A 113,615-nucleotide genomic window follows, 5' to 3' on the forward strand; every position below is an offset into this window, starting at 1 on the left:
CCTGCATGGACGACAATCAATAGCACCATCTTAACAAACTGAGGAAGCAAACACAGCAAGCCAGAGAAGCAACATCTGAGTGTTAAATATAGCCTAGAGTCATCTTTTTGGACAATTCATGGCAATGTGCATGAATAATAATGCCTGAAAATAATTTTTTTTTAAATATTAGGCCCCTCATCTGTAACATTTCTTGCAGCTGGGAAACAGCTTCCCTACATGTGCAAACATAAAAATCACAGAAAACATTGCGAGGGACTAGAAAGCTGCCACGCCCCAGTCTGCACTCCCAGGATCCCAGGATACATCACTCTCTGCTGCCTCACACACAAACATGGACACACACACTTTCATGCAAAGTGAAGCTCCTTTTAATAACGGCCTTTGCCATCATTCTTTTTGTCAGGATTTTAATTCGAAGGTAGGAGTAATATCAACCTGATATCAGTCCAGCCTCCCAGAAAGGTTCATCTGGATGAGCACTTCACAGTGTTGCGGAACAGACTTGGGGTGGTGCCACCGATGCCAATTAGAACATTTGCTATAAACCTCCCCAGCAGTCTCATCAGAGGACATTTTTACTGGCACATAAGCATAACAGCTTGAGGGAAAAACCATAGCAGCATGTCGTTTCCTATGCATCAACCATGTAAACATACTGCAATAGCCTTTTAATTTAGACCAGTGATGCATGTTAGTGGCATCAGTGCTTTACTGGCTAGTACCATATGACTGTAAGCTCTTATTACAAGTACAGAAAACAGTGGCTAAGAATAGATAAGCATGAATATTGTATAATGCTAAAAAAATGCATAACAGTGTTTTTCTACTATTGTTATTGTATTCTACAGCTTTCAGACAGTGTGTTACGACCCTACAGCCATAAGCATTTCAGGCAACCAAGTGTAAAACGTTTTCTTTTTCTTTGAGGTGTCTGTGTGTGTGTTCTCCTACATAGCTGTCTGTGTTGGGTGAAGCCACACCCTGTTGTCTCCTGACACCAAGCGAGACAAACAGAGAAAGACACACAGCGAGGAACTGAGCAAAGTCATCACTGAAGTGTGAAAGGAGGGTACGAAGGGAACACGCACCGCTCCCCAGCTCACTCACCCATTTCTTTGTGACTGTGAAGACCACGCAGACACCAGGCTGAGGGTAGTGCAGAACAAAAGGTTACAGAGCTGTGATTTTATAATGGTGTAGGTGGTCGGTTTGAACCCCCAGAGCAGCTGGGAAAAGTTAACAGGAGCAATGAGTAACACAACCTGGCTGTAAGGTATTGTAGCAGCAGAGGGCATTTTCTAGCCTAATGTGAATGAGGGTGGGGCAGAAAAAGGGGAAAGCTTTACCTTATCTGAACAAATGAAGGTGAAAATTTAAATAGATTTCTAAACAAAAATAACAGATATTTAGTTTGAACTGGCTGTCTGCTGTGAAGAATGCACCTGTTCAGAGTGTTAAGTTATGGTGCTTTATTGTGTGAGCAGTATTATAATGTTAGGTGATCCAGGTGGCACTGAATGCATCATATTTCATGAGCCTACCTATGTAACCAGCAGCTACAGCCATTAGATAAATGTAGTGGAGAAAGTACGACTAAGTATTTAATGAATTCTTCTCTCTCTTCTCATCTCTCCATGTGTAATCACTTATTTCTGCCATTAAAACAGCTCTAGTGGAGAGTTCCTTTTATCTTTCATTATTCTGTCATTTCAAAATAAAGGCTCAGCACCATAAAAAAGTGAAGGGATTATATACAATTATAAAGGCAGATGCTGCCACGGTGGAGCAGGTGCTGGACATTGCAGTCATCTGGCACTGCACAGCAGGTGCCTTTAAACCGCTATATGAAGGGGACACTTATAGATCTTAAATCAATAACCTTTAGCCTGACACATGTGCTTCAGCCCTGATCACCTGCATATTTATTAGGTCAGATGGAAGGTGAACACAACAAGAGCTATACTGACCATGTGTGTAATATTGCTGATCTTATTATTCTCCATGCCGCTTACACTGGCACTGTCATTCAGTGGAAAACAGAGAAAAGGCACCGCTCCCTAATTAACAGCTGTGCAATGAACCTGCACAGATGACCACACCCTGAGCTGCTGATGTTAACTTGTCTGTCTCCAACATCCACCCACCAGCCAACCCCGCCCCCACCTCTCCTCCGCACGGAGTGTCGCAGCCGCAATGTTATACAACGCCCTGCTGCTTCTGCTGTGAACCCTTCTTTCGTCCCACCCCTTACTGTGGACCTTAGTCTGTATATTAAACCTGCTACTGAGTTGTCTCTCCCAAGATGTCCAGAAGGGATGAATCAGGTCAGGAGAGAGGATAAACTGCTACGAGTGCATTTATACCTAATGAGGAATACGTTAATAATAGGTTGAAAATATGTAACTTCATTGCATATGAGGTTCTTTCAGCCTGGAGTGGTTTTGTAAGAAAATACAGATGTGTGGTTGTGAATAGTCTGCGATTACATCTAAATTCATCAGCTTATATTACTGCACTTACATTACAATCTGTAAGGTGGAACAGTAACATGAGAGACAAAGCTACTGTGCAGGGGAAATTCATTAGAAATACCGCTACTGTAAACGTGGCCTCTTGCAATGTTTGAAAATGAAATAAAATGAAATACTATTAAGATCTTATTTTCTACTGACAGTAACCTATAAATGAAAACAGATGCTGTGCTGACCCTGAGGATGCACGCTCAGCAGTATTTGAGTGTCTCTGACGGGGAGTTCAGGGTGTTCAGAGAGGGAAGAAGGGCTGTTCTTGTGTATAGGCAGAAATCCAGCCTCAGCAGAATGTAAAGTGGATACTGCTGATTCTGTCACCCCTGTGTGTATCCTCTCTCTCCTACAAGTTGCATTAAAACTTTGTATATACCACATTTAATCAATCCATCATACAGTTATTACAACCATAATGTTAAGTAACACCTGTATGTTCCTCACCTTATTGAACCACACATTGCCTAACATAAATTATTTGTATGAGAATTAAGATGAAGTGCATTGTTTTCATATAATAATCATAATTATATTAGACTGTGACTACCTCAGTAACATAAAGGAGGAGGAGGGGCGTGTGCCATGAATAACATTACTGAGATAACCAGTTATTTGTCTCTATAAAATGTCTCTGGGGTGTCCTGAATAATGAGAGGTTAAAGTGCATATCATAAACGACGTCCCTGGTTCAATACAGGCTTCAGATGCCTCAAAATATCTCTGTCAAAGGCATACGTGGCAGTATACTGTTTATTTTCATTTAAAGCTCCTTCAATTAGCAGGTCAGTGGAAAACGTTCTGATAATCAATTCGTTTATTATGTTTCTTTTTTTTAAAGTAAACATGTTTCTCACATATATTTTCATTCTTATGATAATAAACTGAATATCTTTAGGTTTTTGACTATTGGTCAGACAAAACAAGACATCTGAGGGTGTCATCGTGGCCTCTGGCAACTTGAGTATGGGTATTTCCCCATACTGAACATTCACTGGCAAAACAAGTAATCGATTAATTAACAAAATCCAGCAGCAGTCACTGGTACTGTAATCAGTAGATTCATCAATTGTGACAATAATTGTCACAACTCCAATTTTCTTTAGATTTTATTTGTAACACTGGCAATAGATTGTTTAAGGTCATCTGGTTTGGACACTCAGGACTGTGTAGGGGTTGTGTGGGAGCAAAGTGCCACCACCTGGTACAAAGTGGTACACATCTTATTAGAAATGAAGATGTGCAATCAACTTTAAAGTACATGAGAACATTTGAATAAGTAGGAGTCTCTCACTTCATATAAATGAAAGTTAGAGCTGAGACGATTCATTGATTAACTGATTGGTTGATCCACAGGAAACTTCATAATAATCAGTTGATTGTTTAATTTTATTTATTTATTTTAATTTATTTTCCAAGCAAAAATGCCGAACTTGTGCTGTTATCAGCTTTTTAAATGTGATGATTTGACTCTCTTCTTGGTCATAAATGATAAAATATTTAATTTTGGGTGTTGGTCAGGCAAAACAAAACAGATGAAGATGTCTCCGTAGGTTCCGGCAAAATATAACTGCCATTGTTTCATTATTTTCATTGTCATTTATAGAAAAAAACTCTTAGTGGATTAATAGAGACGATAAGTGTCAAATCAAATGGTTTTATATGAGGACTTTTAGAGCAAAACTTAACCTATCGATCATAAAATTATGGGTTACAAATGTAGATAACACACCACTTCCCGTTGGCGGTGAGGGAGGCGGGACTTCTGTTCTGCGCAGGATTACGCTACATGAGTAAGCACCAATCAGGTGACCGGATCTTGCATAGTTCACGTTTTCCTTTTTTTCAACCTCGCACATGCGCATTTCATTCTTAAAATGGCGGCCGTACAGGGTGGTATGGTCGACGCGGATGAAGATAAAGACATAAAAACAGAACCATCAAGCGATGGCTGGGGAAACAATAATGCAAACGACGGGAGACTGCTCTCTCCATCGCCCGGCTCCAGCGCTTCGGCTGGAAGCAACAAAACTGTGGCGGGAGCTCCGGAGGACCAGCAGACGCTGCTGGCAGTCCTGCAGTTCCTCAGAAAGAACAAACTGACCGAGTCCGTCGAAATTTTGCGTCGTGAAGCGGGATTACCGGAGGATTCACTGGAGCTGAAGGGGACTGATTCCTCCGGGGCAGGCTCGGGCGGTGCTGCGGGCAGTGTGGACTCAGAAGGCGGGGATGCGAGCTCTCTTCTCAGCCGGGTGACCGTCTCATCCTCCGCCGTAGCCCCGGCGCCAACCAAAGGTCCGATACAGTCACTGGCTACTGAAACACTGTTGCGCGGTTAACACAAACGTTTCCTGTAATACATCACCTACGACTTGAACACATGTGTATTCCTCCATTGATAACAAACAGATATGAAAATGTTATAGCTAAGTTATACATTCATTGTACATTAAAAGAAAACAATCGGAGTCCAAACTACCATAGTAAAGTGTGTCCCACCTCTCAAGGAGGGAAGACAAGTTAAAAAGTTAGCATTTACGGCAGAGCCGCTTGGACTCAGGTTACATTAGGTACACATACATAGGTGTGTTTATCTGCTCACTGAGTACACAGTTCCTGATGTGTTCACCTATTTTCTTCGTTTATGTTTTAAAGTTAATACCATTAACGAATATTTTCTTATTCATATTAGTTGACACAGATAAAGAAGGTCAGATGAAATAGTCCTAATCTAATCTTGACAAAAGTTTTAACCATATTTCATGGTCTTCATCAGTGGAAGGAGCCTGTCATGGAGTAAGAGCACGTAATCTCTCTCAAATGAGAAAAATATGTGAAAAAGGCCACGTTGGTTTTATTTTGTGGCTCAATTAACAGATGAGATAACTCTAATGAAAGGATCAGTTACACATGGCCAGCACCAGGAGAATGAAGGTAGAACTGTATGTCTCACCTGGATTTCTTTTTCAGCAGCAGCTGCAGAGGATCAGCCAGATGTCAATGTGGTGCTGTCAGCGTACAGCCAGCAGGGAGACCCGGCTCTGTACGATGTTTACTACAGCGGCCTGAAGAGGTTCATAGAAACGGTTTTGGACTGTCACAGAGCAGAGCTGTCCCAGGTCTTCTACCCGCTGTTTGTCCACATGTATCTGGAGTTGGTGTACAACAATCATGAAAGTGAGGCCAAGGCTTTCTTTGAAAAGTGAGTTTCCTTTTTTTCAAGATTAAAGCATGATTTACTTGACTTCCATATAGGTAATGTTGAATCCAGCACACTTCTAAAATCCTTCCCTATTTCTTCTGTTCTCCATCTCAGGTTCAGCGGGGACCAGGAGTGCTATTATGAAGACGACTTGCGTGTTTTGTCCAGCCTGACAAAGAAGGAACACATGAGGGGCAATGAGACCCTCCTTGACTTCCGCACCAGCAAGTTTGTCCTGCGCATCTCCCGTGATTCTTACCAGCTGCTGAAGAGACACCTGCAGGAGCGTCAGAACAACCAGATCTGGAATATCATCCAAGAGCACCTCTACATTGACATCTTTGATGGCATGCCACGCAGCAAGAGCCAGATCGATGCCATGTCTGGCAGCTTGGCTGGAGAGGCCAAGAGAGAGGCCAACAAGGCTAAGGTTGGTTTTATAATAAGATTTGTGTTTTCTGAGTCTCCTGACCCTTTTTTTTAAACAGTGTTGTTGAATTAATGGCATTTCCTTGTTTCATTGTCTGTCAAACTGCTGTAGGTTTACTATGGATTGCTGAAGGAACCAGAAATTGAGCTGCCTCTTGATGATGAGGATGAGGAAGCAGAAAATGAGGAGGGTAAACCCAAGAAGAAGAAACCCAAAAAGGACAGCATGGGCTCCAAGAGCAAAAAGCAGGATCCCAATGCGCCTTCTCAGACTAGGTAGAGATTGTTTTCTTTTTTTACACTGCAGTATAATGTACAACTCTGCATCTGCACCACTAGTATTGATGTCTCATTAACTGAGTTTGCAAGGCCAAAACACTACAATCCTGTGAAGTTTGGCTGCAGCGCCAGGATACAGTTCAGTAGAGAATCCCAGTACATTTCATCATAGCAACCTGTGTTTGTTGAATTCTCCTTCATCTTGTAACAGCATACAGTGTGTCTTGATATCGGGGCTGACTTTGATTGCAGACAACCACGCATCACTATTCCAATCAGTAACTTCACTGATGACAATGTACTTGTTTGCTCTTGCTTAGGATACCTTTGCCAGAGCTCAAGGATTCAGACAAGCTGGACAAGATCATGTACATGAAGGAGGCCACCAAGAGGATCCGCCTGGGACCAGATAACCTCCCCTCTATCTGCTTCTACTCTTTTCTAAATGCATACCAGGTAAAATCCCATGACCACAGTCATTCGCTGGGTGTTTGCACATTGAAGAAACTCAGATAGTCTGAACAGTTAGATACAAATTCAAACCACAGTAGAAGTCATTTCTAATTATTATGCCCTTTCACTCTGCAGGGTTTGACTGCGGTGGACTTCACAGATGACTCCAGCCTCATTGCAGGAGGCTTCGCTGACTCCACTGTACGGGTTTGGAGTGTCACACCGAAAAAGCTCCGCAAGGTCAAGTCTGCAGCAGGTACAGTGTATATGACACTGCATTAAGGTTTTTTTATTACTTTCATTGGTAGAGAATAATTGATCTAAAACTCTGATTTTCATCTCGTCTTTCCCATTTTCTCTGAAGACTTGAATCTGATCGACAAAGAGTCAGATGATGTGCTGGAGAGGATCATGGACGAGAAGACAGCCAGTGAGTCAAAGATCCTCTACGGACACAGCGGCCCGGTGTATGGCATCAGCTTCAGCCCAGACAGGTAAACCAGCTCTGATGCACCTGGTGCTAAATGAATCACACCTTCAATAATGAAACTGGATATATCTTTTCATTATTGGATTAAACAGAAGGTAATTACTGCCTGTTTTGCCTTATAGAAACTACCTGTTGTCAAGTTCTGAAGATGGTACAGTCAGACTGTGGAGTCTCCAAACATTTACTTGTCTAGTGGGCTACAAAGGCCATAACTACCCTGTGTGGGACGCCCAGTTTTCTCCCCATGGCTACTATTTTGTCTCCGGGGGACATGACAGAGTTGCCCGGTAAGAAACTGCAGAACTTAATATGTGAAATAACACTTCTATACACAGTCCTTCCATATACTCTAGACGCACAGCTGCACTCTTTACAGATATCTTTCATTGTGTCTATGTCACACTGTCTCTAACAGTCTGTGGGCGACGGATCACTACCAGCCTCTACGGATGTTTTCTGGTCATCTAGCTGACATCACGTGCACCCGTTTCCACCCCAACTCCAACTATGTGGCCACAGGGTCGTCTGACCGCACCATCCGCCTCTGGGACGTGTTGAATGGAAACTGCGTCCGCATATTCACTGGTCATAAGGTCAGACAAGTCACCAGAGCTGATAAACAAGGGTTATTAAGATGAACCTGTGGTGTAAGATCGCGATAGCCAGATCTGTTGTGGTATATTGAAATCACAATGGCATTGCCATGTTTTACTGAATGTCACTAGAGTTACATTGTTTGGGTTTGGTAGTTTAACAAGATTTGAAATACATGCGTCGATACCGTTATGAATACTGATGAGGACAAATGGTTCTGTGATTAGTATGCTGCCATCTTCCATGGCGTTCAGCAGCCTCTTCTCACTACACACTAGCAGTGTGGAGTAAGTAACTAAACCTAACCAGTCACACTGTTCTTAGAGTACCAGCACTGTGCACTAAAATAGGGTATAGCAATGAAAAATAAAGGCACCCCTACATCTGTTGTTGTTGGATTTGAGCAACTCCTTGTTAGTAATCGATGAATGCTGTGTGAGTTTCATTATACAGAACATTTTCTTTACTTCCCCTGATTTAAAGATGCTAAAGATTCACAGATGTATACTGCAGCACAGCTGGCAGAACTGAGTGCTGTAGAGACAACTACTCAGCCAGACTTTCAACTTTATCTCCCAGGGTCCTATCCATGCGCTGACTTTCTCTCCCAACGGGAAGTTCTTGGCTTCTGGAGCCACCGACGGCAGAGTTCTTCTGTGGGACATTGGTCATGGGCTGATGATTGGAGAGCTCAAAGGTCACACAGATACCATCTATTCCCTCAGGTTTAGCAGGGATGGTGAGATCCTTGCTTCTGGTGGGTGTTCCACAACCTCTCTTTATATTTTTAATCAACTGTATTTAATCAAATTAAGCTCAATGAAGCTCTTTAGTTTTCATTTACTTTTAATGTGAGTTTCTGCAATTGTAGCTGCAGTGACCGTGTTTCTATTGAGAGAACCAACATTTGACGTATCCTCTTTTCTCTAGGCTCCATGGACAACACAGTTCGTCTGTGGGATGCAATGAAAGCATTTGATGATTTAGAGACTGATGACTTCACAGCAGCCACAGGACACATTCATCTACAAGATAACTCCCAGGAGCTTCTGCTAGGCACCTACATGACTAAATCTACACCTGTGATACACCTTCACTTCACCCGGAGAAACCTGCTGCTGGCTGCAGGGGCCTACAATCCATAAGACATTACCGAGTTATGAGAAAATAATCAATGGAAGTTTGATATGATGCAAAGGTTTGGTCCCAGAGCTCCACAAACAACTTAAGTTTGTGGGGCAGTGGGAAAAAAAACAAGACTGTATTATCACCTCTGGTGAAAATCTAGCTGTGAATGAGGATAAAAATTAGGTTAGCCCACTCCTGTCCTGGCCCTCAGTCTGAAAGATCCAGGGTCCAAATCAAGCTCATGTATTGCAGATACTCCTTTGCCTGAGAAAAGTGCCATTGTTGATTGAGGGCCGTTTCTAAAATCACTGCCATGAGTACAGCTAAATACATGGCTGACATTTCTGTATCATAGTCTTTTATACTGGTGTACACTGTAAATAAAACAAAAAGTGTTTTTATGTTTGGGCATAAATGTTCTTTATTGTTAACACAGGGAAATCAAACAGTAATATTTTATTACAAGCACATACAGCTTCCTTCTCCACTCCCAGCTGTTAGAACGGACACCTGTGAGGAGACAACAAGGACCTTGAATGAACGGAATATATCAATACTCCGCTTGAATAGAATAGATTTGGAAACTGATAGGAAAGGCATAAATGTACTTACATCATCACTTTTCTGTGACTGCGGCCTGTTTCTTGGGCTTCAATTTGAAGAAGAGGCCAATGGCTAATAGGCTGGCATATGTGGCCAAAACACACTAAAGAAAAAAAACAAGTATGATGACAAATTCATAGTGGTTTGATATTAGGCTGTTTGACAGTGTAACTGAAGTGTGACATGCAGTTTATTACAGGGGAATTGCACACAACTCACATTCCTCCTTCCTACGATTGTGTATGAATTGAAGTACTTGGCAATCCCAGTGAACTGGTGCTGGCCTCCGGCGTCATGTCCTCCCATGATGGATAGTTGATGGTCCTACCACAAAGAATGTACAGGTGAATGAGTGATTAACGTCACAGTAAATGAGCAAATTTATTCTTGACCTTGGCAACAGAATGTGTGATAAATAATCTGGAAGTGACGCTAAACAAATGAATATATTGTCAGAAAATTAATCTGTAACAACGTTGATATTTTATTGTGTAAATTAAGTTTGAGTTACTTTTAAAAAGCCACTTATATAGATTTTTTAAACAATGTGAATCTCTTGTACTGCTTTAAAAAAAATCAAGAGGTAACCTTGAGCTTTGAGCAACTGATGGATAGTCACCCTCGCTTATATTTTATAGATTAAATCAGTGATGCACACTGTCGTTAGTTGTAGATCTATAATAATGTCCAGTACAATCTGAGTTGATATTTTGTCGTGCAATGCTTAACATAATTTTTGCACGGTGATCTCGACTGGCTCAACGATAACGGATGTTGGAAAACTCACGTCAATAAAACAATTCAAGAAACTCTTGATAAACTTCGCATTTAATTTTGGCAAAAACTTTCTTGCTATGGTAAGTTCGCTACTGTAGCTACAAGCATAATTACATAAGAGAGTTTGCAACTTAAATGGTGGTTGTCTTGAGATGCTACTTCGATAAAACCCGACGTCAGGGCAGTAAGCTATCGCGCAGTACAGAACAGCATTTCTTTCAGACAGGTTAACGCACTTAAATTCATTAACTATGTGCTTGAATGAACTTGGTGCATTTATTTATTTCATTCAGACTGACTTTCATCAGGCAGTATACTTGTACAGCTCGTTAGCTAGCACACTGTGCCCTAAGTTAGCGTAGCTTGCTACGTTAGCCTGCTAGCTACCTTAATTTTTAGAACGGTAGTTAAATACTGCATCTTCGCAAAGGCATTTTCAAGACAACAGGGTACTGCTAAGCATTATTAAAGCCAACGTGAGTGGGATAATTTCTTCCTAAATGTGTCATGTCTTACCTTTAACACACGACCCCTGTGAAAACAGAATGAGACAGGTGCCCTTCAGCAGAGGCCGCAATGCTAAATCCGCAAGGAAGTCCCGCCCACTCACGGTAGTCTAAAACTATGTTGCTATTGGTCCGAAATGATGTCACTCAAAGTTGGAGCCCAAAAGGACCGGTAAGTGGCTGAAGATAATGTCAATCATTATTTCTGCTCTGTGATTGGACAATGAATGAAACGCCCATAGAAGTTTTTCTTCCGGGTTGGGATCATGGCGTGTTGCTGAACAACATGTGAGTTTGGATATCCAGAAGCTGTAGATTTAATGTAAGGAAATATTTCATTGTACATTATGAAAGAAGATTCTAAAATGTCTTTAGTTCGAGTGTTTTGTACAAAGGCTTGCTACACATTCATCACGAATACCAAAAGATTTTACCTTCAGCTAACGATTATCCCATGCATGTTTTCAGTATCAATGCGGGCGACAGGAATACTACTAATTTACTTGAATTCATTCTGCTTTTCCAAGAGCCTAAATATTGACGTTTGTATTTGAGTAATCAAAGACTATGTGGTTAAAAACCTAAGCCCCCGTTTGTGCCATTCATGTAATCAGCGTTGTTACGTTTGAGACTACTTGCGTCGATAACGTTCGTCATGAGTGTAAAAGTTTCATGAAGAAAGTCCAGCTGGGTCTAGAGTCTGCCCATGTCCACTCTTCGAGTTGTGGCGTGTCTTTACTGTTTGTGTCATCGGCAGTTTAAAGGCTTCGAAATGAGCTGTTCACAGTACCTTTTAATTTTCTCAGACGTCTGAATCAACATCAAACATGGCATCAGTGGAGGAAGACTTCCCCCGAGGAGGGACGGCCAGAAAGCCCACTGAGAGTAAAATAGTGGTGCAGCGGAGCGAGGTGGACAACCTGTTCCAGGTGGAGTCAGCTCTTCTTTTCTCTTCCTGTATCCGCAGATCTGTGCATCTGTGCAAAGACGTGCTTTGTCGTCACTTGATTCTTTTACAGTATCACACAGTGTATCCTAATTCACACCAATATATTACTAAGGTGGACATGTTGCTCCCTTCTTATACCTTTTCACAAAATGTGTAGAAAAAAGGTTGATTGTGTGCTCTATACTTAATCTCACACTAGAACGTATCAGTAAAATGTCCCCCCAAGTTCACGGTAGGTTCCGATTCTCTTGCAGTCAAATGAACAAGCAGAAACTAAGAAAAGAAAAGGAGCGGTCAAAGATGACAGCAAGAAACTCAAGAAGCAAAAGACGACGAAAGAAGAAGACAATGGTTTGACACTCAATACAGCAGCCAAGTGTGTGGAAATCCTACATGTCAAGGTAATATATTTGGAAAGACCCAACACATATTTGGAATGTGTCATGTGTGTCAAGTAAACTGTTTTGTTTTTTTTCTCAGTAAAATTATATTTCATGGTACACGACTGGGAATCAAAAGGGTAGACAAGGTATTCAGCACAGTATCTGACTGGATATTGGGTGCATTTCTTTTCCCAGAATGTGAAGGAAGGTATGCTGATGCTGGGCTGTGTGAAGGAGGTTGCAGACTTTGAGGTGACGGTCAGTCTGCCTTGTGGTCTAAAAGGCTTCCTCAGCATCAAGAACATCAGCGACTCGTACACCAAGCTGCTCAATGAGCAACTGGAATCATCTGACACAGAGGTAGGCCTGTGGAGTGACGAATGCACGGATTGTACTGTTGAAGGTGCGAATAAAGAATTTAGCACACAGTCCAGGGTATGTCGTAATATATTGCTAATATCTGGTTCCCGTACCTCACAGGAGATCTGCTCTCTGCCCCACCTCTTCCACCCCGGCATGGTGGTAAGATGTGTGGTTGCCAAGTTGGACATAGCTAGAGGAGGCTCTCTGAGCATCCAGCTGTCAATCAATCCAAAGCTGGTCAACAAGGCCCTCACCACAAGTTCTCTAAAAGCTGGCATGGTGAGTCATTAATGTCCATAATCAGTAAAGCAGATATTCAGTTAGAATTTTTTAAAAATCAAAAATGTACTTATGTGTTGTTACTGTGTAATGATTCAGGTCTTGAGTGGATGTGTGGAAAGTGTGGAGGATCACGGCTGCATTGTTGACATTGGCATCAGTGGGTCCAAAGCCTTCCTGTCTAAGAAAGCAGCAAAAGACAAACACAACAACCCAGAAGGTATTACAAAGCATTTTAGACTTGCTTTTCATTCCTTGGGAAAATTCATTCCAGGAAAATAATTGCAGGCATTTATGTCTTAATCTACGTTCTCATGTCTGCAGAGCTGAAAGTGGGTCAGTATGTGACCGCTCAAGTGGAAGAAGTAAAGAACGAAGGGCGTGTGGTCCAGCTTTCTGCCAACCCCCTGACCATCGGCCAGGCCTGTGCTGAATCAAAGCAGGGCTGGAACCTCACTAACCTTCTGCCTGGTCTTCTGGTCAAATCTACAATCAAAAAGGTCAAGACAACTTTCACAATGACATTTATTCTGTTTTTTAATTATTGTCCAAATATATAGGGTGAAAATTCATTGGTGTATTTCTGTTGTTTTTTTTGTCCAGTGAATGATCTGCTGTTTATTCACTGTAATAATTTTATTTTGATAATGTTAAAATTTCTTTATTGCAGGTGACCAAACATGGTCTGATCCTGGACTTCCTGTCCTCCTTTAGTGGCCAGGTGGACTTCCTCCACATGGAGCCAGAACATGCATCCAACTACACAGAGGGAACTGAGGTAAAACAGACTCGGCACATGGATCGGTTTGGCATCTACATTGTGTCTGTTTCCAGAGACATTCATTCTCATTGTTTTCAGTTGAAATACACCTTGAAAAATGGTCTTATAAAAGTTGCCATCCTCACCTTCTTTTGCGCTTTTGCATCCGTCCACCCAGGTGCAAGCTCGAGTGCTGTACGTGGAGCCGTCCACGCGTCTGGTGGGTCTGAGTCTGCGCAGCTTCCTCGTTCAGCCTGTGAAAACGGTCGAGCCCACCCCTGCCGGTGGTGACCGCATTGGTGAGGTGGTGAAGTGCTGCAAGATGACCACTGTACACCACATGTCTGGAGCCATGTTGGAACTGCCCGGCGAAACGTTGGCATTTGTACACGTGAGTCAGTGTGATGCTGTAAAAGTTTTAACCAGTTTTAATTGTAACAAAGAATAAATGCAGATTTGCTGCCATCACAGCCTTGGGTTAAAATCATTTTACTGTCTTTGTTGACAGAGGAACCACCTGAAAGAGTCGAATGAGCCAGCTAATGAGAACAGAGCGCTCGCGATGCCTGAGCACACCTGCAGGATCCTGGACTTCAGCCCCATGGACCAAATTCATTTTGCCAGTCTGCGCAGGTAAGTGGCTCCGAACGTACCTGACAGTTAACATTGAACTCAGAAATTCATTGTGAAATTCTGACCAAATTTTCTTGTCTTATTCCCAGGAGTGTGATTGACAGGCCTTTTTATAGATACCATGATCTTCAGGCTGGTCAAGTCGTAGAGGTAATTTTATTCTTTGCTTGAATTTACCTTCTAAAAATCTGTCAAAGCAACACATGGCAGCATCTGACTCTAAAAGCCCAGGCTACAGTCGAAAAGTCAAAATAATCTCCTTTCCTAACCACTTCTCCTTGATCTCGATGGACAATGTCATGAGGTCAGGGAAAGGTGTGAGGGAGCGTTCATAAGGACTTAGGAAAAGACAACCACGCTGCAGAGAGAATCTGACCACGCTCTCACTCTGATTTATCTATAGATTGTTATGCTTATTCTGATTCACTAGAACAAGGATTTCCATAAGTTTTGGATCGTGTCACAAACTTAAAACAGGGGCTTTGTTGTGTCTGCATTCATGTGGGTCCGCCATGGTAAAACGACAATTGTATGTCATTTTAAATGTCCGTGCAGCAAGGAATTGTGGGGCAGCATATTCTCCTTTCCTTTCATAAAAGAAGGTCCAGTGTTTCCTGTGCTGAAGGAGATAAGATAGGAAGCACTGAAGCTCCTGTCCTTATCAACCTCATCAATTAGAGAATTCGATCAGCTCTTATCACGGCTGCCACTTAGATACCTCCGGCTCATTTCACTCAGGCAGGAACCTTCCTAAGCAAAAAAACACTTTTTGTCCTCAGCACCAGGTGGTTACACTAAAGCCATGTAGTGTGATATCAGCAAGCAGCACCGAGAACATACTACAAATGCAATTTGTTTTTCTTTTAAAACCCGAGTTGTTTATTTTTAGCTTCTTTTTTTTTGTGTGATATTGCAGCTTGTTTGGAAGCCAGTCATGGTACAAAACGTGACTTAAACAAGTGTGATGTGGAAACTTGAAGCCTCCACGTCACATACACTCAAAATGGACTTTTCAGTGAAGTAGGAAACTTCTTCTGCAAGAAAACATATCAGCATATTAATGATTTCTGAATTTCTCAATGAGTGAGAAATCGTAGATGTAATTTTTTAATTTTAATTTTAGTTTTTAAATTTCAAAAAATATGTCTGCAGGTATCAGATGTCTTTGACTTAAGATAGCAATGGAAGAAAAAGTAGAAAAATAGTTGAGACACTGAATTAAGGTGATTGATTAATAATGGACAACAAAATATGTAGGTTGAAGCCACTGATGCACCTTTACAAAGCCTATTGGCAGTCTGGCTAACGTCTGTGTAGAATGACATAAATAGAGTTAATGAACAAAAGATTCAATCTAAATGCCGTTTTATTTTTTTTATTATGGTTAAACATTCATTCAGTTACCCTCTCCTGTTATATTGCTCTTTCCTTTTTATAGGTTTCTGTCTCTCTGTGTATCTGTTATCTGTCTCACATCCTCTTCTGTGTCTTTTCCTCTAAGGGGAAAGTGTCAGTGCTGCTGAATCACGGGATGGTGGTGCATCTGTCTGACCACATTAAAGGGCTGGTGCCTCGGACCCACCTCTCTGACATTGTCCTCAAAAACCCAGAGAAGAAGTACACAGAGGGCATGAAAGTCAAATGTCGGGTCAGTGCAGTTCTCGACTTTGTTTTAAGCCACTGAGAAGACCACAGGATTAAAATCTGTGACATGCAGTTTCAAATCTTCGGCCCATCTGCGTATTTGTCTTACTCCTCTGTGTTTATGTGGGATATTTTCCTTCAGGTGCTGTCAGTAGACCCAGAGAATAAGAAGCTGTACCTGACCAGAAAGAAGGCCCTGGTCGAAAGCTCCCTGCCGCTGTTCATCAGCTTTACTGATGCTCGTCCTGGCTGCGTTTCCCACGGCTACATTGTCTGCATCAAAAACTTTGGCTGCATCATTCGTTTCTACAACAACGTCAAGGGCCTAGTGCCTCTCAGTGAGCTCAGCTCTGAGCCCATCGTCAGTCCTGAGGAGGTCTTCTATGTCGGGCAGGTGAGGAAATCAAATTACCTGGATACTGAGATTTTTTCTCTTTGTTTGAGAACCATTATAAGGTGATTGATTTGAGGTTTGATGAGTTGTTTGTTTTGGTCGATGGTCCAGGTGTTAAAGGCTAAAGTTCTTCAGTGTGACCCCGAGAAGGCAAAGATGGTGCTGTCATTTAAGGCTGCAGTGGAAGGAGAAACTGAGGAAGCTGCCAAGCCCCAGTTTGACTGGGAGGTGGGGAAGGTAAGTTAAAGACCTCATGCTTTCATGCTCTCTCTTTTTTCATTTCTCATAATGACCTCTACATTTCGACTAATCTAACATCTGCACTGTGTACGTGATGCAGAGGCTGGAGGCCAAGGTGCTGAAAAAGTTGGTCACCGGTCTGGAGGTGGCCATCCTCCCTGATGAGATACGAGCCATACTTCCCACCATGCACCTCTCTGATCACATGTCCAACTGCCCTCTGCTGTGGGAGAGCCTGCAGGAGGGAGACAACATCTCAAACCTCATGTGTTTCAACAAGAACAAACTGAATATTGTATCCTGTCTCTGGTAGTTGAAAAGTTAACATGCTTCTTAGGAAGTTCACTCTCACGTTTCCTAAATATGAAAAGCAGGAGTGTTGTGTTTTCCTTAGCTGTTCCTCTTTTAAAGACTCTCACCAAGAAGCCGACCGTGAGGTGGTCACTGGAGGAGGGAGTGGTTGCAAAGGATTTCTCAGAGATCACAGTTGGAATGCAGCTGATTGGCTGGGTCAAGAACATCATGTCCTATGGCGTCTTTGTCGAGTTCCCATGTGGCCTTGTCGGTCTTGCACCAAAGTCGGTGAGTAAAGTTTTTTTTTTTGTTTGTTTGTTTTTTTTGTTTTACGCCTTCGAATCTGAAACTATGTGTTCAAGTTGTTTATTTTTCCATCTAAAATTCTTTCTCTGCTCTGCTGCCCAGGCCATGACCGACAAGTTCATCAGTGATACGACAGCCGCCTTTCAGCTGGGCCAGACAGTCATCGCCAAGGTTACCAACCTGGATGAGGAAAAGCGGCGTTTCCTAATTACACTGAAGATTTCAGAGGTCATATCTCCCGAGGGAGACGCCCAGACCAGGCTCATTAATGGCCTGCAGGAGAGGAGAGCTGTGACTGATATGTTGGCTATGAGAGGTAGGCAGCCGTTGTCTCTGTCTCTGTGAAGTCAGTTATAGAGTTAGATATGAACAGTTTCAATAAAAATCTGATATTTTGATTCCTTCACTCATCAGGTGAAGTCAGGCCTTGTTAGTGTCTAACCTGTCGTTGTGTCTGCCCTACCTCTCAGGTAACAGTGATCTTCGCCAGCAGCTGGCTGCACTGTCTGTGGGTCAGAAGCTGAAGCTGACCACAGACACAGTGAAAGACACTGGTGCAACATTTACATCTGATGATTTGGCCGGTGCTACCATACTGGGCAGCAAGCACCATGTCATGGGTATGCATTGTAGGAATTCATGTTTTCATTTTTTGGTTTGAAATTCTTAAATATTTTACTCCCTTTATAGATATCACTCACACTTCCTGCCATCTCTTGGCATACATACACATATAACACAGCCTGGTTCCAGGTGTTTATGGTGTGACTGCATCAACCAAAATGATGTTTGATGATGTGATGTTTCAGGTGTCAACTTAACCCCAGGACAGAAAGTTACTGCCGTCGTCCTTCATGTTGACATCCTGTCTACTTGTATCCATGTGTCCATCCTGTCCAAGCTGGTGGGAAGCAAGAAATCTGTGAGTCTCACTCTTCTTACTGGCTTTTGCTGACCTGTTTTCATAGCAGGGAAAGTTAAACTTAACACATTTTCACGGTAACGTGCTGTGGATGGTATTTTTCTAAAGAGTCAGACAGTAGGTTTGTTTTCTATTAATCTGCTTAATGCACAATTTAAAATAGACAAAGTAAAAATGAGAAATGGAAACACGTGAAAAAAATTATAGGCTTGCATGAGGTGGTTTTTCAGACTATACGACAAAGCAATATTTAGCAAAATAGAAATGTAAACACTTTTTTCGCATCCAAATCATTGCACCTGCCCCAGGGAGCCAGTTCCAACCCAGAGGCAGACTCCTGGAAATCTGTTGTCATGTCGATATCGCAAGAGAATAAAATAAAGCTTTATTCACATAACATCACTCAGTGGAAACACAGAGCACATGCAGTTGTGTTTTGTCAACTTTTCTAAAAAATGGCTTCAATGCGATGGAAACCCGGCTATTGTGAGACCGTATGGAAAGTCCTGGGGTGGGACACAGGCTGACACATAAAAGTAATTCACTGTTGTGACTGCAGCGTTTCTGTTTGTACTTTTACAGTTAAATGAAGGATCAAAATACACAGCGATGGTGCAGTACATGGACCAAGACTTTGCCGTCATCTCATTGGGTGATACGGCACAGCTGACTGTGATCCAAACCACCAGCCACCTGAATGAGGTCTTGCTGTCCGAGTCCGAGAAGCTGAAGGTGGGGATGAGTTTGGCCGTTGAGGTTACGGAACGCAGCTGTCAGGAACTACAGGGGCTCCCTCTAGTGTCGTGGCAACGCACCGCACCGAAACGACAGCGCACAACCTCAGAAAACCAGGTGGGCTCCAAGGGTCACTGCTTCGGCGAAACCCTGCAGGGGAAGGTACGGACAGTGAAGCCCACCTGCATTCAGGTCACACTCGAGGATGGAAGCATAGGCAGCGTGCACGTGTCTGAGGTGGTGGAGACCGCAGACGTGTGTGTGGGGTCTTTCCCGACATCCTCGGTGAAAGTGGGCAGTGTGGTCAACGCCAGGGTCATCGGAGGACGGGAAGCCTCCAGTCACAGGTAAACATTGTTGAAGTGCCTCATTTTACACGTAGGAATGTTTCCTCTTGTAGCTTTATTGTTTATTTATTCTTAACTTTAAAATCCCTGTAAAATTATAAAGGTGAATGTGATGATTTTCTATTCATTTGTTTAAGTGTATTAAACTTAAAATTAATCCCAACTCTCTCTTTTTTTTTTTTAGATTCTTGCCGTTTTCACATCCCAAATTTACATACACCATTCCTGAGCTCACACTTATACCAAGGTAATCATATGGTACAGTTCATTGTGCAGTTATCATGACCAACATTGCAAAATATACTGCATGTTAGCCTGAATGTCATCGTGTAATCCTAAAATAGTAAATTTACAGTGTTCTGATTTTGAAACCAAATGGCTGCAGCCTTTTGTTTTAAGAAATATTGTGCAGAGATCAAAGGGTAATTACGATAATATAAAACTTGTTGTGTTGTTATAGCTGTTCACATTTTATGTTGAGATGTGTATGTGTTTGAAACACGACGTGTTTGGTAACTTTCCAGTTTGTTTCTTTCTTTTTCTCTCTGCAGCAAACTGGATAAGAGCGTAGATCTCAAACCAGTTATAGCAAAAGAAAAACGTAATAGCTACAAGGTCGGGGAAGAAATTACATGCTTTGTATCAAAGGTAGGTTTTGTAAATTGTAATGGTTTGCTGTAACTGGCTTTATTTCTTCATAGTTTCCACAAAATGTTTCGATCTAAGGTTGACAAATGGAAAACAGCTTCACAGGAACACATCTGCAGCAGTGTTTGTTAATGAGCTTGTGCTCTGCCCTCAGTTTAACCCAGACAGGAAGTCTTTGGAGGTCACCACTGATCCCTGTGTCAGTGGGATAGTTGAGCTTTTGGCCATGATCACTGAACCTAAAGTAAGTTCAAAGCTGTATCTGCATTGTGTCATTTCATATGTACTGCAAGAGCGCACATCTGAACATTTTTAACATTCAAGTGCTGAAAATGAGGCTTTTAAAGTGAGATTTGATGAAGCTTTAATTCAAAACTCAGTAAACTGTTCTTATTTTCAGGATGCCAGCCACCCAGAGAAACTGTACAAGCTGGGCCAAGCAATCCGTGCTCAAGTAGTTGAAGTGAGCTCCAAACCTCATCGCTTCATGCTGTCACTGACAGGTAGGAGCACCTCAGACTGTGCTTCTCTGTGCTAATTTAATTATCGTCGGCTGCTCTACGTTTACATTCGGTATCATTTCTCCATATCAGTTTCAGATAGTTTATCAAATGCAAAAACAGACATTTGATAAATTCCTGTGTTTTCCAGGTGTCCATAAATTGGAGAAAGGCAGCGTTACTTTGGGGATCGTGACCAGTATTCAGCCACAAGTCGGCCTCCTGGTCAAGCTTCCCTTTGGTGGCACGGGGACTGTTGCTGTCACTGACCTGGCTGATGCCTACAGACCAAACCCCCTGGATGCATATAGCAAAGATCAGCTAATAAGGTCGGTAGTTGCAGCAGTGCCCTTTATATGAAGATCCTTTAATTATGTCCAGTTTGTGGTCTCTCAGAACCAGTTTGTTAAGTTGAACTGTCCAAACATGTTGGGAATCAATTCCTGAATGGCCACTCTGGAAGGCGGAGTAAAAAGCAGGCCGTCATAAAGAAGAGTGGGGACATGATATCGTTTGAAAACAGGGTCTGTCCATGGTTAGGGGTTAGGGTTAAAAGCCTGTTTGATACATGAGGACAATTTTTGCCTTGTAATGTTATATTTAATTTACAAACTGAAACTTGTGTTATTTTCTGCATGAAACTAAATGAAACAAAAGTTAAATTTGTGGAGGTGATTTAGGCTAAATAAAAGTATCTGTTGGAATTATTGCAGCCTTATTATCATGGTTGTAAATATCGATTTTTTTTTTCCACTGCCCAGAATACATTTATGGGATATTGCTGGGATAGAATATCAAAAACCAGCAGATACAAAACAAAAAATGAAAGCACCAATATCAGTCTTGCTCATCTTGAATTACAGTCTAAGAGTGTCTTGTTTTTTGTCTTCTTTTGCCTCAGGTGTTTCCTCCTCGGGTGTGAAAATGGCAAGTGGCAGTTGTCTCTACGTCCATCAAGGTATGACAGACGTCACTGTTGAAGTCTGATGACGACAATAAATCTTGTTAGATTGTGTTGCTGACTGCAACTCTTCTTCCTCAGGCTGAACCCAGAGCAGGCCAAGCCAGTGAAGGACCCCGAGGTTTTGTCTGTAGACAAACTGCAGGCAGGCCAGGTCATCAGAGGCTACGTCAAGTCTGTGCGGGAGCAGGGCGTCTTCATCAGGTAACTGAGAAATTCACTGAAATTTAACTTTAACTTGAATTACTTTAACTTTGGCAACAGACGGAACAGAAAGTGCATTCATATCTAAACTCCACAGAAACATATGAACTTCTGACAGGAACAATACGCCCCTTGTTTTCTGGAAAAAGTAGTTAGTTTAGCTGTATCATGACACATCCTCTGTTCTGCTCATTATTTCCTCTCACCGCTTTGTGATCTCATTAAACGTGACATCTGCAACCTTGAAGATTTCCTTTTTCCACATACTTATCTTCCAGGTTGTCTCGAGGTATAACTGGAAGAGCCGAACTTCAGCAGTCCACCAAGTACTTTGTTAACAAGCACAAGGTCCTCTCTGAGCACCTGCCTCCCAACACTCTGCTCACCACCAAGATCATCAGGTAAAAAAAAACAAGATAACCATCCAAGATAACTTTATTATCACCAAGGTTACACTCTGATCCATAAGAACCAGCAGTTTAATGGGTAAATATCTTGTGACACATGAAAGTAGCGTGAAAGGGAAGAAGAAGTCATCACACCAGACATCAGAAACTCATTTGGACAAATGGGAAGAATCTAGCAACATAATGCTGATAGTGTGTCTTTACACCAGCTCTTGCCCAGTGCAGCTTTGGTTACTGAATCAATACTGTCACTGCGTCATTTTCAGTCTGCAGCTCTTTCTATTCTCGTCCTCAGTATTGACAAAGAGGAGGAGTTCGTCAACCTCTCTCTGCTCCCCGCGGACACTGGGAAGCCGGACATCCTTCCAGAATCTCTCAGTTTGCCGCTGCGTCTGATCGGAGAGGAGAAGAAGAAACATGATATTAAGAAGAAGAAGAAACGCACACTGTCTGAGAGCGAACAGGTAACAAATGGCCCTCGGTTTCCTTTTGCTCTTATCAGATCTTATCAGACTTTCTCTCCTTCCTCCCTTCCTGCTCTCCATGAAATCATAAACACACTGTACCTGACTCACTACTCGGCCTTTTGAGTCGCTGAGGTGTTTGAAAGTGAGCAGAGCCCAATATGAGGAACCACTTCCACATCTTCATTTATCATACACTCATTATCCTTTGGTCTGACAGTAATAATTGCTGCATTGATCTTGGCCTCAGTCCCTCTGCATCTGCAGCTTTAATTACAACCAGATGGCCACCGAAGCAATTGCGTGCATGTGTTGTGGTTTATTTAATCCTTTATGTTGTTTTATTTGCCAGAAACAAGCAGAGTCCCCGGTCCCGAAGAAGAAGAAAAAAACAAAAAAGAAAGCCAAGACGGAGGAAAACGACAGTGGAGTTGAGGTGTACTTCAGGGAGGAGGAGGATAAGGAAGATGATGAAGAACCCAAACCTGATCCTGCAAAAGTAAGTGAATCGAATGCCGCTCAGTAGGTGCAGTGACATTATTATCTAAAAACCTGAAAGATGAACTCCCCCGCCCCTCTCTCAGCAGGTGACGCCCAGCTCAGCGGGTCCAGCCAGACTGCAGGTGGCAGCAGGTTTCTCCTGGGACGTGGGACTGAACTCTCTGAAGCCTGCCTCTGCAGCTCAGGATGCAGACTCCAGCGATGGAGAGGACCAAGACAGAGGCAGCAAGGTGAGACAAACATAAACATACAACTTTCTGTCATCGTTTACCTGTATCCAGGTCAAAGATAATCTCTTAGAATCTTTATTTAGGATTTCTTTCCCTTTCTCCTCCTCTTCATCACTCATCTTCTTTTCCATCTTATCTTTTGTCTGTAATCTATTGGGACGATTCTCCTCAGCCCCAGAAGAAGTCTCGTCATGAGGTGGAACAGGAGAAGAAGGCAGCAGAGAAGGCGCTGGTACAGCGGGAAGCCGAGCTCATGGATCCGAACCTGCGCCCTGACGATGCAGCCGCCTTCGAGCGCCTGCTCCTCGCCTCACCCAACAGCTCCCTGCTTTGGCTGCAGTACATGGCACACCACCTGCAGGCCACACAGATCGAGCAGGCCCGCGCCGTGGCTGAGAGGGCTCTTAAAACCATTTCCTTCAGGTGACTGATAGAAAAATGGGTCACTCATATTGAGTTAATACATCTTCTCCTTCTTTAGACTTGCTAGCCAAAGGCAGGAAGGCAAACAAAAACATTTGCAGACTAATAGAACAAATTTCAGTCACATATGCAAACTTAAAGGCTGAAAAAAAAAGTTTAGATACATTTAACAAAGAACTAAATGGAGGAGTGGTTCCCAACCTTTTCCAACATGACTTGGAAATCACAAAAATGATGAAGGCCTACATCCAACACCCTAACAACACAGAGGCCAAATAATGCGCTTTTTATTTCAATGATAACGTTCAAAATTTTAAAATGTTTTTAAAGATCATTATTATTATATCATTATTAATGATATTTAAAGAAATTATTTATATATGTTTTGGGTTTTGTTTTTTTTAATTACATCTTTTCCCCAAATTTGTATTGTTATGCAATGATTTGTCAGCCCACTTACAATACCTTTGCAGCCCCCCAGTGGCCCCGGCCTACACGCTGGGAACCACTAAGATAGAGAACTAAATAAAGATACAATAAAAGATAAAAAATTCTTTACTGATCCCTATAGGGAAATTCAAATAGTCCAGTAGCTTATTCACGTATATAGTTAAGATTTGAGTCTACCATACTCATACTAAAAGGTATGAGTCCACTGAGACCGATTTAGATTAAGGAAATAAAAATTTCTGGTATTTCTGAAAGAAAAAAGATAAACACACATTATAGTATATAAATTCAAATGTGGTACATTTTATTTCAAACATTTAATTCTGCGTCCTGAATCCAGTCCTTCATTCCAGTTTAACATGGAGTCACTCTCCTCGTACACCTGGATATAACAGTTTTTTGTGGACCAAGGTAAAACTGTTATGGAAAAAAGAAAGAACTCTTCTAAATGTTATTTTTCAGAGAGGCACAGTGGTGTATCTGTATAAATGAGCTGTGTTAAGAGAAGTTTTTTTTATTTTTTTATTTTGTAACGTGTACCATTTTAAACAGCAGATACTGGTGTTAGAAAATACTGTCTTGTGTTGGTCCAGGGAGGAGCAGGAGAAGCTGAATGTGTGGGTGGCCCTGCTGAACCTGGAGAATATGTATGGCACAGAGGAGACCCTAAAGAAAGTCTTTGAGCGGGCACTGCAGTTCTGTGAGCCTATGCCCGTCTACCAGCAGCTGGCTGACATCTACGCCAAGTCCAACAAGACCAAGGTGCAGTCTATTGAGTTTTTAACTCGCCTCAACTTTCCTTAGTTTGACAAATTACCTATTTGATGCTCAAATATTGTGATTTATAGAGTTCAAAAACTGCATGTTTCTCTTTCTCTGTCTTTTTTGTGGCTGTATCCAGGAGGCGGAGGGCTTGTACAAGACGATGGTGAAGCGTTTCCGTCAGAATAAGGCAGTGTGGCTAAGCTACGGGACCTTCCTGCTCCAGCAGGGTCAGAGCGATGATGCCAGTGTTCTCCTGCAGAGGGCACTGAAGAGTCTGCCCTCCAAAGAAAGTAAGATAGCCTGTCTGACAACACAGCACATACCACAAAAGAGTGTGATGTCAGCATGATAATATGATTTTTACACCCACTATTGTCTGAAACCAGTGAGTTCTCACCCCTTCAACTGTGTGCAGTCTGTGTCTGAGTCCAGTGTGTGTAACCATTGAGATTGTGTTTCCCTGTCCCAGCTGCGTCTCTCCACAGGTTTTAACCTTTACGTGTTGTCATCCTCCCCCTTAGGTGTGGATGTGATTGCCAAGTTCGCTCAGCTGGAGTTCCGTTATGGTGATGTAGAGAAAGGTCGCACCATGTTTGACAAAGTCCTGACAAGCTATCCGAAACGCACCGACCTCTGGTCCGTTTTTATCGACCTCATGGTCAAACATGGATCACAGAAGGAAGTCAGGTGAGCAAATGGGCATTTGCCGAACTTTACCGGTGTATGTGATAACACTGGCATCTGTGAGCTGGTTACATGTAAGACCAGATAAAAAGTGATTCATGGTGTTCTCCAACTTCCTGTGTCCTGCAGGGCGCTCTTTGATCGTGTGATCCACCTGAGTGTTTCAGTGAAAAAGATCAAGTTCTTTTTCAAGCGCTACCTGGAGTACGAAAAGAAGCATGGCACCCCGCAGAGCATCCAGGCAGTCAAAGAGAAAGCCATGGAATTTGTGGAAGCTAAAGGCACAGAGGCTGCAAACTAAAGAGAAATACACACACGTGGACTGCAGTGTGACATACTCAGCCAGATCTACGTAGCTATGGGGAAAAAAGTTTGTGACTGCAGATTCTCTTACAGTTTCCCTCGACACCTGAAAGTCAGGTTTGATGCTCTAATGTTGCAGAACACAACAAATCTTTGTAAATCATCTATAAATGTTAAAACAACCTGGTATTGAATATATCATCAACTGCATTTTAATTCATTTTGTATGTAAATGAGTGTGAGCTAAGAAGAGAGTAGTGAATGTCATGACTAGTAGTTTACTATGTTTTTAAATGGACTTATAAAAAGTTCCTTATCAGACTCGTTGGAACATTTTCTATTAATTGAGTGGTTGACCTTTCAATAAATCCAACACCATTGCAATACATTACGTGACGTTTTATTTAAAAGCAACAAATACAAAATAACAATATATATAGGGACACGTTTACATACAATACATACAAGCAAGACTAGGTTTCTATCAGTCTCTTTTTAAAAGGAAAGGGCCTGGGACACAATCGGTAACAATATTGTCTACGTAAATCGTCATGGTTGTAATCCCGCTGGTCGTGGTTTCAGCCGGAGGTTGTGGCTACCTGGAGCATTTCACCTACACTGGCAGTATTGAAGATGCATGTGTGGCACAGGGTTATAGGGTGATTGACATGGTTTGTGCTGGCTGTATTGGTAACACCCCTGAGATATTAGAGGTATCCATTCTGATCCTGTACTCTGATGTCGCGCTGAATGCCTGTAGTGTTGTTTGTCTCTGGCAGTGCTGCACTAGTCGTCCAGTGACAGCTGCAATTATATCCTGTTCTCTAAAGTGGCTCCTTTTCCTCTCATGTTTTTTTGGTGAACAGTGCAATATGGAAGTAGATCTAGGAGCATTTTTATGAAAAGATCCTATTCATCCACCCTCTCCCTGACTGATCTGACCAAATGAATTTGGTGCTGTCAATATCCAATTCCCACCGAGGCATATTGCTCAAAGGTCAGCAGCAAGGTGGCCACTTGGGATCATTATCAACATTTCCTGTGAGATGTCTTAAAGATGACCGTTGTCCATCATCCCTGGTGTATTTAATATGTGTGTTTTCTGTAAGGGGAGTCTGGTTTCCTCTTCCCCAGTTCCCTCACACCTCCTCTGGATCCATGGGACCCTCAGCACCCTGGGGTGCATCTGTGTGGAGCCGGAGGATGGGTTTGTTACACATGGGGCACACACTGCGGATCTCCAGCCACTTAAGCAGGCACCTGACAGGACACAAACAGTAACAGTCAGCTTAAAAATAATGCTGCATGACAACAGTCTGGTCTTGGATAATTCTGGTAGAAAACATTAAACTCTACACAAAGTTTAACACCTGGAATAATTGTTAAGTACTTTTTTGCAAAAGTAATTAAAAAGAAGCTATTACTAATTTTATGCTGGTTTGATTCAGAATGTAATAAGTAGAATGTAATAATACAGTTTTATTTTTGGATAAGCATGACATTTGGAGATAAAATCTTCACAGGTGCAATGTTTAAGCCTTGAAAAAAGAGCTTGAAAAAGCAGTTCAGCACTACCCCACCTCACCTACCATCTGCATTTTGTGCAATTAAGTAGTAAATGCAAATTACATTTACTTAGTAATCAGTAATTATAAAAATAGAGGTATTATAAGTGTCAGAGAAACTAATTCATTAATTAATAACTAATAACAATTAGGCATTAATAAGTAAACTAAATTCATTTATTGATCTATAAGTAAACTACATTCATTTAAATATTTTAATTGACAATAAAAGGAATTAATAATCCATCAATAAATAGTTAATTAGTTAATAGTAAATTAAAAAGGGAGATACAAAACAACATAGTCAATAAGTGCATAATTTAAAAATTACATTAATGAACCTGTTAAAAATAATGGAATCTAAAAATCTATTTGAAAATGCTTGCTAAACAGAGAAATAAATAACTGGATTCAGAAATTGAATTAAGAACATGGATTCTAATCAGTCATTTAAAAGAGCAATTTCCTTTCCCATTAGCATCTCCATTTCTTCGCTGCCTTTCCTTTTCCTATTAGCTATTCAATTTGCTTAGTCATTTAGCCTCTCCTTGTGGCCTCCCCATTTAGCCTTTCCTTGACACTTTGCTCCTTGGACTGGTAAAATGAGATAAAACCATGCAAATTAGTGGTTGGATGTACAGTATACTGATTTGCACCAGTTAATATAAAAGGAGTTCAGTCAACACTAAGATAGATGACATTTGACACCAGCCAACTAGCTTGGAAAGAGTTACTTTTAGCCTGGTTCCGTCCTGGTTCTGTGAGAAAACCCACCTATGTTCACCTCCAAACTTCTCTAATGAACACTTAATATCTTGTTTGCTGTGTAAAAATGACATGTTGTAGGTTTATGGAGGGTTATGTGCCAGGCTATTGATATTATACCAAGACTATGACATCTAGTGTCTTGTGGTTACCAGGCAGCCAACAGAGACTGCAGGAAACCCAGCCCTGTTTCCCATCTTTAAACTAAGCTAAGCTAATTTAAGATAACGTCTCCTGGCTGTAGCTTGCTATAAATGTGCCATACAGGCACGCCAGTGGTATTGAGTAAATAAACACAACAATGTCAGTAAATGCCTAACTATTCCCTAAAAGCTCTATAATTTCACTCACTTCTTGTGAAATGCATGGGAACATGGGCACACTCCCAGTTCATCTCTGGTCCTGAATTCTTCCAGACACACCGCACAGGTTTGCTACAAGAACAAAAAATTACACCATTAGCTTATGTGTGATATGTGACTCCTCCATCTTTATTCAGTAACCGGGTTGTGTCTCACCACAGCCGATAACGTTACGATTTGTAGCTAAATGGAGTAAATTTCAGATGTGAAGTCCTTTCATGTGACCTAGATTCAGAGCATGACACAATTATAACCCCGTGTTTTGAAACTGTGTTTTTATGTTATCTATGTTTCCAAGTAATAGGACTATCTCAACCTTCCCTTAAACAAAAACAGAGATTGCACATTGAATTGAAAACCAAAATTACCCCTAACCACCACAGCTGCCTTGAGGAAAAAAGAAAGCAGTCGTTTTAGGAATCACAAGAGACAGGAAGAGATCTCTTTTTCTGATACATTTTGAATGAGCGCAGTTATTCCTGGAGTCCTAAATTCTGCTACAAGTAGACAGTCAAGCAGGCACTTTGACATTTTTTTAAATAGCTGCATTTGAGATACAAGATATTTTCAGGACATCTCCGCAGTGAGTGAGTTCAGCATGTTAATCACATTGGAGAGGAGAAATTGATTGAGTTAACCAACCAAACCCGCCCAGCTCATAATAGATCATCTGAGCTGGTTCGGAAAAACAGTGTGGGCAACTTGAAATGTGTACAGCTGTCAGGGTTTAACATACATGTTTTAAGACCCAAGTGACATGTACATGCATCTCCGAGAGTGTGACTTACTCCTAGAAGGCTCAGTTTCTTGCTTGCTCCCTTCAGCACCACCTACAGTGGGAAAAGGGGGAGGTAAGAGAGAAGCATTCAGTCATGTGAATGTTGTGTCAGCACTATTATGTTGGCAGAAAAGCGATGGTGTAAAACAAACACATCAGACGGGTTCAATGTCCTGATATGGCTTAAAATATCTGCAACAGTGGCGTGTACAGTTTGTTGTTGTTGTTGTTGTTGCATAGTTTAAAAAAATCACCCTGCATACAGGTAACACACACAGCTGCAGCTGCAGTTCAACCTTCCCCAAAGCTGAAAACAACACAACACAAACTGTCACCACACCTACCCCACCACACTGTCACTCCCTGCCACCCACCCACCTACCTACCACCATCAGGCCTTTTCACACTGCAGCCGGATTAATGCTTTAAAATCGGAGTGTAGGTAAAGACACACGGATGGAGTCAAGGTCATCTATAAAGAGCCGTGTTAGGTTTCACAATTGACGATGACAGAGTGAAATGCTATAGTAGTGTTTATAACCCGCCTGTGAAGCTGGTGTTACATGTTAACCGGCAGTGACAGAAATTTTAGCGACATACCTCATTGTAGCTGAACTGCTCCCTCGTTCCTTGTTGTTTCAGCCTGAGAGAGAGAGAGACACATCTGTACAGTAGAAGTGACTGTCAGGCATGCTACTAATCAATTCTCCCATTTCCTACCACTGCGATATGAGTTTGAGTTATGGCTAAAATCCTCCATCCAATATATTGTTATATAATAAATTTTCTATAAAACATGATAAGAAACTGTTAAAAAAGACGAGTGAGAATGTATAATATATATAATTTAGAAAATTGTATATATAATTGTCATTACTTATACTGGATTTTTGAGGCTGTTAACAGTATCAATATTCTATATTGATAGAGCAAAAGTTATCTTTGACAATGATGCTTTAAATATGGTCATTAAACCTGCATTAAATGATGACATAATATCACCATATCAGGCTGATACAGTGATCATGTTTGTAAACAGTTGCTGACTGAGATTACTGTACTCAGAAAAAAGTCAGTCAGTAGGGAAGTAGGGAAACAGTGAGCCTGGCTCTGTCCAAAGGTAACAGCCTATCAGCACCTCTAGAGCTCACTGACTAACACATTATGTCTTGCTTGTTTGATTCGTACGAAAAGTGTAAATTGAAATTCTTGGTTTTACAGGGAGTAATGAGTCAGACTATTTCTCATCCTCATGTTTCCAGTCTTTGTTAACCGGCTCCTTACTGTAGCTTCACATTTAACAGACAGATATTAGAGTGAAATCTTTCTTCTCATCTAATTCTCTGTGGCACTTGAGAGCAGTGGAAAGAGCTGTAAACAAAAGACTGACATATAAGACCATAAAATGCTTTTTTGGTGAATGTATTAGCAAACAGGCATCATTTAAACATACAGCAGACACAGAGAAACACTAGCATTCATTTGGAGTCATGCAAGCCCAATATTTACTCTCCTTCTAGCTCTGTTTCGGTCTCCACCAACTCCTGAGGGAAACATTTGGCTATTTAGCTGTTAGATGCTCCACAGTGTTAATCTAACTAGCTGGTCAGCTTGTTAGTTGCTAGCTCTGTCTGCATACAGTTTGGTGATGGGTAGGGTGCCAACTGTGGGTTTTACTGAAACCAGCTCCCTGCTGCACTTGAAAACAACGATAAGAGCTGTGACAGTGAACCAAAAGAGTAAGAAGAGGAGAAAACCAAAGCAGTGAGGGGAACAGCAGAGTTGGTGATAATTCTTTTGGTTCATTAAAACTAGCAAACATTTTCACATTACACACAGTTAATTAAAAATATTGATTAGGCCAAGACATGAATAACAAGTAGGACATTTTGCAGTTGAAAAATTGTCAGTATTTGGTGGAAGAGACAGTATATCGTGGTCTGGCTGATCAATCAATGATCAGTCTATCCCTGCATCACTAGTTAATTTTTGTTTAGTTTAGTTTATATACATATATATATATATATATATATATATATATATATATATATATATATACAGTAACACTAGCATAAATTAGATTTATGTGTTTCTTTCCTATTCTAACAATCATAGACTACATGTGCTATATGTGGCAACTTTGGCAGCTCTGCAAGGCAACCCTCCATAAATTTGCATCATGACTGCTTCTATTATCACATATTAAAATCTTGTTACCAAGGTAGATTTGAATTAATTTTAACCTGCTGTGGTACACTGTTGTGCAATGCTTGCTCAAAATGTCAATAAAAAATATCTGGATGAAATATCATGTCTCCTTTTTTACTTTTCCATATTTCATCTGGAACTTTCTCACTTGTTGCTCAGATTTTCACAGTCGCCCATGTGCCTACCTGAAAAGGTAACAGCAGAAGATGAGGCTGAGCATGAAGACGAAGAGGCCGATGCCCAGCACAATGACATACACATTGAGTGGGAGGTGATAGATGTCAGACGTCATGCTGCAGTAGTGTTCAGAGCGCTGAGAACCCAAACCACACAAGCATCCTGCCAGGAAGAGTTTGCAATATAAATTACATACTTGACACACATTTTACAGTTACATTTAACTGTTGGGATTAAGAGTCCCAAGCTACAAGTTACCTTAAATACATTTAAGAAATCTTAACCCTGTCTCATTTCTTATGTGTTTTTTTAAGGAGTAACTTCAATTCTTTGTGCCCAAGACAGAAAACTTTTTCTTCATATGTTTCTAAATGTTAAGTCCACAGCCTGAGGATCTTTAAATATCATTTTTCATAGAGAACTGCTACAGCCTGTCTTGCAACTTCATTGTTTACTCTACCATTATAATCACCTATTGTAACCTCCCACTTAGATCCACAGTTCTAGTCTAAATCAGTCGCATAAACATTACACAGCGTAATTTCTACAGGCGATTGCACTGGTATGAGTTCAGAAAGCATTTAAGCTCTTGAGATCTGCGTTTGTTGATCATTAACTAGAACACGGAGCTATAGTGCCATCACAGGCTTCTAGTGCCATCAGGCCTTGAGTGTCAGGGTGTGTACAGACATAGAACTTGAAAATATGCTTGACAGTAGTCTTAGAGTATGTGACACTCTGGCTCAGCTCCACAGAATCGAGAGTTTTATTGACATAAAATATTTAGCCAGGAGTTCAACGGAATAGTTTCTGTTTGCTTGGTTGCTGGTGTGTCCAGCGGGAACTGTGACTCGCACTGTGGTGGCAACTGAAGCGCTTGTAGGACTGTGCCTTAATTGTCTCCAAACAAGACAAACATGGAGGACAGACACCACTTCCGCCACACCACCATCTGTTCCACAGACTCTATAGAGGTGACTGGTAGAGTGTGTGTATGTGTGTGTGTGTGTGTGTGTATGTGTGTGTGTGACAGGACTGGGGGGTGGAAGGGAAGGGGTGTGTGGTGTCTGTCTGCATGTATTTGTATGACAGAAATGTGTGTGTGTGTGTGTGTGTGTGTTGCAGGTGGCAGGGGGTGGGGTAAACAGAATGAACTCTGGGGACTGAAGGACCATTTGGTAAAACAATAGCAGAGGAAGCCCCACTTCCACAGGCCACATGTGTTCCTATTAATTTGTGACGAGGATGCTCTTTGCCAGCCTCTAAGTGTCCATGTGTCTCTCTTTAGAGTGAATGAATGGGTACAGCTTGCACACTGTGGGGGGCATGGGTTGGATAATTTGACATGGCTGGGGGTTGGGGGATTTATGGGGTGGGGGCTTGTAGTCTAGGGAAGACCTAGGGTAGCATAATGAGAGATACAATTATGAGCCTGGCATGGATGCACTCAACGGAAACAAAACAATAAAATGGCATTGTTCAGAGGATAAAATATCTTCAGTTTCAGTTGCCATAGCTGTCAAACAAACTTGACCTTGAATGCAGCTTATTCTAAGTGCCCTCACCCTCCCCAAAACACAAACTGTGGCCTCCGCTCTCTCAGTGATTTGCCACCACATCCATTATGTGGAGCCCATTAGCCAGCAGTCAGCAACTGAGTAACTGAGTTTATGAGATACAAGTAAGTACATGTGCCACCACCTCTCATGTATTTGGCAGACGACAGAAAAATCCACTCACTTACCGTTACACCATTGGAATGGTTGCATGAAATTTGAAACCCAGGGCAGGCAGCAGTAAATTCAGGCCCTGTCAGGAGTAGGCTGGAAGAGAGCCAAGCTCGTGGGCTGGAGCTCCGGACACTGAATCTGTTTGGAGCCTGGATTCAGTCACTCTGAGCTGGATCGCTCTTTTGTTGGGTTGTGTTTGCTCCTCCGAAAAACAACCATGAAGATTTTCAGATTTGCTCAGAATCCACAAATCCTCGGGAGGTGTGGTTATGTTGGCTCAGCAGTCTGTGCTGCCCAGCATTCCCAAATCTGGATTAACCACTCCGTGTAAAGACTGGGAGATTTGGTACTGGAGTTTGGACCAGGACTGGAGACCTCATGTGCTCCTGGATCCCAGTGAGAATGATGTCATCACCGGAGAGAGAAGAAGAGACAAAGAAATCTTGTTGACAAGAAATGATTGTTTTTCAGACGCCTCATAACATTGTGTTATTCAGGAGTTGTTATTGTGAATAGCTGAATCTCACTCACTCACATTGTCATAATCAACACAGGCTGCGTGGTAACAGGAAATACTCACATTTCCAGCAGAAAAGGGCCTCTTTGACTTCACTCTGTGTCTGCAGTGTCGTCCCTTCACCAATTTCGGTGACATCCACCGTTCAAAATGACAGTCCTCGTCCAATGTAGGTAATTATCTGGCATTAATCTGTGCTTTGTCTTCCTCCCAAAGCTGCTTTTTTAACAGAGGATTTTCACAAGTCTCATCCCCCTCTCTTCTTGTCTGTTGTCTCCTCCTCCAGTCCTCTGATCTTGCAGCGAGTATTCCGCCTCTGTATAGAAGGCAGAGATGTACTTCTCTCAAAGCCCAAACAAAGTGAGGACAGCTCCATGCAGTCAACAACAGTCCTCTAGCTGGGTTTGGTATTTTGCTGGTGAGTGTGTTTGTGTGTCAGTCAGTGCGTGCGTGTCAGCATGCGTGCGTGTGTGTGTGTGTGTGTGTTTGTGTATGTGTGTGTGTGCATAGGGGGGGATCCTACTCTCCCTCTAACCATCTGCTCCTTCAATTGAGAAAAAAAAAATCAGAGACAAAGGCGATGTGTGTGTACAAGTGTGTCTGCGTGTGTCGTGTTCAGTTTCTCCCACCTCCAGCTGGCTTTGTCATGGCAGGCTTCCCCTCTTCCTCATTCAATCCATAATGGTGCTCAGTGAGAGCCTGCAATTCGCCTTTCCCTTCCTCCCCTTGCTCTTGCTCTGCTCTGCCTTGGGTTTGTAAACAGATCTCTGCTCATGTGACCAGCCGTTTTGCCTCGCAACTCTCCTCTCCCTCAGCCCTCCCTCGCTACCCCTGTCCTCCAATCTGTAGGCAGAAGGAAGGCAGAATGAGCCAGACACCGACGAATAGGACGCCTGCAAGCATGCTGATGTGTATGTGTCTGTATGCGCACACCCCTGTGCATGTATATGTGAGAGGGAGGCAAGAGAGACACTTGCAGCAAAGTCAAGGGAGGCCCCGGTCAGTAACATGCGCACGGCTGATGTCCTGACAACCAAAACAAAGCCGTTTGTGTGAAGTGGAGGTCAGCAAGAGAAGAGATGATCTAACCTCAATTCCTTCCATTTCCTTCCTTCACACACACGCAGACTGTATTCTGAGATACAGCCGTTATTTGTTCAGGTTTGCTTTGTTTGATCTATATATAAACAAATAGAAAGAGCAGGGACGAGAGGAGGAGGCATCTCTGTGCACATGAGGAGATGTGAGGGAGAATAATATCAAGAGGAAGAGAGGAAGACACATAGAAAAATCACAGCTTGGACAAAGACGTTTCATGCACGTCCACCCCCACACCAGCGACCCTGGCTGCCAATTCGCTGAGAGAGAGAACAGCTGCTGGGCTACTGGGCGAGCTGTGAGACGGTCAAGGGGAGTGCTGCTCCACTAATCCCCAGGGGGAGGGAGGGAGAGGCTTCAATGGGATCCATGCCATTTTCATTCACCCTGCCCTCCTCCCACCCTCCTGCTCTAGTAATGATGTTACTGTTGAGCACTGAGGAACAGCTGGACGGACTGCACAGATGCACGAGCATAAATGCAGTGCTTAATACACTGCATGCTCTGTAGAGTGTTTACAGGTTTCAAAGAGGATGTGTGTTGTTGTTGGCATGTGACGGGTGGTGGTTTTAGCAAAAGCACGCCCTCCTGTGCAATATGGTGAAAACACCACGGTATCAACAGTTGCCCAAGGATGTACAGTAAAAATGAAAATCGCATTCACAGATTATAGACATTCAGATGTGATGAAATTCCAGCAAATGATATTGAAAGGGATTTTTTTTTTTTAAAGACAGAAGATTTAAACATTTCCATGAAAAAAAGGTTTTACCAGGAAGTGACTGATAAAACTGAGCACAAAAGTGAGCGAGCGAGCGAGAGAGAGAGAGAGAGAGAGAGATGCAAATGATGACCTTGTTTTCTTAGTGGCATGTAAATCGTTTTGGCTGACACAACCTTTTGTTTTTTTTGTTTTGTTTTGCATAAATCATAGGTTTACCTGACTGGTAATACAGTAGCACTGTAGGGTTATCTGCTCACGACAAGGTTTAAGACCAGAGATAATGTTTTCATAGCATAATAAACCAAGATTATACAACTGTGTTAATGGAAACTTTTTCATTTTTGAATGGCTAAGTTGATATTTTTTTAAGGATTCTGCAAAGCCCTTGTCACATGGGCCAGTACAGATCAAGTATTTGTCTGAATTACATTAAGCTGTGAGTGTATTGAATTGAGAACGGGTGTATTTTATTGTTCATGCATTCAGCTTTTCATTTGCAAGAGAAAATTTGTGTTATTTCTTCTTTTAAATTACATAGTTTTTGCTTTAAAGCAAGAAGCAGCAGGGACTTGAAGTGCCTGCGGCTCATATGACCCATGTCAACACTTTCAGTTTTGTCCCCTGGGAATATTTTTGGTGGCCCCACACTTGTGAGCAACACAAGCATTCATTAGTGTTGTTATCAATAAGAATTCTCCAGTGTGCTGTAATAATGCTTTTACAGACTTCAAGGTTTTTTGCCAAGCTCAGTCCCTCAGAGAGCAGTAGCAGTTAGAGTGTGTTTTCATTACTAAATCATGCCCTATAGATAAAACAGTGGTGACAACAGTACAAACAAGTTTTGGTCCCAGTTCTAGACACCTTCTGAGAAAAATGAATTGTATCTGAACCAGAAATATATTGACAGTTTGTGTGTATTATGCTCCATCAGTCAAACTATACATTACACCATTACACTGAATTCCTCTTTATCCATTCATAAAATGTTATGTGCATTAAATTATATATATATATATATATATGTGTGTGTTAGTGTGTGTGTATATATATATATATATATATATATATATATATATATATATATATATATGTAGTGTTACATTTCTACTCCTAATTGTCCAAAAGCTAAAGAAGTTTCAGCTGGAGTTTCTCTTTTCTCTTTGAACTCTTCAGACCTTACTGTAATATACTGCCCATTCCTTTTTTCCCACGTCTTGGGTGTGTCCCTTTACAAACCCATTTAGTGCGCCATTGGCTTGTCCATTCAGTATGCCATTGTTTTCACCATCTGCTTGGTCCTTTCTCAGAGCCAGCGCTGGCTTACAGGTGTGCCAGTTCCACAAAACTTTATTCATATCATCCTGGGCCCTGATACCCAGAAGCTTGTCTTCATCACTTCTCTTCTTGTCTTCGTCATCATCGTCGCTGTCGTCCTTGCACGAGTGATGGCGGTGGAAGCTGCCCATCTCCCCACTGATGTTCTCAAAGTACTGGTGGATACAAACCTTGGCAAAGCTCTTGGCGTGCTCCTTACAGGTCTCGTCAAACATCTTGCGCTCAATGTCAATGTAATGAGACCAGTACTTGGTCTTGAGGAAAGCAGCCTGGGTAAAGCATGGTCGAATAGCCCGGATCAGGAAGGCCGTGAAGGTCATCATGAGCAAAAACATCCATCCACATGCCTGTGAAATATAGACATGTATTAGTATAATGATATAGCAAGCTCAGCATTATTTTGAGCCCTCATAATAATACCCTGTGGTCAGAATATAGACAATAGGGAAAGGGGTCTTGGACCCAGTATCTGATTAATCTTGAATCAGTCTGGCTGAGCAGGACATGCCACAGTGTTTGGTGTTGTTCATCTAGATACGTAGTTGAACCTGTAATGGGAAAGGCATATCTAGCAGCTTCCTGCCAGTTTCATAGCTCATTAACAGAATCTGTATATCAACAGACTTTTTAGAGACATGTCACTTTTAAGCCTGTATAATTGCCCTTCGTCTGATCAAAGACCCAAATAACAGTGTGGGTGTTTTTGGACGGATTGAAATAGGTCCCAGTTCCATGAATGATAAATTCAGAGGCTTATCTATCCCTCTAATAAGCGAACCGGGAAGCTTTAGCGAACTCAAAGTGCAAAGTCAGTTTGAGTCTGGTGGGGGGAGGATTTAAGTTAAATACAGTTTTTGAGGAATAAAGCAAGGACAATTAGATTTTACTGAGTCATACTCTTCAGTAATGAAAGTTGAAAAACTGCCTTCTGAATATGCTCCCAACTTTTTGTCAAACCCTCATTAAAAATATCTACTACACACATATAGGCCTATGATATATTTATATGAAGATAAGAAAACTGAGGTCATGAACCCCGTAATTGTAAATTCCAATTCCAAATATTTTGTCTATTTAGCTATAAAGCTGTGTTTTCTGACAATTTCTTCAGTAATGTATTTATTTTGTTGTATTAGGGTTAGTCTAAACATACTGGAACCAGCCAAACTACCCTCTGGTTGTCAAAACCCCCAATTTAAATTCAGCCATCATTAATTTTATTACTTACACCTGCGCTTTTCACACTGTGACATGCCACAATGTCCGTGTCAGTGTCATGAGAACAGATTTAATTACATAAGTGTTTTTGTAACTGTCTCAAAATGTATTATTACCCATGTTGTCAGTGTTAGCTAGCTAGCTTTGCTGATCCCAAATTTCCAAATAACTACACCAGCTTATGTTAGGCTATAAGCTAATAGCAATAGCCAGTAGTGCTCAGCTTTATTTATTCACAGTTTGTTTAAAATATGCCATTTGACTGGTCGATTTGGTCTGCAAAATTGTCTCAGTTGTCTCCAGTTCTGCCTTGGTTAGCAGGTTGTCAGCTAACGACCTGTTGTTTTAAAAAAGAAAGATTGATTTTAAAAAATCACCAGACTACCTGTGATATACACTTGATGTATCGTGATGCTGCCACTCTTATTTCCTGATGCTCAAACAGGTCTTTGCAAGGAATCCTTGCCAGCAGTTTTATCTTCTCCGTCTCTGACATCCCCCTAACAAGACTGTAATTCCCAAACTTGTCAATATCCAAGTTGATGCTGAAAGCACACAGGAAACTCTTCCCATCCATAAGAGTGACAGACACCCAAACTGCAGGCGCTATCAAGGATCTCTGTGTAATTGAACAAAACATGTAGCGAAGGATTGTGGGATCCTTCCTCCGCCTGCCTGTGGGTCTTTTCCACTCCTCGGCGAGCACTGACACATTATTGTTCAGTACAAAGCCCAACATAAAGAACCATATAGGTGGAATAATAAGCAGTCCGATCCCATAGGTGTAGTTGTACTCTGGCATGCAGGGACAGCTGAATTCAAAAGCAGAGTACATCTGTGCACTAGCTAGTGCCATGATACCACAGATCCCATTCATAAAAGATTCCTGGTTGGATTGAAGGAACTGGAACATCATACGGAACTTATCCATCTTGAGAGATGTGGTGGATCTTTGCTTCTGATGGAATTAAATCTGTGAAAAGAAGTGTGGTAGAAAGTTTCCAATCAGTCAGTAAAAAGTGGTAGAAAAGGTACCACAGCATGCTAATTCTTTGTGTGTGTCATTATTGTGTACATAAATCACCTTACAACCAATGTGTTATTAAACCTGTTGTGTTCAATGAAGATTTTGTAGGAATTGTTTTACCACTTTCCACAGAGGCTATTCATAAAGGGACTATAAATTGTAAATAATGGCTTTATTATTGGTTAATAAATGGCTTAATACTGTCTTATAGATCTTTTACAAGCCATTAATAAGAATAACTTTTTGACTGCTACACTGAAATATCTAACTGGTTGATGAGTGGCCAATTAAGTCGTTAGTAACTGTGATTAATAAGGAGTAATAAACCATCAGATAAACAGTAATATATGTTAATGAATCATAAATAAAGGCTAATAAACCTTTGGTTAGAAATGTTAGAGTGATTAAGGGTCAGGGGTTTCTCATTTTTTTTTAATAAGCCTACAACACAACTTAGTAAGTCATCTGTAATTATAACTGTTAGTTATAAATAAAGGTTGCATAGAGTCATCCAAGTCCTGCAGTTGTAAATGTTAATGAATTGTTAATAGACTAATTTTGGTTGAGATACACCCCTTTTTCAGAGGATGGACGGCTCAACAGCCAGAAAGATTTTCACAACCCAGCAATCCAAAAATCTCATTTAAAAAGAATTCAATAAAGCATTCAGAAACTTCACCATTAAAAAGCCATTGTTTATTGCTTTCAAAATCTTTAAAAGCATCTCTTATTAGGGAGTGATACCAAAATCTGACATGCTGATATTGAACTACGACTCTAAGCTTTCACTCTGCTTTCATGCAGACTGAGGTGTTATAGGTGTCAAATATCTACAGATATTGATCAGAAAATAACAACACAAACACACTTACCAGCTTTCTTAAGAGTGGATGAACAAGAGGAAAGGAAATTTTCATGTCCATAGTACAAAAAACTTGCACTTCTTATCTCTGACTGACTCTGGCCGACTGAAAAGTGTCTCTCGAACTCTCTGTGGTGATTTTCAAAGCTGACCACATCATCTGTTGTCTTGCCCCTCCCTTCACAGGCACCTGTGTGTGTGTGTGATGTAACAATAGATTCACATTCAACCCACACTTTCTCTAAAGTAAACCTGCTACAGCGCTCAGGAAACACTTACATGCGTTCCAGTCGGTTCTTTCACACTTTACATTAATATTGTTTATGACTTGAACGATGAACATAGTACGCAGTAGTGTCAACACAAGTTACCAGAAGCAGTGCTGGTCAGCTGTAACGATCCAGACATGCAAAAACGGCCTCGAAACATTCAAATATCTGTGGCTTTGCCTGGAAAATTTGGTTGTTGACTAAGAGGTGAAGGGTGAATCGGTTTCCACTTAATCAGAACCAAATAAATCAAGGGACAGTGGCTGTTGCATGCAAAGTATAATCATTATTACATCTCTAAGGGATTTGTTAGTTTATGTCACATAGCTATTTGAACTCAACTGCTCCCACTGACTGAGGCAAAGCTTGACAAACCAGTTGGAAGCCCACAAGAGAATAAAAGGCAGGGGCTTACTCTGCTATTCATAGTTTTTATTTGAACCATACTTTGTAGCCTATTATAGTATAGTGTCATTAAAATTTTGTTTATGACTCATTCAGTGACTAACAGTAAAAGGATCATTTCAGACTTTTCTGAACGTGCAGTGAAACATACAGGAAGTTGGTACTATCTGTTTTCTTCATTGTATTGCACAGCAGAGCACATGGGCAGGGTGTGCAGGAAATAAGTCACGACAGACAACCTACATCTGAAATAGGAAGAGATCAGTGAGCCTGTGAATGTGTAAGGTTACTCTCTTGCTTCCTCCTTTGTACCTATTCACACGTTACTGGAACATTGCAATACTGAGGTAAGCAATAATTTGTTCTGGTGTGTATTCGTGCTCTTCTCCTTTAATGTTATTTGCAGCAGCAAATGGTGTTTAATATAAAATGTAATGTTAGGGTAAAGTGGATGCCTCTAGGCCAACGAGGAAGTAACTCATCACTTTTTGGCTTTGCATCATTGTGAAATTTACTGGCAAGATTGTTCTCATAAAGTATTTTAAAATATAATTGCAAGGATTTTATTCAGTCTTTTATTTTTTACAAATTTTATAGATGCATTTTTCAATATCACTGAAATGATTTGTAACAATTCTTTATTCTGTTTGACTTATTCGCAGACAGTATTGACGATGCAAGATACTCTGCTGCGAGTGTTTTTCGTGGCTCTGGGTCTCCTAACGTGTCCGAGGGACGACCCCAGGGTGGAGGAGGAATTGGATGATATCGTCACAGTGGTAATGCAAAAGCATGAAGAGAAGCTGCAGAGGGAAGAAGAGAAACTAGACCAGGAAATGACACCTGTCAGTGAGAAAATGACACATACTGACGACAAGGGGCCTCAGAATGACTTGAAAAGCATTACAGAGGAACAAAATCAGTTTGATCAACACGTTACTGACAACTATGAAACGTCAGTCTTAGAAGATGTGACTGTCACCAGACAAGATTCAGGGGAAGACTATGCTGATCAGAAGTTACCAGAGGGGGGACATTTTACAGCTAACCCTGATCCAAGTCGGCCACAGAAGTCCAGAAGTGAGTCTGAGATTGCTCTGAAGACTTCACCAGCTGACCATGAGCAAAAGGGAAACTCACAGTTGGACATGAGGCGTCAGCAGGGCGAAGACATTCAGACTGAAACAATCAGACCACAGGAGCAACAAAGAAAGCCTGAGGAGATGGAAGACTTTAGCTCCAAAGAGGAAGCATCATCTCTGTCAGAGGCCCACATCAAGTCATCAGAAAATGAAACTTCAGAGAAGGTAATGACTGACTGGGAGGAGGATTTCCTGTGGTACATATGGAATACATTATCCATTATTTCCATGATCCGCTTCTTCAGAAAATACTTGAGAAAAAATTCCCAGATGAAACAAGGTGAAACCAGGACTTTCCCAGGGACCTGCGTCGCTGGTGAAGTGCCCCTACCCGACAGTGACACTCTGCAGAGTTTTCATTCTAAATATGTTGAAGTCTCTTCCAATAAGAAGTGGAGGGAGGATGAATTTCTGGAAGGTTTTGCAAATCACCTAGTGGAGACCATGAGGACCGTTTGTGATAGAAATGGAGGTATGGTGATTGAGGACTGTCAGATGTTGGATGCATGTGATATAATCGTTCCCTTTACCCCACCTGAGCCGTATAGCTTTCAGTGCCTACTCTGCAATAACCAGGCGAGTGACCTTCTGCCAGATATGCCAGTCTGTGGTAAGATAAAAGTGGTGGAAAATAAGAAAATCCAAAATGGCTGCCCCTGCCAGTCCTCCGATGCTGGTGACGATATGGTTTGCCTGCTGCACTGTGAGAACGAGAAAGTAAAGACAAAAGTTACTGATGTTTGCGATGGCACGCTTTGCTTGAAGAACACTCCTTTCCTGTCAAAATCACAGGTCACCAGGTGGTTTCAGAGCACAATCAAACAAGCGTGGGCACTGATTTCATACAAGTACGAGTTTGAGCTCAGCATTCGTAAAATCGATGCGCCTGCTGCCCTGGTTGTTCGATTCAGGTCAGGGAAGAGGGTAAGCTTCAGCATGAATCCTGTAGTTAAATTCAACACTGCTGCTCATTTCTACATTACCCCTTGCTCCCCAAACAATCTGGACACTTTTTGGACGCTCTCCCTGAGCATCTACGAGGATCAGCTCTTGGAACGCCTCTCTAAACGCCTGCCTGAAAACTCCTGCCACACTCGAACACTTGAAATTGCACAGTTCCTTCACAAGAGACAGACAGCACTATCTGGAATTAGTGCACTCAAGGATTTTCATTTCAAAACTGCACTAATGCATCTGCTTCTGACCAAAGACCCGTCACAGTGGAAACCAAACTATGTGTCTTGTAGGTTACGAGACTTACTGGAGTTCATGGAGAGAAGCCTGGAGAAAAAGCTCCTGCACCATGTTTTTATTGGGAACCCTTTATCCCAGAACATTATTCAACTCCCCACTGAGTTTAATCAAGCAAAGCCAGTGAATCTCTTCCATCCCCTTGTGGTGCAGGACTGTATCTACAGAAATGCTCTAATGCATTTTCAGGAAATGCTTAGAAACACACACATGCTGATACATGATTATGTTGTTCAGTGCCAGCCATTTGAGAAAAAATGTTGAAGACATGAGTAAAGTTTAACTTGAGGTTAAGAGATATAACAATGAATGACACTGTGCAATAGAAACTAAGTACAAGAGTCTTTTATTTAAAATTCTGATCATTTCCACATGCTTTCAGTAGTCATTCTCCCAATAGTTTAGGAAGTCTCTGTGCTCTGCCATGTCAGGGTCCTCCAAACTGAATGTGTCAGCATCGAACAATTTCATCTGAGGCTCAACATCCTCATATCTATCCCTGCTGCTCAAGTCAACCTTCCAAGAGTGACTGGAGATGAGATTTCTGGAAGCTGTTGAGTGTTTGGGGAAGAAGGGAGGGGAAAAAAAAAAAAAAAAAAAAAAAAAAAAAACACACACAAACTTAATCTGTGGGAGAGTAGCTTTGAGGCATTTTGCCTCAAGATATTACAAGATTGTCAAATAATGGCTAAGAACTTTGGACTTGTAATATTGCTTGTACATGAAAGCAAAAATGCTTCATGATTTGACTAAAGTGCAAGTTAAGGTCTGTGCCAAGATGAGGCTCATGTGTAAAGTGACTGCATTTCATACTAATGAGTTTGTAGTGATTTTTCATAATGTGTAAACACAAAAGATGTAAACTTACCCTTAGTCTGTGCTGAGGGGCAAGTTGAGTCACAGCAGGTGCACACGGAGTCGTCGCCATATAGCTCCTTCCACCTGAACCATTAAGTTTTATTAAGTCTTCAAATTGCCAGCTGACAAGCAAGGTGATAACAGATCAATACAGCACACCACAGGTGACAATACTCAAACTACCATGAAGTGTTGATAAAAGCTTCATTGTTTTGTCTGTCCTACCCACCAACAAGACCTTCCAAAGCAAGCTACCTCCACCTGTGGGTGTTCACCTTTAGCCAAAGACAACTTACTTTTTGGTCATTGGATCATAATTACAAGCCTTTGAAGTCAGGGTCGGACTGAGTTTCCCCTTTGATATCTCACAGTGCATGTAGAGTTGCTGAAAGACAATGGACTTCAGTGTAATTGACTGGACACTTTGACAGTACACAGCTCCAAGTTTACTCACAGTACCTGAGACGAGGAAGACGGGGAAACCATGTCCTTGAAAACGAGGGCACCCACACTGAACTTCTGGACCATCTTTGAGTCACCACTGAGGAACTTTGACTGTACAGTCACTTTACTGTCAATCATACAGCTGCAATTACACAGAACATGCATGTTAACCATGAACCAAGTGAAAAGTCCATTTTAAATTCTGAGACAATTTAAAATCTGACCCTTGGTTGTCAATGACTGTATATTTAGGAGTGGAGTAGGGGTCCTGGTAGGCAGTCATGAAGCACTTGTTGATGTACAGCCTCTGATCTCCAGAACGGGCAGTATTTTCAGGTTGCTTGGCCTCAAAGTACATTGGCTGACCCAAGGTGTACGTTTTGGCACCTGTGATTTCATTCCCTGATGCTGAAGCAAACAAAAGTTTTGTCACTGAACAGTTTTAGACAAATTTAAGGACTGCCACATATTTGCCATTTAAGGTGACGCAGTGAAAGTGAAAATTTGAACATGGTGATTAATTCCTGAAAATGCTTAGTATGTGATTTGGTGTTATGCTTGTATATAGCATACCTTCAGATGCTTAAGAAAACAAACAGATCTTTCAATAGTAACATGAAAAACTAAATAAAAATTTGTATGAACTACAGAGTTTGTCTCCAGTTTTGAATCAATTGTACATGTTTTTTGGCATTTGTTCCTGGTGTTTGCACAAATGAAGCTGAAGTAGTCTCAGAACATTTCCCTTTGACTTCACCTCATACACAGAATTCATAGTAATTTGAGAGAAATTGCACATGCAATATTTTAGCTTTAAAAAAAAAAAAAAAAAACACCCCATACCATCTTGAGCACTGAGAATTATATTACTCTTTGGTTGGAGTGCTTTGTAAACTGTTCCTCCTTGTAGTTTGGGATAGAAGCCAACTTTATAGGAGTGAAACAACCTGTAACAGTCATGTGTAAACTTATGTTAATACAAAGTTAAAACAGAACAGTAATCTTATATTACTCTTTAGTTTTAACAGTATGTTAAGTGTTGCTGAAATATAAATCCTTAATTTGAAAATTTAAACTTAATTCTTGTAGCTAAGGCAATTAAAAGCCAGTTATAAGCTGGACTCCAATTTCTTATATAATGTGGCCAAACTTTAAGAAACAAGTTAAAGTCTTACCTGGGAAATTTACACTGGAGAGAAACATCAAATGGTAGTTCCCTTAAAATTACAGAGAGTGGCTTGTAGTGGAGCACATTGCTGAAGGACATATAATCTGAATTACTCTGGAACATACAAACATTTTGCTGGTTGTAGTTTGCCAGAGTGAAGTAGAAAAATTCTACTGAAAATGAACAAATTAATAAAACTCCTCTACCAACCTCTTTCTTGAAGCCGCAGTCAGTTTTCAGAAGGTACAGGAGGTAATAATGGTCTTTGGTGCCTTGGTTAACAGGACAGGTACCTAGTTTCAAATATTTATAAGCACCCCTAGTCTTAAACACCTCTCTCTTAATTCTTACATACATTCTGTCAACATGACACAGAATCTCCACCAAATTCCCTCTGACTGCTGCTTTTACTGCTGCTTTTTCTACAGCAGTGGCATTAGCAGGACCAAGTAACATGTCCTTGACCCAGGCAGGGAGGGGTCTGGCACCTTTTTCTGGCTTGAAAGTCTCTTTTGGATACTTAGAGGCTGAGACACGCACATACTCAGGAAACTTCAATGCTTCAGGTGTTGATGATCCACTACTTGATGCACTCCTCCAGAATTTGGCTTGGGGCGCAGGGGTAAGTGTCATTTCTTCTCCTATCACTGTTTCCATTCTTGCCCACTCCGATTCAGGATCTGGCACAAACAGGCCTGATCCTGCTCCACCTCTAAACCGATAACTATAGGCAGAACTAAACAGCAGTAACAGGACCCCAGCGTGTAGCAACCCCATTTTCACTCTGGCAGGTGTCTCTCACTGGAGGTGACCCTTCACCTGCATGGGCTGAGTATAATAATGATGTTTCACCTGGCTTTTCTGCAATCAGGAGAGAAAACTGCTACAGCTGCTGCAAATACCAATCAACGATAACCAATGAGAGGAGACCAAGAATAATCACCTTTACAGGCCTTTATTTGTAGCAGTTTGTGGTGCCATTGATATGTTTTGCATTAAACAGAGAAGTGTCTGTTCTTTAGCCAGTCATATAAATGGGGTGGACAAAATAATAGGACCACCTGCCAACATAATACAGTGCAGTTCAACAATACCATAGAGTATGTCCTTCAAAATGATCAGACAGTTGAATCAACATCTGTCTGAAAAAAAACTGCAGGACTGTTGTATTAGACTGTATTAGTTTTAGCCCAGTGTTCCTAATAAATTGACAACTGAGTGTATATCATGATGTGAATCCCTACAAATTTCAGTACAACATTTATCATACAAAGAATAAGAGGGAGAGAGAGAGAGAGAGAGAGAGAGAGAGAGAGAAAGAGAGACAGAGAGTGAGAGAGTCAAACATCAATTCATCAATTACATAACTATTGTTTAGACATAGATAGGCTATCAATATTACTCATCAAATAGAAAGAGATGTAATTTTATAATAAAGCTTGAATAAAAATGTGCAAAAGGCATAGTTAATATTATTATAACAGATAAATTATATGAACACATTTCTTATTACTGTTAAACTCAAGAGTCTTAATATAATTTTCAATATCAAAAGATCAATCAAATTCCAAAATGTGGAAAATTTCTGTTAGTGAATATAAAATTAAATGGCAAATAAAATAAGAAAACTAACAATAAATTGTGTTTCTTGTTATTTTCAATGTACTTTCTTTTTATTTTACAATGTTATATTTTTCATAACACTTTTTTAAATATATATTTTAAAACCAAAACCGGATGTTACGCAGCTAATGATGTCAGTACTAGGAAGTACCAACACAGCCCACTTGGCTAGACGTTGTGCTCGGAAGCTGAATATCCCTCGTTGGCTTTTTTCTTTAAAAACAAATTGAAACAGTTGTATATGGTTTGGTGGAGTATCGATTAATGTAGGACTAAACAGACTCGTTTTTACTTTGTATCTTCTGTTTGTGCTAGAATGCGTTTTTATCGTATGTGTTAGCTGGCTAGCTAACAAGCCAGCTAGCAGCTAAGGTTGTTTTGATTATTAATGTGAAGACCAACGTTACTCGACGGTGTCTGGACTCGGTTTTCCAGAGCTAATACACATTGGAAGCTTTTTCCCATATGATCCTCTGGAATGAGGAATTTATTTTTGTCTTGGAAACTACAAAGTACAACATAGAGTTTATGTAAAGCGTGAGTATTGCAGCAGCTAGCTGGTGACCTAACGTTAACGTCAAACGGCAGTCGCCTAGCCTTCGCTGTCGCTGCTGGGGACCCTCTGGTTCGCCCCTTACTCCGAACAGTGGACGTCTGGCGAGCTTTAACAGCTCTCCGTGAATCGGATCCAATGCGTGGGATGATGGGCACCCAGAGTAGTCCTGTCAAGAGTTACGACTATCTCCTGAAATTTCTTTTGGTGGGAGACAGCGATGTCGGAAAGGGAGAAATATTGGAAAGTTTGCAAGATGGATCAGTAGAGTCTCCTTATGCTTACAGCAGTGGTGAGTAAATATCTCTGCTTTTGTTCAGTTGTATAGAAATTACTCAAAGAGGCTAGAATGACCAACATTAACCAATGGTGTGGGGGATTGTGTGTAATCCCAGGGATTGATTACAAGACCACCACGATTTTGCTGGATGGAAGAAGAGTGAAATTAGAGTTGTGGTAAGTGTCGTTATTATCATAGTGGCTGCAGTAATTAACAACCCCATAGCAAACTGGTCTGCCTACATGCTTGTGTGTGTTTGTGTGTATGTGTGTTCAACAGGGACACATCAGGACAAGGCAGATTCTGCACAATCTTCAGGTCTTACTCTCGTGGAGCACAGGTGAGGACTTGTACAGCAGGTTTAGAGTTTTTCCCTCTTTGCCTAATTCTGTGCACATGTCAAGATAATTGACTTTAATTTCACAGGGCATCTTGCTTGTGTATGACATCACCAACGGCTGGTCGTTTGATGGCATTGACCGCTGGATTCGGGAAATTGACGAGGTAATCCCCTTCCACCCATTTCTGGTGGACAAAGAAATATAGGAAACACCTAACACAGATGGGGGGGGGATATCCTGTGTCTGTATTATTTCAACTGAGAATGGTCATTGTCTGTTTCTAGCTTTGCCACAGTGTTTGCACACCAAATAGATGGACGTGTAGAATAGCTTTTCTGAAAACTGGATAAAGAAATACATTAAAATATGGTCACTGTTTATTTCAAGAGTTTATTTAATCTATTTTCATCAGCATGCCCCAGGTGTGCCCAGGATTCTGGTGGGAAACCGACTTCACCTAGCTTTCAAGCGACAGGTACCAACTGAGCAGGCAAGGGCTTATGCAGAGAAGAACAGCATGACTTTCTTCGAGGTCAGTCCACTCTGCAACTTCAACGTCATTGAATCCTTCACAGAGCTTTCACGCATCGTGCTAATGAGGCATGGAATGGAGAAGTTTTGGAGGCCCAACAGAGGTGAGCTGGTTAATAATATTTACCTACATGTTCTGTCACATTTGGAATATGTGTTTTTTATTAAGTTATTTCCAACTTCATTGTTGGAGACCTTCAGAAGGGGCTCTAAAATGGAAGAGAAAAATGTGCAGAGTTTACAAAATAAAGCTTAAATATTGATAATAGTAAGGGACCAAGAAAAAAAAATCAGGGCTAACAATCTTTATGTGTCACAGAGCATCTGCTTGGTCTCCACTTATCTGTGATTACTAAATAGTTGTGTGTAAGAACATACTGAAAACATATTTGCAGGCTTCTCCCATCTGCAGTTCATACTCCATACTGTATGAGTCATAACATCCATATTCCCTTTTCTTATTCTGGCTTGTTCTACAGTCTTCAGCCTCCAAGATCTGTGCTGCCGTTCCATAGTCTCCTGCACACCGGTGCACCTCATTGACAAACTGCCCCTCCCTGTCGCCATCAAGTCCCACCTCAAGTCTTTCTCTATGGCCAACGGCATGAATGCAGTCATGATGCATGGACGCTCCTATTCAGTGGCAAACAGCGCAGCCTCAGGTGGAAGCAGTGGTGGAAGCAAAGCCAACAGCCTCAAACGCTCAAAGTCCTTCAGGCCCCCACAGAGTCCTCCAAAGAGCTCGTCAGCTTCCTCCAAGGGGAACTGTAAGATTTCATAGTGAAGAAGTGGACTAATGGTTGCCTCCATAGGACCAGAATTAAAGGTGTTGTTGCTCCAAGAGGTCACAAGGCCAGAGAGGAGCATGGAGAGCTGCAAGCTATCTTCATCGGAAACAGATATAGCTGTGACCTTACAGTGACCTTTGGGAACCGACTTGGATGGTTTGTTTTCTGCTTTCTTTGCGCTTGCCGGTGCCATCTTGTGGATGTCCGTTTACTTGTACTCTTTACTACAGAGGCTCACTGTGATCAAGTAGAACAAGAGTTCCCTGGGACCAACAGATGTGAATTTAAGGACTATCGCTCACCTGTTAACACTAAAAATGAGTGGAGGGACATTAGCTAGATTTTATGTGGATCAGGATTGTTTATTGGTATTTAAAGTTGACTTGAAGTTGTAAATATCCTGTATGTGCTGTCGTTTTGGTCTGTGTGTAGTGATTGTTCTTGGGGAGGAGCTTCTTGCGCTTGTTTTGTCTTGAATGTTTTGGGAGCTTTGATGCTTTGATGTACAACTTATTTGTGTGTCTTACGCCCTTTGCCTACCGTAGAAAATTCCCTTAACAGCCTCAAGGGTACTGAGCTACTTATTGAAGACTCAGATTAGTAAAGATTTACATTAGACTGGTTTAAATTGAATGTCATGAGCACGCAGGACTACTTTCCCAGGTTCAATAGTTCTAGACTTGAGAGAAATTCAGAAGCGTAATCCACTGAAAACATTCTTAGTCTGGCACTGCTTATTCTGTGAAACTGTCCAGCAAAGTCGAGCCAAGTCGTCTTGTTTGCAAAACTTTTTGTGGTGCCCCTAAATTTAAGCCTGAATGAATTCACCCTCCGTCTCCATCAGTCATTGGTTCAGACATCTATTTACTGTCTCAGGCCATTTATGCAGCTAAATCTAATATTCTTAGTTGTATCATTGCCTTAAATGATTTAAACCATCAACAGCATGATCAATTTCAACCTGTTAACGCCTGAGGCAATTAAAAGATTGCTTGGTGCTGATTAGTAAACCTTGTACAAACTCAGATGTACAGCTCGTTTGCTCAGTTTTGGTGTTTTGCCTTCAGAATCTTCTGCAGTGGTGTCTTGGTTCTTAACAGGACTGTGTAAACTCGCAGAACACTGGTGTGAGGAACATTTTAATTGGATTGCTTTTTCGATATTTTATCTATATGCTATGTATTTATGAATGTAAAACAATATTCATCCGCTACCTTTCTGTGGCCATGTGGTAATATTTTAGACTATTTTAGACTGTAATAATTAGAGGTGGAAAGTCACTGGGTACATCAGCTCCTGTCATTTTTATTGAGCGTTGCTGCTTGTCTGAATATTTGTACTTTTGCTACTTAAATGAATTCTTATTTCCCAACCCTCTTAAAGTGTGTATGATAATAGTAATAATAGGTGGGATGTGGTTGTTTACAGTACAGTTTTTTTTCTAGACACAATGCAAGAACCATGTACCATGAACCATGAACCATGAACATGAAGACTTGTTTTTAAATCAGAACTAACAAAATAATACTTTTGTTTTAATAATTGAATAATCAACACAAATATTTTTTATTAAAATATAAATTCTCAGTCTTTCCACCTCTGATTACATGTGCTATATTTCCACTTCAACATTCCCAGTGTCATGGCTGTATGTATGTATCAAGGTCAATGAGTGCATAAACAATTGGTGCATGTTTCTTACTGGCGCCTGTTTCATGTGGTGTATGGTGTGAGACCAGTACAATAGACTAACAGAACTTTTGAGTGAACAGTGAAAGCACTATATGTAATATTTGACAAGGATTGTTGCTATCAGAGCTGTGTGTCTAAAGGTTTGGATACGGGATAAATTATAATTTTGTCTCCATTGAAAACGGTCACCCATCAAAATAAAAGGTAAAAACTACAAGGTTCGCTTTGTGTGTCCATCAGCTTGTGTGCTGTGATGCGATCATTTTTCATTCAAACATTTATCAAGGTCATTGTGCGAATTGTGGGAATATTTTTTGTTCCTTTTGTCCAGTCCGGGGCCGCGGGTGCTCAAGTGCAATAAAAGCCGTGGGGTGTGGGTGTGTGTGTGTGTGGTGGGGGGGGGGGGGGGGGGGGGGGGGCCGCTGAATTGATTAGCTGCTCCCTCGGTATTGGCCAGTTGTGGATAACCGGCACATCGCTGCAGCGCATGAATGCAGCGCGGTCAAAAGTCACCCAAAGGTTGCAGGGTCACCCCCGATGAAAAGCTGAGGGAGCTGCTTCTCATCGCCTCCGAGCCGCGCCGGGACAAAGATGAGCCGCACACCATTGAAAATGTGGCGCTTTACGTCTTCCCACCTGACCGTGGCATCTCTGAGCTCCGTGTGAATGAGGGACGGTGGTAAACTGACCGACGTCTAGACACAGAACGCCGTGTTTTTGGCAGGACGTGATGCGACACGCCTCATGCTTGTTTTTTTTCCACGCTGCAGACGACTTCCATCCTCTTTGATTTGTGCAGGAAAACAAGTGTTTATATGAGTCTGCTTTGTGTAAATACAAAAAAACAAACAAACAAAAAAATAAAAACAATGGAACAATGAAAATGGAATTATGAACAACTCAACAGGCACCAGCAAGAACACTGCACATCAGCCTCTACCTCATCTGTGAACGTCACCTCTATAAACTCTGTCTGGACACATCTGACGTTGGATTTCTCACCGGAATGTTTGGCTCCGTGCGCACGGTTGTTGGGACAGCTTGCCACCGTGGCCCCGCGTTTTCTTTGATGTTTTTACGATGTTTGTCCAGTTGCTTAGCGCATGGTGCTGCTTCATAAAAGTTTCAGACACTGGACGACCATGGGGGCGGTCAGAGGGGCTGCCCTCTCCACCTCCATTCACACTCTGAAAGGCTGATGTTGCGTCTTTCTCTCATTGTGCAGTTCCTCGGTCGCTTGTTTCGGGGTGTTCTGGAGAGTCGACCTGAATGAGATTTTGTCCATTGTTACGAGAGGTTTTTTTTGTTGTTTGATTATCAAGGAGAATATTTTATGCAGCTTTTTTTTTTTAACTTATTATTTTTGGGATATATTTTGGTTGCTAAATGTCCAGCGAATGGGAACTCGCTCTGACCGGTGGGAATACAACTTTTCTCTCTGCGCACAGAAAACTGACTCTTAAGCTTACGCACAAAGCGGATGAGTACCTTTGAAAATCGACAGTAGTCTTCTTCCTTTTCAGAAGACCTAAAGGAGGAATGGAATTACTCGGTGGGCGACTCATGCAAAAGGGCAACGATGTATAAAATACCTCTACAGCTCTTGGAGGATAGACGTATAAAGGATACACATTGGCACAATGCACCCTGCTCAAATAAACTTGGATTACAGTGGATATGTGCGTATTTGTTGATGCTCCTGGTTTGCGAACAACCCGAACTTTCTTTGTGTGCAAGTGTGGCAGGATCCAGGGTTGAACATGAGGGACTTTGTCCAAACAAGCTGAATTCCAATCTCTGGGTTGATGCGCAAAGCACCTGCGAGAGGGAATGCAACGTCGATGAGGTGATGTCAGAACCAAACCTGTGCATTGTTTCAGTTAATTTGTACTTTGCCAATTTTAATAAGCTTTCATAACTGCTGTTTCTTTACATTGTGTGTGTGTGTGTGTGTGTGTGTGTGTGTGTGTGTGTGTGTGTGTGCAGGACTGTGCCGACTTTGAGAAATGCTGCACCAACGTGTGTGGCCTCAACAGCTGTGTGGCAGCGCGTTTCTTCGATGGCACGTCCGCACAGCCAGATGGGCAGGGCGGAGGAGGAGGAGACGATGCCCCCACCTCCACAGCTACCTGCGAGGGCTTTATATGCAGTCAGCAAGGAGCAACCTGTGTAATCTGGGACGGGCAGCCCATCTGCAAGTGCCAGGACCGATGTGAGAAAGAGCCCAACTTCACCTGTGCCTCAGATGGCCTCACTTACTTCAACCGCTGCTACATGGATGCAGAGGCCTGCGTCCGTGGGGTGACTTTAACTGTGGTCACCTGTCGTTTCTACCTCGCCGGGCCCCACACCAGTCCTCTGCCTCAGGACACCACCGCTCATCCCACCCCTACAGCGTCCCAGGAGGACCCCATGCCCCCCACACTGTACTCCAACCCTCACCATCAGTCCATCTACGTCGGAGGCACAGTCAGCTTCCACTGTGATGTCATTGGAGTCCCCAGACCTGATATAACATGGGAGAAACAGAGTGGCCGGCAAGAACAGCTGGTCATGAGACCTGACCAGATGTATGGTAATGTGGTTATCACCAACATTGGACAGCTAGTCATTTACAACGCCCAGGTGTGGGATACAGGTATCTACACCTGCATTGCACGAAACTCTGCAGGAGTCCTTCGTGCAGACTACCCACTGTCTGTCATCCGCCGGGCTGATGATGATTTCTCTGAAGATCCTGAGATGCCCATGGGGAGACCATTCTCACCAGCAGACTGCCTGGCGGAAGTGGACTTGAGAGTGTGCAGTGGAGAGCGCCACGTGGACTGGTATTATGACAGCAAGTTGGGCACCTGCTTGGCCTACAGCAACGGCGGATGTGATGACAGTCGTAACCGATTTGAGACTTACGAGGAGTGCAAGGCCTCCTGTCAGAGAGAGGGAATGGGCACCTGCTCCCTGCCTGCTGTTCAGGGCCCCTGCAAGTCTTGGGAGGCACGATGGGCCTGGAATTCCCTCATGAAACAGTGCCAAGCCTTTGCCTATGGTGGCTGCCATGGGAATGCCAACAGCTTCCACACTAAAAAGGAGTGTGAAGCAAACTGCCCACAACCCAAAAGGAAACCTTGTAAGACCTGTCGGGTGAAGGGGAAAATGGTACCCAGCTTATGCCGCAGTGACTTCGCCATTGTGGGGCGGCTGACGGAGCTGGTGGAGGATCTGGACTCGGGGTTAGCCCGCTTTAGCTTAGAAGAGGTCCTGAGAGATGAAAAGATGGGACTGACCTTCTTCAATACCAAACACCTAGAAGTGACTATCGCCAAGATTGACTGGAGCTGTCCCTGCCCCAACATCACCATGGAGGAAAACCCTTTGCTGGTGATGGGCGTGGTGCAGGATGGCATAGCCATCATCCAGTCAGACAGCTACGTCAGAGCTATAACTGAACGCAGACTCAAGAAGCTGCGTGAGGTTCTGGACAAAAAGACCTGCGAGGCATCATAAAACTCCCAAGACTTAGACGTGTTTGTATCTGTGGTCACCTTTACCTTTAGCACTGAAGATAAGCATCAGAATTGCAACAAGAAAAGCTCATATTTAATAACAACTCTTAAAATCAAGAGACAAAAATATGTTAAATACTGTATGTCAATGAAGTTGTGAGAAACTCTTTCTATGTACAATATATATTCATTACAACACAGGTTGTACTACATTCCAGATGTGTTGTGAGCCCATTTATACCAATGCTGAAATGCTCTTTTTAAATAAGATGAAATATAGATATTCTTGTATTCTGACATGTATTCTGTATGTTTGTGAGAAATACGACTGTAGCCAGAATAGCAGCCACACAAGGTGATCAGTTTGCAAAAACACCTAGCTCGTGATGCTAAAGAAATAGACATCTATACATTACATCTATATTGTGTTTTTCTGTTGTTCTGTTTTACTGTATTATGTTTATTTTGTATTGGGCTCTATATTAGTCATTTACATAGACGTTTCATATAGATTCCCTTGTGTTGTCATATATACTTTGAAGATTTAATGTACAGCACATTCTCTGTCTGAAAAGCACTTCTACTAACTTAGTTTTACCGACAGTCTCTGCAAACTGAAGAAATGACAAAAGAGTACGTGGCTGTCTTAAATGTAGTACACAACCAAAGTATCTGTGAGCCTTTTTCATTTTACTCAAGTGTGCAATATAGTGTTTCATAGATTAGAGTAAAGCCATTCAGATCAAATGATTTTATCTATAGTCAGTCTGTATTAGAGTACGGAGAAATACGATTCATTTACAATTCTGGAAAATTTGGCAATGTATCTGAGCTTGAAGTCTAAGTTAAGGCGCTTTGACCATCCTGCTCCATCCAGAAGAAGGAACAAGATACTTCACACCAAACTCTCCTTCCTGAACAGAAGACACTTGTTGTTTGCTGGCATTTCCACCTTGCAAAGAAAACATATGAATCATACATTAGTAAACCGGTATTGCCGTAACTGCAGTTTATGTTCTCACCTTTCACACATCAGAGAAAAGAACTGTGTTGGATGCTTAATTGAACTGTTTACTTACTATCTTCTCCAGGAATAAACCATTTCTTTGTGCTAAAGAGCTCAGGAGGGAGATATCTCGCAGTCCCCACTTTGGATTCCTGCAAGATTAAAATAACATATAGCTTTTAAATGAACCCACGGTCACAGCTGTTAGTTAGTTATCACAAAATACAAAAACACGTGAACTTTAATGATTAGGTATATAGTGTATCTGTCTCCTATACAAAGCAAACAGATGCTACTGCACATTTGATCTGATGAGGAATTAACATCTTGTGAATTCGCAGTTACTCATGTGATTGAGAAGAAAATATTACGATGCTTGCTTCCTTTCAAATTTCTTTATTAACTTTGCTTTTCAGGAATGAAAGATTAATTGAACAAGGCATACTTTACCTCTGCCGTAGGCTGTAGTCAAAGTCAACATTGCTCTGTGGAGTGATCTGACCATTCACTGCGTAGGGCTGAGGGTACAGTAACAACAAAATATGCGATATAGCATTTATTGTTACACTTTCATGTTTACTTTTGACAATAGCATGCGATTAATGTGTTAAGTGCATCTTTACAACGTGAGATGTCTTTCCACTCACCCCGTATGTCAATAGAAGACCTTGCGGCTTCAACAATGCTCCAGCCCCTTTGAATAAACCCTAGAAGAAAATAGTAACGTGTTCAGGCACTAGTGTCACATCATATGCAGTGGGGGCTGAGTGGCCTTTTTGTTCCTGGTTTCTTTTATACAGAGCTATTGTAAATGGCCATTGCTTACAGTAATTATCTAAGGAGTAATGAGTCAAAATTCTTGCAGTGTATATACATTCTACATAATCTACAGTATTTCCTGTCTATAGAACCTGAACACCAGGACCAATCAATAGATACACTTAAAGCTACACAATGTAAATTTGGAAAGAAGAAATAACACAAATTTTCCCTCCCAAATGAGGGAAAAATTCATAAAAAATAAATAATAGACTCCTGCTCAAATCAGTGAACTCAAAGGCTGTGCTGCTACAGATTTACTTGGTCTGGTATGAGCAATAGCTGATGATGGCTGATGTTAGCTGACTTCACTTAGCTATTGCTGTGTAATTGACATTCTTGGTGTTTATCTTCTATATTAACCTTTCACTTGTACCTGCCACTTGTGCTCAGTGTTAAAGAAGGAAATATTAAAATGTCTTGCTCCCTGCACTGAGGGGTTCCTGGATAACCCATTCTGGGGCCCTGGTGGGAAAATAAATAGAGGGCCCCTTATTGCTAAATGCTTTGCCATAAATTGATTAAATTAGTTAGATTTAATCTCTGGGCACCTCAGGGCTACATAGAGCTTTAGATTAGACAATAAAGCAGGTGTTGGCAAGATCTTCAACACATGAATTTGCATTGTGCTTTGGGTGAATTCATTATTACCAAACTTGCAACTTATCTGAATACCACGAAGGAACAGGTAGGATGCTTAGGTCTTGGGTTAGAAAAGACCATCCACAGCAGTTTGTGCATGCTGGCGTCCTACCTCTGTACAAGCGATGGGAGAAATGTGGATCATGTTGATGTTGACTACCAGATCGAGGCTGTCTGGCTGGATCCCTCCCCAGTACTGGTGAGGCAGAGAAGCATCCAGGTGGATGGCAGGCTTCACATTGTTCAGCTGGTAGCGAGCTCTGTACGCTTCTATACTGAGAGTGGAAACAAAACACATTATTGTTAATACACGCAGCCTCCGACAAAACACTTACCAGCACCGTCTGCCTGCGCATGTTCTGCATCAGCGCTGTAAGGAATATTTGGCATTTAGTTGTCCTCCTTTAAAAAATGATCTACCGTAATCCCGGAGCGCAATGGCTCATGTCAAGTTTATTACGCAGAAATTAATTAATACCGTAAATCCTCGAGTTCATAAGCAGCTTATAAGGAGCAGCGGAAATATAAACAGACGCTCACTGGCAGACACAACCTGCGCTTACCTTTCTAGAGACTGGTGGTCATACTCTGAGGGCTGCCAGGTGATGTTCCGCAGGGCCTGAGCGAAGTGTATGACGTGCTGCCCGGTGCCGGAGGAGATCTCCAGAGCCTGCAGGGGTCTCCCGGTGTTCACGCTGTCCCGGAGCACCGCCAGGATGGGCTCCTTGTTCCTCTCCGCGGCGGCGGCGCTCAGCATCGTGCCAGACCCTGGGAAAAGCTGTCGAGTCGTACGGTACAGCTTATGCAACCACTGCAGCAGACCTAAGTAACGTTGCTCCAGTTTGAGTAACTCAACACCACCCACGAATGTTTTGTTTTTCCACTGAAAATGGTCCACTTCCGCGTTTCCTCACATGACTGACCTCGCGTCCAATAGGAACAATGGGCGGGCACAAGCGCACCGCATGGTTATAAAAGAATGACAAGGCAAATACACAGTTTACACAGAAGGGTTTCTTTATTTAAGGGAAAATAGCATTCAGGAGCATATCCTATTTTATTTTTTATTTTTTACAAGATTTACACATTTTCTCATATATCAACATTACATTTCCCCTCAGACTGAAATTCAAATCTATGGGACAGAAAGCAACTTCAAATAAGTTAAAGGGCATAAATAAAATGTTTTGACAAACACAACTACAAATAACACAGGATCGGCAGTGTGGTAAAGTAAAGGTAAACAGGCTTGAGTCACAACACCAATTTAATTATTCATGGGCAAAACAGAATATCTCATATTTTCGTATATTACACAGAACCTGTGTGAAATCTGAACAGAAACATGATACTGTGGATTGCTGAATAGTCATTCACTGAGAAATACTGTATATAAAGTAAAAACTGGTGATGTTACTGAAGCAGTGTGAATCTGAACCAAAACCATCTAAACATCTTTTTGTTCAACACAACTCTTAGAATAACTGTGTAATTGAATTACAGTGACCTCAGTTGTGTGCTTCGGTTGATGTGATAAAACGGGGCCTTGCTGCCACTTGCTGTATTTGAATCACACAATGTTCAATGATGTGACAGCTGCCTTCATGCAGTTGTGAGCTGCTTGTCCTTCTCTTCCAGCCCAGCTGCTTGTCCTGCATTTTGACCCTGCTCATTATCCATGTTGAGCAGGGTCTGCGGTGTGTTACGGGGCGACCCCTGGCTCTCACCTGGACAGCTTTGGACCAGAGATGGATTCAGACAGACGAAGGTCTGGTTGTTGTCAAACGCATCCAGACTTGTTGTGGTTGTGACCACAGAATCACTGAAGATGGTGTTTGAGAACACAGAGCTAAAAGTGAACGAGGAGCCACAAAGTGACTCCTGCACAAGGGACTTGGGGCGATCTGTGGGAACAACAGCAGTTGGGTCTCTGGGAGGTTTAACTGGGGGAACTGTCTCAGACTCACTGTTTTTAGTGTCTGGGTCTGGTTGTAGATTCTTACTCACTGTTTCCTCCTGATTGTTGCTGTCTTCTGAAACCTTGGCTTGGACAGAGTCATACTTGAGTGTCACCCTGCAGTCGCTGTTGACACTGGAGCGCCGGGATGAGCCCTCTGCTGTAGAAATTACACTGCTGGCACGGGGGAGACTTTTAGGGGACCTAGGCTCTTTGAGTCGTCCCTCTTTCCCCAGAGGGGTGGAGAAGCAGTTGAGGCAGCCAGACATCGAAGATGACTTCCCCTGAACATACAACACTGTAATTGGTGAACAGGCTGCGGCTCGGGTGGTTTCAGCTTTGCTTGAGCTCAGTTTAGAGTTCAACCCACTGAGCTCTGGGTTCATTTTGACTGTGCCCCCTGAATCTGATGAGCGACGTGCCACTTTCCCTCTTGACCCCCTTCGGATACTCTTTGTGCCCCTTGTGAGCCAGAAATCCTGAGAGAGCCCGAGATCTTTCTGTTTTGGTACAGACTGGAGATCTGAATTCTGACTGCTCGTAATGGGCATGGTAGAAGCTTTCCCCTTGTGTTGGGGGGTGGAGGCATCGCTGGGTGGCTGGTAGGAGGACGAGGAACGGCGTGATGGGGGCTGCTGGATAGGGCTGCTGCCGTTTGACCACGGCTCATTCTCCAGACTCAGGCTGAACTCACCGCTGCTCTCACTGTGGGCTCGACTCTGGATGCCATTCAGAGCTGGAAAGAGATTATGATGTTTTTGAAAGAGCTACAGTACAATATACATATACATACACATTTTCACCTCTGTCATGAAAACATCTGTCAGCTGCATCTAGATAATATTCTTAATGCCCAGCAGGGGGCAGCAGACTCAAGTCTTGCAACAGTTGTTGGCCTCTGTGGTCAGCATGGAGATTAATATAAAACAAGGTCATGATTGCGATTTGATGGATTTACTTTAATTCCTGAGCTGGTAATACATCTGTATGCTTGCTGAATCCTCTAAATGAGTATCCACAGAGCTTTACCGTGATTTTGCAGCTCGTTGTTTTCCTCATATCCAAATGGAACAGCGCTATCATTTGAATCCTTGTCTGTGGAGCATAAAATGTGAAATCACTGAATGGTTTGCACACATTTCAAACTTCTACACTCAAACCAAGAAAATCCCATCAAAGTTTTGCATTGGCTCCCCTCTCCTCTACACTTTATTCTAACATTTAACTAATGAAGATGACATCAAACAAAACAGTGGTGCGTGGATGCCTATACCTCTCATCCACAGCTCAGAAACATCCGGGACAGTGTCTGTGGTGTCTGTGGTGTCTGTAGCGGCGGCATGGAGATGGCCAGATGTTAGGGTAGGGGGGTGATGAAGGTGGAGAATGGACAAGATGGAGGTGGTAAGGGATGAGGTCAGTGCGTCCTTCCCGTCCTCCTCCACATCAGCCTCGGACCCTTCCAGCTGCTCTGAGCTGTCTGCCCATCGGGCCAAAGGAGAGGCCAAGCTACCCAGGGCTGCATTGTTGGAGCGAGGGGCGGAAGAAGTGTGAGGGGTGGATGACAGAGGTGATAGACGGGTGAACCGGTAATAGAATGAGGTATTACTTTTATGGTGTTGACAATATGGAGTTGTATATGTCTGTCTTTCTCCACAGACCACACAATAATCTAAAATTCCTGTTTTATTCTGTTCCTGCAGTACAGCTGGCTCCTGGTGGGGTAGCGCTCATGCAGCATCACTGTCCTCCTGCAATGCAGTATTTCTTTGACCTCCATTGTTCTACTAAAAAACCCCGGACTGTCTTTAAATATAACCGCTCTGCTAGAAGGTTACTGCTGTGATATTTAAATCTGTAATATCAGAATATATTAAGTCAGTGTGGTGAAATGAGGTTGTCATGGATGACACATTACTGACATATGACTGCTGATGATGAATCCTACTTTAAGCCAGTGTTACATTAGTATTATGGCTTTTCATAGATGATAAAAAATAAAGCATAAAAAAAACAAAGCATAGACACTCCAGAATAATCAAGTTAGGAGTTAAGTAAAAGGCTACAGACACTGGACCACAGGCCTTCTTACACATGGATCGACGAAAGATGGACTTGACTTTGTCTCTGTCCTTCAGCCTGTTCCTCATACGGGGAAACATTTTCAGTGTGGCTTTTTCACAGCAAGTACGGCCACATGAGAGGTCGACGGAGAGGATGGGAGGGAGGTGATAGATGCAAGCAGAGAAAAGGGGAAAGTGAGGAAGGTTGCGGATAGGAAGGGAAGGAAAAGACAAGGGAGGGAGGGAATCAGGAGGAATGGAGGGTTTGAAGAAATACATAAAGACAAGTGAAAGACACAGGGGAAGACATTAAGGACTGTTGAGGAAAGTTTACACACATCATGCATCAGGAAGACAGTTTGGACATGATACACACAAGATATGTTTTAAACACACTGCTGACTACAATGCAATACCTCCATCATTTCTCTTAATGATTTGCAGACTGACTGGATCTTCTCTAGGGACATAATAACTATTATTAAGATCTCCACTTCGTGTTTAAGTGTTAATAGAGAGTTAGATTAACAGAAAAAGTACCGTTTTAAGGTGATTAATTAAATTTTTGCCTAAAATCTTCGGCCTGTTTTCACTTTTAACATTTAGTCTACTGTGCGAAGACATTGCCACATATGACAATAGTGCTGAAACAGATTTACTTTGAAATACATTTATTTGAGTTTTTGCGTCTCCTTGAAAAATGCGGTGGAGGAGACAGTTTTGTCAAATTTTGGGAAGATCTCGGTCCTTCAGATGAAGCAACACATGTGGATGAAACTGCTGTGGCTGTCTGTTGATCAATGTCTCTCTGTCCTCTGTCTGTGGGCTGGACCTTACATGAACACACTCCTGAATGATCTCCGTGCTCTGCCTCAGATGATCTGACTTCGTGGTCTACTGCTGAATCAGTGAAGGGGGGACTTTGGTACTCTGATGAGGGCGGTCTGCCAAGTCAATGGGAGATGATCTGGTGAATTCCAGAATTTCATACTCACTGCTGTTGCGCTGGGGTGAGATGGCATCAGCCGCTGAGGTGGAGGCTGAGCCATCTGAGCTGATGAAGGAGCCGTTGTCATGAGAGGACAGATGTGGCTCAGTGACACCTGAGTGTGTGGGAGTGGGGGGGCGCTCCGGTCCATGCTCACGGCTACTGGATTTCATCAGCTTCTTCAGTTTCAGAGTTATCCAGTTTCCTCGTCTGTGAACAAGCAGATATGCAAGAGGAATGACAAACCCTACAGAGAAACAGCTGTGAGGCGGTCAGAGGTGATCGAGCTCAACTAGCTAAACCGAATGTTAACATTCAGATTAAACAACAGATACATAAAGCTGCTGTCTGTATTTTAATATCAGTCATATGCAGGTGAGAGCAGTTTCTCGTACTGATGTACCCTGACAGAATTATTATGCATCTCTGCGATGCCTCTAAGCTTTACAGAGCCTTTTAGCATCTTGATGATAAATGAGAGTAAACCAAAAGAGTAAGGCTCTGCCCTGCAGCAAACCACAGGCAGACAAAGTTAGCAACTAAGGAGGAGTCAGTGAAGACCGAAATAGAGCTAAAAGTAGAGTAAATATTGGATTTGAAAATCGATGTGTAAATAAGCAACTGCTTGCTAAGTCCACTGTATCAACTTAAAAGTGGTTAATATATCAGTGTTTTGTAAGAACAGACTTTAGCAATGAAAATAGTTAATGCATGTTCAAAATGCAGTCTGCTAACTAGTTAGCATGTCCCGCTATACAAAGATGGGGAACTATGGAGCCCGCTGTATTAACTGTCCAGTAACTGTGTGTATGAGGTGCATTGTATGTGAAGTGAAATTATATAACATGAGACTCAACAACGTCAATTTACCAGGTAACATATTGTGATCAAAGTGTAGAAACTGGTGAATGGTAAAATAATTGTGGTTAACACTATTACAGACTTACCTGCGAGGAGGTGAAGGCTCATAAAACTTGTACTGGTCCATTATCTTTTCCTCCAGCTTCTCCTTCTGCCTCCTCAAGTCATTAAGCTTGTCACTGAGCAGAGATGTGCAGAGAGAGAAAATAGATCATCAATTATAAAGTTGGCCTTGCTGTGGAGTACTGTGGTATTTTTGGTGTCTTAAATAGTGTATGTTCTGCTGACTGCACGTATCAGAACACTGAGCCTTAATGTGTTAGCTCATTAACAAAATAACTATAATCACCTCAGAAATAACAACTGCAGATCAAACCCTATTTAACGCTACATTATCTTGTCATGGTGTTATCTCTGTTTTCCTTACATATACTGCCGCTCTTCAACATGGAACAGATCCTTGCTCTCCATAGTCTGCTCCAACAGCGTTCGGTTCTGGAGCATCAGGGTCTCGATCTGGCTGAGCAGGTGGCGGTTCTCCTCCTCCAGGTTGCCCTTCAACTGGCTCAGCAGCTGAACATCACATAGACAAACATGCATAACTGCAATATGTACAAAAAAAGCACGCATACATACAGCACTAAAGTTAAGGAATTACAAGGTGGTTTACCACTGCAGTATAACCTGCTGCATGCCCGTACCTCACACTGGTTGTTGAGTTTTGTGGAGGTGATGTCCAGCTGCTGAAACTCCTTCTTGAGTTTGGAGAAGTCGGCTTCCAGCCAGGTGTGTTCCAGCTTGGCCTCGTTCATCTGGCTCTTGAGTTGCTTGTGATCTGCTGTCAGCAACTCGTTGTCGTTAAGAAGCTGATGGTAAGTCTGATTCAGCCTTAAAAAAAAAAGATGTGTGTTTAGGACAGTGTGCGAAAGTGTATACATGTGCTTTTGTTAATGTGACAAATTGCCTTGTAAAGATGATTAAATGAGGTATCCATGAGTGTGTATGTACTACAGGTGGGTGAAGTGTGCCTCCTCACCAGTCCTTCTCATCACGGAGCCTGCAACATTCAGCAGCAGTTGTCTTGTGCTGTTCTTTCTCCAGAGCCATCCTCATCTGCTCCTCCCTCAGGGCTTTCTCCAGGTCGTCTAGCTTGGCCCGCTGCTGAAGCAGGCTGTTGTATCTGAATATACCCCCAATACATACACAAACGCACACATGAAATACAGGAATCTCGCCCCCCATGACAATTGACAATTCATCGATAGTGCCTCCCCCCCCCCCACCTGTCCTGCAGTGTGCGATGCTCCAGCTCCAGTGTGCGGTGAGCGTTTTTCAGACAGCCATGTTTGCCCATCAGGGCCTCGTACTCCATGGCTTGTCGCTCATGTAGAGCGGCCAGTCGCTCGTGATCTCGCAGTAGCTGCTCTTGGACACCACGCAGCTCTTCGCGTTCCCGTATGGCGCTGTCCCGCTCGCTCTCTGTCCCCGACTGCTGCTGCTGCAACTGAGCATTCTGGGCCATGAGGGAGGCGCTCTGTGAGTTCAGCGTAGATTTCTCCACCTGGAGAGGAAGGAGGTGAAATTGATTCACAGGTCATGCAGTATAAATTGATTATGTGTGCTTTGGGCAATGAAGAGACTTAACAGAAAACCTTAAATGATTATATCAGAAACATTTGTGAGATCAGTGGCTATTAGGTACTGTGGAGAATACTGGCACCTGCAGGTTAGCGTTGTGTGTCTGCAGGGCTGTGTTGTTCTCCTGCAGCGAGGCAGCCTGCCTCTGCAGAGCGAGGATCTGAGCCTGCTGGCTGTCAGACTGACTCTCCAGCTGTTTCAGCTGGGCCTGCATGGCCTGGCGCTCTGCCTCCAGTGTCGCATTCTGCACAGGAGATAAGAGGAGAAGAGAGAGGAGAGGACCTTTGACCTTTGACCTTTGACCAACCCTTTAGTGGTTCTACGAGGCGATTCTTTGAGCTATCTACTTCAATGACGGCCTCACTTACATTCCTCTCCACTTCAATGAGACGGTCTTTGAGCTTCAGCAGTTCCTTGGTGGCCTCCTGGTTTTCACGCAGCCATTCACTCATTGCTTTGCTGGTCTCAGTCGGAGGGGTGGGGCTTGACGCTGACCACTCCTCCTCCTGCCTCTGCTGCAAAGCCTCATAGCTCAGCTTCACCTGTGTGTTGGAAAGGGGTCAAAACACTGCAAAATACTTGGATCTGATATATTTTTAAAGTTTTTTTTTTTTAACAGGCCTGGTGACTCACAGTCTTGAGCTCCTGGCGTAGCTGCTGGTTCAACGTGGCGGACTCCTGCAGACGAGCCTCCAGGGCAGCCATCTTGTCCTCTTTAATTTGCAGAGACTTTTTCAGAGACAACTCAAACTCTGACTCCAGCATCTTGAACCTGCTGATTGGAGGAAATTATTAAATAATAATCATGTTCCCCTCAGAGGTTACAAGATGGAAGAATAAAACACCAAGCAGAATGTAAGCACCTGTTGTCTGGTGTCTCTTGCTCAGCCTGCTGTGAACTGTTCTGGCTCAGAACCTTCATATCCAGCTCATGGGTCAGCCTCTCCAGTTCATTGTCTCTCTGCTGCGTCTTCAGCTTCTCGCTCACCAGCTCCTAAAGATGGACGGTATACCTTGCTATCAACAAGTTTTTTTTTTACCATATATGGGATTTTATTTTCATCGTCAACTTTGGACTTCAAAAATATAGAGCCGATTTCATTTGGGAGAAGGGTTTTTTGCTCATATATTTAAAAAAAAATTTTTTCTTAGTACACAAATAAATGTAATTGAATGTGTGTGCTACATTTGAACAGTGCTGGCTGTAAAAATCCTAGGGGGCAACAGAGTAGGGGTGCAAACACCCTCCCTTCACCTCTCTGAGGGTGGCAAGAGTCCTCTGGTCGATAGCAGCTTGCTTGGTCAGTTCCCTGTTGTCTCTCTCCAAGCCTTTGACCCGCTCAGCAGTCTCTCTTAACCCCTCCACCTCCTTTACTAGAGAACGCATCTCCCTCTCCAGGCTGGCCATGCAAACATTACTGCTGTCTAAGTTGGCTTCCTGGATTTCAGCCTGAGACAGAGGAAGTAGTCGGTTCATTCAAAGGCAATGTTAAGTCTGACAAACATTATCCTGACTTAGATTAGAACCTGACACCTCGTTCCTAGAAAACAACCTGCTGTCGGAGTCGTCGATTCTCTTTCTCTAGCTGCCTCTTGTCTCTCTCCAGAGCTGTAGTCTCTTGCTCCAGGCTCTGCTTCTCTGTTTCCAGCTGCTCCAGGCGTCTCGCGGAGATCCGAAGTTCCTCTAAGGTGGCCTGCAGGCTCTGGTTCTCCGCCTCCAGCTCCTGAACCTCTGCCTCCAGGCGCTGAATTTTCCGCTCTACAGAGATAGAGGATGGTAGAAGAAATAAATTCATTCGCAATTGTTTAATCAAACTATAAATCTTTAACTTTCATTTGATCTACAGTTTGTACCGGAGTTGTCAAGAGAAGTCTGTAGATGCTGATTAACCGTGTCCAGGGCCTTGCACTTGGCCTCCAGCCGATGTGTGTGCTTGCTGGCATAGGAGGAACGTGCTGGCAGACCTGTGAAGATGCTGTTGGAGCCAGGGGAGTGATCACATGATCCAACAAGACAATGGAGCCTATTGTGAGCGTTTTCGAAAACCTCCAGATCAGACATCAGTTCTTTGAAATGGTCTCCTTTGTCTCCGTCCTCTAGTTGTCCTTTCTCTTGAATATGAAGGTCTGGATTGTCTGTGAGGAGGATCTCACTCTGGACTCCCTCCAGCTCTTCTGTGTGCAGTCCCTGACGCGAGTTTAAATCTCCATTCATCATCTGCTGTGGCACTGTACTATGTGGGAATACATGACTGTGGTTTTCCGTATTTGAGCAGGAGGTTTGTAACCCTGAGGGCTGGTCTGTTGATGAGGTCCAGTTGTGGGTGCTGCAGACCACCTCATGGTGGTAGCTGTGTTTGGGCTGTGTGCTGTTGCTAACAGCGACTGCTCTGAGTTCCTCTATGGTCCTCAGGAGGCTTTGGTTCTCCTTCTCCAGCTTCAGCATCCGACTGCGTGTCCTCTCACTCACCTCCTCACTCAGAGTCTGTTGGCCTTAAACACACAAACACAATTAACTTTATGTAAATTAGTACTTAGACCAGTTATGTAGAGGCGAATGTTTAAAGTGTGTTTCTCCTGCCTCACCTTTGTGTAAACTTATACTGAAAGACATTAAAAGGCAACTTTTTGACCCAGGTTCTTGGGTCTTTTAATTAAGTCAATAAAAATATCTAATAAATGGAAGCAATCATGCATCCACACACTTACATAATTTACATACCCATCTCCTGATCTACTTTACCTATCCCATTCATTAACGGAGTGTGCTGTTACCTTAACACCAGCTCTTACCTTGGGAGTTCTCAGTGGTCTTGGAGAGCTGCTCTAACTCCCAGCCCAAGAGTTGAGACTCCTCCATGCTCCTCCTTTGAGCCACACACAGAGTCAGGTTCTCCTCCTGCAACTCCTCAATACGCCTCCGATCAGCCTCCCTCTCCTGGAGCGAAGACACGAAGTAATCAGCACAGATACATTACCACCAATCTCTGATGTCATTTATGGAAGTGGATTAAAACCAGGCTACACAAAGGTAACAAAGAAGACACTTCCTTATGTGCAGATGTCTGACCTGTTCCATGTCATGGATCTGGGCCTTCAGCATCAGACTGTGCTTCTCCAGCTGATGGATTTTATCTGAACGTGCCCGCCAGCCTTCCAACTGATCTTCTAACACCTCTTTGGTCTCCTGTAGCACTCTGTTATCCTCCTTTAGCTCCTGAAATAAAACACATGCACACACACAAAAAAATCACCTCTTAGATTTATATGTTCTACCCTCCACAAACTAAAACTGTCTCCATCTCCATCCTTCACTTTTCACATCCATTTCTATTGAAAACCCTCCTTTATATACTGAACGATGAAAACACATCTTATTCCGTACTCTTCTCATCCAATGAATCATTTAAAAATGCATCAATATGTTGTTGTTGCATATTATTTGCATAGTATTTAGTGATTTCCTACGTTCTGAGCTGATAACATAAACATTCATGTCTCAAATTGTACTGGTGAAACAGTAATAGAACCACATTTACCTCCACTTTGGTCTTGTAGAACTCCATCTTGTGCAGTTGCTCTCTGTAACGTCCCACTTCACTCTCCAGCTTGTCCGCCTTGATGGCTCTCTCTCTCAGGGCGTCCAGCTCGTCGCGGTAGGTGCGGGCTGCTCGCGCATCCACAAGCAGCTGGGAGTTCTGGTGAAGGTTCAGACAGAGGTACGATTTACTGCAAGTACCTAAACCCAAAGTAAATGTAGCTCTGCAATGTTAATCTCAAGCAGTCTTTACTGCTGTCATCTTATATCGCGTCACTTTGTTATACTTAAAGCTGCACTAATCAATATTTTTATAATCACAGTGGACCAAATGACAACATGCATGTGAATAGGGGTTGCACAGTTCTCCTCTACTCTATGAAATGTTTTAGTCTTTTTAAGCTCATTGTTTTGGTTTTACAACTTTACTGTTTCAGTTCAGTTTCACTGTGTTTGTGATGCAGCAAGTAGCTATTTATGCAAAAATCTTATATAAACCCCTGATAAACCCACTGTGTGCTATTAGTCTGCACCAAAACAGTTAACGGACAAAGTTATAGACTAGCTAGTGGAGCATGAATCTGCTAAAGAGCCAGATATTTTTCTTAGAGCTTGGTGGAGACCAGAAACAAAGCTAAAAGCAGAGTGAATATTTACCCTGCTTTTCCAATGAAGCTGTGCATCACCTTTACAGGTGATAACATGTTAATCTTGTGTTAACTTGTTCCACTGGGCAAAAAATCAATTAATGCTGCTTTAATTTCCAGTAAATACTTGGTATGAAACAACTGCAAACTAGTTTAGTACACCTGCGACACAAAGCTGAAACAGACAATTCAAAATTAAGATCTCCTGTTCAGACAAATCTATATGAGCTTTAGTTGCATCTCTGAGTCAGAGTTCAGAGGTTTAAATTTGCTGTCATTAAGCACTGCTCTGCAGCAAAGCATGGTGTGCATTAATCTCTATAATCCACAGAGGAGTCAGGAGGTTACTGTGTGTCACCATCAGAAGGAGCTGCAGTTTATTCTTTTTCTTGTCTGACTTCAAACCTCCTGCTGGATCCTCTTCAGCTCTGCCTCCATGTTCTCCAGCTCATGTCTGCAGTCCAGCATCTGTTCACTCTTTTCCTCTCTGGTGGGGTCAGGTATACGATGCAGGGAGACAGGCAAGTGGCTAGGTTAGTGTGCACTGCTTATAACTTTTCTGCAATAGTTTGAATGAAATCTAAATATATATAAAACTGTTTTATATATATATTTAAATCCTGCACACATAAGCACACGTGCATTTCCCATTTCATTTAACTCTTGCAGGACAACTGAATATATCTATTTCAATTGCTTAATGGTTAAATCAAAATGATAAGTTGGCCCTCATTGTTGCTGGTGCTACAAACTTGTATTGCACATAACTACATAAACTGGATTGCAACACGATCCACTTCTCTGTATCTGAGAAGCAGATACAGGCTATTATAGCGATATTGCATATTCAGATATTTAAAGAGCTGTTTAAGGCCAGGGCCATTCAAAAGGGCAAAGTCACGCCATACTTGATGCTTTAAGCGATATTGTGTTTGCTCAGGGGCCACACTGTGAATCTGAGCATTCCACAGCAAGAGAGGACAATACAGCAGAGACGATGGGGATGGAGGGCAAAGATGGAACCGAGACCTTGATCGGATCAGGGTGTGTGTGTGTGTGTGTGTGTGTGTGTGTGTCTGTGTGCATGCGGTATCCGCCGTGATGCAAAGCCAATGTGGGTCAATGGTAGCGCACAGCCATGGAACCTGCCAAGCCGGCAGTAATGTGGGCCAAGCTCCCTGGGGCTTCTCTTATCCTGTAGTATCTCTCTCTCTCTCTCCCTCTCTCTCTCTGTGTCTCTCATTCACTCTCTACTGGCAGCTCCCCAGTAGGGACAGGCCACCTATTTGCCGATAACCATCCAGAGGAGAAACTCATGCCATACTAAGAGGCATTTCATTTCACCCCACAGTAGTTTACTGTGTCATTAGACAACCTTTACCAGTGAGTTGTTTTACTCTATGTTGGGAAAATGATGCATTTCACACAAAAAATACACAGAAGTTTGAGTTAACTTCCTATACAGGTATTTTTTTTTTCAAGTCTAAAGCCTTAAAAAGGACCTTTTCCTTTTTATTTATTATATCTTTATATGCAATTATTACGCTTATGCCATTTGCATTGTCCTTATATCTCAGTGGCATTATTATATTCACTGGCACATTTGTTATAAGATGCTTTTATGATGCTGTAAATATTGAAATTGTAAAGTTGTTTACTTCTCCTGATTGTGCAAACTATATAACCTGAATGAGTTTTACCCCTCACACTTTCTTCTTTACCTGTAGTGTATTTTGTTATTTTATTTTACTTTTGTAAATAAACTAAATCATTATTATTTTTTGTCTACTCGATACTCACAGTTCTTGCCTGAGTCGTCTGATCTTGGCCTTGGAGTCAGCCAGCTCCACTGCCAGGTGTTGCTGGGACCCCGTCTGCTGCTGCTGCTGAATGCTGGGAGAGTAGCTGCCGGACTGTGGGCTGGAGGGGCTACTGAGCAAGCTAACCACACCTTCCTTTTCCAGCATTAGCTCTGCTATAGTCTGCAGAGAGGAAGGGAAAGAGGAATGCAGCAGGTCACAGATTACATACAAGTCAGTGCAGTTTCCTCATAACATCTGTGCACAACGAGCAGAACTGAAACTTCATTACATGCAGCTATTAGTATGAACGATTAAAAGAAAAAACACACAGATATGGGTACCTCCAGATGGGTGTCCCTCTGCTCCAGCAGGTGGCGGAGGTGCATGGCCATGTTCCTCGCTACGGCCTCCACCTCATCTGGGTTCATCTCGCTGGACTCCAACCACTGCAGATCCAGCACATTCTCCTGACTGTGGGTCAACTGGTAAACATGGGAGGGTATAGTCAACAGTCTACAGTGTTCTTTATTTGTACCAGACACCAGCACAACTATACACAAACTGATTTACTGTCAAGCAGTGCTGTGGTGTTCAAAGCTCATGTCATAAAAACTCTGATACCTCCTGAATATGTGCAGCTATTGCAGCTTTTGTGTCAAAGCCGAGTGTCTGGATCCTCTCGATGTACTCCTCTTTCTTCTCACACTGAAAATGAACAGGAAATATTTAGATCCCCAGCTAATCAGCTCATGCAGCCCGTTTCTGGCTAAAGGAGTTAACCTGCAAACAAATCAAACACAATATCCTACGAGAAACTACCATGTACTGTACATAAAAAGTAGGTGTTACGTCAGACAGTCTGTGTTTACCTGGACTGCACATCCCAGCAGTAACAGCAAAAGCTTCTTCATTTCTTCCAGACTTTGTTCTTTAGGGAGTAAAAAACATAAAATAAAAATTAACAGAGTAAAAAAATAAAAAAATAAATAAAGTTCATTATCTGAAATAAAATTTATCAGATTGAAGCAGTGAGAGCTGCTGGCATGGATTTAAATTGACCGAAGCTCTGTCTGGTGAATTTGGGTCACCACTTGCCAAAGCCTCACCACAAGCCAGTGTGGTTATCAGAGTGATCGCGTGCAATTGAATTAAAACTGTATCCGCAAGAGCTAAAGCAGTTTGTCTGTGAGGAAACACTCAAACCATTTTCAGTTTGAGGAGCTGGGGAACCAATTGCTCTGTATTTAGAAACAAAAATTAACACTTTTTCTACATTGTTGCTGTTTCCAAAACACTTACATTAATAGTAGTAGTATGCATTTGTTTCAATTTGTTTCCAATTATAGACATATCATTTTTAATTTTGCTCCTAATCATAGGCTAATTATGGGAAATCTATTCATGGTACACAGAGTATCAGCAAACAGACTAATCAGGCTTCCAACTATATACTGAATTAGCAGCTCCGCCAGAGAGGAGAGATAAAAAACACTGAGTTTTCTTTAAAAGAGCATACCACAGTAAGGAGTCCTGCCAAGCAGCAACACATTTGGCAAAGGAATCATGATCAATTGTCCCAGATTATCCTGCAAAGAAAAACAGAGGCAGAAAGGGATGAGGGAGATGGGTGGAGAAAAGGGAGCGTAAGCACATTTTGGCCAGACTGAATTCAGTAAAACATTTCTTGGGGTTGAGCCAAGCTGCCTGAAAGAACAGGAGCGTATGTATGGACAGCACATAGCAGCTGCTTCAGCGCATGTATAGAAACACAGCCAACAAGTGGACGAGCGCTCTGAGTGGGGGCAGTTTCCTTGGTGCTGAGGTGAAATCCACTAAAACTGTTTGGTGCAGCCCTGTTCTGAGCTTTAAGTGGCTCACGGTGTTAAAGCATGTGCATGCAGCAGGTTTAAAACTGGTGTCATTATTTAGCCTTTGTTGCAGTGCAGTTATCATAAACCAGCAGACACATCTTCTTCCACTCTGACCCTCTGTCCACTGAGCTTCAAACATCCTCTCCTTTCCCACACTTATGTGTGATTGACACGTGTGGAACTGAGGGCATGTGTCCGGTCTTTATAGGTAATAAATAAAAAATACAGATCATAAAGGAGTTTTCGAGGGTGAAATCAGTATATGGATTTAGATTTAATTACTTTAGTGATTACCTTTTCATCTGGAACAATCGCCAGGTCAAAATCTGAAGAGCTGCAACAGTTTCGTTATCAACAAACTACATGAGATGAACGACATTCAATCTCATCAGCCTCATTTGTTCTTTGTTTTTAGTGCTAATTAGCAAATGCTAGCATGATAAATTCTGCAAAACTGAATATGTATGGGTGTTGTTTTCTCATACAACAGCAGTTCAGGAGCTGCCTAATATCTACAATACTTTTTACAGTACTTTTCCTTGTAATATATTTGAGTAAGATGCAATTTAATATGGGCAGTTCATCTCAAAGATGAGCCTGAAACAAATTAATTTCCTACCATCTCTTTTTGCAATCAGGCAATCAGGTCACTGTGAGTTGTGTTAAGTGAAATCAGTAAATTCATGACAGTTGTGATTGCCAAGAGAAGAAACATTGACTATATCTGCTGTTGATAGCATCAGTTAACCTGGGGTAACAAAAATCATAAAAAGCCACTATTCCTTAACTGTGCTAATCTATAGAACTTGATCGTCCTCAGTGAAATTACTCTCCTTGTGATCTTAACAGATCTGAAAGCTTAGCAGCCGTGGTGTCTACCCACGAATCGTGGGACTTAATGTGTCACTGTAAAGCTGTGTGTGTGGTTTTACTGTGTCTCTCTGCTGCGGTCTAACCTCGCTCCTGTGCTGATTACACAGATGCTTACATGGCTGATATTTAGGCCATGCATCTTAAGAAGAACTAGTTGATCTGCTGACACACAAGTGCTTCCAACTACAGTATCTGGTTGCGTGCGCATGTCTGATCCAGTGTGTGCGTGATGCAAAGTTGAGGTAGAATTGAAACATCTAAATCAAATGTCCATAATCCGATGTAGAGAGAGATGTAAAGCTTAGCAGCCTGTAGCTTGGATTCATTATATAACATATTATATGGCTGAGAAACCAGAGGAGGGACCATCCAAAACTCACCAGATAATATGTCTTGATTTGTTGCACAAGAAAGTTGAGGTTCTGGATCCTCTGACTTGCATCCCTGCTCACTTTGTTTGCACCCTGGGGTGTAGCTGAGGGATTTCTGAAGATGGGAAACAACATAAAGGCATTTTACTTGACATTTCTGCTATTTGCAAACACACAAATGGCTGTCAGAGGAATAGGGTGAGCGGAAGCTGCAAGCTGGTGAAAATCTTGGCTCAAAGATCACCATGAAAACATGTATGAGGTCTCTATTCATTCCTAACTTTAGGCTGTGTGATGTCATTCCTTTCAGACACCAAACAGGGGTGTTGTTGAGCCAAATGGGGTGGCATTAGACTTTCCACCCCAAAGAAATCCTTTAGCTTGATTCTTGGCTAGAGCCTACTGTAATCTGGCATTGAACTGTCACATACTGAAACTATAATGTCATCATTCATGGGCCTCGGTGCAGTTATATAGGTCAGACGTCACCTTGTTGCTCAGGAGAGGAGACCCACAGTGTGAAATAAATGACTGGAGAAAGAGAGATGCTACCTAGCTGCCCTGTACATCTTCCTGTCTCCATCTCTGCGCTGTTTATCCTGTTTCTGTCCCTCCTCCTCCCCCCTCCCATCTGTGTCCCAGTGCCACTAAACAGCAGCACCAAGGCCCTAATCCCGAAGGGTCTCCCAATCCAGGAGATTATCCCGCCTCTTCCCCTCCCCTCCACGCAGCATTGTTTTGCATTTAGAGCTGGTTATTGTGACCCTGGGGGATAAGTGGGATGAATGGATATCGTGGACTTGGGGTGGCTAGACAGTGTTATCCACAAGTGCATTGGATCATCAGTTTTTTTTTCACATCTTTTTCTTTGCAACTGTTGAGTTTCAGTTAGGATTCTACTGCCTTCCTAACATGAAGGCTAAAGTCAGGGGCTCTCCACCTATCTGCTCACGTCTTTGACACAATTGCAAACTGCCAGATGACCATGAGTTAATGTTAGTTAAGGATGAGGGAAGCTCCCTCAGAACATAAGGCAACCAAATCATAATCTCTTAAGTAGCATCTTGACGGTGTATATATGATGTGCCCCCATGTCTTGGCAGAGTTGGTGTTTTGCTCAATCTGACATTCCTCAGTGCAGACTGTGTTTCTATAACTCGTATGCTAATTCTAACATTTCTTGAGAAATCCTAACCTGTAAGTCATAAGGAAGTTGCATTTAAAGACTGCTGCAGACTACAAAGATTCTCTTTATTACTGCAGAGTGACAAAGCCAGTACTGTTGGTGCCTGGATAAGAATGTTAGCAGACACTTGATACTGTATCATGAAGGGACGATACCTAATTATCAATGAGATTCAGTTTGATGATGCAGATTTCCGTTTAAACCACTGACAACCTGCACATATTTACCTGTAAACCTCACTTTTAGTCATAACTTAATGACAGATGCTATGTCAAACTATCTAACAGCCGGCAGCTCCAAAACACTGGCTACTAATCTGAATATCCATCTGGACACCGCTCACAACCACGATTGGAAATGTGACAAGTGAAATATAAGCTGCAAGAACAAAGCTGGCATCAAGAGACTCATTCAAATCAAAGCAAGGACTTACATTTGGGTCATTATGCCATTCAAAAAGACTCCATCCAGTAATTCAGAAAAGTCCAAATGCATGCCTCCATCATTTGGCACAAATGTCTTCACCTACATTACACAGAGAACACAGATTGATTAGATGATATCATGGTGTTTGGCAGGAAATCAGAGCTCTCTGCATCACTTACCCAAGTGACAAGTGGGCTCAGCATAAACTGATCCAGACTCTGAAGGAAAACCCCACTTTCCATCCTTACAAAGGTTGTGGAGGATGAATCTCACGGGAACATCCAAGCTGCTTGGAATCAGGAAAAGACTGACAGCAACCTGGGAGCTACTGTTTCCTCACAAGGGGGCCAGCCTTGCAGAAAGCGCACATTCAGGCCGTCCCATCCATCTCATTTAAACTAGTTGAGAATTTCCTCCCGGCTCTGCGGCTTCTTATCGGCGTTTTCACTCGCTGAATGCATCCATGAGCTCTGGCAGTTTGAGCGACGGTTCAGAGAAAATCCCACCCGCAGTTTGTCCCGCAAAACCACACACTCACCCTGTCACACACTCACATCCTCCCTGGTCCTCTGCTGCAAAGGCATCTGCCGTCAGTGCCCCCCCCCCACTCCTCCTCCTCCTCACAGCTTCCCTGCTCGTCACAGAGAGAGAGTTAGCGCTGATGTAAAATATATAAATATAAAACAGCCAAAAGTGACGGTTTAGCCGAATAAATATTCTGCTTTCTTAATGAAACCCAGTCAGGACGTTCAGTGAAATGTTGCTTCCCTTTGGTTTCGTTTTTTGTGCTAATAGAGCGATCTGAAAATATCTTTCTCGGTAATCTGTTACCATGACGACGGCGCCCCCACCCCTCCCCATCAGCAGCAGCAGCAGCAAAATGAGCGGTGCTGCTGACACACACACACACACACACACACACACACACAGATGATATCTTGTTGCGGGTGAAACTATTAGAAAAACAGGATAAACGACCGTGTGCAACCACAACTGTTAGTATCGCCCTGAATGTGTTTCTTTTCTCTTCTCTCTCTCTCTCTCTCTCTCTTTTTTAAGTCTAATTAAATTGTCTGAAGTTACGCAATGTTGTTTCTCTTAATTCATTTCCACTTCCTCAACATTGTGATGTAGCCTGATGACTTTACACAGAAAAGTTCAGCTTTTCAAAGAAAAAAGGAAGAAAAAGAAAGTTGAATTTAATTTAAAGGATCCTCAGCACATGCCCATGAATGTGATGAGGAGTCTCCCCTCTGAATACAAAGCCACAGCACCTGTCGTGCCAAACTTGGTGGCTGTGACGGTGCAACAGCACCACCTTGTGTTGAGGACTGGGACAACAAACGATTAATACACGACAACTTCAGATGAAGTCTCAGTGTGTAAATGGAGTTATTTCAAATGAGTGCACATGTTTTTGTAAATACTTAGAGTGCCTTACAATAACAATACAACAATTTCTTAAAAATGTCTTTGGGGAAATGATAAACTGATGAATTAGTTAGCTTTGTCTTGTGTGTTAATACATGAGAAATAATATCACAATAATGCGATATGTACAATAATATTAACACTTGAGAGGCACCACTATCCCCAACAAGTATATTTACTTTCTTAAAGAACATTTTGCTCATGATACTTTTATACTTTTACATAAATAAAATCAGATCAAAAAAAAAAAAAAAAAAGTATTAAGTATTGCTTCCACCACTGGTATGTTTATTTGTGAAAATAAAATGAAGTCCAAGTGCTCCATTTTAAAGGTGCCATATTTTACACTTGTCTGATGTTTTATTGGAGTTTTTGATGTCCATAAGAAGATATTTGTGCCTTGCCTTTTCTTTGTTTTCTGAGTGGCTGCATAAAAATATAGTTGATTTTAGGTAACCATCCTAAAGAAACCAAATCCTGTAAGGTTGGATGGTGGGTCTGGATAGGCCAGGTCTGGGGCATGGCCGAGGGCGGTGACTGTTTTGTTGTGACATCACAAAGTCCTGACGACTTATTTTAAAGCTCAGTTTCTGAGTACAGGCTGTGTGCATTTCTCCATGGTCTGTGTGCTTTGATACTTTCACAGTATTAATATAGCATCTAGACCTGCTTTATATTAAAAACGACATGGAAATCTCAGTTTATACAATGTGTTGATTAGAATACTGGACTTTGACACACCTTGTCAGCTTGTTTTGGAGTTTGTTCATTCATGCAGCCTCTGTGAGTTCATCATACAGCATAGCTGGAGTATCACACAAACTCCAAATCAAAGTGAGTCTATACACTGCACTATTTGTGTAGCAGTTATTTCTTGGACACCTGAATTACCATGTTTCACCACAGGGTGACTCTTCACTGTGCAATTTGAGAAAATTGTCTCAAACACACTGACTTCATTGTATATGCCTGCCTGCACACATGCATATATTTTCTCGTAATTGCATTAAAGCTGTGAAGCTCTTTATTTAAATCCTACAAGAGGAGCAGATTTTGTGATTCAAGGGGCCTCCTTAACGATTCAGTTCTAAACTTCTTGCACTTTCATATCCATTTGAATCACCCCACAAAGAGCCACTCTGAGTAACTAATTCACAGCTTGTTAGTTGCTCAGATAAAAGGAAAATTTGGCATTAGTCAACACTAATGAAAATCTGCTGCTTGCAGATAATAGTAAGACTTTCATGGCTGTGTTTTGCAGAAGAAAGCAAAACACAGCCTTGAAAGTCTTACTATTATCTGTAGAGAAGCCTGACCTTGTTTTGTTGGAATTTGCATGTAAATGTGGGCTACTCTATGCTTCCCTGTTTAGTGATAATAAACACACACAACAACAATTAGGCAAAAATGTAAATTTTATAAAGACAGATGAAAACTTTCAATGAGATGATAAACTGTTAAGCATCTGTTGCATCTGTAAAGCTGCAGCATAACCCTGTGTGCTCGTCATTCAAGGAATTCATCAAGTGCAGGCAATGGAGTGTAACATCGAAACCCCTAAATGCTATGCAAATCCAAAAGCATTCAAAAGTGTATAAAATGCAAATTAAAACTTTAAACAAAAACAGTGTGCCATCATTAAATACTAAATGTGATTTGTCTTAGTGACCTTGATTAGATATTTCTATAGACATACAGAGCATACTGATTTTATAATCATCATATTGCTTGTCCTATACAGTTTGTAGTTGAATATTGCTCTTAATATTCATGCAACAGTACATGCTCATATAACAGTCAACAATTAATTAAACGGGTAGATATTAGTACTGTAACTCTGAATCAAAGCATTACTTCAGTGTTGCCTTTGTTGGTTGTAACTCAATCTATTAAAATAATGTCACATAAATCAAAGTCAAGTCTTAATAGTTTAGCTCTATGTTCTTACATTGTGCACATGTTTGTAAAATCTGGTATTCTGGTATTTAAGACATTCTGTGCTTATAAAGACAAAGGGCTGTTCCATTCGTTCTCCTCCTTAGTCTCCTCATGAATTTTCACTTGTTGCAGGTTTCTGTATTTGCCCTGATGGTCTTTGCTTCCCTGTAGGTTCTTAGCGTAACGTGACCTCCAGTCTCTTTCAAAAACAGCCTTGACGTGCTCCAGGATGGTCACTCCCCTGTCTTTGAGACTATTTTCCATTTGGATCACCAGCCCGACTCCTGCATTAACAGCAAAGTCACTACCAACCCAGTCATGGTTCCCTGTGGACAAAAAACAAACCTTAGACACTGTGTCTAACAGGTATTATGATATTTGACTTCCTCTTTCTTGTACAGTAGATGCAGTTTGGTGCTTGTGTGTCTGTGTATGTGTATGTGTGTGTGTGTGTGTGTGTGTGTGTGTGTGTGTGAGAGAGTGCATTTTAAATTAATAGTTTGACATTTGGAAAATATGTTTTCAAGGGCATTAGCTACCCCTGTAACTGCAACTGCCACCTGTTGCTTTTCTATTGTGTTTCTTTTCAAATACAAATTCAAAAAGCAAAAGTTCAAATAAAATAAATATATGTTATTTAGTAACCTGTAATAGTGTTGTTAGGTATATAATTTTTCCTTTGAAGAGAGCCAGTCTAGCTGTATCCCTTATTTTTGTGCTAAGCTAAGCTAACTGTCTCCTGACAGTCATATTTAAATGATGGTGTGAGAGCGGTATCAATCTTTGCACCTAAAACTCCATGAGAAAGCTAAGCAGTGAATTTCCTAAAATGTCGACCTATTCATTTAAAATTAGCAATCAAAGATAATAATTATTAAATATTATTATCAAATAACTTGAAAGCAAGCAGAATTGTTGCAAACACATAACACACGCCTACCAATGTAGAAGGCGTTGTCAGTGACCATGTACTTGTTGTGGTTGAGTCCATGTTGAATGTCATCCTTTTGCTCTCTGTGACTAAAAAACCTCTGCAAAAGTGAAGAAAAATAAATATCACACCCACTGAATATTGAATATTTGCATAATGACTCAAGAAGAATGTCCAGATGTTCACTGCAAATACCGAACTACAACTTTCATTAAAATTCACGTACCACCTCCAGTGAACAGTTGTGCAGCTGCATGCAGAGTGACTTGAGGGAGGTGGCAAAGTTAAAGGTGAGGGGGTGGGTCTTCTTCCAGAAGCTTATCAGCAGGCGAACTCGGATTCCTCTCAGCACCACAGCCTCTCTGATCACTTCATCAATAGGTGACCAATACCTTTTGATGTAACCATTATTAGTAGACAGTGCTTAAGGAGCGAAAGGCACTGATATCATGTGTCCCTCAAATTCAAGTTAGTGGGATATGAAAAGAATATTTTTTTCTTTCACAGACCAAAAAATGTTTACTTTATACTACATTTTGTTGCACTCTGACACAGGCACACATATGAACATGAAGTGATCTGATAAATATTGCCAAAGAATGTCAAAGGTCCAACACATACAAAGTACCTTGTGACTGAGGTTCCTCTGAATCTCCTGTTCACCAGGGGGAGGTAGTCTGTCACAGATATGAAGATAAATTTCTTTGCACTCTGAATGACTTGATAAATGGCGTCCACATCTCTGGTGCGATCTTTCGAGCAGAAGAGCTCAGGAGAGGTCTGCAGAAAGGATACATCAAACAGACAAGTTGCAAATTATATTAAGATCACAGAAATCCAAAAACTGAAAGGTTTATACAGATTTATGTGGCTTTTTAACGTTCAGTTTACAACAATAACTGCTAATTTACTCCCCAATGAAAAATGTCACTCTGAAAGTGACAACATACTTGGGGCGTTGCATAATTTGCCAAAATGTCTGAAACTTTTGGTGTAACATTTTGAGAAAGTGCAAGAAAATACAAGGCACATTTCCACAGCCATGTATCATTACTGGAAGAAATGAGACATAAGAGCAGGTTGGAGTTGCCAGCAGCCAATGACAGCATGGCCCCATTAATTCCTATAGGATGATAAATGCCCCGAATGCAAGTGGTAAGCATCATGTCGCTTAGAGGGTAGCAAGATTCATTACAGTCAAATTAGGCTGAGGTACTGAGATAGTCAGACTCAAGATGCTCCTCAGCGTGATATTATGATGATTAATCACCTGCTGTGTGTTTCTGTTATTAGTTGGTAATGAACTTTTATAAAGATGTTCTCCATCTAGTCCAGAGGCAGGAAATTGCTGCTTTAAGAAGATTTATTTATTTATTTATTTATCTTCCATAGAGTCAATGTCACATTGTTTGTGTTAGCATGCAGTAAACTCTGTAACAAGTCCTTCCTCACAGAAAAATAAGCAGTGGCATGGGTAGTATTGAGCTGCAGCTCCAGGGCGTCATTCTTCCCGTAGAGGGCTGTAACTCTCTTTGACCAGATGGAGGGGATGTAATCCCTCTCATGAAGCTGCCAGTAGAACGAAAAGACTCGGTGGAGGTCCAGAGCCAGACAGCTGCAGTTGTACACCACCACACCCAGTTCTTTCCTCTGTGGGGTGTCAGACAGGAGCACACAGGAAAAGGTGATGCAGCAGAAAAGTTGCAGTTTGTTGTCAGTGCAGCTTTGTTCACTGGATAGACATGATACACAGTCTAAAATAATGCTGACCTTAGTGTGAGAATAGTAACACGCTGTGAGAGAATTTGATGATGTTATAGTAATCTTAAGATTATAATAGGCTCTTTTTTTTTCCGAGGGGAAGGTGAAGCAACTAAAAATCTACACAGTGAGGCTAGTGGCCCTGTGAGGCACAGTGGTGCTTTCAGCTAATGCTGACATCCCAGCATTCTCACAGTGACAATGCTAACAAGCTGGCGTTTAGCAAGTATAATGTTTACTGTGTATGGTGAGCATGGTAAATGTTATACATTCTAGTTGTGTCTAGAGAGTTTGTGGCATTTAAGCATTTGCTAATTAGTGGTAAACACAACATCTGAGGCTGATGGAAATGTTGGTTTTGCAGAGAGAGACTGCAGATGGAATTAGCCAGTGGCTAAGTCTGGCAAGTCTTTTCTCTTTGTATATTAATACTTTTTATGATCCCTGACAAATAAATGCCATAAACTAAACTAAATCAAAGTATTGGACAAATTGAAATTTTGCCTTGGTGCTGAATGAAAAGGGAGGGGGCTCAAGCATGGCTGGCCTGGCAACTAGCACTGACATGGCTAAAAAAACAGCTAAATGAAAAGTAAAGAGACGATCGTTCTAAATGTTTTCTTGCCTGGTCATTAACTACACAGCAGAAATTTGTTTTGTGCTTATTCTATCTTAGTGACATAGACAGAAGGACACAGATGGTTTCATTGTACTCCGTTTTGTCTCTCATCTTTCCTGCCTGCCTGTCAGTTGCTCTCTACATGTCTCTGTGTGTGTGTGTGTGTGTGTGTGTGTGTGTGTGTATGTGCAAACCACACACACATCCACATATGTGTCCATGCCCTCCTTCCCTCTGGCCCTTTAGTTAATTACACTCGACAGTAGTTCTACCTCCAGCCAGCACTGAAGCATGAAAAGTGCCAGGTAATCACTTCAAGTTACAGTATGCTAATGCTCCCTGGTTCCTCCTCTGTTGTGAATTACATACTAAATGCAAAGTGAAATGCTACATGTCTTCCTGCCTCGCCTCAGACATCAATCTTAAATCATCCCTGATGCCCATTAAGAGTTGCTGCATGAAAAGTCACAGGTGTACAGTGAAACTTATCTAGAGTCTGTGTTATGTTTTGAGTCCCTGTGGGTTGCAAAGGTTATCATTTAATTAAATGTGTGTATGTCCAGCTTTTATTTCTGAGAGACCTGAGATGATACTGTAGGTTAGAAATGAATTGTAGACCTGACCACAGCTGACTGCAGAGGCTCATTTATCCTTGCATCTGACATTACTCTGCACACTCATGCTGTTTATGCTTGCTGTTACCTTGGAGAGTGACCTCCAGTCCATATCAGCGCTCCCGATGTAAATGTGCTTCCGATCCACTATTATGAATGAGGAATGAAGTCCTCCTCTGGTAAGAGCTGTCATATTAACAAAATGAACCTCGGCATCTAGACAGCGTGAGAAGCAGAGTGGTGAAAAGTATGACAAGTTAGACAAAGTATGAATCATGGAAATCGGCCTTGGACTGCCTGACGGACAAGTGGGTAAAGTGGGCAGTCTAAGAGGCGAAGGCTTTGACAGAAAACCAGTCAGATACATTTGCACATTCATGATTTTTTGACCTTGGCTGTGTTCTTTGGCAGACATGAAGGTTGTGTGACGCGCGCTGTGGAGCTGCTAGATGATTCCGCATGGTGTAAATGAGTCTGTATCTGTTTTCTGCATTGTGTGCAATATGTACAATACCGTGCTGCTCCCATACAACAGACCAATAAGGATTTACTAATAATGTCAAAAAATAATTTCAAATAAGGTTTTGGCACAAGAAATGTTGTCAGTGTGATGGTGTTAGGATATGAATCTTCATTGTGTGTGTGTGTGTTTGCTACAGTGGTTTAACAAACTGCTTTTATAAAATAAAAATGTGACAGCCACTCACTGTGGGCTGCCAAGGTCTTCAGTTCAGCAGAGTTAGTCAGACTGCTGGCAATCTTCAGCTTAACCCCACGAGATTTCAGGCTGAGCAGTCTCTGGAACAAAAGCTGACCCTGAGGAAGAGAGTGATGTTCTGTATTACTGTAGTTGAGCATTTGAGTAGTGTTTCTGGATGGCTCTTAAAAGGGCAATACTTATATCTCAGCAGGACTAACCTCATTAAGAAACTAGATACAGATTTACTTGAAAATAATTGCATTTCCTCTCACAGGACACCTGGGAAATGCAGTCGGTTCTTGTTCTGCAGGAATGCAGGGGGATTTATTCAGACTGTCTACCGTGATTTTGTACCTGTTTGGCAGTGCTTGGCATTGTCTCCAGGTCCCATGAGTTTAAGTCCCAGACAGGTGACACCACCTCAACCGAGTGCTTTGCCTGGTCCAACAGTGTGTGAAAGCCATCAGAGAGAGGGAGGTGGGGTCTGCCATCCACGGGGAGGAAGAGGTCGCCTGGGATATTCTCCACAAGCACGATACTGAGAGTAACACATGTTTGTGTGAGTGCACAGAGCCTTAACAGGGAATTCCATCTATTTTACACATCAAAGTCTGTTTACAGGTTCCAGGAATTACTACTGCACATGTGAAATGTTGCAAATGCAAAATGTGAATATCTGCCTCAAGTTAGGTAGTCTAACTACTTAGGTAGGTTATCTCGAGTTTATCAGATATCTGTAGCCTTCTCCTCATCTCTGCTTGAGGCCAGAGCATCTGGTTCTGCTTCATCAACTTAGATTTTTTTTAAAGCGTCTGAACACCTCTGACTGGAGGACTAGATAGAAATTAACAATAAGTTACTGAAGAACAGACTTTGAGATCTTCACCAATCCTCATGTTATGATTTGTTCATAGGTAGATTGCACTATTCATGAATGCCCTATTTTTTTCTTGCGTTGATATGCTCTTACATTGTTCTTGGGGAGCATCTTACCGACAGTCTCTGCTGCAGTTCTCCTCTGTGATACCATCCTCGTCATCCCCCCAGATGTCCACTGATGAGAAGATCAGCGCCACCAGCACAGCAAAGCAACAGAGGAGGGCAAAGATGGCAATACACTTCTGCTGGGTCTGGAAGATGAGTGAGATGAAGACACACACACACACACTAATAAAAGTCAGACATATAGTACTTGTGACTGATGGCTAATCAGCAGCCTTGCAGAGCTCGACTCTTCTGTTGCTGTACTGCAGGTTAACAACTTGCAGTGACATTGGCAGTTGAAATTATCAGTCTTTAAATGTTAATGTCCTGAGTTGTTATCATTGATTAGAGGTGAGGATTCATGATCAATACAACACCAGCCGTACATCTTCTTTAGACATCGGAAACCTTTAATTTGACAGCCAGGCTGCTGAAGAATTCAATGCCCTGGAGCCAAAATCCCCCACATTCACAAATCCCACTTTATACCACAGAGCAGAGGACAAGTGAAGTGGAACGCTCTCCAGCAGAAGGCAAATTGATATCCAAGTATAAGGAATATTGGAAAGCTCTGTTTTTATACTTTTCTATATAACGCCTGCTTTGTTGTTCAGGCGAATCCCAGCTGAATGGGATTTTATGACCTCTGTGCCAGGACAGATACACCTGGTGGCGCATATATGACAAGCAATATTAAAGGCTATATTTGTGTGCATGTATGTGTGAGCTGTATATTGTATATGCTGGTTGTAATAAGGATGGAGTGACAGTTCGGTCAGAGGTTATAATGCAGCAGCCCCGATCCAGCCTGAGGAGTTTTGATTTTCACTGTTTTAAAAGTGCAGTTAGGCACTTCTGTTTTGCTTACGAACAGAGATTTTCACCGTCTCATTCCCTGCCCTGTTTGGCTTTGTGAGCCGTCAACGCTGCATTACATATATTTAGTGTTAGGTCAATCAACCGAATTGCATCCTGCTGTTAAGTTTGGTCGTGTAAGCAGTAGCTCTTCTCAGGAGGACGACTCCCAGCTACAACTTTTGTGAAATTTTCACCATTAAATAAAAGAAAAAATGTACTGAGCACTATACTATGCAGGAAATGGGGGTCATAGGATGTTTGTCCCATTCTTCTCTATACTGTTTGTCTCAGGCAATGAGGTTGAAAGACTGGTGCCAGCCGGATGCACCTTACACCCCTCTGCTGTCCACTGAGACCAGTGAGCTCTTCATTTCATTTAGCAGAGTCAAGGACCAGGCTTGACTTGTGGATGTTTACAGGGCCGCTAGGAAATAAAGCCTCAACAAGACTGACAGAGTGAGACCGTACCTTACAGCACACGAGCTACTGATGCAGTAAGATACAATATTTCCTTCCCTTCAAAAGCACAATAACACATTTGGGTTCATGCATAAGAGTAACCTGACATAATTAATAGTGAATCTGCAGCTGAAACGATTACTTGAATAGATGATGAGACCAGATAATGATCCCAATTGTCATTTATCAAGCAAAACTGCCAAATATTAGGTAGTTTCTTCATTTGTCTGTTTTTTTGTCTTTTGATTTTGAACAGATGAGTGGACTAAAGAAGCAATTTGAAGGTGTGCCAAATGACTTGGCAACAGCTCTGATAATCAGTACAATCGTCTCAGTTGTTTATCAGGCAAAATTTACAGACATTAGCTGGTTTGAGCTTCTCAAATGTGAAATGTTCTGTTTTCATGTCTTTGTTTTATATAAAAGTGAACTGAATATCTGATGGTTTCCTACTGTTTGAAGGCCTCCCCTCGTGGAAAATTCTGACAGTTTTTCACTATTTGCATTTTATTGACAAAAAGATAAGTTGAAAATTTATTGGCAACAATTTTGATAATAGAATTGTCTAAGCCATTTATCAAGCAAAATGTCAAATATTAGCTGGTTCCTGCTTCTAAAATGTGAGAATATTCTTCTTTCATACATCAAACTGAACATCATTGGGGTATTAACTGTTGCTATTTTCTCACATTTTATAGACAGTTAATTGAAATAAATAATTGATAAATGAATGGATCATGAAAATAATTGTTAGTTGAAGCCCTGACTGAGTTTATTATACGCATCAGTGCTTTCACTGGATAATGAACACATTGATTGAGTTAATTTAAGGCTTCATCCAAATAAATCAGTGAAATAATAAAGTTATGGAAGCCAGTAAGAAGAGCCTCAGGCAAACATGCACTAAAATTCCACCGACAAACAAAGTGAGAACATCATCATAATAAATTTATGCAGAGTGAAGCAAGTGTAGTTGTAAACGTCACCTTCACGGGCTCCTGTGTGGTCGGTCCCGCCATGAGAACAGCACTGCTTCAAACTTCTCTGACAGCTGGGAAACAGCAGCTCAGTCACACATCTTTATAATCTCTCTCTCTCTCTCTCTCTCTTTCTCAGCCACCCCTCACTGCCCAGCAGGACAGTTTGATGTCTTCACTCTCCACCACTGTCTTCATCTTGCTGGTTCCTCACTCTCCTGGAAAGTGTGTGTGTGTGTGCACTTCAGCTTCTGGTCCATCCTGCGTCCTGACGTGGTTCTCTCTGTGTTTGTGTGAGCTGTGTGTGTGCTGCTCACTCTCTGCTTCTCAGTGGAGGCGGTGGGAGAGATGGAGAAAGACCAGCCCCTCTTGTTCAAATGGCCAATACAGAGCTGTAGCTCGGAGCCCCGGCAACCCCCCTCCTCCACTCTTCCTCCTTCTTCTTCCTCTTCCCTCTGTATCTTCCTCCTTTGTCCATTCGATGAATAAAACTCGTCTGGCAGAAAGCAGTTGGTCTTGGCTGAGAGGAGAGGGATACTGAAACATGCCACTGGTTATCCACTGTGTGTGTGACAGCTGCAGCGAAACTCTCAAATTTTTCTGAACTCATTAGGTGAGACATGTACACAGACACACACACACACCACACAGAAATGCACACACATATATGCACACAGTTCTGCACAGAAAAGACAAAGAATGTATAATAGCCTTATACCTCCCATTAAAAATTCAACTGATGACATTACTGTATGTCAGCAGTATTGTCTGCTTTAATTCCCACTGTGTTTAAATTGTTGTAATAAATGTGGTTTTCAGTAATGCCCCAGATTTACACGCACGCATTTATGCTTCATTCTTACTGTACACGGCTTCAAATCCAAAGCTCTGCCTCCTCCTATTGTACAGAACTGAAAGGCCTCAGTGAGGGAAAATGAAATATGCAAATACTTTCATACTTTTCATACATCCTCATTTGCCCCAACCCTTTTTCTCACAGATGAATATATAGTGTCGCCTAACAACAGAAAACAACATATGCTGTTAACTGCAGGCAAGCTGATGCCCTGAGTACAGCACTGTATTGGGGGCAATAACAATCTAATGGGGGACAAGAGAGACATGAAAGAACGAGAGAAGGAGTATGGAATAGTATTCTTTTTAAAAAGTTTACGTCTGACACCATTACAGTAGGACTTACTAGATGGAACAAACACAACAGGGAGTCTGGAAGTTGCTATAATTCCAACATGCATTGTCCAAACTGGCCCAAACTTGTGTTTGATAAGACTCCCTGCTTGCAGACATCTTCATACCAATATTTATTTATAGTCATTGTGCCCCCTTGTGGCAACAGGAAATGTCATTTAAAAAAAATATTGAAGATGTATTTTTTGCATGTATGGAGTCAAATGAAATATCTTTATTGGCATAATTTGCATTAAATTTAGTACAAAGATTTATGCTCCCTTAAGGTACAATCATAAGAACTAATTCTGTAGCACCATCATCAGGTGCAAATTCTATTTTTCCAGTACTTGTTTTGTTCATTAACTATAGTTTATGACCAAAAGTATTGCCACTGCGATCATGTTAGCACTCTAACAAGCTAAACTAATATGGTGAACATGCTAAACATTAGAACATTAGCATTCCCATTGTTGCCAGTGTTGCCATGCTATCAGTAGCACTTAGCTTTAAGTATTGCTTTAGTACAGCATGGCACTAGCATGGCTGAGGACAGTCCTCTTACATGATATTCAGCATTTAAGATACACAGTAAAAAGATTTCAGTCTGATGCAGTATCTTAAGGTGTCTCATTTAAATACTGATGGATAACTAATTTTATCAGTGGAAAAGCTGATGATTGGATATGGTAGTATGCAGAATACAGATAGTGTGATTTTTAATTATAAAACCTGTGGAGCACTGTGGGAGATGCCAGAGAGGTATTGGTAGCAGTGAACCAAAGTCATAGCAGTGAAACCTGCTGTGTCTGTCTGGGGCAGGTGCCCTAGGTCACCTTCTCTGTGAGAGAAAAAACAAGAGAGACAGAAGGGACAGAAATGTTTGAGCCACCTCCCAGGAGAGGTGAATGTTCCTAAAGCTTCACATATGGGGTCAAACAAACACACTTTCAAACAGGGAGAGAAACAAAGTCACAAATAGGACTGTTTTTTTGTTGTTTCCATCATGAGAGCAGATCTTAGCTGAGACAAAAGCACAGGTCAATTTTTAGCTGAGCAACAACATGAACAAGCTCCTCAGCTAAGGGTGAGTGGCGGTCATGCCAGGAAACTGTTGACGTATACAAATGGCCAACTGCACAATCACTGCAATGGTGCAACAGTGAATATTAATGAATTGAATGTCTACCAGTCCATTTTCTTTTCCCTTATGTTTAAAAGCTGGAGAATCTCTGTATGTTTTCCAAGCATGGTGTCTGCAGGAGAGCAGTTCAGAGGTCACAGCAGCCGTTACAGTTCATCCCCACTCCCTCATGACTCTCTGGGATGGGACATCATTATCTGATCATGAGTTCTTCAACGCAAGGGACCAATTATAAATAATCTTCATCTCTAAGAGCCACACTGCAAGGTGCACTCAGACTTTACACACAAATGAGACAATATCATCATCATCATAAAACAATAGGTCTGCGCAGGTCAGGCTTGGTCGCACAGTGAGGCAGTGAGAAAACCTATTTTAATTCAATTTTAATGTTTTATTTATTTCTCATTATATAGGCATGCGATGCAGGAATTTGATTGTTTCAGATGTATTTAATTGACGGTATCTCAGAGCAGAAAGATACTCACTGAAATGCTGTTGAAACAGCTATAATATGTAACAGTGGTAATATGTAACTAAGGCAACACAAAAACTTTCATTCTTCAGCCCGGTTTAGCTCAATATTAATCTGCTTAGTAGACTATCCTTACTGGTACACATGTATCATCATTCAACATGACATTTTGTCACTATTTAGATGCGCATGAATTATGCTGTCCTCTCCTCCCATCCACAAACACCTCTGCGAGCACCTATGAAGGGCGCCTCAATGTAGGCTTTTCTCCTTCACACCAATAGCTCAAAAGCAGGTTTCCATTTGTGAACAGGATATTGTGTTTTTTTCATGTTGCCATAACACCATAGTCAGGGTGATATGTGCTGAGTGAAGGCTGACTGGGCGCAACGCCATGGGAGACAGCTGGGCCTCATGCCAGTGGGGCTGTGCCTGGGGTGCAGATGGGGATCCAGCAGTGAAAAATGATCCTGTTAAGTTGTTTTGTTTAGAAAGCTCCATCGGTGAGCAAAACACTGGAGCTACTGGTTCAGTCTCCATAACCACCAGGTCACATGGTTAAAAGAGAGGAGAAATAAACTACTTAAATTATTATTTGATAATGGAAATTGTTTTAATTACTAACCACTTAAATATAATTTAAAAATAAAGAGGGTACTCAGTGGTGGAAATCTAAATGACAATCTACCCATTTTTTTCCGTACGTTCTTATTGTATATGCAACAGACAAAAGTAAGGAAAAAGGGGGGAAATGAGAGGGGATTGGTTTGCTATATTCTGCTGTTTATATGTGGTTCAAACATGTGTATGTTTGTTTGAAAGATTAAAAAAGAAAGAAAACACTCAGTGAATGCATATGTCATCAATCCCACAGAGTCTTCTAATTAAAGAATTGAATTGAAGAGTTATAGCAGTTACTATCCAATGGGCCTCACACAGACAAACTCAGTAACTAATCACGGCAAACCTGTATGGCATGGCGTTTCAAAAATCCATTTAAAAATGTTTTTCAGGCTCATCCATAAATATTGTGTACCAAATTGGTAACGATTGAATTAAACATGGAGGGAGAATGTTAAAGACTGGCGGAGAAAATGGTGGAAAATGTTTTCAGGCAGATATGTGTGAGAACTGCACAATTTGTCCGGAACCAGTGATTCCAGGATTCACAGTTTCTCAGAGGTGACACGATATAGTCACAGTGTTCGTTTTATCTGACCAACACTCCGAAACCTGCACAGTTAAAGATCACTATCGTTTAACACGAAGAAAAGCACAACATCCTCACAAATTTCTGGCATTTTTGCTTGAAAATTCACTTGAATAAGAAGTGATTAATTGATTATCAAAGCTATTGTTGATTAATTTTCCACTGATCAACTAATTGATTAAATTGCTGATAATTTCCAATTTGCCCTGCTTTAGCATTTGTGTGTGGAAGACATGAAAATTATTATCTGTAACCAAGATAATTTCCATACAAATAAGATTTCTCCAATGTGAAAATCCACAGGCTTCTAAAGAACATTGCATTTTATAAAACAAGAGGTTATAATACGGCCTGAGTGATACTGAACTCACAACGTTTCTTCTAGACTGATAAGTAAACAGCTGTTAATGCTAAGGTTGGCTATGTAGCAGAAGCAAAACTTACTAATAGCCCCTTTAAAGTAAAGTTGAAGGTTTACAAATCTTAAAAAAAACACACTGACATGCAGAAATTTAAGTAAAAAAATATCTAAAGGAAGATTGTGTGTTATTTTGGTGTTAGTGTGTGTGTGTGCTGAGTGTGTGGCAACAGTGAAGAAAGTGGTAATCAATTCTCATTGGTGGCTACAGAGCTCAGTCGCACACTTCTCCTGCAGCAGTTCTCCAGTGCTGAGGCTGATGCACCACAGACATGCAGAATGAATAGGCTTTACTGCCCGACATATTGTACACTGAACTAAGTGGCCAGTAGATTGTGCACAGCTTCAAATGGAGCTGAACATTAAGCAAAAAAAGTCATATTAATAATTAATATTTTTGACAGTTGAGTCATGAGAATTAATGGGAACAGTAATATTTGCACTTCACTGACAAATATATAAAAATGATGATGATGTGATTTTTGCTGAAGTCTGTACCAAACCGTCACGTTTCCTTGCGTCTGGAGAAGCATCACAATGTTTCATTTAATGACACGTTAAGGCACATTTGTCCTTTATTAAAACAATTGCAGCTCCTGTGACTTATTGGCCATTTTGTGATTTCAATAACATTTTAATTAACTGTTCAATCACACCTTAGAATATTCATGTTAGATCATTCATTTAGTGGCTGCTCTGCTGACTAAGTTTTAACTTCACCTCTTCACTTCCCAAAAGGCAGATACAGGTACAGTTAAATAAATAATGGCATAACGTTTGAGAGATACCCGACAGTTGGCTCACCTGTTCCAGCTTGTCTTTGCGTCGGAGGAAGATGGATGCAGAGTAGCCCTGCTGTTGGACGGTACTGTAGCTGCTGCTTTTCACTTGGGACACACAGGGCAGGAGTGCTGGGGGAGCCTCGTCTTGCCCCCTCGACCTTGGATCATCTGACAGTTCCATTGATGACCTGTGTACCGCTGACTGCTGGGGCACTGACACAGACTGATGCACACAAACGCACACACAGACTTACAGCCAAGCGCACACAGAGATGCTGTCACTTGCGTCTTCCCTCTTTTCTTTTCTATCTATCATTCAGGAGCTGAATCAGCCTCTGTTGGTCTCTGTTCCGTCTGAGCTACAGGATGCACCCTGACTGTTTGTGGCCAGAGCACCAGCGTGTCCTTACACTCCTGCACACTTGTTGGGGAGGGTGTGTGTGTGTGTGTGTGTATATAGTACAGTTTCCCAGGCGGGATGGGAGGGGCAGCCGATGGGCTTCTGTAGGCTCCTGGACGGGGCTGAGGTGCAACAGGAGCTGCTACACCGGACCGAGAAAAGCAGACACTGAAGGAGAATAATCTGATTGACAAAAGTGTGAGGAGACTATGAGACATGAAGACACACACATATGCTCACACACACGCACAACTTCCTGAAATCTAATTTCTTCCATTTGGACCTCACTTACAGAATACTAATGTGCAGAGGCAGAACGTCCTGAGCTACTGTAGCTTCACCTTAAGAAACCTTTTGCACAGGTTGAGAGAGCTGCCATATGTCTACTGTGAAAGGAGTGCGCATGCACACACACACGCACACACAAAGAAAGAGGCTGGAGATTGTTATAGCCTGTGCAATTTTTGTTATGAACACAAAAAGGTGTTGGTGTAAGAAAATTTGACTCTGATTTAATTCAAAAGACAGATCCTCCTGTGGCCACTGTGTCAATACTAGAAAAGCTAGTGTAAGTAGTCTTTTAGATTCATTAAGTCAGTCTGTGTTCAGCGTTTTAGAAATTAGGCTGTAATAGTTTTTGAAACATTTTGGGAAAAAAACCATCATAGATAGTATATATGGTGACAGATCATGTTTTACCTAAAAGGCACCCACCTAAAACATCTGGGGAATAAAACATGCCGTACTGAAGAGGAGTTGTACAACATGTTTGAAGGTCGAACTAGTCTGTACCTCGCTGTGTGTGCCTTCTCAAAGCACTACAATGTAAGGCTACAGCTGCAGCCAGTTAGCTTAGCTTAGCATAAAGAGTGGAAACAGGGAGAAAAAGCTCGCCTGACTCTGTCGGAAGGTTAAGAATTCTGCCCACCAACATATCAGGTCTCTGTTGGTTGCCTGGCAACCTCACAGTGACCAGGAAGTCGTGAGATGCAGTGTCATTTTTGCTCCTTAGCTTAGAAAAATAAGATTTTTTTATGCTAAGCTAAGTGGCTGTTTGCTGTGGCTCCATATCCTCTCATCTAACTCTCAGCAAGAAAGCAAAAAAGCATATTAACCAAAATATTGAACTATTTCTTTAATAGTATTTTTATGGTCAGTTGGCTATACTGCACCGACTTCAAACATTCTAGTTGTGTATCACCCTACAGTGGATGTGAAGACCCAGTTTGCTGACAGAGCATTTTTTTTTGCTATTTCCTTTTGTTCTCCTCCCCAATGCCCATAAGCAATGATGGTCCATCAATAAGGAGGGGCAGAATACTGTATGTAAATGCCCCCAGTATCCTGCACACACACATAGTGTAGTGTTGTACATCATATTCACTCTGAGACTGCATAGGTGCTAAATCATCAGTGGCAGCTCAAATTACACTGAGTAGCACATGAAGCACATGCTAAGCATCACCTGGCAAATATTTGTTGTTATGTTCATTTTCAATATGACTACATGAGAAAATATACATATATATATATATATACACATATATATACGTTTTTATTTTAAGGTGGTCCAGATCTCAGGTTAAAAAAAAAAAAAAAAAGCTGCAGTGATTTGAATATTTTATTAGATGCAATTAACTCAAGCAGTGTGAGTGGGGTAACGAAGCCTATAGGGGAACTGTACTTAATAAAACTAAGTGGGACCAATTCAGCCAATATGTTCCCACTTAGGTGAACACCTGCAGAAGCACTGATGTGCAACAGTCGGGCTCTGCGCTAAATGTTGTTCGCAGGGGAGAAAAACCCTGACACAGCTTTAAGGATTAAGGAAGTGGAGCAGAATATCTGGAGACATACAATTAGAAGTGCAGTGGCTCTAACAGTGTGGCCTCTAAAACCTAATTTGTCGTGTGTACTTGCTGCTGCAAAAAGTGAGAGAGAGGCCAGGCAGGGGGAGAGGTTGTGCTGCTTGTGGGGTTTTGGATGATGGCGGCCCAGAGGAGATTCTGGGGTGATGAAGATGAAAGTAATAATATTTTTAATAGAGCCACAGAAATATGAATATGTAATCAAAAATCAGTTGTTGAAGAAGTATTGAAATACTTCAACACCACAGTACCAGCATTAGAACCAAAATGTGAACGTACTCCATGACAGACAATTTAGATAACTCCTGCATTCAAAATTTTACTCACTGACTACTTACTAACTCATGTTTTGTGGCCACCTTTTGAGCTGATATGGCGAAGTTAGCATACAGTTTCCTATTTACATTCTGTGCTGACAACAGTCGTGGACGAAGGGATTATGCTTATGGGTTGTCCTTCCGACACCCGGCTGTCCAGGCGATATGTCAGTAACGCCTTCAGGAAACTTCTTCAACTTTGGCACGAACACTCACTTGGAGGAAATGATTAGATATTGGTGGTCAAAGGTCAAAGGTCAAGGTTACTCTGACCTCTCAAAACATGTTTTTGACCATAACTCAAGAGTGCATATGCTATTTATGACACAATTTAACACAAATGTTTACTAATATAAAATGATGAAGTGATCAAGGTCAAAGGTCAACTTCACCGTGACATCATAAGGTTCTGCAAAAGCACTTCTGGCCATAATTCAAAGCTGTAACTCAAGCAGGGGAGATTGTGACCATATTTTTTTGCTGTTTTTTGCACCACTCCCCCAACTCCTGGGAAATATTTGGCTTTTTCGCTGCTAAATGCTCAACTATGTTCACCAGCTAGCCACTTGTCTTAAATTTGGTAGCGTACAGTGGGATTTATATACTTTAAGATTTCCCTGTGGAGTTTTTGACCAATATTAAATGACAAAGAGCATTGTTTTCTTGTGTGGTCCCCATTTACTCTCATAAAAGCGCACAACGGTCACACAATACAAATTCCAGCCAATGACTCCACAATATCCTAGTGATAAATCTGTGGCAGTAACATTTCAAGATAGAGTAACAAAACAACAAAGACAGGGAAGAAGCCTGCTGTCAAACAAACAATGTGGCTGTCAAACTTCAGAAAAGTCTCCTTTGCAAATGTTTTATGAGGAAGGAAATCATTCAACGTGTTTGAGAAACTGAATGTAAAAGAAACTTTGTTTACAAAAAAATTGCACAACCAACCACATATCTCATGATTATCATGCATTTTATTGGAAATGAGACACAGGTATTGCAAGGTCAACATTTAACCCAACATCATTACTAAGAAAAAAAGGAAAAAAAAAAAAACTTCATACAAAACATCCAAACAAAAATTCTCAAAATGCTCAAACAGAATTAAAGACAAAGTACAATAGGCGCTCAGCACAAAATGCAGTCATTAATCTTTATTAAAGTTGTTTTGGCTAAAATGTTTTCAACAGTTCTGATCAGGTTACATTCATGTGTAAACATTGGTATGAGGCAAGACACTGGAAAACCCACAGTCATTACACTGTCCTTCCTTCCATTGCATCGTTAATGATGAAAATGCAGCTGCAGGACTTGGAGGTAGCCCCTGTCTATGCTGGTTCAAACATGACATTTTGTTTGTGATCATATAGAAATTTGAGGAAGCGCTCATCGACAGTCAGCTGGCTGTAAACCCTGCTTTGTTTTTGGTCGAGGACATCAACATGATAAAGGAGCGACATAAGGTTGTGTAATGTCCTGGTCCCTCACAGATGAGCATTAACATATATCAACTTTGATATGTGCAAAGAAACAAATTTCACCTCTTTCATGATCTCATATATACTGTAGCGTCTCGTATCTCCAACTCTAATGATTGTTTGATCCAGGGCACTTGTGACAAAATACATTTGGAAGAGGAAAACCTTTTCTGGGAGCTACATTTGATTTCATAGTACACGCAGGGTCTATCTTTGATACACAGGTTTCAAATGACATTGCCACAAGAAAGAAAGGCATGGATGGGAGTTTTTAATTTAACTATAATAAACATTTACACAGGTACATACTGTACATACCCAGTTCTTTTCCCAGCAAAGAGGCACCGTTGCCTTTTCTGATGGAAAATCATTACTGAGACGGGCTTGGGGATTGCAACTGCAACAGGCCAACAATATATATAGTTTTAATAAATAATTCTATGGCAGGATAAAAGAACACTTTTCACACACACACCTCTGCTGAATCCTTTTTTGACACCATTGCACGTTTCTAGTTTGGGTTTCTGCACTGGCCTTAGGTCAGCTGACTGACAAGCTTGTGATAAAATGGCAAGAATGGGTTTTACATTTTGCAAAAGTCAGAGATACTCTGATTTTGCCTTTAACATTATGTCCTTTCATCTTTTACATCTGTTCTTTTTTTCAAATGCTTTTAAGGTTAATAAGAATGAGCTGCAACACAAAAACACAAATGGGTTACTGAATGTTAGGTCATTGCTTCTTCATGAGCCCACCAATTAATACTGTTATGTTTTCATATCGTATATCTGAGATTCCAAGAGCTGCTATTTGAGAGTGTAGGACTTTTACAGTCTTGACATGATTCAGTTTGACTGACAGGAAGAACAGTCAGTCTTTCCGATGGAATAGGCATCACCTATCCTTCCTTCCTCTCGTGTGAACCCACATAATGACACTGAGGTCTGCTCCAAGCTCTTCATGATGGGTCTAAAAGAAGGGATGCATTTTGAATTATTTCCATAGTGTGTCTGTTGTAGGATCTGCGCTCTGTTGAGGCCGTGGGTCTCGCTCTGCCACCTCTGCATGGTCTGAGGATCCACGGGGTTCAGAGGTCAGCCCTTCAGGCCTGGAAGCTGAGACTGTGGAGGGTCCAGGGTGCAGCGTCCCCTGCTGTGTCCCTGGGCTGACCTTTGGGTCAGCCAGAGGACTGGTGAGGCCCAGGTTGGACAGGGCATCCAGGGTGCCGTCTGGGTCCACCATCATGTCGATTACTGTCCGATTGGAACAAAATAAAAACAAGTTCGTTTAAAATTAGTATGTTTAAACTAAATTTACTAAATTGCCTCCTGATTGGTGAAGACTTTTCTATTTTGGATGTTGCTAATACTAAAGAGAAGTGTCAGATACCTAACAGTTGCCGTTCCACTCTCTTCAGGTCTTGAATAATGGTTGAAATCTCCTGTTAACAGAATATAAATACAAAATTAAGGCAAGTCTAGGAAGTGATTAAGTAAGTGAAAGTTCATCCACCAAATAAATCAACTCCATTTGGTTCTTCATTGCTGCAGGAATAAGTTTGGAGCCGTGCCGTGTACATCCAGTAATACTTTACGAGCTCTGTGACTTGTGCCGTGAATAGACATATCTCTTGAGGGGTTCAAACGAGGCCAGACTGGGTAAAAGGCAGAATTTATGACCCTGCCCCTTGGAGAGGCAGATGTTTTGTGGAGTCAAACTTTTTGGACCACAACAACAGTCTTTTTTTCTCCATCAAAACAATCATCTCTGGTGTGCTCTGCTCTCCGAAAAGGGAACTTGTCGGGTAATATAAATGGCATGCGCAAGACTGAGGTGCCTTGGATTTGATCCCCCTGACAGCTGTAATACTGTCAGCACTCTCTGTGATTGCTTCAGTAAGTAATCAAATATTGCCTGGTTTGTAGGGAAGGATTTGATACTGTGTGGCAATATCCCAACCCAAAGAAAAGCTAATGGATTACTCACATAAATAAATTCTTCGGCAAAATATTACGTTTCTTCAGACGTATCAAATTGCCTTTCAGTGTTTGACATTTTGGTTTATAATACTAACAACAAAGCATTATGCTGATTAGACTTCCTAAAATCCCAGTCTTCTCTGCTGAAATGAACCCCCTTTGATCAGCCCCGACCACTGTACCCAGGCAATGCATTTGTCAGACAGTCCACACCACACACTTGACCTTTGCGTAGTGCATGTGCAAAAGTCAAGGGTGGGTGTTGCTTGGTGTTCACACAGCAACGTCATCACGGATAAACCTCCCGAAACTCAGCCTGAGGAAGAATCACCATGGCCATACTTAAACAGTTATTGTATACTAAACCAAAGTGATATTGTAGCACTTTCCTGTGAATAGTTGGGCATTTTATTAGTTTGGTATATGTATGACCTGTGAGCAAGTAGGCACTTTTTGTAATAAACTCAACTGAGTGTCATTTTTTGCTGACATTTAACTTTTTGTATTACAGTTTGTCATAATTTCCTATCACGTGCACATTGTCAACTTCATCATTTTATTGGCTGGACCTTAGGGCCAGCTCTATAATCTGAAATGTCCCTGACTGACTGATTGACTGATTGGTCGACTGATCATATTTCCACCATCAGCAGAATGCCTAGTCACCGAGTTTTAGTGTCTGAGTGCAAACAGGTTTTAGGTGGGTGTGCAGTATTGCCAACTTAGCATATTGTTTCTAGATTTTTTCAAACAAGACCAGGTATAAACCTGGTACATGACCAGACTGTGTATGGATTCCAACAGTGGACTTAGGGCTACGCTGCTTTTTCGGGCAGTGTACTGAGCAGCTCAGGAACTGCAGGGATGTAGAGGAGCAATTCCAATACACTGAGCCTCGCCTCCATTAAAGCAAATAAACTACTTTCATTACATGTATCATTATTACTAAAGGAGGCAGAGGAATAACTAAACATCTGACACACTGAACAGCGAGGGCAGGGGAGTAGGAGGGAGAGACAGAAGTAATTTGCAACTACTAAAGAAACTATCAGGTCTGAACAGCATGTAAACAATTGACATACCAGCAACCGGAAATGAGCCAATATGCTTACGGCAGCACAGCAATAAAGGCCCTTATAAGAAATAAAGGGTTTCTGCCCACTGAGACACTAGAGGGCTTCTGATTTGAAATGATTACAAGAAGTGTTGAGTTTGTATTAACTCATCATGCAGTAAATGGGAGCGACTGAAAACGAGGCTTTGTACCAAAAATACTGCTACGACCAATTCTACATATCAAACAGAGAGAGTTGGAAATGAGGACCTGCCTCTCATAAAAGCCTGTTAAATAAAGACATTCTGTCTCCTCGTCAGTGATCATTTTGCAGTAAATCCCAGCACAATCTTTGTCTTTAAGTTATGTGTTTGGTGATTTTGTCAGACAATGTTGTGTCAGGGTTTGACCAGGCGGTCCGGGCATATACTAGGTTTTAACTCTTGTAGCTTTGCTGTAGTTCAACTTCTTCCAGTGTAAAGTAATTGGTAGGTTGCAAAATTACGCTTTCAACACTGTCAGTACCTCCAAATCAATCTTCAGTAGTTATAAAATACAGACAATATTCATTCACTGATACACACACATGCACATCAACATGCACACATTTACTCTTTTTCCTATGACCCTCTTTCTTTGGAGCTACTGCCAGCTGTGGTTAATACCCCACGATCATTAAAGCTAACCTTAAGCAGCCTGCAGCTGCACAGAGCTCCTACAGCATGATAACACAATGACAGTGCTAACCTGCTGATGTTTAGCAGGTGTAATCTTTACCATGTTCACCATCTTAGTTTAACATTTTAGCATGCTAATGTATCCTAATTAGGCTAAAACACTAAAGTACAGCTGAGGCTGATGGGAATGTGATTAGATGTGTGAGTATCAAAGTACTGGACAAGTGAGATTTAGGCCTGATGATGGCACTAGAGGAGTTAGTTAAATCATTAAAGTGATTACGTTCCATAGTTGTTGAGACATTTCATTTATGTCAATCTCATGCTGGATAGGACTCGACCTCTGAGCACAGCGGATAAAAAGTAACTTTACAATCTGTTTATTACTTGAGAGATTTCAGGCTGGACCAGACAACAGACTGACATTACCATCGCTACACTCATGCTGCTAGTGTGGCTAAAAATATCACTATCTCGTCTATTTCACAAGTCTTTCGCAGAAAAAACAGACAACGTGTCAGAAGTGGTAATGTTCATCACCTTGTTGGAGCTCTTGAGTAGTAAGGAGTCGTGCTCCGCCTGCAGTTTGTTCTCAATCTCTTCCCATTTCCGTTCTCTATCCTTGAAGAGGATCCTGGAGGCCAGGTTGTTACAAAAATAGATGAAAGTAAAATTCATGAAAATATGCTTAATATAGCTCTTGATAGAAGTGTTAGTTGACTGTTAAAGTGATTGAATTCAGACACTGTCTGCAGATTGCAGGACTGAAAAAAAGGCCTTTGTTGCTGTCATCCTATGAGTTCTAATGAATAAGATCTGTAGCTGGTTGTCAGACTAAACCTTTGTGATGTGCCACTCACATTGTGCTTACTGGCCTAGTTTCAGCATAAAACAAACAGGAATCTTCAAACAACATACAGTATATTCCCATTTGCTCTTTTGTTCGGTGTAGTATGTATAAAATTTACACCACATTTACAATAACAGCAGTTCTTACTGTTGCATGACGCTTACCTGATTTTGCAGGTGGTTTTGTCAACAGACTGACGTATCCTGCTTGAGAGTTGATTCACAGATGCGAGGAGTAAACTGTCAAGCACCGCCTGATGGACGATATAAAGTAACACATCAACTTCACTGTTATTTAACAGGCATTTAAAGACCAGTTAACACACATGGTGGAATTCTAGAGAGAAACTAGAAAGGGTAACAACCTTTTCAATGCTACTGCTAAATTTGAGCCAAATTATAGCCAAGACTATTGAAATACTTGTCCTTATTGGCTCAGGTTACAGTTTTGGGCCCAATTAGAACCAGGTTTTGTCTGCTCAGTAATGACACTAGTTGGCATGTAGGGGGCTCCCTCTAGTGGCACTCTGTGGTACAGACTTACATGTGAATCACTTGCTACAAGTGAGCGGGAGCCCTGTCCACCAGATCCTCGGGGTCGCAGCTCCACAGACCGCGCGCTGTGCTCTGTGGAGGGACCAGCTAGGTCCAAGCCGTCATCAAATACTCTCTCCTCCAACTAAAACACAATTAAAAGACACCAAAGAATGTTATTTCTACATATCCTATAGTTTGACTGCGTTAGGAATCTTTGTATCATCAGATTTAATCTGGGTGGTCTCACATCTCGTCCTGTCTTGTCTAAACCTTGGAAGCCTCTCTCCGCACTGCTCTCTAAATCTAAAATCATGGAATTGGTCAACTGGTCTCTCAACGCAATTGACAGGATCTTCTCGACGAGAAGCCCGGGTTCGGGGGAACCTGTCTGCCCTGGCGGAACGTACGCCGCTGGTTACATGAGGGACTCCTGGGAGGAGTGGAGGGTCGTGTGCCTGGCGATTCTTTCCGTTGAGGACATCGAAGATCTCTATATATTCGGAACTGTGATATTTCTGCTGATTGGATTAGGCATTGCCCTGGTGTATCGGAAAATTCGGAAGACGGTGACAGCAGTCCAAATCCCCACGCTGCCCGACATAATTGATGGAGTGAGTAAAGCTGTAAGCACTCAGACTGTGATTGTGAACCGCAACTTGGGAAACACCTTGGAAGGAGCTGTCAACACCCTGTCTGTGGCAATAGACAGAGCTGTTAACGCTCAGACTGTGGTCATAAATCGCAATATGGATCACATCTTGGAGAAGCTTTCAGCTTTGCAAAGGAGAATGGATGGAGATGACCAGAATGGACTAACAGAGTAAGCCGTGTCAATTGAAATACGACTGCTCGCCCTAACCCAAACAATCATAATCTAATCTGCGTTCCGGCCCCCGCAGCACCAGCCTTGGCCAAGGCCGGTGCTGGAACAACTCCCCCACGAGATCGCTGCAGTGAGACACTTCTACTCCTACCCCTCCCTCCCTTCCTCCACGGACACCTGTTGATTGTTGACTCCGTCCAGGACCCGATCAAGGATGTCTCCATGGCAACTTGCTGTGTTATCGCGATGACACCCTGCGAACTGAGGCACTGATTGTGAACTAGACGAAGCGACTCTCCAGGCCTATGCACACACACACATTCACGGCACTCCTCACATGTACATATGCAATACACACCCCAACCCCCAACCCCATCCCACGCCTTCGCCGCTTCTTCCCATCCAGTGCAGCGGGCGGGGTCCGATGGCGGCGCCTCAATGGCAGCGGCTAAGGCTGGCTGCCTGTCTGTACTGGAACCACCTCCTCCCCCCCTCCCCCCTCCCCTGGAGCAAGTTGTTTGCGTCGATATGTTGTAAAATGTGCTTATATATGCTTATGTTGCCGAGGTTTTTTTTTTTTATCAAATCCACACTGTACCCCCCCCCGGAGTATAGTTTGGGTTTATTTCTTTTTTTTCTCCTCTCCTCTCCACATGTTTCCCCCCCCCCCCCCTTTTTTGCTACAGTCATCCTGTTATGTTATGTGTTGAGGGGGTGACTGTTGTAATTTCGCTGCAATTGTACTTGTACTGTTACAGTGACAATAAAGCCAATCCAATCCAATCCAATCCAATCCAATCCAAGTTAATAAGAATTTATATATTTTATTATTATCTAATCCACCAGATAGAGAGGCCATGTTTTGCTTGAGATTTCTGTTTGGTTTTGTATAATGTGCTGACAATACCAGAGCTCCAGGATCAGTGGCTGCGGGGCTGACTGAGTCGATCTCTCCTGCCACGTCATGAATTTCTCTGGCGAGCATGGCCAGGTCTTTGGCAAGGTCTTGGCTGATTCTGATGAACAAATACAAATCATTGATGATATATGTGCAATAAATTTGTCTTCTTGTGTTTTAAGTTACATTTTCATATACTTCAAACAGGAACTTATACATTAACTGCCAAAGTGAAAGCACTGCACAAAATAAAAAAGTAAATCATTCCCAAACATTTAAAAACAGCAGAGGAATTATATTCAAATGCCGTGATTCATCGATGCTCTCTAACTGCACTGGAGTACCTACTGTATCGCTTACCCACCTGGCTATCTCCTCGCTGTGAGCTGTCCAGTCTCTCATATACTCGTCCTGTTCCCTGGAGTGCTGCTTCAGGGCAGCCAGGCTTGAAGGATTAGGCGTTGCTGGGGCTGAACCTCCTAGCTGGGCTACTCGAGTAGACAGGAACGGCTTGGATATGTGGCGGTTTGAGCCGTACTCGTCCTCCGAGGTGGACGCGTACTCCACAGGCACACGGCGCCAGCGAGTGCCAGCTGAGGAAAGAATAAGAGTTAAGCAGGGTCATTGTGGATGATTGCATAATGTTTGGGCAGTGAAAGCATCAATCAGAACACTGAGTGAACAGAATTTGTGATCAGCAAAATACTTACATGCAGATGTGACGTGTCCATGTGAGGAGGAACCTTTACTCTTGTCAGGCAGCTTGGAGGCGCTGTTAGCCCTGGCTCTGGGTCCAGACACTGAGGTGGCGCTGGATCCTCTCAGTCCCTGTCTGACGTAATCTCCTGCCACACTCCGGGCCCCCAGACCTCGACTCCTTGTCACAGTGGCCTCTGAGTCACTCTGGGCTGAGGGGGAGCCCACCCTCGGCCTCCTCGGCTGAGCCAAAGCCTCTATCCTGGACATTCCTCTTCTTGCCATCCCTGTCCTGGATGTGGAACTAGCAGTGGAGGCCTCAGAGGCCACTGACATCCGGTCAAGATCAGCAGGTTCGGTGTCTGATGAATCCCCCAGCCGGGCTCGCCTCAGCAGGGATGCCCTGGTGGGCCTGGGCTTGGCGACATTGGTGTTTTTACTGGGTGCAGACGAGGCGGGTGCCTGGGTGACCTTAGCCCGACTAGACTTAGTGCTTGCCCCCACTGTTGTACTCCCTGTTTGGGCTCTGGTATGTGAGCTTCTGGAGCCCTGTGTGGAGGTGTGCTGCGAGTCTGAAAGGAGAGAGTTGGAGTTGACGTCATCATCAGTGAGGTCCAGGGATGTCCAGGGGCGGCTGGGCTGCGGAGGACCAGATGTTCTGGTCTTGGGCCTCCTGTCCTGGGTCTCTCGGCCCCCAGCAGGCCCCTTGCTGGATGAGCACACTACTGTTCTCTCCTTCTGCTGTCCTGCAAGGGTCCTGCGCTTCTGGACAACTTTCCTCGCTCCATCAGCTTGGCTGACTGTGCTTGTTGTGTCCACGTCTGACTCAGGCGACATAGACCCCTCGATGGACTGACTTATCGGATCACCTTGGTCTGAAACAGTGGTCTCTAAAAAGGCTGCCACTGCTTCAGAGTCTTTCTGCAGCGTGACACTGTCGATGCCAGCCTCCCTACTCTGCGCTCTGCTGCCTGTGAGCCCATCAATGCGCGGTATGAGCTCAATGGGAACATTGGAGCTTGGTTTCTCCACAGTAAAACTCTCCTGCCTCAACAATGGTTTCCCACTACTTTCCCTAGCCTTCTCCTCTTCCTTTTTCCTCCTCCGTGACTCCTCCATTCTCTTCTCCCCGCTGGTCAGTGGACGAGGAGGGAGCTTAGTCAGCACGCCTGACTGACCTGATCTCCCACCACCACTGTCCTGTGATTTGGCTGGCGAGGAGCGACTGGGGCTCCCACCGTGACTGCCCACACCTCCGGTGCCGTGACCAGGCCGATTTTTCCCCCTGGCCATCTTCCCCTCCTGGTTCTCCTTCTCCTGTAGCTCTGTGTCCTGTTTCTCCCCCATATCTGTACGCAGGCCTGAGCCCGGAGTCCTCCTTCCCAGGGCGAGCTCCTCTCCAGGCAGCTGGGGCAGGGTTCTCCTCTTGCGCTCTGTGTAGCCTGAGGAGGCAAAGGAGGCTGAGTGGCTGGACTCACTTATTTCAGCTGAAAGGAGAGAAAATCTATCAATAGTAAGGTGAGTCTTCAGATGAATGTATTACATATCAGTGGTGGGTGGGATGACAGTAGAATTGATGCACTAGTAGCAGTCTGCACTGTGGTTTCCATTCAGCGATTCTCCGTCTACCAGATGAACCATGAAATATTACTTTATTCTTCATACGCTAATGAACTGTCAAACAGTCTGTCATTTTACTCGAGCTGAAAAATGTCAGCGAGGATCATTTACAGAAAGCACAGATGTGAATCTGTTCATTTATTCAAGAACTTCAGGACGTTAATGGAAACACGCTAGAAAGTCTGGGTAAGGACAGCCAACAGACCAAAGATAATGAAATGACTGTCTATTAAAATGTGGATGCAGTTTGGTTATAAAATAAGCTTTGAATGAAAATGGCCTCAGGTGTATACGTATAATATGCTACAATACTTCAATGTGAAACCTTTGCTGAGAGTGAGGCTATGCAACTTTTGCTGAACAGTGGCTACTGGGGTCATGTGCCATAAACTCAGTGAACTCAGTTACTTAGCAATTTATCTCGAGTTTGTTATGCCACGGGGCCACACCAGTCATGAGGCTGCAGTTACACAGTCCCTGAGTGTGTTGACTTGAACGAAGGTGTGTTTTATTTCTTACTAAATCAACTTTTCATTCATGAGAGGAAGATTAATATTTCTTCTTTCAAAAGCTACAGTGTTGCTTTAAAGTCACACAATGTTATGTCATCGGTAAAATGAAAAGTTGAATTCATAATCAGTGAAACACATCCTTGCTCAGTTTAATGCTCTTGAGAGGTTTCTACACGGGATCATTTTAGCTAAAATTAGAGAGATGAGCTGACCCAGTGAAATCTCTGTGTTTTTCCTGTTCAGATGAGAGTTTCTGTAAGCACCTCTGTCCTCTGTGACCATGATGTGGCACTCCCCTCCTGAGCCCTCAGGGTCCGTCCTAATGTGACTTGCAGCCAGAGTAGCCCACTGTGAGACCCAGCGGGGACCTCCCACCACCAGTTCCTCAGATAGTACCTGGACAAAGACAGCATGGAGAAAAAATGTAGTATTTAGACAGAGTAGCAGTGGCTGTTGGTTGTTTTTTTAATTAAACTTGCAATGAAAGACAGAGGACATGAGACATTGTAGACTGCTCTTTTTGACAGATGAGTTTTTGAATAGAATTTAAAAGGATGCGCTCAGTTTTTGCACCTCTGTCTCTATGCGTCCAGGCTTCCCTCTGTCTCCTGTTCCAGACCTCTGGGAGGTGAGCCTCTCTCTTTGGTCAGCACCACCCAGCCTCGACACACAAACAGCCTCCTGCGCATCCACACCAAACACCTTAAAACATACAAACAAGTGCACAAGCAAACACATATGAAAATAGATTGGTGATATAATCAGAAGCTAAGTGGATATAGTGGATGGGTGTATTATAACGTTCTTCTTCCCCACCTTGTCGATCATTTTCCTGGCCTCTTCCTCTTCATGATCTCCATTCTCCAGCTCAATGGTGTAGGTCCCTCTGTCACTATAGTCATCTCCATGGTGATGGCACTCGTCACGTCCATTCTGCTGGTGTGGCGCTGAGCCACGTCGCCTCTCCACGAATCCACTTGCCACTTTGGAAGTCGAAGACTTGCGACGGCGCGCTGGACTGTCCTCCTCTGCGAAGAGCCCCTCTGGTACATTAGCACGACCCTCTCTAATCTTCATCCCTGCACCGCCCCAAAGCCCCCATGCGCGGTCATCCAGTGCTGCAGCCCTGCGCTGCTCGCCAAGTGCGTTCTCTGAATCACTCTGTGTGCCGTCCTCATGTTTACTGCCTGGCATGGGAGGGGCAGAGCGGGAGGCAATGGGTCAGGGGTTTAGAGGAAGAGAGATAAATTAAACTAAATAAGAAAGAAAATATTAATCTTGCAGTAAAGTGAAGTAGGTTAGTTATAGTGGGACATGCTGCTCGAACTAACTGCTGCATGCACACACACCTTTTAGACTCCTCAGTTGTACGGGAACATCACTCTTCACGCTCTCCCCGTCATCCTCTGCAACCGTCTCTTTGAGAGCCAATGGCAGCTCATTCTGGGCCAGCCAATCAGCGACTTTGACCTCCGCTGCTACCATGGCTGTCTGAAGTGGACTCAGCTCCTCCCCAACAGGTCGTTTAGGACGTGGCCTGGTCTCTGGTCCTACTTTGGCCACTCGATCTTTGACAGTGACTTTACCTGACGCTCCAGGGTCAAACTCAATCGTGAAGGAAGCATGGCCATGAACGGACTCTGCAGCAGCAGAGGAACCAGCCTCTTGTTCCCGTGAGGCGGCCTCACCACTCACTTTACCTGCTGACGGAGTATCCTTGGTGGGGATCTCGAAGTAACTCGGCTCCTGATTGGATGTTGTTTGTTGGACGGACTTTGGGACTTCAGCACTTTTCTTGGTGTCTGTCAGAATGAATGCAGACATCTCTAATACATGATATTTATTAAAAAAAACTGAACCCATTCAAAATTGCTGTTTGGCAAACTGTGAAAATGTGTATGTTTTTAATAACACATTGTAATTACTTCCTCAACTACATCACGAGATCTCATAAAGTAGTACCTTTCTTGTGATCTTCATGCAACATTGTTCATACCTGTTTCAGGTTTTTCACGTTTCCGGTCTGAGCTCTTTTCCTCAGGCCTCCCTGGCTGCTGGTCATCAGCGTCTCCATCTCCCCACCAGGCAGGCTGGCCATAAAGGGGCGTACCCCTGTGCAAAACTGCCACATCCCCTGGCAAAAGCAACCAGTCAGTTAGTTTTACAAGGAAAGACATTCCTGCATTTGCTATAGCTAAAAGGTTTGGCCTAGGGACTAAATGACCTGCAACGTCCCCAAGCTGCATCCAGCCTGGAACCTTTGTTGTGTGTCATCTGCCATCTGTTTTTCCTGTCATCACTCTACTGTCTGCTGCGTAATAGAGTTACAAAATACCAAAGAAAGTATTTAAAAGAATACAAAAAACTAAACTGTTGGACAACTTTGGGTGCAGCTGGTTTATTATTACCTTTCCAACCTAGTTTAGGGCTGTAACGAATAATTATTTTATCTGTTTATTTCTATTATCATGTATCGATTAATTTTTTTAGTCTATAAAATGTTAACCAACAGATCAAAATGCAGAAATTCAGTTTACAAAGAAGCAGCAAACACCTGACACCAACCAAGTTCTTCTGACAGCAAGAACCAGCAAATGTTTGTCATTTTTGATGAATAAATTTGACAATTATTAAATTGTTGCCGATCACATCAATTTATTCTCCTAAGGTTCAGGCAGCTGTAGATTGAGCTCTGTGTTGTGTTGCTGTGACCTTTAGATGAACAGTTAATCAGTGTCACTGTATCTCTGGATATCCATACTCACCTGTGGTCTTGTCCTCCACCCTGCTGACCTCTGGGGGCTTAGCGGTGGCCCCCTCACACACCGTCGCCGCTGCTGCATCAGAGGGTTTCACCACTGATTTAGACGATTCCCCCTCCGCAGGCTTCTTCTGGTTCAGCTGAAGCTGGCTGCTGAATTTCTCATGCTGATAGATGAGACCAGAGCAAGGACAGTTTAGACAGATGGAGGCAAACCATGACAGTCAAACGCTGCTACATATGGGATATACAGAACAGCCTCTTTCTTTTTTTAAATCTCAGGCTTAGCTTAGAATTGAGGAGACAATCTGAATATTAACACTGAAATTTCATGTAGCTCATTAGGATGAGATCCTGTCATTTCTGCAGCTACCTGGGCAGTTTGCTGTGATGAAACAGCAGAATAATCAAGCTTGAAAAGTTGTTTTCCCCAGTTCAGCAGAACGCTTTGCTCTCTTTGACTAGAATCCACCTGTCTAAGGTATTTTACAAACTGATGAAAAAATACAAGAGATTTCCGGCTGTCTTGTTTTGAGCGGGCATATTTATCCTGTCAGTTAACATATGAACCCACTACATGCAGGAAGGTTTCTGATTACATGCACAATGTAGCGTCTAACCTTGAGGGCCTCCTCGGGAATATGCAGCTCTCCTCGAACCACAGTGAACAGGTTGGTATGTGAGGCGGGTTAAGGTAAAAGACAGTGAGCTCTTTGCAAGGGGTGAGAAACATGCACTGATAGCCTTATATATTATGCAGCAGGCAGAGTGCAGTGAGCGTTCACAGCTACTCAAGAACAGATATAGTTACCATGTTGACCGTGTTCACTGACCTTGTGCTGTGTGTCACGGGGGTTTGACAGCTAATAGGAGACCATATTTAAAGGATATCGTATCCAAACCTCAATTTGTCATCAATTTTCAGTGTCACATAGATTTGCTCCTGTATTCTGACGTCATTGACGAATGTCTGCGAACAAAAGCAGAGCGTGGTTAAGAACAGAGATAATGGCCTGGTGATGAAGCTCACTCGTGTTACCTAATACTAATAATGTTACACCTAATGCTGAAAATCAACTTTTTACCAAAAATTGGGACTAGACACTTGGTCTGAGTCCTTGTCTAATTTTCCTGCACACAGATACTTCTTGATTTGAATCATAATTTTGCTATTTTTTTACTTTATTTTGGCAAAAGTCTGTTTGTGTTATGATGGTATTAAACACTGATGGATGGGGGGAACCTACGAACCTACCTACCTATTTGTCTTTACAGTAAAACAGAAATTCCTTTTGTAGAAAAATGTGTGCAAGTATCATTTTGTGATCGGTACCAAAACACAAGCATCACAGTGGTTATACCAGTTCTGTTCATTTTTTCTTGCACAATGATTGGAGACCAAAGAAATTAGACAAATTGTCATTTTTTCTAACAGAAGAGGACAGCTTAGATCTTGTCTATGATTGGTTCTTGTCAACAGTGACGTCATGAACTTCAAATGGGTCTGTCCAGCTTTGGAATTAAAGGATAGTTTTACAAGTCTGTCTTTAACCCACATGCCTACATGGACCTTAAAACAGTCTTTGCTCCTCTTCTCCAAAAGCGGTCCTGAAAAGATTTAAGTGATTTGAGAGTAAGTGGTAAGAAATAATATCCAGAGTATCTTCCTCCAAGGTTCGGCAGAAGCTAATATGATGCTTCAAAAACCAAAGTAAGCCAAAAAAAAAAAAAACCACATGTAGGTGTCTTTCAGAGTAACAGTACGTTATGTTAATTATAAGTAGATAATAATAAGTTCTCCTTTGTGTTACTAGCCCTCCACCACAGCTCAGCAAGGAAACACGGTCAGGGGAAACACTGGGAAGAAATCCTGCTAAGTTTGGAAGATCTCCACTTGATTTTTCACATTCGGACAGCTGAAGCTTCATATTAACTTCAGCTGAACTTGGACGGACACTAGATTTTGTTAACCACCATTTACACTGGAATCACTTCAGGAAGGGATATATTAATGGTGAATAAAGATAATAAATGATTTCAGCAACCAAAATCGATTCATTTCCATGCTCACATGGGCATTTGAGGATATTGTTTTAAAACAAACTTGGAAACAATTGAATCTATTTTTTTTAATCATCATTTTACCTCTGGACACTATATAATGACATTTGTACAAATACATAAAGATTCTGTTTAAAATACATTATGTCTGTTATAGGATCAGGGAGTACTACTTTTCTAAGAAGTGAGTAGATAAATCAGAAGATAAGCAACTCACTCACCCCGTTTAAGCTGCCCAGGTCCTTGACTTTGTGTTCGTCTGTATTCGGCTCGTAGTTGATGACAGCGTGTTGTTTGTCCACACTGCGGGACTAAATCACACAAAATCCTGTCAATCACTGTAATCCATGCTAATCTGTAGTGCTTCAGATAATCATCCGGCCGGATGAAGACTGACAGCTCGGAGCAGGCGTCCGATGGAGTTACAGCTCTGTACCTGCAGCATGAGCTCACAGTCGTCCCTCCCCACAAAGATCATCTCCCTGGGGAGACGATGACGCGTCCCCCCGCCGCTCACCAGGAACCAGGAAGTCAGACTCATCTCTGCCTTACTGACCTTTGACCCTTAACACATCCTGCTGAAAAGAGGAACAGTGTTAGAGTGCACAGTTGTCTATCTGTATATCTATATATCTATCTATTTGGCTGTTTTCTATCATGAGTCATAGTTTGATGGGTTAGATAGATAAGTTCTTACAGCGCAAACAGGCGTGAATGAGCCCTACAGCTTCATACAGTTACAGTACATTATTTCAGCATCTGTGCATGTGTGTGCGTGTTTGTGTATCATATAAACAGTAGCTATTTCAGGTATCACCCCAGGACACTGACATGCTTATCTCTGCCTGTAATGCAGCTAACAACATTAACGAAGACCCACAAGTGTAGAAATCAACTAACAGCTTACAGAATTCCAGGCATCCCACTAAACTCCCAAATTGAATTTCTCAGCAGAGTCGTCTGCAAATCCAGAGCCTCACCACTGAAAAACAGAGGAGGAGGAGTCAGATATTTTACAGGAGGAAGGAGGAAGTGAGCATGACTTGGGGTTAATGATGAGAAAGAAAGAGAGATAATGATTCATGTGCATTAGGACAGCTAATTTAGTTTGATGCTGTGCACTATGTAAGTCAGGCCGCACAGACCCACGCACACATTAAACACACACAGGCGAGACAGAGGAGGAAGCCAGAGAAACAGACAGAGAAGATAAAGACAGCAATAACGTTTTTTCCTCGAAAAACCCACATCCCTGCTCCCCATGATTCTCTCATATGATTTCTGTGCAGCTGTCAGGGTTCACATGCACTTCCAACAGCACAACAGCTCTTTTCAGTGGGACACACAGCCGGTCCTCCCTCTGCAGGGGCATCTTCCACACACAGGCCTTGCTGACTCACGCTCTGAAGGAGCCATAGGTGAATTAGTGGGATTTAATTACGCACACTTTGTCATATCTGGGGCTCCTGTTTGTGCATCAACTCAGTCCCAATGGGACTTGACAGCCTCCCTTCCCTCCCCTGTGCAGGAGTGGACTTGGTTAACCCTTTCTCTGGCCCGGCTCCTAGTGGCCCAGATTTCCTCTTGGCCGCACACGGCCTCATCCACCCTCAGATATGAATCTCCACTGCAAATCACAACACATCAACTGTGCTTGTAAGCGGCGGCGGCGGGTGATGGGTTACAGCCAATGACAGAGCCAGAAAATTAGCCCAGTTAGGCCATGTCTCAGTCCAGCGTTCATCATGGAGCCATTTCACAATGACATCATTGTAGTGAGGAACATTCGGTTAAAAAAAGCCTAACGTTATAGAAAAAACACGCACATTATTGAATAAATAGCGACGTACCCAGCTCCAGTGAACCTGCCGTGGATGCTGATTACCGACCTGTCATCTGAAGCCTATTGATCCTTAACGTTCCTCACTTGCGCATCCTCTGCAAACCAACACACCGGCTCATTTAGTCCGATTTACAACAGCACTTCTCACGTGTTGTTGTGAATCGGGCTGTGGGGGCTCTATCTGCCGATGTGCAGCCACGGCTCCCCGTTATGGACGACATATAGGCTAGTGTTTGTCGCACAAACACAGCGATGCTCATTTCACCGTCTCCATCCTCAGAGCAGAGGAAGCAGCAAAAGACATCAGGGCCGACTCGAAAAACACACACACACACACACACACACACAATAAGCAGAGGGACAGAGATGTCACTTACCAGGCGCTCTACAGTCGATCAGCATCCGATATGTGGAGGGTTGTGCACAGCGCTCCTGCTGCTCCCCGCTGCCCGCTGCCCAGCCCAGCTCCCCCGACAACACTGTGTCTTGGTCCCACGGTGGCGCTGTGTGCTCATGTAGGAAGAGCACATGAGGTTATGTAATAGTGTAGTGACAGCAAAACGCATAGTGAGGGAGTGAGTGGCCTATATTAGATGAGTGGTTGTTGATAGTGACCCCATATAAGCAGCCTAATGCACAGGTTTATAGCCCACATAGACTTGACGGAAATGATCTTCAGGTTGAGTTAAAATGAGCGCGTTTCCTCCTTCATTTAAAAAGCCAGAATAATCATTGAGTAAATGCTGTTACGTTCTACTTACTAAGTGTGGCCTATGTACCCTGGAAGCTTAAAGTCTCCACATCATCACACACTTGAATTGAAGTCGCATCCTGTATCATCATTGGCTCCAAACTTGTGATGTCACAAATTCCTGCTCCTTCATGAGCCTCTTGGACTGATTTAAGGTGAGCACAGAGAAATAAATGTGAAAACACACACGTCTGTCTGCACAGAGGCCTAGATCACCCTGCACTGTAAATATAATGGCAAGACATCTTCCATTGTTTTGCTGTATTATCCAGATTGTTTTTTGCTCGTCTTATGTTCTTTAAAACAGCGGTAATGTATTCCA

The 113,615-nt window shown here is 42.3% G+C and overlaps 13 protein-coding genes and 1 long non-coding RNA gene across 23 annotated transcripts; 6 read left to right on the forward strand and 8 right to left on the reverse strand.

Annotated features, from left to right (window-relative positions):
• Positions 1–4,399: 4,399 nt before the first annotated feature.
• taf5 (TAF5 RNA polymerase II, TATA box binding protein (TBP)-associated factor) lies at positions 4,400–9,501 on the forward strand. Of its 2 annotated transcripts, none has more exons than XM_071505017.1 (11): positions 4,400–4,820; positions 5,499–5,727; positions 5,842–6,157; positions 6,269–6,432; positions 6,756–6,891; positions 7,024–7,144; positions 7,253–7,382; positions 7,501–7,665; positions 7,794–7,971; positions 8,552–8,729; positions 8,903–9,501. In XM_071505017.1, exons 1-11 carry the CDS (start codon positions 4,403–4,405, stop codon positions 9,115–9,117), a joined length of 2,250 nt encoding a protein of 749 aa, XP_071361118.1. In that variant the 5' UTR covers positions 4,400–4,402; the 3' UTR covers positions 9,118–9,501. The 2 variants fall into 2 exon arrangements, with proteins under 2 accessions (XP_071361118.1, XP_071361117.1); XM_071505016.1 differs by having other exon boundaries at positions 4,403–4,820; positions 5,496–5,727.
• On the reverse strand, positions 9,496–11,125 carry atp5md (ATP synthase membrane subunit k). Of its 2 annotated transcripts, none has more exons than XM_071505018.1 (4): positions 10,997–11,125; positions 9,923–10,027; positions 9,713–9,806; positions 9,496–9,610 (listed from the first exon to the last, which is right to left on the reverse strand). In XM_071505018.1, exons 2-3 carry the CDS (start codon positions 10,007–10,009, stop codon positions 9,717–9,719), a joined length of 177 nt encoding a protein of 58 aa, XP_071361119.1. In that variant the 5' UTR covers positions 10,010–10,027; positions 10,997–11,125; the 3' UTR covers positions 9,496–9,610; positions 9,713–9,716. The 2 variants fall into 2 exon arrangements, with proteins under 2 accessions (XP_071361119.1, XP_071361120.1); XM_071505019.1 differs by having other exon boundaries at positions 9,496–9,631.
• Positions 11,126–11,208: 83 nt separating this feature from the next.
• pdcd11 (programmed cell death 11) lies at positions 11,209–26,163 on the forward strand. Of its 3 annotated transcripts, none has more exons than XM_071503426.1 (36): positions 11,209–11,274; positions 11,793–11,915; positions 12,190–12,336; positions 12,514–12,678; positions 12,799–12,960; positions 13,060–13,180; positions 13,285–13,460; positions 13,631–13,738; positions 13,899–14,111; positions 14,229–14,353; positions 14,443–14,503; positions 15,855–16,001; positions 16,140–16,391; positions 16,503–16,628; positions 16,732–16,926; positions 17,043–17,213; positions 17,334–17,547; positions 17,702–17,851; positions 18,041–18,153; positions 18,736–19,235; positions 19,420–19,482; positions 19,787–19,883; positions 20,038–20,127; positions 20,284–20,386; positions 20,535–20,712; positions 21,285–21,341; positions 21,426–21,548; positions 21,827–21,949; positions 22,251–22,419; positions 22,772–22,918; positions 23,004–23,150; positions 23,323–23,573; positions 24,617–24,785; positions 24,925–25,078; positions 25,310–25,475; positions 25,602–26,163. In XM_071503426.1, the coding sequence occupies exons 2-36, from the start codon at positions 11,814–11,816 to the stop codon at positions 25,771–25,773; spliced, it is 5,457 nt and encodes a 1,818-aa protein (XP_071359527.1). In that variant the 5' UTR covers positions 11,209–11,274; positions 11,793–11,813; the 3' UTR covers positions 25,774–26,163. The 3 variants fall into 3 exon arrangements, with proteins under 3 accessions (XP_071359527.1, XP_071359526.1, XP_071359529.1); XM_071503425.1 differs by having other exon boundaries at positions 11,227–11,308; XM_071503428.1 differs by having other exon boundaries at positions 11,227–11,308; positions 23,007–23,150; positions 25,602–25,926.
• Positions 26,154–34,649, reverse strand: LOC139635886 (RING finger protein 122). 2 transcript variants are annotated; one of them, XM_071503433.1, is made up of 8 exons: positions 34,507–34,649; positions 33,941–34,421; positions 33,375–33,746; positions 31,639–31,792; positions 29,846–29,888; positions 29,256–29,297; positions 28,457–28,539; positions 26,154–27,035 (listed from the first exon to the last, which is right to left on the reverse strand). In XM_071503433.1, the coding sequence occupies exons 3-8, from the start codon at positions 33,397–33,399 to the stop codon at positions 26,915–26,917; spliced, it is 468 nt and encodes a 155-aa protein (XP_071359534.1). In that variant the 5' UTR covers positions 33,400–33,746; positions 33,941–34,421; positions 34,507–34,649; the 3' UTR covers positions 26,154–26,914. The 2 variants fall into 2 exon arrangements, with proteins under 2 accessions (XP_071359534.1, XP_071359533.1); XM_071503432.1 differs by having other exon boundaries at positions 33,941–34,193; positions 34,507–34,643.
• A 2,133-nt stretch (positions 34,650–36,782) lies between these two features.
• Positions 36,783–39,220, reverse strand: calhm1b (calcium homeostasis modulator 1b). The gene is made up of 2 exons (XM_071503431.1): positions 38,638–39,220; positions 36,783–37,381 (listed from the first exon to the last, which is right to left on the reverse strand). The coding sequence occupies exons 1-2, from the start codon at positions 39,181–39,183 to the stop codon at positions 36,869–36,871; spliced, it is 1,059 nt and encodes a 352-aa protein (XP_071359532.1). The 5' UTR covers positions 39,184–39,220; the 3' UTR covers positions 36,783–36,868.
• Positions 39,221–41,032: 1,812 nt separating this feature from the next.
• Positions 41,033–45,159, forward strand: LOC139635883 (inositol 1,4,5-trisphosphate receptor-interacting protein). The gene is made up of 2 exons (XM_071503429.1): positions 41,033–41,162; positions 41,478–45,159. The coding sequence occupies exon 2, from the start codon at positions 41,490–41,492 to the stop codon at positions 43,470–43,472; it is 1,983 nt and encodes a 660-aa protein (XP_071359530.1). The 5' UTR covers positions 41,033–41,162; positions 41,478–41,489; the 3' UTR covers positions 43,473–45,159.
• zp3c (zona pellucida glycoprotein 3c) lies at positions 43,539–46,526 on the reverse strand. The gene is made up of 8 exons (XM_071503430.1): positions 45,889–46,526; positions 45,686–45,792; positions 45,354–45,457; positions 44,735–44,918; positions 44,526–44,652; positions 44,363–44,451; positions 44,077–44,150; positions 43,539–43,759 (listed from the first exon to the last, which is right to left on the reverse strand). The coding sequence occupies exons 1-8, from the start codon at positions 46,453–46,455 to the stop codon at positions 43,587–43,589; spliced, it is 1,425 nt and encodes a 474-aa protein (XP_071359531.1). The 5' UTR covers positions 46,456–46,526; the 3' UTR covers positions 43,539–43,586.
• Positions 46,527–47,429: 903 nt separating this feature from the next.
• On the forward strand, positions 47,430–51,703 carry LOC139636233 (ras-related protein Rab-40C-like). The gene is made up of 6 exons (XM_071504083.1): positions 47,430–48,146; positions 48,250–48,310; positions 48,414–48,474; positions 48,561–48,638; positions 48,888–49,110; positions 49,486–51,703. Exons 1-6 carry the CDS (start codon positions 47,993–47,995, stop codon positions 49,785–49,787), a joined length of 879 nt encoding a protein of 292 aa, XP_071360184.1. The 5' UTR covers positions 47,430–47,992; the 3' UTR covers positions 49,788–51,703.
• A 184-nt stretch (positions 51,704–51,887) lies between these two features.
• Positions 51,888–55,036, forward strand: wfikkn1 (WAP, follistatin/kazal, immunoglobulin, kunitz and netrin domain containing 1). Its single transcript, XM_071504082.1, has 2 exons — positions 51,888–53,332; positions 53,473–55,036. The coding sequence occupies exons 1-2, from the start codon at positions 53,066–53,068 to the stop codon at positions 54,988–54,990; spliced, it is 1,785 nt and encodes a 594-aa protein (XP_071360183.1). The 5' UTR covers positions 51,888–53,065; the 3' UTR covers positions 54,991–55,036.
• Positions 55,037–55,061: 25 nt separating this feature from the next.
• On the reverse strand, positions 55,062–58,346 carry mettl26 (methyltransferase like 26). Its single transcript, XM_071504084.1, has 6 exons — positions 58,020–58,346; positions 57,569–57,731; positions 56,643–56,702; positions 56,446–56,513; positions 56,069–56,147; positions 55,062–55,941 (listed from the first exon to the last, which is right to left on the reverse strand). Exons 1-6 carry the CDS (start codon positions 58,211–58,213, stop codon positions 55,885–55,887), a joined length of 621 nt encoding a protein of 206 aa, XP_071360185.1. The 5' UTR covers positions 58,214–58,346; the 3' UTR covers positions 55,062–55,884.
• A 112-nt stretch (positions 58,347–58,458) lies between these two features.
• Positions 58,459–76,530, reverse strand: LOC139636231 (girdin-like). 4 transcript variants are annotated; one of them, XM_071504078.1, is made up of 29 exons: positions 75,857–76,530; positions 75,685–75,776; positions 74,075–74,180; positions 72,467–72,536; positions 71,820–71,878; positions 71,572–71,655; positions 71,280–71,432; positions 70,949–71,130; positions 69,554–69,635; positions 68,503–68,661; positions 68,034–68,180; positions 67,757–67,901; positions 66,818–67,456; positions 66,517–66,722; positions 66,219–66,413; positions 65,827–65,957; positions 65,597–65,735; positions 65,332–65,505; positions 65,046–65,207; positions 64,609–64,886; positions 64,362–64,505; positions 64,027–64,213; positions 63,753–63,898; positions 63,412–63,504; positions 62,472–62,674; positions 61,506–61,586; positions 60,687–60,932; positions 60,443–60,508; positions 58,459–60,149 (listed from the first exon to the last, which is right to left on the reverse strand). In XM_071504078.1, the coding sequence occupies exons 1-29, from the start codon at positions 75,917–75,919 to the stop codon at positions 59,059–59,061; spliced, it is 5,523 nt and encodes a 1,840-aa protein (XP_071360179.1). In that variant the 5' UTR covers positions 75,920–76,530; the 3' UTR covers positions 58,459–59,058. The 4 variants fall into 4 exon arrangements, with proteins under 4 accessions (XP_071360179.1, XP_071360181.1, XP_071360178.1 ...); XM_071504080.1 differs by having other exon boundaries at positions 58,460–60,149; positions 71,292–71,432; XM_071504077.1 differs by having other exon boundaries at positions 58,460–60,149; positions 65,597–65,738.
• Positions 76,531–78,493: 1,963 nt separating this feature from the next.
• On the reverse strand, positions 78,494–92,574 carry pld5 (phospholipase D family member 5). 2 transcript variants are annotated; one of them, XM_071505177.1, is made up of 10 exons: positions 92,189–92,574; positions 84,665–84,801; positions 84,026–84,209; positions 83,679–83,787; positions 83,060–83,187; positions 81,430–81,627; positions 80,606–80,757; positions 80,204–80,369; positions 79,987–80,077; positions 78,494–79,372 (listed from the first exon to the last, which is right to left on the reverse strand). In XM_071505177.1, the coding sequence occupies exons 1-10, from the start codon at positions 92,345–92,347 to the stop codon at positions 79,110–79,112; spliced, it is 1,587 nt and encodes a 528-aa protein (XP_071361278.1). In that variant the 5' UTR covers positions 92,348–92,574; the 3' UTR covers positions 78,494–79,109. The 2 variants fall into 2 exon arrangements, with proteins under 2 accessions (XP_071361278.1, XP_071361279.1); XM_071505178.1 differs by lacking the exon at positions 92,189–92,574 and adding an exon at positions 86,959–87,104 and having other exon boundaries at positions 78,495–79,372.
• On the forward strand, positions 84,117–87,222 carry LOC139636822 (uncharacterized). The gene is made up of 3 exons (XR_011694473.1): positions 84,117–84,230; positions 84,683–86,007; positions 87,089–87,222. It is a non-coding gene; the product is annotated as an uncharacterized lncRNA (long non-coding RNA).
• A 3,136-nt stretch (positions 92,575–95,710) lies between the features above and the next one.
• Positions 95,711–113,037, reverse strand: cep170ab (centrosomal protein 170Ab). The gene is made up of 20 exons (XM_071505027.1): positions 112,920–113,037; positions 111,607–111,681; positions 111,136–111,277; positions 110,921–111,010; positions 109,527–109,608; positions 109,259–109,314; positions 108,643–108,805; positions 107,874–108,011; positions 107,227–107,679; positions 106,694–107,064; positions 106,451–106,579; positions 106,141–106,273; positions 103,760–105,232; positions 103,414–103,642; positions 103,059–103,167; positions 101,336–101,470; positions 100,957–101,045; positions 100,483–100,576; positions 97,622–97,673; positions 95,711–97,485 (listed from the first exon to the last, which is right to left on the reverse strand). The coding sequence occupies exons 3-20, from the start codon at positions 111,238–111,240 to the stop codon at positions 97,226–97,228; spliced, it is 4,161 nt and encodes a 1,386-aa protein (XP_071361128.1). The 5' UTR covers positions 111,241–111,277; positions 111,607–111,681; positions 112,920–113,037; the 3' UTR covers positions 95,711–97,225.
• Between the last annotated feature and the right edge of the window lie 578 nt (positions 113,038–113,615).

Source organism: Trachinotus anak, unplaced genomic scaffold (assembly GCF_046630095.1).
Source record: "Trachinotus anak isolate AG129_WGS33_773 ecotype Australia unplaced genomic scaffold, CSIRO_AGI_Tana_v1 ptg000019l, whole genome shotgun sequence".
Taxonomy (NCBI): Eukaryota; Metazoa; Chordata; class Actinopteri; order Carangiformes; family Carangidae; genus Trachinotus; species Trachinotus anak.

Excerpts from the sequence above, each read along its gene's own strand:
- taf5 (XM_071505016.1), top strand. The coding sequence starts at position 4,403 with ATGGCGGCCGTACAGGGTGGTATGGTCGACGCGGATGAAGATAAAGAC. Across the intron at positions 4,821-5,495 it reads AGCCCCGGCGCCAACCAAAG|CAGCAGCTGCAGAGGATCAG; the intron begins GTCCGATACAGT and ends TTTCTTTTTCAG. Across the intron at positions 6,158-6,268 it reads GAGAGGCCAACAAGGCTAAG|GTTTACTATGGATTGCTGAA; the intron begins GTTGGTTTTATA and ends AAACTGCTGTAG.
- atp5md (XM_071505018.1), bottom strand. The coding sequence starts at position 10,009 with ATGGGAGGACATGACGCCGGAGGCCAGCACCAGTTCACTGGGATTGCC. Across the intron at positions 9,807-9,922 it reads CAATCGTAGGAAGGAGGAAT|TGTGTTTTGGCCACATATGC; the intron begins GTGAGTTGTGTG and ends TTTTTTCTTTAG.
- pdcd11 (XM_071503426.1), top strand. The coding sequence starts at position 11,814 with ATGGCATCAGTGGAGGAAGACTTCCCCCGAGGAGGGACGGCCAGAAAG. Across the intron at positions 16,002-16,139 it reads GCATGAAAGTCAAATGTCGG|GTGCTGTCAGTAGACCCAGA; the intron begins GTCAGTGCAGTT and ends ATTTTCCTTCAG. Across the intron at positions 21,950-22,250 it reads CTCACCACCAAGATCATCAG|TATTGACAAAGAGGAGGAGT; the intron begins GTAAAAAAAAAC and ends TCTCGTCCTCAG.
- LOC139635886 (XM_071503433.1), bottom strand. The coding sequence starts at position 33,399 with ATGCAACCATTCCAATGGTGTAACG. Across the intron at positions 28,540-29,255 it reads AGAAACTGAGCCTTCTAGGA|CAAACCTGTGCGGTGTGTCT; the intron begins GTAAGTCACACT and ends TTGTTCTTGTAG. Across the intron at positions 27,036-28,456 it reads TCCCATGCATTTCACAAGAA|GTGCCTGCTTAAGTGGCTGG; the intron begins GTGAGTGAAATT and ends GTGTCCTGTCAG.
- calhm1b (XM_071503431.1), bottom strand. The coding sequence starts at position 39,183 with ATGGATAAGTTCCGTATGATGTTCCAGTTCCTTCAATCCAACCAGGAA. Across the intron at positions 37,382-38,637 it reads ACATCAAGTGTATATCACAG|GCATGTGGATGGATGTTTTT; the intron begins GTAGTCTGGTGA and ends TATATTTCACAG.
- LOC139635883 (XM_071503429.1), top strand. The coding sequence starts at position 41,490 with ATGCAAGATACTCTGCTGCGAGTGTTTTTCGTGGCTCTGGGTCTCCTA.
- zp3c (XM_071503430.1), bottom strand. The coding sequence starts at position 46,455 with ATGGGGTTGCTACACGCTGGGGTCCTGTTACTGCTGTTTAGTTCTGCC. Across the intron at positions 44,452-44,525 it reads CCCCGTCTTCCTCGTCTCAG|CAACTCTACATGCACTGTGA; the intron begins GTACTGTGAGTA and ends ATTGTCTTTCAG. Across the intron at positions 44,151-44,362 it reads TATGATCCAATGACCAAAAA|GTGGAAGGAGCTATATGGCG; the intron begins GTAAGTTGTCTT and ends TTAATGGTTCAG.
- LOC139636233 (XM_071504083.1), top strand. The coding sequence starts at position 47,993 with ATGCGTGGGATGATGGGCACCCAGAGTAGTCCTGTCAAGAGTTACGAC. Across the intron at positions 48,311-48,413 it reads AGAGTGAAATTAGAGTTGTG|GGACACATCAGGACAAGGCA; the intron begins GTAAGTGTCGTT and ends TGTGTTCAACAG. Across the intron at positions 48,639-48,887 it reads GGATTCGGGAAATTGACGAG|CATGCCCCAGGTGTGCCCAG; the intron begins GTAATCCCCTTC and ends TATTTTCATCAG.
- wfikkn1 (XM_071504082.1), top strand. The coding sequence starts at position 53,066 with ATGTATAAAATACCTCTACAGCTCTTGGAGGATAGACGTATAAAGGAT. Across the intron at positions 53,333-53,472 it reads GGGAATGCAACGTCGATGAG|GACTGTGCCGACTTTGAGAA; the intron begins GTGATGTCAGAA and ends GTGTGTGTGCAG.
- mettl26 (XM_071504084.1), bottom strand. The coding sequence starts at position 58,213 with ATGCTGAGCGCCGCCGCCGCGGAGAGGAACAAGGAGCCCATCCTGGCG. Across the intron at positions 56,514-56,642 it reads GTCTTCTATTGACATACGGG|CCCTACGCAGTGAATGGTCA; the intron begins GTGAGTGGAAAG and ends CTGTACCCTCAG. Across the intron at positions 56,148-56,445 it reads GACTACAGCCTACGGCAGAG|GAATCCAAAGTGGGGACTGC; the intron begins GTAAAGTATGCC and ends TTAATCTTGCAG.
- LOC139636231 (XM_071504077.1), bottom strand. The coding sequence starts at position 75,919 with ATGGAAAGTGGGGTTTTCCTTCAGAGTCTGGATCAGTTTATGCTGAGC. Across the intron at positions 67,457-67,756 it reads GACCACTGAGAACTCCCAAG|GCCAACAGACTCTGAGTGAG; the intron begins GTAAGAGCTGGT and ends TGTGTGTTTAAG. Across the intron at positions 64,506-64,608 it reads CATCGCACACTGCAGGACAG|ATACAACAGCCTGCTTCAGC; the intron begins GTGGGGGGGGGG and ends GGGTATATTCAG.
- pld5 (XM_071505177.1), bottom strand. The coding sequence starts at position 92,347 with ATGGAACTGTCAGATGATCCAAGGTCGAGGGGGCAAGACGAGGCTCCC. Across the intron at positions 83,788-84,025 it reads TGCCAAGCACTGCCAAACAG|GGTCAGCTTTTGTTCCAGAG; the intron begins GTACAAAATCAC and ends TCTCTTCCTCAG. Across the intron at positions 81,628-83,059 it reads ACTGGAGGTCACTCTCCAAG|AGGAAAGAACTGGGTGTGGT; the intron begins GTAACAGCAAGC and ends GACACCCCACAG.
- cep170ab (XM_071505027.1), bottom strand. The coding sequence starts at position 111,240 with ATGAGTCTGACTTCCTGGTTCCTGGTGAGCGGCGGGGGGACGCGTCAT. Across the intron at positions 109,315-109,526 it reads ATTGAGGTTTGGATACGATA|CCAACCTGTTCACTGTGGTT; the intron begins TCCTTTAAATAT and ends CCGCCTCACATA. Across the intron at positions 105,233-106,140 it reads CATGGTCACAGAGGACAGAG|CTGAAATAAGTGAGTCCAGC; the intron begins GTGCTTACAGAA and ends CTCTCCTTTCAG.